At 49.4% G+C, this 131,033-nt stretch overlaps 5 protein-coding genes, 1 non-coding gene and 2 pseudogenes across 24 annotated transcripts; 5 read left to right on the forward strand and 3 right to left on the reverse strand.

The window, feature by feature from the left end:
• Positions 1 to 7,158: 7,158 nt before the first annotated feature.
• Positions 7,159 to 10,214, reverse strand: NDUFB11 (NADH:ubiquinone oxidoreductase subunit B11). The gene is made up of 3 exons (XM_032258520.1): positions 9,466 to 10,214; positions 7,615 to 7,745; positions 7,159 to 7,441 (listed from the first exon to the last, which is right to left on the reverse strand). Exons 1-3 carry the CDS (start codon positions 9,670 to 9,672, stop codon positions 7,318 to 7,320), a joined length of 462 nt encoding a protein of 153 aa, XP_032114411.1. The 5' UTR covers positions 9,673 to 10,214; the 3' UTR covers positions 7,159 to 7,317.
• A 142-nt stretch (positions 10,215 to 10,356) lies between these two features.
• Positions 10,357 to 48,080, forward strand: RBM10 (RNA binding motif protein 10). Of its 10 annotated transcripts, none has more exons than XM_032258458.1 (25): positions 10,357 to 10,489; positions 12,355 to 12,496; positions 14,318 to 14,359; positions 30,233 to 30,413; positions 31,914 to 32,144; positions 34,050 to 34,119; positions 35,903 to 35,976; positions 37,374 to 37,460; positions 40,355 to 40,415; positions 40,569 to 40,745; positions 41,110 to 41,270; positions 41,442 to 41,539; positions 41,647 to 41,734; positions 42,431 to 42,617; positions 42,723 to 42,862; positions 42,965 to 43,082; positions 43,166 to 43,257; positions 43,377 to 43,541; positions 46,360 to 46,509; positions 46,607 to 46,672; positions 46,745 to 46,933; positions 47,019 to 47,093; positions 47,365 to 47,471; positions 47,552 to 47,681; positions 47,768 to 48,080. In XM_032258458.1, the coding sequence occupies exons 2-25, from the start codon at positions 12,480 to 12,482 to the stop codon at positions 47,891 to 47,893; spliced, it is 2,832 nt and encodes a 943-aa protein (XP_032114349.1). In that variant the 5' UTR covers positions 10,357 to 10,489; positions 12,355 to 12,479; the 3' UTR covers positions 47,894 to 48,080. The 10 variants fall into 10 exon arrangements, with proteins under 10 accessions (XP_032114349.1, XP_032114352.1, XP_032114356.1 ...); XM_032258455.1 differs by having other exon boundaries at positions 10,382 to 10,520; XM_032258456.1 differs by having other exon boundaries at positions 10,382 to 10,520; positions 41,110 to 41,267.
• LOC116536679 lies at positions 19,661 to 20,918 on the reverse strand (annotated as a pseudogene).
• Positions 48,081 to 50,808: 2,728 nt separating the features above from the next.
• On the forward strand, positions 50,809 to 50,949 carry LOC116536829. The gene has a single exon (XR_004262815.1). It is a non-coding gene; the product is annotated as a U4 spliceosomal RNA (small nuclear RNA).
• Positions 50,950 to 52,830: 1,881 nt separating this feature from the next.
• On the forward strand, positions 52,831 to 77,605 carry UBA1 (ubiquitin like modifier activating enzyme 1). Of its 4 annotated transcripts, none has more exons than XM_032258453.1 (26): positions 52,831 to 53,079; positions 60,959 to 61,075; positions 61,199 to 61,257; positions 61,358 to 61,526; positions 61,620 to 61,754; positions 62,715 to 62,821; positions 63,098 to 63,188; positions 63,300 to 63,432; positions 63,980 to 64,077; positions 64,187 to 64,333; positions 64,469 to 64,645; positions 64,774 to 64,878; positions 64,967 to 65,047; positions 65,366 to 65,521; positions 68,004 to 68,169; positions 68,304 to 68,500; positions 72,016 to 72,080; positions 72,319 to 72,514; positions 73,231 to 73,305; positions 73,423 to 73,612; positions 74,786 to 74,874; positions 75,137 to 75,229; positions 75,356 to 75,547; positions 76,809 to 76,910; positions 77,017 to 77,117; positions 77,272 to 77,600. In XM_032258453.1, exons 2-26 carry the CDS (start codon positions 60,959 to 60,961, stop codon positions 77,405 to 77,407), a joined length of 3,177 nt encoding a protein of 1,058 aa, XP_032114344.1. In that variant the 5' UTR covers positions 52,831 to 53,079; the 3' UTR covers positions 77,408 to 77,600. The 4 variants fall into 4 exon arrangements, with proteins under 4 accessions (XP_032114344.1, XP_032114343.1, XP_032114342.1 ...); XM_032258452.1 differs by lacking the exon at positions 52,831 to 53,079 and adding an exon at positions 55,664 to 56,188; XM_032258451.1 differs by lacking the exon at positions 52,831 to 53,079 and adding an exon at positions 55,985 to 56,076 and having other exon boundaries at positions 60,958 to 61,075.
• A 2,644-nt stretch (positions 77,606 to 80,249) lies between these two features.
• Positions 80,250 to 92,327, forward strand: CDK16 (cyclin dependent kinase 16). Of its 6 annotated transcripts, none has more exons than XM_032258499.1 (17): positions 80,250 to 81,024; positions 84,646 to 84,727; positions 85,916 to 86,126; positions 86,749 to 86,882; positions 86,984 to 87,109; positions 87,203 to 87,259; positions 87,357 to 87,471; positions 88,126 to 88,220; positions 88,319 to 88,381; positions 88,633 to 88,756; positions 88,941 to 89,061; positions 89,170 to 89,267; positions 89,352 to 89,457; positions 89,539 to 89,581; positions 89,733 to 89,823; positions 90,899 to 90,976; positions 91,063 to 92,327. In XM_032258499.1, the coding sequence occupies exons 1-17, from the start codon at positions 80,972 to 80,974 to the stop codon at positions 91,098 to 91,100; spliced, it is 1,635 nt and encodes a 544-aa protein (XP_032114390.1). In that variant the 5' UTR covers positions 80,250 to 80,971; the 3' UTR covers positions 91,101 to 92,327. The 6 variants fall into 6 exon arrangements, with proteins under 6 accessions (XP_032114390.1, XP_032114393.1, XP_032114391.1 ...); XM_032258500.1 differs by lacking the exon at positions 80,250 to 81,024 and adding an exon at positions 81,040 to 81,465; XM_032258502.1 differs by lacking the exon at positions 84,646 to 84,727.
• Positions 92,328 to 94,832: 2,505 nt separating this feature from the next.
• On the forward strand, positions 94,833 to 109,982 carry USP11 (ubiquitin specific peptidase 11). 2 transcript variants are annotated; one of them, XM_032258466.1, is made up of 21 exons: positions 94,833 to 95,468; positions 101,234 to 101,343; positions 101,515 to 101,645; positions 101,956 to 102,073; positions 102,468 to 102,613; positions 102,755 to 102,816; positions 102,937 to 103,039; positions 103,444 to 103,617; positions 103,708 to 103,866; positions 104,570 to 104,794; positions 104,931 to 105,014; positions 105,119 to 105,213; positions 105,850 to 106,056; positions 106,946 to 106,998; positions 107,200 to 107,442; positions 107,536 to 107,606; positions 107,886 to 107,998; positions 108,728 to 108,877; positions 108,959 to 109,074; positions 109,264 to 109,352; positions 109,446 to 109,982. In XM_032258466.1, the coding sequence occupies exons 1-21, from the start codon at positions 95,293 to 95,295 to the stop codon at positions 109,581 to 109,583; spliced, it is 2,763 nt and encodes a 920-aa protein (XP_032114357.1). In that variant the 5' UTR covers positions 94,833 to 95,292; the 3' UTR covers positions 109,584 to 109,982. The 2 variants fall into 2 exon arrangements, with proteins under 2 accessions (XP_032114357.1, XP_032114358.1); XM_032258467.1 differs by lacking the exon at positions 94,833 to 95,468 and adding an exon at positions 95,899 to 95,922.
• Positions 109,983 to 119,874: 9,892 nt separating this feature from the next.
• Positions 119,875 to 119,995, reverse strand: LOC116536810 (annotated as a pseudogene).
• Between the last annotated feature and the right edge of the window lie 11,038 nt (positions 119,996 to 131,033).

Genomic DNA, 131,033 nt, shown 5'->3' on the forward strand with positions numbered 1-131,033 from the left:
TTTTGAGATAGAATCTCATTCTGTTGCTCAGGCTGGAGTACAGTGGCATAATCTCAGCTCACTGAAGCCTTGAACTTCCGGGCCCAAGCAATCCTTCCACCTCAGCGTTTCCAAGTAGCTGGAACCACAGGTGCATGCTACCACCTGGCTAATTTTTACTTTTCAGAGATGAAGTTTTGCCATGTTGCCCAGGCTGGTCTCGAACTCCAGAGCTCAATCAATCTACCCGCCTTGGCCTACCAAAGTGCTAGGATTATAACCATGAGCCACCACATCCCGCCCCACCACTTTCAATAACAGAGCCAAAACCTCGAAGCAGTGACTGCCGGGGTTCCAAAACCACCTTCCATCTTGGGGTCCACAAGCTGAACATTCCCAAAACCATGGTCCCACAATCTCATTTTTAAAAAAGTTTTTTTTTTATTTAAAAACTTCCATGATTATTAATATGAAGATTAAGGACGGGTGTGGTGGCTCACGCCTGTAGTCCTAGCACTTTGGGAGGCTAAGGCAGGCAGATCACGAGGCCAGGAGATTGAGACCATCCTGGCCAACATGGTGAAACCCCGTCTCTAAAAAAAAAAAGAAGTTAAAAAAATAAATTAAATAAATCAATAAATAAAAAAGAGAAGATTAATTCCATCAGCCAATATTTACAAACAGCTAATCTGTGTCAAACAACGTTGTAAGCACTCAGATTAATCTTCTCGATATCCTTATGAGATAGTTAACATCATTAACCCCAGTTTACAGAAAAGGAAGATAGGAGTATGAGGTCACACATTTAGTATGGAAGAAGCTGGGATTTGAACCAAGGCAGTATGGCTCCAGGGGATGTTCCCCTAATCCCTGTGTTAGACTGTCTTGAGAGTTTTATTCTTTCAAAGCTCTCTCTTCAATTAGACACTTTCCTCAGGTCTTTCTCAAATGTCATTTTGTAATTTTAATTTTTTTTTTTTAGAGATGGGGTCTTGCTCTGTTGCCCAGGGTGCAATACAGTGGCAGGGATCATAGCTGACTGCAGCCTTGACATCCTGGGCTCAAGGGATTCTCCTGCCTCAGTAGCTAGGACTACAGGTGTGCTTGCACAAACAAATACATATACATATACACAAATACTACATTCTTCCCTGCTTCATTTTTCTCCTCAACACATATCACTATCATATATTTTACTTTTTTTTTTTTTTTTGAGGCAGGGTCTCATTCTGCCACCCAGGCTGGAGTGCAGTGGTGTAATCTTGGCCCATTGCAGCCTAGACTTCCGTGATCTTCCCACCTCAGCCTCCCGAGTAGCTGGGACCACAGGCACATACCACGCTTGGCTAAATTTTGTATTTTTAGCAGAAATGGGGGTCTCACTGGGTGCAGTGGCTCACGCCTGTAATCCCAGCACTTTGGGAGGCCGAGGCAGGCAGATAACGAGGTCAGGAGATCAAGACCATCCTGGTTAACATGGTGAAACACCGTCTCTACTAAAAATACAAAAAATTAACCAGGCGTGGTGGCACATGCCTGTAGTCCCAGCTACTTGGGAGCCTGAGGCAGGAGAATCGCTTGAATCCGGGAGGTGTAGGTTGCAGTGAGCCAAGATCGCGCCTCTGCACTCCAGCCTGGGTGACAGAGTGGGACTCTGTCTCAAAACAAACAAACAAAACAAATGGGGGTCTCGCCATATTGCCCAGGCTGGTCTCAAACTCCTGAGCTCAAGGGATCTGCACCTCTCAGCCTCCCAAACTTCTGGGATTATAGGCGTGAGCCACGGCACCTGGCCTATATTTTACTTATTTATCTAGCTATTATCATTACTCCAAATTGTTTATTTATTTATTTTTGAGACGGAGTTTTGCTCTTGTTACCCAGGCTGGAGTGCAATGGCGCGATCTTGGCTCACCGCAACCTCCGCCTCCTGGGTTCAGGCAATTCTCCTGCCTCAGCCTCCTGAGTAGCTGGGATTACAGGCACGAGCCACCATGCCCAGCTAATTTTTTGTATTTTTAGTAGAGACGGGGTTTCACCATGTTGACCAGGATGGTCTCGATCTCTTGACCTCGTGATCCACCCGCCTCGGCCTCCCAAAGTGCTGGGATTACAGGCTTGAGCCACCGCGCCCGGCCCCAAATTGTTAATGGTTCTTTAAATTTATTATCTGTCCCCTACACTGGAAGAAATCTCCAACAGGGCAGGAACTTTTGCCTGTTTTATTCACTACTGTAACCCTGTCACATACTAGGCACTTGATCAATATTTGTGAGATGAATGAATAAATGATTGAATGAGCAAATGAATCCTTCTTCACACTTATATATAGGTAATGGTTGTTGATTCCCAGCTGCTTTGCCTGGACCCTGTACCTTCAACTGGCCCTGGATTCACCCCTCTGATCCACATGAAATCAACCTCTAAAGTGTTGGCTCTGCTTACAAATATTAACATTTAAAATTGAAATCAGGCCGGGCACGGTGGCTCTTGCTTGTAATACCAGCTTTTTGGGAGGGCAAGGCGGGTGGATCACTTGAAGTCAGGCGTTCGAGACCAGCCTGGCCAACATAGTGAAACGCCGTCTCTACTAAAGATACAAAAAATTGGCTGGGCGTGGTGATGCGTGCCTATAATCTCAGCTACTGGGGAGGCTGAGGAAGGAGAATCACTTGAACCCAGGAGGCGGAGGTTGCAGTGAGTGAAGATCGCAACATTGCACTCCAGCCTGGGTGACAGGGCGAGACTCCATCTCAGAAATAAATAAGTAAATAAATAAATACAAAAAATTAGCCGGGCATGGTGGTGCATAACTGTAGTCCCAGCTACTCTGGCATCTGAGGCACAAGAATCGCTTGAAGCTGGAAGGTGAAGGTTGCAGTAAGCCAAGATCACGCTACTGTACTCCAACCTGGGCAACAGCGAGACTCCAACTCAAAAAATAATAATAATAATAATCGTATTAGATCAACTCAGGTGAATTTTTATTGAGCAACTTTGCCCTGCAGTGAATTCTCCTGAGCCAATTTAATTATTTGATAAATGTCATATAGTGGTGCAGTTAACCCAAAACAATTTTGGCCATTTTCATTTCTCTGAAGTTATTGCCACTGTGATCATTTTCTGGTTAATTTTTACAATGATGATTCAATCCATACATTGGTTCTCTCATCTGTGTCAGCTTCAAGCAGTAACAGCTTCCCTCAGATAGCTCCTTGGCCTCAGGCTGCTCCTTGACCATTTCGGGCACATTCTTGCTCCGGCGACTTGGTATCAATTGTTCATTCTGCCAGAAATGCTCTTGCATCTGTGTAGCTCATCTCAGGCTTCCTTCATATTTTTTTCCTCAAGTAATCACTTTTGCTGACTACCCTATTTAAATTCAGGTTCTACCCTCCCCCAACTCCCTGACACCCCCTTACCTTATTTATTTATTTATATTTTTGAGACAGGGTCTTGCTCAGTCACCCAGGCTGGGGTGCAGTGTCGCGATCTCAGCTCACTGCAACCGTCGCCTCCCAGCCTCCAGCAATCCTCCACCTCAGCTTTCTGAGTAGTTGGGATTACAGGTGTGCACAACCACACCCAGCCAATTTTTGTATTTTTTTGTAGAGATAACGTTTTGCCATGTTGCCCAGTTGCCCAGGCTGGCCTCAGACTCTTGGCCTCAAGTGATCTGCCCACCTCAGCCTCCCAAAATGTTGGGATTACAGGCATTACCCACTGAACCCAGCTCCTGTATTTAAAGTTAATGCATACTTATCACTTCCCTACATACATATAATATACAAATTAATTGTGCTGTTTATTTTCTGCCTCTCCCAGCTGGAATATAGGCTCCATGAGGGCAGGAATTTTTAAATCTTTTATTCCCTGCTGTATCCCCATTGCCTATAACAGTGCCTGGGAAGGAGGATCGCTTGGGTCCACGAGGTCCAGGCTGCAGACAGCCATGGTCACTCCACTGTACTCCAGCCTGAGCAACAGAGCAAGACCCTATCTCAAAACAAAAATAAAAACAAAACAACAAAAACAGTGCCTGGGGCCCCGTAGGCACTTCAATAAATATTTGTTGAATGAATACCTCCTGTCATTCTGAGTTTTATTTGTGGACAGTTTCCATTGAGTCTAATATTTCAGGATCAAAATTTGCAGCTCCACATTTTGTTAACATTGAATCCTTCCTTCCGTCCATTTTCCCTTGATATATTTTCAACTTCACAGTTTGGCTGCTGTGAGTTTATTCTGTGGTGCTTATGTTTATTGGTAATAGTTACTGTGAATCTGGTAAGATGTTCTGTTTTTATTTTCTGGGTAATCCTTGAGAAAAACTGTAAGCAATCCCCCGTAGACACTCCAAAATTGTCTGGCATGGGCTTTGCTAATCTGGGTTTTCTTTTTTTTTTTTCTTTTTTTTTCTTTTGAGACTAAGTCTCACTCTGTTGCCCAAGCTGGAGTACAGTGATGCAATCTTGGTTCACTGCAACCTCTGCCTCCCAGGTTCAAACAATTCTCCTGCCTCAGCCTCCCAAGTACCTGAGATTACAGGTGCACGCCACCATGCCCAGCTAATTTTTGCATTTTTGGAGACGGGGTTTCACTATTTTGGCCAGGCTGGTCTTGAACTTCTGACCTCATGATCCACCCGCCTCGGCCTCCCAAAGTATGTTTCTTGACCTGAGTGCTGATTACATAGGTGTGCCTAATTTATAAAAAGTAAATGAGCTTTATGGGCTTTTCTGCATGTATATATTAATTCAATGATTTATAAAGAGTCAGCCAGTGGCTGGGCCACGATGAGGGAGGGGAAATGTAGTATTGTAGTCAGAATGGGGCCAGGGCTTGGATTTTAAGATTAAGTCTAAGTGCAGCCCTTTGACCAGAATGGAGGCTTCTAGAGAGCCCTGGAGCTTGATGAGGCAGAGCAGAGGGGAAGGAGAAGTGTTCATCCTCAGGGACTGTCAGCCAGAAGGCAAGGATGGGTATGGGATGTCACCTACACAGGAGGTATCAATACCAAACGTTTATCAAGCACATACTATGCCAGTCACTGCTCTAAGTGAACAGAAGAGCTGGGTGCGGTGGCTCACACCTACAATCCTAGCACTTTGGGAGGCCGAGGTGGGCAGATCACGAGCTCAGGAGTTTGAGACCAGCCTGGCCAGCATGGTCTCTACTAAAAATACAAAAAATTAGCCAGGCATGGTGGCATACACGTATAATCCCAGCTACTTGGGAGGCTGAGGCAGAAGAATTGCTTGAATCCGGGAGGTGGAGGTTGCAGTGAGCCGAGATCTCGCAACTGTACTTAAGCCTGGGTGACAGAGCGAGACTCCATCTCACACACACAAAAAAAGTGAGCAGAACATACCTGAATACCTGCCCTTCTGGAATTTACATCCTGGTGGGGGATGAGTGGAGAGAATATGCTCTCTGGGTGCCAGGCTGAGGTTAATATACAGGGGTTATTGCTCCAGTATACCCAGGTACTTGGTTGCTAGGGTACCATGCCCCTTTCACTTCCATAGTTCCACTAACTGCAGCGAGGAGGGGAGAGAGTGCTCCCTTTTACACATTAGTACTCTCTGCTTTGGGGTGTATACACTTGAGTTGGGAGACTGGTCCCACAAAGCAGTGCTGGGGCAAGGGAAGCACTCAGGGTCCTCCTTACTTGTAGGAAGGCTCATGCAGATATGGCTCCCACCTCAGCCACATATAAGTGGATGTGGGCTCTCCTGAGACTCAGTAGCTAGAAGTAGGGCATCGCCTCTGGTGGTGAATATGGCAAGCCAGATTTTCTTCCTGCAGCCAGTAGCTGGAAGCTCCTACACCCTCCGAAGCCCCAGGTAGGGACAAGCACCGAGATGGTAGCAATGAATCCATGAGGTAGGGATTTGAATGTGGGAGCTGTGGAAGAAGGGCCACGAGGGGGAAGGCAGAAATGCCAGGAGAGTGAAGGGAAGCTCACACTTAACAGAGATGCCTTTGAAAGAAACAAACTCAGCCAAGGCCAGAACAAGTCCCCTACTCCATCTGCCAGACTGACAGAGAGCAACCCTGGTGCAAGGAGACAGCCTATTCCCACAGAGGAAGAAAATAAAGGAGAAAAGACCTCTTGATTTCGAGACACGGAAAGACAAAGTGAGGAAAGGTGGGTGAGGGGAGAAACAGACACACGTGCACACACAAACACAGATGCGTATTTTGAGTTAGAGATCATCCAGATTTGGGGCAGAAGGGAATACAGGCATCCAGACTCATCAACACACAGGACAGGGGCAAACCCCAAAGCCCAGAGAGAAGCAGAGGGGACAGGGAGGGGAGACAAAACACCCACCCTTAGCAACAGAAAGCCCTGCACTCACCCTCCACCTTAATCCCTGGTGGCCCTGGCCTCTCTTCAAACATAGTAGGTCCCAGTGAGGTGGTCTGGCTTTAAAGATAGCTGCCAACAATTTCTTCCCATGTGCCACACTCCCATCCAGAGGAGCCCCGAGCCATCATGTAAGAGGCTGAGGTTAGGCCGGGCATGGTGGCTCATGCCTATAATCCCAGCACTTTGGGAGTCTGAGGCAGGTGGATCACCTAAGGTCAGGAGTTCGAGACTAGCCTGGCCAACATGGTAAAACCTTGTCTCTACAAAAAATACAAAAATTAGCTGGGCATGGTGGCAGGCGTCTGTAATCCTAGCTACTCAGGAGTTGAGGCAGGAGAACTGCTTCAACCTGGGAGGCGAAGGTTGCAGTGAGCCGATTGCACCACTGCACTCCAGCCTGGGTGACAAGAACGAAACTCCATTTCAAAACAAAAAAAACAAAGAAAACAAAAACTAGGCTATTCTGCTGGAGAGAGGCCACATGGAAGAGGACTGAAGTGCCAGACATGTGAGTGAAGAAGCCATCTTAGACACCCAGCCCAGTTGAGCCTTTAGATGACTCCAGCCCAGCCACCAGCTAGCTGCAACTACCTGAGACCACAAGAAGGGCCACCTTACTGAGCCCAGCCAACCCACAGGGCCATGAGAGAAGACTGAATTGTGGTTTTAAGCCACTACATTTTAAGGTGTTTGCTACACAGCAATACATAACCAGAACACCCAGGAAAGGCTGCAGCAGCCCTTTTAAAGCTTCCAACACCACCACCCCATGTCCCCTTCACAATACAATCAACACCAGCAAGTCAGACTTTCAGCCTCTTTATTTGTTTCCTTTTTTTTTTTTTTTCAGGTTCAAGGTCTTTGAATCAGCCCCTTTAATGAGGTACTCTGAGAAGAGGTCAGGGCAGAGGCAGGCAGGGGTTGGGGAAGACGGTGCCTCTTGAGCCCCACTCAGCAACTGGTTAGTCATCCTCTGGCAGCTGGATCTTGCTAGGGTCGAAGCAATTGGATTCCAAGATGGGAAGGCCATTGGCCTCTCGGTATTTCACAAGCTTCTCAGCTTCGCGGCGGGACCACTCTTCCATCCTGGTGGTGGTGATAGCAGGGGCAGACTTGAGGGAGCCTCACTGGACACCAATCCCTCATCCCAGCTCCCCATTCCCAATGGTACAGGAAGAAGACTCCTGGCAGAGTCCCCTTCAACCTCCACCCCTGCCTCTGCCCTCTACCCATCCCACACTCTTGGACACCCCATGCACCTCTTGTCAGGCAGATAGGCAACAAAGGTGCTGCCAAGGACCAGGGTAATGGAGACACCAAAGAAGAAGACAACTCGCATGTTCCAGAGGTCTATAACGGGGTCCTTGTCATAACCATGGGAGTCTGGGTTCTGTGGAAAAAGAGAGGTTAATAAGGGCTCCCTGCTGCCCCACAAAGCCTTATTCTGGCCCTGTATAACTTGGGTCTCCATGCGCCCCTCTTTCACTAAAGTCCTCTGTTTCCATTCTTAGGACATGTCAAACTCTTTCCCACCGCAAGACCGCTACACTTGCTGCTCTCTGCCTGGAAAGCCTTTCTTCCAGCTCTAGTCATGGCTCGATCTGTCTCCTCATTCAAAGTTTTAGATTCATCACCACTTCCTTCAGGAGGCACTCCCTAGTTACCTTGTCTGTCAAAGTTGAAGCATAGGAAACTGCTATTTTTATAGGTCACGAAAGGTTGAATATGGGCAATTTCTTATGACTCAACCTAATGAAACAGTCCACTACACCCAGGTCACTCTCTATCCACTTATCCTGCTTAACTTTGTCTTCACATCCTCTCTTCCTTCTGTGTCTCTTTTTAGCCTGTGTTTACCAAAGTAGCACACCACACCTTCTCCATTCTCTGTATCACATTATATTATCTATTATACTATTCTGTATTGTTTTCTAATATTTTATGTGTTTATTTTCTGTCTTCCCCACTATCATGTAAGCTCTATGAAAGCATGTGCTTTGTCTGATTTCCATGCTGCTGTATCCCCAGTGCCCTGAACTGAGTCTGGCATACAGCAGGCCCTCAATACATATTTGCAGAATGAACACGCATCCCATATATCCAAGCCCCTTAACCAGAGGTTAGTATTAATGAAGTACTTATTATGTGCCAGTCTTTTCACATAGACAAACCTCACAGTATCGCAGTGACGTGAAACATGGTAATAACAAACACGTTCTAGTGCTGAGTACATACTTAAGAAGTGCCAACTGCTGTTCTGACCGTTTTTACTCATTTAATTACATGAGGCAGGTGGGGTGTCTTATTTTTTCGAAGGTGTCTTATTACTGTTCCCATCTTACAGACAAAGAAACTGAGGCACCAACGGGTTATGCTACTTTCCCAAGATCACATGGGTGGATAACCGTCAGTGCTGCCTGATTTCACAGCATCTGCTATTAATACAGCACAGCAGATCTGGTAGTCCTAAATTCAAATAACAGTTCCACTTCCACCATGTATTCAGTTATGTGAGCTTGGGCAATCCACTTAACATCGCTGTGTTTCAGTTTCCTCGTCTGTAGGATGAGTATAATAATAGTGCCTACCTCAAAACGGGGTTATTTTGAGGATAAGATGAGTTAATCCCCGTAGAGTGTTTAGAACACAGACAGGGGCCGGAGCGGTGGCTCACACCTGAAACCTCAGCACCTTGGGAGGCCAAGGCGGGACGATCGCTTGAGCCCAGGAGTTCGAGACAAGCCTGGGCAACATAGCGAGATCTCATCTCTATTTAAGGAAAAAAAAAAAAAAAAAAAAAAAAAGGAACGCAGACGGCAACGAGCAACTGCCATATCAGTGTTTAGTATAATCGTTGTTGTACTATATTTCTTCTAATGTGTTTTGACTGCTGTCCACATGAGGTGTGGTTTGTCTGCAAAATAAAACCAACCCTGTCTCTGGCCCTGGAATGAAGATACCGAGAGACAAAGGAGGAACACAAAGTAGGCAAAATTCCCAAGTCTTCTTTCGCCGGCCACGCAGTCCTCTACCAAGAACGTCCTGTACAGCACCCCAACGGTCGCTCCCGGATTGACCCCTTCGGCGTTCCGTTTTCCCCTCCCTCTTACCGTCGCATAAAAGTTATCGTCCTCGGGTTCTGGGTCCTCTTGCCATTCCACGGTCGGTTCCGGGGGCCGCTTACCCGCCGCAGCGGGTGGGGCGGCCACAGTCCTGGAGAAGGTGGATTCCCAGCGGACGCGGGCGGCCGGGAGCCCTCGCGTCGCCGCTGCCGCCCAAAGACGGCGAGCGGTCAAACCTAACAGCCCAACCGCCATGACAGTTGGTGCTGCAGGGGCTCAGGGGCGGAGACGGAAATGCGACTGTGCGCAGCTGCAGTGGGTGCGAGCGGGACAATTATCGCTCCGCCCCCGCCCGCTTAATAGGTCCCAGATCTGATTTTGTTTTCCAATGAGACGGAGCGTAGAGCAACCCTCTTTGCCTCCAGTTGTCATGGCTTTGTAGGGCCAACCGTTCTCTCACTCTTTTGGCCAGGCTGAGAAATTTCTTATTGATGGGTCTGCTAATTTCCTGGATAGGAAGAAATCGGTGACATTTGGGTTGATACATTTCTCAGCCAATCGCCCAGAGAGTTCTCTCGCCCTTTGGGGAAAGAGGTGGAGCTTCCGCTAGTCTTTCATCTTCAAAGGAAGTCAGGCTTCTAAAAAGCGGGCCCTGCCAGATTGGCCAATAGCTACTCCTTTTCTCGACTAGGGGAGCGTTCGCACGGGGTGTGAGGAGGTGGCAAGCGCTTGCCAATCAGAGGAGGCCAGGGCTGGACCCTGGCGGGCAGCGACCAATCACCGGGGCTGGCCAGAGCGCGCTTCCTTAGTAGGTGGATGGTGGTCGGAGCGCCGACTCCCTTCTCGTCGTCGCCATTTTGAGCTGATGACTGTGGCCGGCTGGCAGTAGGCGGCAGTGAGTTTCCCTGGGAGGGCAGCGCGCTTGGCGCTTCTCCCCTCCCCGCGATCTGCCTGCAGCCTCGGACTTGGTTGTTGAGCGCTCCGGCTCCGGCTGAGCTGGGAGAGTTGGAGGAGGTGGCGGCGGGCCGAGGTGATGTCTGGGAGCCCTCCCTTGACAGCCCGGGCCGAGAAGGTGAGCGTCGACGCTGGTCGTGGGGGCGGAGGTAAGGGGCCCGGGGCGGGGGGAGGCGGGGACGTAGAGGAGGCGCGAAGGCGGACTTCGGGCCGGGGGGATGCGTGGAACAGACGGGTGCGTGCAATGTCTTAACCCGGGAGGGGGTGGGTTTTTTTTTTTTTTTTTTTTTGGTGTGAGCAAAGGCGCGTGCGCGACTGGGACACTGGCTGGGTGCACGCGGGTTGGGGGAAGGGAGGGACGGATGGGAGTGGGCTGCTGTGTATCACTGTGTCGGCTACACCGAAGTTTCTTCGTGGGGAAGCGGTTGTCTGCGACTTTGAGTTTGTGCATGGGAGAGGGATGCTGCTCTGTGTTAACTCTGGTGTGTATTGGTCCACTGGGAAATGTTCTGTGATTCTGGTCTCTTTTCCTGGAGGATTGGAGGTAGGATGTGACTCTGGTCTTTACCCTTGGTGGGGGGTGTGTGTCTGTGACTCTGGTCCTTATCCATGGGGCGGGGCTGGGGGGACGACTGTCTTGTGACTGGCCCAAACCCTCTTATTGGGTGGAGAGGGGGATTCAGGGAATGTGTGTGTGACTCATTGCCGCTTCTTTTGGGGAGTTCGGGGAGTTCATATCTGTGACACTGATGCTCATCCATGGAAAGGGGACCCAGTGTGTGTAATTGTGGCCCTTACTGTGGGTTCCTTCTGTGATGTGGGCCCGTAGTTATTTGAGACTCGTGTCTGTGACTGGCCCGTGGCTGTGGTAGATGTTACTGTGTGACTCTGGCCCCTTTGCCAGAGTCTCTTGAGGGTTTTTGTATCTGGCTCTCAGCCGCCAGTGCCTCTGGTGTGATTCTAACTCTTGCCCACCTGGGAGCAGGTAACTCGGGTTCCCTGTGGCTTGAGGAGGAAGAGAAAATTGGAGTGTGTGTGTGCGCGCATAGAGCAAAGGTGTGGCAGCAACCTAGAATTGGGCAGGTGCTATTATTGCCTAGCTTTACCTGATTCCTATTCATAGGGTGGGGCCCGAAGATCTGGGATTCATCCTGACCTCTGGCTGGGTCACACGGTTCTCAGGACTCCCTAAGTTCTCACCATAGCCCTGAGGGTTGGATGAAGTGGCTGTTGCTCCATCCCAGTAGAGCACAGTGGTTCAGAACAGCCTCCAAAAGGGCCCCTTTTGCCTGTGGAAAATAGGCTTGAGCCCTGGGGAGAGAATCACCTTGGGACCTTGCTGCACATAAGAGACAGGGCTCAGGGCTGAGCCATTTGCTGTGTGAGGGCCAAAGCTGTGTTGGCCAGGAGCCCAGGGAGGTGGCAGCTGTCTCGTTGCCAAGTTACCCCCTTCACACACACCCCCAAGAGCCTTTCATGGTCTTTTGCTTCCTTAAAGGGGGCAGCCAGCAGCTTCTTGGGAGGATGAGATGGTACCTTGGGGCCCATGGAAGGAGCCTGGTGCGTGCGTGGGGTCCCCGTTGTTGTCAGATCTTGCCTGATGTGCTGAATGTCAGCAAGACTTTCAGCACTGAGAGTCCCCTACCCCCACCCTGGATGCATCCCCACGCTTGAATTTCTCTACCTGTCTCAGGTGGCAAAGCCCTGATCACACCGTGTGTGGCCTTGCCAGGTCTTTCTCCAAGATGCCCTCTGTCTGCCGAAGGCCTTGCTGTTTTCTAGGGCAGTGGGCTCTAGCCTCGTGTTTGTGAGGAAAGGAAGGAGCAGGCCAAGTATGCGGTACCTTCACATTATGATGCACATTATCCCTGCACAGTGCTGGGATCTGGAAGACAAGGCGGAGAGCCTTGACAACAATGTTTCTCAAGGAGGCCCTCTCTGTCCCAACTGCTTTGACCCCTTTCTTCCCTTCACTTTCCCCAGAGTCCCTGCAGGAAGAATCACCCAGGCTGGCAGATCATGGTAGCAGCAGCGGGGGTGGCTGGGAAGTGAAACGGAGCCAGCGGCTGAGGAGGGGCCCCAGCAGCCCCCGAAGGTCCTATCAGGACATGGAGTATGAAAGACGGTGAGTTATCTGTTCCAGCCTTCCAAACAGCCTAGGCTTGCCTCTATGTGAGAATCGATCCAAGAAGGTGCTAGGATGGGACTTCTGGGTAGAGGAAACAGCACAGCAGATGGGTTTCTTTTCAGCAGACAGGTATTTGGCACCTGTTGTGAGCCAGGACTTGTGCTAGGCTCTGAGAATGCAGTGATGAATGAGACATGAGATGCATCCTTCTCAGTACTCAGGGTGTCACAGGGAGGCCATGCAGTTTACAGGTGGTTAAGAACAGCTTGGTGGGTACCATGGTTGGATGGGAGGGTAGGAAAGGATCAGGAGAAAGGGAGGAATCAAAACTGACACCCAGATTTCCAGCTTGGGCGACCTTGATATGTTTGTGTGGTACCATTTAGCAAGGTGATGCCAGCCACTGGAGGAGGAGGAGGAGGAGGAGGAGGAGGAGCAGCAGCAGCAGAGGTTGAGGTTGGGGCTGTAGCTTGGGGTATGAGGGATGGGTGGGAATGATGCCATCAGAGTCAGAATTTGCCCAGGACCACTAGGGAACAAGCCAGGTCAGATAGTGGGAGACTCCAGGGACTGTGTGGGCTACAGTTGGCATGATACTTACTTGGAATGGAAACTCTCAGTTATTTCTTCAACTCTGCTATGAACAAGGAATAGCTGGAACACTGGGTAAAATTCAGAAATCCTGAGTAAAATTCAGTGATCCCACGCCAACCAGGTGATTCCGAGGCAGGTGACCCAGCCATGACACTTGAAGATTGCCTAGAAAAGCAGACCTAACTCTCATAGAAAGCCTCTATTAAGAGTCAAGAGTTAATAGCTTTATAAAAAGAGAGAAAATAATTTTTGAAATGTCTTACAAAGAGTTTCTTCTACCACCACCCCTTTTAAAAACGTAGAATTGTAATATTTTGTTTTCTGAAAAGTCAGCCCAAATTTGAGATAAGGTCATCACCTAGTGTTATTCAGTCTTGACTTTCACTGGAAATGTTTTTTGAATATGCCCTAAGTGCATGTAGAAAAAAAAAAAAAGAAATGTTTTTTGAAGGACATTTGCTTTTGGATGGTATTCACTAGAAGTGCCCTGTGGCCATTTCTGAGTTTGATTAGCTGACATACATACTTTGTTCAAACTTTATTACCAAGTAAAACCATCGACTTCTAAAAGCCCTCAAGTGCAGAGATTTGAGTTCATCATACTGTCCAGTTTAAGGTAGGTTTCTGTCATAGGTCAGCACAAGGCTTCTCCTTACCATGTTTATTTTTTCACTTTTATTCCCAATTCCCACCCCTGTGGGTAGCTGCTCTGTCGTGTTTGATATGTATCCTTCTATGATACATGCCATAGAAAATATATCATATGGATACATTTTCATAGAAAATGAAAATATGAAGTATTGTTTTGAGTGTGTTTTCAGTTGGCACACATGGCATAGTGCCACAGTCTTCTTTCTGTTTCCTGAACTTTGTATTTTACTCTGTGGAAATTTTTTTGTTTTTGAGACAGGGTCTCTCTGAGTTGCCCAGGCTGGTCTCAAACTCCTGGGCTCAGTCAGTCCTCCTGCCTTGGCCTCCCAAAATGCTGGGATTACAGGCGTGAGCCACCGCAACTGGCCAGTAGTGCTGTATTTTTAACATCTGTCTGTATTGCCATGTGAATGTTACTGCTTTATTTCTAATTGGTGGCAAGAGCATCATGGTGCATGTCCACTGCATTTTACTTAATTCCCTTAAGAGTAGATGTCTGTTACTAATTTTTATGTGCTAACATTACCTTTTTTGCCTTATCTTTTAATCTATAGTTCTACCTTTTGCATTTAGATTTTTAATCCGTCTAGACTCCACTTTTGAATATGGCATAAGGTAGGCTCTGGTTTTATTTTCTTCCATATAGTAGGCAGTTTTTCCAGTACCACCTTTTAAATGGTCCATTCTTTATTGATCTGTGGTACCTTATCTGATTTCAGGTTCCCTCAGGTACATGGATCTGTCTTGAGTAATGTAATTTGTTGCATTGGTCTGTTTGCACATTCTTGTGGAAGCACCTTACTGTTTTTATTATTATGGCTTTATATAATGTCTTAATAGCTTCTTTGCACTGATTTTTCAAAGTTGATTTAATCCTTTGTGGGGCTTTATTCTATATAAAAAGTTTTATCAAAGTCCCTCAAAAACAAGAAGAATTTTGATTGATATTGCACTGAACTTCTCTGTGAATTTGGGGAAAATTGTCTTTGTAAGTAGTCATCTCATCCAAGACCTGTGTAGAGAATATTTTGAAATTCATGTAAAGAGCATAAAAATCTTTCATTTTCATAAATGGAAATACAGGTCTTATGTATTCTTTGTTCAAGTAATCCCTAGGTACTTCAGTCATTTTCATTATCTTTTTTTTTTTCCTCTCTCAAGACGGGATCTTGCTGTCACCCAGGCTTGAGTGCAGTGGCGACCTCCCCAGGCTTAGGTGATCTTCCTACCTCAGCCTCCCAAGTAGCTGGGACTATAGGCACACACCACCATGCCCAGCTAATTTTTTGTAGAGATGGGGGTCTCGCCATGTTCCCCAAACTGATCTTGAACTCCTGGGCTCCAGTGATCCACCTGCCTTGGCTTCCCAAAGTTCTGGGATTACAGGCCATTATCTTATTTTTAAAAAAATACTTTTCATGCTGGTATTTGCTGGGGTAGAGGAAAGCTGATGATTTCTGTAAGTTGCCCTTGTTATTTCTAATACTTCATTGTTGATTCTGATGTTCTTTCGAAGTAGTTAGTCATATTGTATGCAAATCTTTCCTGTCACTTTTTATTTCTTTTTCTTCAGTTGTAGCATTGTCTAGGACTTTTAGTACCATATTAAATAGTGTAAGAGATATTGGGTGCACAAATTAAGATTCACTTTGGCTGGTTGTGGCAGAAAATCCAAAGAATAATGGCTTAGACAAGATAGTTTACTTTTCTTTACCATAAAGGCAATCTGCAGATGAGCAATTAATCTAGGGCTGATAGACAGCCCCTTCTTTGTAGCCATTCTCAGCATATGGTAGTTGAGATAATAGGAAGAAGGGAGAGGAATAAAAGGGAATGTGTCTAAAGTTTCTCCATTAAGTATGATGCATCCAGTAAGTTTTTAGAATGTATCCTTCAATAAATCAAGAAAAATCTCTCATCTCTGTTTGCTAAGGTTGACCATAAGTTAAGTATTGAATGTCAAAATCATGTGCTTTTTTTCTCTTTGTCCATTAATTTCATAAGTTGTGGCCTGGCATGGTGGATTGCAGCACTTTGGGAGGTGAAGGTGGGTGGATCGCTTGAGGCCAGGAGTTGAAAGCCATCTTGGCCAAAGTGGCGAAACCCCATCTCTACTAAAAATACAAAAATCAGCCAGGTGTGGAGGTGCATGCCTGTAATCCCAGCTACTGGGGAGGCTGAGGCATGAGAATTGCTTGAACCTGGGAAGTGGAGGTTGCAGTATGCCAAGATCGTGTCACTGCACTCCAGCCTGGGCAACAGAGTGAGACTTTGTCTCAAAAAAATAAGTAAATAAAAATTTCATGAATTGCCTTAAATTATATCCTCAGTATTCTTGAGCTGTACCCCACTTGATCATGATATGTATATGTTTATGACTTCTTACTTTGAAAATATCTCAAATTGCCGCCTCTCGGTCACAGGCATAATAAAGGACTCATAATTCAAAAAAAAAAAAAAAAGAAAGAAAGAAAAGAAAAGAAAATATCTCAAATTTACAGAAAGGTTGCAAGAAAAAGTATGATGAATTCACATATATCCTCTACTCAGAATTACTAATTGTAAATATTTTGCCACATTTGCTCTATCACTATACCTTTACATATATACATACATGCGCACGCGTGCGCACACACATATTGTTTTTTCTCAATCATTTGAGTTGGTGGCAGACATGACCTTTTAAGTCTGGCAGCATGTACGTCCTAAGAACAAAGGCATTCTCATCCATAAACACAATATACTTACCAATATCAGGAAATTTAACAATTACATAGTACTTTTATCATATATAAAGCCCATATTCAGATGTTATCACTCTTCTTAATATCTTTTATAGCTGATTTTCCCCAATCCAGGATCCAGTCCAAGATCACGTATTGCACTGAGCTCCTTTATAGTCTCCTTTAATCCAAAACAGTTATTCTTTGTCTTTCGTGACCTTGTCTTTTTTGTTTTTCCTGAACCTATGGATTATATTGAAAGCATATTTTAAGGTTAGTTGTTTTGTAGAATGTTTCTTAGTTTGGATTTTTTTAATGCTTACTCATGAGTTTTTGGCAGAAATGTTATTTAAGTGATTTATGTATATTTTTAAAACCTTGTTAGATATTATTAGCTATTGTATCATGTAGGATATCTACACCTGTATTTATCAGTGAAGTAATCCAATCTTTTTTTTTTTTTTTTTTTTTTTTTTTTTGAGATGGAGTTTCACTCTTGTTGCTCCAGGCTGAAGTGTAGTGGTGCAATCTCAGCTCACTGCAACCTCTATCTCCCAGGTTCAAGTGATACTCCTGCCTCAGTCTCCCGAGTAGCTGGGATTACAGGCACCTGCCACAATGCCCAGCTAATTTTTTGTGTGTATTTTTAGTAGAGACGGCGTTTCACCATGTTGGCCAGGCTGGTCTCGAACTCCTGACCCTGGGCGATCCACCCACCTTGGCCTCCCAAAGTGCTGGGATTACAGGCACAAGCCACCGCACCAATAATTTTATTTTCAGTATTTATCTGGCATTGTAATCAAGGTAGCCTCATGACATGAAGTGGGCAGCCTTTGCGATTTCTCTCTTTGTTGGAGAAATTTGTATAAGAATTATCTGTACCTTGAAAAACTTGGTAGGACTCGCCTTTAAAAGCATCTGGAGGCTGGGCGCAGTGGGCCGAGGCAGGTGAATCGCTTGAACCCAGGAGCTCAAGACCATCCTGGGCAACATGGCAAAACTCTGTGTTTCTACTAAAAATACACAAATTAGCTGGGCATGGTAGCAGGTGCCTATAGTTCTAGCTACTCAGGAAGCTGAGGCAGGAGAATCACCTGAGCCTGGGGGATTGAGGCTGTGGTGATTATGGCACTGCACTCCAGCCTCAGTGACAGAGACCCTGTCTGAAAAAATAAAATAATGTTTTAAAAAGCATCTGGAGCTGGTTTTTGATTACCGTTTCATCTCTTCTGCCAATTTTAGCATTTTATATTTTCTAGAAATATACTCATTTTGTGAAGATCCTTATATATGGGGATTCAGTCCAGCATCCTAGAAATGCTTTATAAAAGGGGTATGTATGCCTTTGGAAGGTGTTTGTACAAAGTGCTCCGGTGGCCAGTTAAAGGTATTCCTCTCTATCCAAATATGTTCCCTTCCTGAGTTCAATACCTGAATTTATTTGGTCTGGATCTTGGATGTTAAGCGAGTTTAGGATAATTTCATCTGAAAATTTATAAATTTATTCATATCTGTAAAGTTCTTTTTTTTCATTCTTGTTGCCCAGGCTGGAGTGCAATGGCACATTCTCGGCTCACCACAACCTCTGCCTCCTGGGTTCAAGCGATTCTCCTGCCTCAGCCTCCCAAGTAGCTGGGATTACAGGCATGTGCCACCACACCGGGCTAATTTTTTGTATTTTTAGTAGAGACAGGGTTTCACCATGTTGGCCAGGATGGTCTCGATCTCTTGATCTCGTGATCCACCCGCCTCGGCCTCCCAAAGTGCTGGGATTACAGGCGTGAGCTACCACGCCCGGCCTATCTATACAGTTCTTGAAATTTTTTCTTTCTTTTTTTGGAGACAGCCTCACTCTGTCACTCAGGCTGGAGTGTAGTGGCAAGATCTTGGGTTACCGCAACCTCTGTCTCCCAGGCTCAAACGATTCTCGTGCCTCAGCTTCCTGGGTAGCTGGGATTATAGGCGCATGCCACCATGCCCGACTCATTTTTGTATTTTTAGTAGAGATGGGGTTTCTCCATGTTGGTCAGGCTGGTCTCAAACTCCCGACCTCAGGTGATCCACCCACCTTGGCTTCCCAAAGTGCTGGGATTACAGGCATGAGCCATATGCCCAGCCCACTAGATTTTACTATTGACGGGAGTCCCTGTCCCTTTGTACCATACTTGCTTTATTACATGTTGATTTCTAAGTTTCTCAAATTTTTTACACTCTATAGAGATTTATAATTTTTACAAAGCTAGATTTATTTATTTATTTTTTTATGACTGCTGGGATTTGTCTTGCTGAGGAAGACTTTCCTCACTCTAAAGGTGATAAATTTTTTTCTTATGTTTTCTTTTTTTTTTTTTTTTTTGAGACTTAAGTCTCGCTCTTGTCCCCCCAGGTTGGAGCGCAGTGGCACGATCTCAGCTCACTGCAACCTTCACCTCCCAAGTTCAGGTGATTCTGCCTCAGCTTCCCGAGCAGCTGGGATTACAGGCACCTGCCACGCTCGGCTAATTTTTGTATTTTTAGTAGAGACAGGGTTTTACCATGTTGGCCAGGCTGGTCTTGAACTCCTGACCTCAGGTGATCCGCCCACCTTTAGTTCAACCATTATTATAGATTAAAGGATACACATACAGGTATTTCTTTTTTTCTTTTGAGGCAGTTTCACTCTTGTCCACCCCAGACTGGAGTGCAGTGGCACAATCTCAGCTCACTGCAACCTCTGCCTCCTGGGTTCAAACAATTCTACCTCAGCCTCCTGAGTAGCTGGGATTACAGGTGCATGCCACCACGCTTGGCTAGTTTTTATATTATTCGTAGAAATGGGGTTTCACCATGCTGCCCAGGCTAGTCTTGAACTCCTGACCTCAGGTGATTTGCCTGCCTTGGCCTCCCGGCGTGCTGGGATTATAGGCATGAACCACCCCGCCCGGCAGTTTTTTGTTTTGTTTTGTTTTTTTAAACTCAATGAAGAGGTCTACACAGCAGGAATCACGTGGGATAGCCGTTTTCCCCAAGGCTGGACCACTTGGTATTCTCTTCCATCTTCCCCCACCGCTCATTCAGATCATGACATCAGAAAAGCAGGTGAAAATTAAAAAAAAAAAAATCAGATCATTGGGGATTCTTAGCAGTAGCATCGCCATTGGGAGCTGTTGGCCTAGTGGGTATGCTGTGTGCCCAGCACTGCCCCTCTGGATCCTGGCTCCGTGGCTACTGGGAAGAGGCCTTAGTGGCCAGGGAGGCCACACAGTGCTGCTGGAAGCTGGGCAACACATGGGTGGTGCAGCTGAGTCTCTGGTGTGGCATTTTGACAGTACCACCTGCGTCAGCCTCGGTCTTCCAGGGTGCATCCTGGCCTATCATGCTGCTGCAGCAGCCGGGGCTGGTGCTGCATGTCCGCTCATCTGCCAGGCTGCCCGCTGGCTTGGCCAGGAGCTTGCTTTGCCTCAGTGAGACCACATACCCCGTGGCTGCCATGGCTGTGCTCTGGACTTGCAAGACTTCGGCGATGTGGTTCTGGAAGTCTGTGAAATACTCGCTCATGTCCTCGTATCCTGGGAAGGTATTCATGTCGATGATGGCATGCTGCCCCATCTGGTTGTTGGTGACTATGTCAATGCTGAACAGCCATACACCCAGCGCTTGCTGCAGGGCCTGGGAGAGCTCCCAGATGACTTCATTGCTTGGCTTCACTTGAACAGACCAGACCTCTTGATCTTGTCCAGCTCCGTCAGGACCAATGATGACTCTGGCTTTGACACATTGTGGCTATTGAAGAAGATGGACTTGTGGTTACATTGTCCCCGTGGAGAAGTTTTTGAGCAAGGGCCTCTGGACCATGGTGTAGGACTCACCAACCACGAACACCTTGTACAGAACAGTGTTGTGGTTGGTGAAATTCTGGACCACACAGGGTGGCTGGATGCCGTTCAGGCACTCCTGGTTGAACACAGTAGCCATCTCGTGAGAGTTGGTGCCGTTGCCACTCTGGTTTTGCAAATGAACGGGAAAGCCAGGCCGTTCTCCAGTAGCCACATGGTGTCATCCCCGCACAGGCTCGTGACCCCCATGAAGGGCAGTGAGCAGATCCTGTCATCTTCCATGTAGACCTCAATCTTCCAGATGAGCTTGCAAGATTTGGAGTTGTTGAGCAGGGTTATGATGTCAGGGAAGGGGTCCAGGATGATGGTCTCAGGGTGGGCATCGATGTTCTCCTGAAACCTTTGCACGAGCTCCAGGTACTGGCTGTCATTCTGGTCGGCTTCAAGGATGACGTTCAACTTGTGAATTATGACATCCAGGGGTCCCTGCTCCACCACTGGCTGGCTAAGGTTTAGCTGTACGACTTCTATTCCTCACTTCCTGCACTGCTCCGCTAAGGCCTGGAAATTGAGCTTCTTGATTTTCTTCTCACTGAGCCAGTAGCCAACTCTTTTCCCTTTCTGAAAAGTCTGCATCTTCCTCCTCGGGCACAGACCCTATGTCTGGAGGAAATTGCCCACAGGCTGAGCCCATTCGCCAGCATGTGCTGTGAGTATGTGGGCACTTCCTGGCAGCAGGGACGTGGAACAGGCTTGAGGTGTGGGGCTAAGTTGTTTAGTTCCGCTGCCACAACCACCACTTCCTCTTCGGCCTGGTATCCTGGCCACCCAGCTGGAGCCCGTGGCCCATGTACAGGTGGTGGTTGTTGTTGTTGTTGTTGTTTCAGACACAGTTTTACTCTGTCGCCCAGGTTGAAATGCAGTGGCATGATCGGCTCACTATAACCTCCACCTCCCAAGGTTCAAGCAATTCTCATGCTTCACCCTCCCCAGTAGCTGGGACTACAAAGGCACGCCACCATGCCCAGCTAATTTTTGTATTTTTTAGTAGAGATGAGGTTTCACCATGTTGCTCAGGCTGGTCTCAAGCTCCTGACCTCAGTGATCTGCCCCCTCAGCCTCCCAAAGTGCTGGGATTACAGGAGTAAGCCACCGCACCCAGCCCATACAGGTTTTTTACATGGGTAAATTGCATGACACTGAGGCTTGGGGCTTCATTAATCCCATCACCCAAGCAGTAAGCTTAGATCTCAACAGATGGTTCTTTAGCCCACGCCCCCCTTCCTGCCTCCCTGGTCTAGTGATCCCCAATGTGTGACATTCCAATATTTACATTCATGTGCATTCAACATTTAACTCCCATTCAACATTTATATACATACAGTATTTAGTTTTCTGTTTGTGCAGTAGGTGGCTTAGAATAACAGCCTCCAGCTCCATCGATATGGCCGTGAAGGACATGATTTTGTCTTTTTTATGGCTACATAGTATTCCATGGTATATATGTACCACATTTTTCTTTATTCAATCGACTGTTGATGGGCATTCAGGCTGATTCCATGTCCTTGCTATTGTGAATGGTGCTGCAGTGGCCGGGTGCGGTGGCTCATGCCTGTAATCCCAACACTTTGGGAGGTCAAGACCGGTGGATCACCTGAGGTCAGGAGTTCAAGACCAGCCTGACCAACATAGAGAAACCCTGTCTCTACAAAAAATACAAAATTAGCTGGGCATGGTGGTGAATGTCTGTAATCCCAGCTACTCAGGAGGCTGAGGCAGGAGAATCGTTTGAACCTGGGAGGCAGAGGTTGTGGTAAGTCAAGATCGCACCATTGCACTCCAGCCTGGGCAACAAGAGTGAAACCCCGTCTCAAAAACAAAAAATAGTGCTGCAGTGAACATATGGGTGCATGTGATAGAATGAATTATTTTCCTTTGGGTGTATACCCAGTAGCAGGATTGCTGGGTCGAATAGCCGAAGCAATCCTAAGCAAAAAGAACTAAGCCAGAGGCATCACATTGCCCAACTTCAAACAATACTATAAGACTACGATAATCAAAATAGCATGGTCCTGGTGCAAAAACCAGTAGAACAGAGTAGAGAACACAGAAATCCGCACACATAGAACCATCTGATCTTTGACAAAATCGACAAAAGTAAGCAAAGGGGAAAGGACTTCCTGTTCAATAAGTGGTGCTGGGATAGGTGGCCAGCCATATGCAGAAGAATGAAATCGGACCCTTATCTCTCACCATATACAAAAATTAAGATGGATTAAAGATTTAAATGTAAGACTTCAGACTATAAAAATCCTAGAAGAAGGCTGGGCACAGTGGCTCACGCCTGTAATCCCAGCACTTTGGGAGAGGCCAAGGCAGGCGGATCACCTGAGGTCGAGAGTTTGAGACCATCCTCACCAACATGGAGAAACCCCATCTCTACTAAAAATACAAAATTAGCTGGGTGTGGTGGTACATGCCTGTAATCCCAGCTACTTGGGAGGCTGAGGCAGGAGAATTGCCTGAACACAGCAGGCGGAGGTTGCTGTGAGCCGAGATTGTGCCATGGCACTCCAACCTGGGCAACAAGAGCAAAACTCTGTCTTAAAAAAAAAAAAAAATCCTAGAAGAAATGCCCTTCTTGATGCAGGGTTCGTCAAAGAATTTATGGCTAAGTCCCACAGGCAATTGCAACAAAATCAAAAATTGATAAGTTGGACCTAATTAAAGAGCTGCTGCACAGCAAAAGAAACTACCACAGAGTGAACGGACAGCCTACAAAATGGGAGAGAAAATGTTCACAAACTACACATCTGACAAACGTCTAATATCCAGAATTTACAAGGAAGTTAAATCAACAATCAAAAGGTTAAAAACCCAATTAAAAAATGGGCAAAGGACATGAACAGATACTTCTCAAAAGATAACATACAAGTGGCCAACAAACAGGAAAAAATGCTCAACATCACTAATCATCAGAGAAATGCAAATCAAAACCACAATGAGACATCATCTCATGCCAGTCAGATGGCAGTTATTAAAAAGTTAAAAAATAAGAACAGATGTTGGCAAGGCTGCAAAGAACAATGCTTATATGCATTCAGAATGCAAAGTAGTTCAGCCACACGAGAAAGCAGTTTCAAGATTTTTTTTTTTTTTTTTGAGAGAGAGAGATTGCTTTAATATTTTTATGGTTTCTATTTGGGGATTTAAGTTTTCACCCATCCAGAATTTATTTGACATAAGAAGTGAGGTAGCTGAACAACTTTGTTTTCTTAGGGGGCAACACACTTTTTTCTGTAAAGGGTCAGATAGTAAATAAATACTTTTGGCATTCCAAGACTGCCTCTGTTGCAACTAAACTGAAAACAGTCACTGATAACTTATAAAGGAATGAGTATAGCTCTGTTCCAGTAAAACTTTATTTTATTTATTTAACTTATTTTTTGAAACAGGGTCTCGTTGTGTTGCCCTGGCTGGCTGGAATGCAGTGGCATGATCAGAGCTCACTGCAGCCTCTATCTCTCTGGCTCAGGGGATCCTCCCACCTCAGCCTCACACACAGCTAATTTCTTTTCTTTTGGGGGAGACAGAGTCTCGATCTGTAACCCAGACTGGAGTGCAGTGGCAGGATCTTGGCTCACTGCAACCTCCACCTCCCAGGTCCAGGCGATTCTTGTGCCTCAGCCTCCTAGGCATGCGCCACCATGCCCTGTTAATTTTTTGTATTTTTAGTGGAGATGGGGTTTCACCATGTTAGCCAGGCTGGTCTCGAACTCCTGACCTCAAGTGATTCACCTGCCTCGGCCTCCCAAAGTGTTGGGATTACAGGCATGAGCCACTGTGCCAAGCATTTTTTTTTTTTTTTTTTTTTTTAAAGTAGAGATGAGGTCTGACTGCTGTTACCCAGGCTGGGTCTGGAGCTCAAGGGTTACTTACTCCTGCCATGGCCTTCCAAAGTGCTAGGATTACAGATGTGAGCCACTACACTTGGCCTCTACTAAAACTTTATTTAAGGAGACTGGATTTGGTCCACTGGCTAGAGTTTGCTGATTCCTGGACCAGATAGTTATTATAACTATTACTGATTGACTAATTCATTTTCCCATTGTTAGTTTGAAATATAACTTTTGGTTTATTCTGAATTTTCATGTGTGTTTTTGTATGCTGTAGATTGTATTCTGTTTCACTGATCCATCCATTCATGTTTTAATTCATTTACCTTTATAACGTTTTAATATTTGCTACAGCTCCTCTTCCCTTGTTAGTTTTTTTTTTTTTTAACAGAATCTTCCTGACTCTGGTAAACTGTTTCTTTTTTTTTTTCTTTTTTTGAGAGAGAGGGTCTTGCTTTGTCCTCCAGGCTGGAGTGCAGTGGTGCAATCACGGCTCACTTCATCCTTGACCTCCTGGCCTTAAGTGATTCTTCTGCCTCAGTCTCCCAAGTAGCTGGGTCTGTAAGCATGCACCACTGCGCCTGACTGATTTTTGTTTTTTCTTGGTAGAGATAGGGTTTTGCCATGTTGCCCAGGCAGGTCTTGAATTCCCAGGCTTAAGCGAGCCACCCACCTCAGCCTCCTAAAGCGCTGGGCTGGGATTATGGGCATGAGCCACTGCACCTGGCTTATCCTTTGTTTTTTTAAAGCAGTGCTACAATGAGTAACTTTTTTGTACATGTTCAAGTATATGTATATTTTAAATTCCCAGAAGTAGAACGGTGGGTTAAAGGGTATGTAGATTTTTAGTTTTATCAGCTATTGCCAAATTCTCCTCCATAAGGATTATTCCATTTTTAATTCCTACCAGCAATATGAAAGTGCCTGTTTTCCATACAGCCTTGCTGTTTGTTTTCAAACATTGGACTGTTGTAAATCTGTCAGGTTAAAAATGTTCTATCACAAATCTTCCTTACAGAATAATTCTAAATAATAGTGATTATTGTATAGTATATTGTTTTAGTTATTATAAGTAATTTTTATATAATTCCAAATAATGTAGATATTCCCTCTTCCAGGAGGTAGAGCTTAATTACCCTCCTTTTGAGTGTGGGTTGGTCTCAGAGACTCACCTCTGAAAAATAGAGTATGGAGGCCCAGCAGGGTGGCTCACACCTGTAATACCAGTACTTTGGGAGGCCAAGGCAGGCAGATCATGAGGTCAGGAGATCAAGACCATCCTGGCCAACATGGTGAAACCCTGTCTCTACTAAAAATACAAAAAGTAGCTGTGCATGGTGGCACGTGCCTATAATCCCAGCTACTCAGGAGCCTGAGGCAGGAGAATCGCTTGAACCCGGGAGTTGGAGGTTGCAGTTAGCTGAGATCATGCCACTGCACTCCTGCCTGGCGACAGAGTAAGACTCCGTCTCAATAGAGTATGGAAAGAGAAACAGAGAAATTTTACAGGGGAGAAACCTGGCAGATACCACTTTAACCAGGTGATCATGGTTAACATCACCAGAGAAAAGTCGGGTTGTTATCGTGTACTCTCTTCTGTGATATGATCAGAAGGGCATCTCACTAATTCACTTCTGTTGTATGCTTTGCCAAAAAATTTTAAAAATAAAAAACATAATCTCAAGTCTAACCATGAGAACATATCAAACAAAACCAGTTAAAGGGCATTCTACAAAATACCTGATCAGTGCTCTTCAAAACTGTTCAGGTCATTGAAAACAAACAAGGACAGATTGATAAACCTTCACAGACCAGAAGAGACTGAAGGAACAGGATACTTAAATGTAATGTGATATTTAGGATTACATCTTGGATCAGAAAAAGAATATTAGCGAGAAAATTGATGGAATCCTAATACAGTTTGTAGTTTATTTAATTCTTTAGTTTTGACAAACGTGCCCTAGTTTCGTTAATATTAGGGGAAGCTGGGTGAAGGGTATACAGGGACTCTATTGTCTTTGAACTTTTCTGTAAATCTAAAATTGTTTCAAAATAAGAAGTTTGACTTCATCAAAATTAGAAACTTTATTTTTATTTGTTTGAAAGAGATGAGGTTCATACATATTCAGAATGTATGAACTCTTAGAACAACAAAATTACCCAATTTGAAAATGGGCAAAGTGTTCATGACCAGCCTGACCAACGTGGCGAAACCCCTGTCTCTACTAAAAATACAAAACATCAGCCTGGCATGGTGCCAGGAGCCTGTAATCCCAGCTACTTGGGAGGCCAAACCTGGGAGGCAGAGGTTGCAGTGAGCCGAGATCATGCCACTGCACTCCAGCCTGGGCGACAGTGTCAGGCTCCATCCACACACAAAAAATGGGCAAAGGACTTGAATAGACATTTCTCCAATAAAGATATGCAAGTAGACAGTAAGCATGTGAAAAGATGCAAAATAACAAGTGTTGATGAGGATGGGGGAAATTGGAACCCTTGTGCAACAATGGGAACGTAAAATGGTGCAGCTGCTGTGGAAAACAGTTTGGCAGTTCCAGAAAAGTTAAACATAGGATTACATTGTAATCCAGCAATTCCACTGCTAGGTATATACCCAAAAGAATTGAAAGTAAGAATTCGAACAGTTACTTATATACCAATATTTGTAGCAGCAGCATTCACAATATCCAAAATAACCAAGAAGTGGAAACAACCCAAGTGTGCATGAACAGATGAATGGATGAACAAAATGTGTATGCCTACTACCATAGAGGAGTATTATTCCACTATTAAAAGGAAGGAAATTCTAACAAACTACATCATGGATGAAACCTTTAAAACATGCCAGGTGAAATAAGCTAGATACACAGGGATTAATATATGATTCCACTTAATATGAAGTACCTAGAATAGAAAATTTCACTGAGACAGAAGAAAGTAGAATAGAGGTTGTAGGGTGGGGTGGGGTGAGAAGTTAATTGTTTAATGGGTACAAAGGTTTTATTTGGGATGGTGAAAAATTCCTGGGAAAGGAGATGGTTGTGTAATGTTGTTAGTGTACCTAATGCCACTGAATTAGATAATTAAGAATAGTTAAATGGGCCAGGCACGGTGCCTCACGCCTGTAATGCCAGCACTTTGGGAGGCTGAGGCAGGCAGACTACCTGAAGTCAGGAGTTTGAGACCAGCCTGGCCAACATGGTGAAACCCCGTCTCTACTAAAAATGCAAAGATTAGCCAGGCATGGTGGTGCACACCTGTAATCCCAGCTACTCAGGAAGCTGAGGCACAAGAATTGCTTGAACCTGGAAGGGAGAGGTTGCAGTGAGTGGAGATTGCGCCACCTCACACTCCAGCCCGGGTGATAGAGCAAGACTTTGTCTCAAAAGAAAGGATGGTTAAATGGTAAATGTATATTTACCACAATAAAAAAATGATCTAGAAGAAAATATACAAAACTTAAAATTTTTAAGTGTTTTTTAGGCCAACTACAGTGGCTCACATCTGTAATCTCAGCACTTTGGGAGGCTGAGGTGAGAGGATCACTTTAGTCCAAGAGTTCAAGATCAGGCTGGGCAACATAGTGAGATCCTGTATCTGCCAAAAAATTAAAAATTAGCTGGTTGTGGTGGTGCATTCCTGTAGTCTCAGCTGGTTGGAGCTGAGGTGGGAGGATTGCTTGAGCCTATGAGGTGGAGGCTACAGTGAGCTCTGATTGCACCACTGCACTCAGCCTGGGCAACAGACCGAGACATTGTCTTAAAGTTTATTTTAAAACACTCTATCCACTGTTGTTTTAATTCTCATCTTTCTCTTTTTTTTCCCCTTGAGATGGAGTCTCACTTTGTCACCCAGGCAGTGGTACCCTCATAGCTCACCGTAACCTAGAACTCCTAGGCTCAAGCAGTCCTCTCACCTCAGACTCCTGAGTAGCTGGGACTATAGATGTGCACCACCATGCCCAACTAATATATTGTTGGGGTGGTGATGGTGGTTTTGTAAAGATGGGATCTTGTCCAGGCTGGTCTTGAACTCTTGGCCTCAAGTGATCCTCCCACTTTGGCCCCCCAAAGTGCTGGGATTACAGGATGAGCCATCTCGCCTAGCAATTTTCATCTTTCATTATGAGTGAGAGAGCATCTTTTCAGATACACATAGTTTATATTTTTATCTGTGAATTCGTTTCACTTCTTTTTCCCATATTTTTTCCTAATTTATTGTTTGTCTTTTGACTTGGTTAGTGATGTTTTTTGTTTTTCTGTTTTTTTTCTCCAAGCAAAAGTGTTTTGTTTTTATGTGGTTGAATTTAGTAATCTTTTCTTCTGTGGCTTCTGGATTTGGATTATAGTTTCTGCATTTCAAGATTATAAAGAAATAATTCAATCATTCTATATTTTCTTCTTTTATTTTTGTCATTTTATTTCTCTTTTTTTTTTTTTTAAGACAGAGTCTTACTCTGTCACCCAGACTGGAGTGCAGCGGCCTGATCTCGGCTCACTGCAGCCTCTGCCTTCCAGGTTCAAGTGATTCTCCTGCTTCAGCCTCCCAAGTAGCTGGGATTATAGGCGCCTGCCACCACACCGGCTAATTTTTATATTTTTAGTAGAGATGGGTTTCACCATGTTGGCCAAGCTAGTCTCAAACTCCGGACCCTGTGATCCACCTCCCAAAGTGCTGAGATCACAGGGGTGAGCCACTGCACCCAGCCTTGGACCTTCCTATTTTCTAAACAGTGGTTATATTAATTTGTACTCAACATCCTTACTGATTTATTATGTATAAAAGTTTTCAGTTGATGATCTTAGGCTTTGTAGGTATACTCTCATATCATTTACAAATAATGGTAATTTTACCTTCTCCTTTCCAGCTTTTAACCTCTTCTCTTCCTTCCCTGTTTAATTGTTTTAGCTAGTGTGTTTAGAATAATGTTAAGAATGCCGTTAATAATGGACATTCTAGTGTTGTTCCCGACCAGAATTGGAATCCTGTTAGTATAATAGCATTCTTCTATGGCATCTAGTTTTTGTGTTTTGTTTTGTTTTGTTTTTGGCTTGCTCATGCTTTGTATTTTAAATAAACATACTGGTTGCTCTTAAAATGCTTTTGTAGTCACTATTTTGTTCAAAATAACTGTTGAGCACCTACTGAGTGCTAGGAAATATGGCAGTGAGCCAAGCAAGTAGGGTCCCCTCATTTCCTGGAGCCCACAGTCTAGTTTTTTTTTAACTCATCAAACACAGGTTAGGCCTTGTGCATTGGTGCATGCCTATAATCCCAGCACTTTGGGAGAATGAGGTGGGTGGATCACTTAAGCCCAGGAATTTGAGACCGGCTTGGTAATGTGGTGAAACTCTGTTTCTACCAAAAATACAAAGTGTCAGCAAGGTGACAGTGAAGCAGGGACGGGGGCGTGGTGTAAGACGGGGAGGAGGGACCTCACCCCGGGGAACCCTGCAAGCTGCATGGGACCTTGGTGAGTATTTTAGTGTCTGATCCTGAGACTGAGACTGTCACTGAAGAGAGTGAGATGGTTGGGTTTGAGTGGCTTTGCCTTAGTTAGCACTCACACTTGGGATTTGGGATATAGAGAGTGAACTGGGGAGGTCCAGGTAGAGGTGAAGAGACTAGCCAGGCCACAACCGAGGTGCCCATGAGGGAAGCCAGTGGCGTGGACCAGAGAGTGGCGAAGGGATGGAGAGAGGCGGATGGTACTTGAGAAATAAGGAGTAGGGGTTTAGGAATCCCTGTCTGGGGGCGGGCCTGAGGGCTTCCAAAGAATAGAGTAGGGGGAGGGAAAAACAGAAAGTTTACAGGGGAGAAACCTGGCAGACACTGCCTTAAGCAGATGACCGAGGTTAATATCACCAAAGCTAAGTCATGGTGGTATGATGTACTTCCTTCCATGATGAGATCAGAAGGGCATCTCACTTCTGTTGTATCCTCCTCCAAAAAAAACAAAACCCTATAACCTCATGAGAACACATCACCTGTGCCTCTTTAACCTTTTAGAAAGGACAACCTTCTGATCCTTCCCCATCCTCCTTCCTCCTCTAGAGGTGGTCGTGGTGACAGAACTGGCCGCTATGGAGCCACTGACCGCTCACAGGATGACGGGGAGAATCGCAGCCGAGACCACGACTACCGGGACATGGACTACCGTTCATATCCCCGCGAGTACGGCAGCCAGGAGGGCAAGCATGACTATGACGACTCATCCGAGGAGCAGAGTGCGGAGGTGAGTGCGAGCTGCACCAGGCCTGGTTGGGATGGGCTCCTGAGGGCCCTCTGTGTCTGGCTGCAGCACTGTGTGCAGGCGGCTCTCCACTCCCATGCCTTCAGACTGTGCTCCGTGGCTTTGCCTCACCTGGAGGGCCTGTCCCCACTCCCCTCTCTGAGGGCTCCTCTCCCAACCTGGGTCTCCCTGGCTTCCACATGCTTGGCTCTATACTTCTGAGGGCCCCTGGCCACCGCCTCTTTCCCTTTCTCCCTATTGTTCAGTTCGGGCCCATGGTTCACTATGAACCCTGTACTGCCCGCTCCCAGCCAACTTGGGCACTTGAAGAGCCTCTTCCATGGGACCCGGCGTCTGGGATTGGGAGGACAACCAAGGCATTGCAGATCACCAAGCTGAGGAGTTCTGGGAGACCAGCCATGGGCATTCCCAGTGGTGCCAAAGCCCCTAGTCAGAAGGGAAGGACCTCTCTAGAGGAGCCAGGGCCATGTTGGGTAGTTCCCCCTAGCCTGAGGGATGAGGTGTGATGCTCACCATCAGGGAGCCCCCACCAAGGGGAAGCAACAGGCTTGAATTAGGGGAATCCCAGTTGGAGGGACAGTCAGGGCCCTGGTCCATGTGAGCAGGCAGCTCTCCTGTCTAGCAGGCTGGGAAGGGTGTTCTTGGAAGCCCAGCCCTGTGGGGCTGGCTGTGAGTGGCCCACAGCTCTCTGGAGGGTCCAGGGCAAAGACCCCTTTGGTGGACTGTCAGGCTTCCCCAGTGGCAGCTGTCAAGCTGTGCCCAGATGTCTCCAGGAGTGGAGTACCAGGTTAGCTGGCTCCTCCCTGCTGTGGGCAGGAGGGCTTTGGCCCCAGTCCTGGCCTGCTTAGTCCTAGAATGGATGGATTGGGCAACAACCCAGAGCCTAGCAGCTATACCGTTTGGAGCGTGGTATGTGGTGGAGGACTGGCCAAGGCTGAGGATCAGGGACTGAGAGGGGAGTGTCTGCAGCCCTCACACACCTCCACCAGCTCCTGCTGGCTGGCTCTGGCCGAGATCTGAAGCTATTCCTGTGCCCCCAGCTTGGTCGCAGGGTGGAACCATAGGAGACATGCAGCCTTCAGTGGTACTGGGAGCAATTGAGCACATACCCGCTGAGCTGGCCAGAGAGGAGGGGGAAATCGAGGGTGGAGTCTGGTGTGCCGACCCCAGGCCGTTTTGTCCCAAGGAGGTTTAAGCTGTGTCTTATCAGCTACCTTTTAGGAGTTTCCCGCCCATACCAATACTGCCACCTGCCTCTCCCCAACCCCTGAAGGCAGCCCCCAAAAGGATCCCATGGAGAATTTCCAGCCCCAGAGGGATTGCAGGCCAGGACCTGCCCACCCTGCCTGCCTGAGCCTTTAGCCGGAGCCCGCACACCCCTGGCTTTCAGAGCCTGCCTGCCTCACAGAGCCAGCGGCCAGCTCCTAGGCCTGCCCAGACTGACTGCCTGTCTGGTGTCACTCATCTCATTCTGTCGGCCAGGATTCCTACGAGGCCTCCCCGGGCTCCGAGACGCAGCGTAGGCGGCGGCGGCGGCACAGGCACAGCCCCACTGGCCCGCCAGGCTTTCCCCGAGACGGCGACTATCGGGACCAGGACTATCGGACCGAGCAAGGGGAGGAGGATGAGGAGGAGGAGGATGAGGAGGAGGAGGAGAAGGCCAGTAACATCGTCATGCTGAGGATGCTGCCACAGGCAGCCACTGAGGATGACGTACGTGCCCCCCATGGCCCCGGGCAGGAGGCCGGGCTGGGTCTCCTCCAGGGCCCTCAACTTCTCCCCACCCCTCCCTCACCCCCAACCTCAGCGCCTTTCATCCCTTCTTCCCCTCCAGCTCCTGTCCCCCAGCACTGATCCCTCCTCTGTGGGCAGGTCCCTTCAGCCCCTGGTCTGGAGGGAGGAGTGTCAGAGAGGCTGGCTTGGCCAAGGGGCAGCAGCCGTGGCTGTCTGGCAGTGGTGGGTATGGGCGGGAGGAGAGCAGTCCTGCACATTCCACTGGTCGTCCAGCCATTCTGCATGTGTGCATAAAGGGCCAGACGATTGCTGGGCCAGTGCTGACTACTGCTGGTAGCAGAGATGATGCTGGGGCCCTGTAACCATTAGGGGAGGTATGGGATTTTCTGAAATTTCCGTCTTCTTTTCCCCCATCCTCTTTTGTCTGCAGCCTGGCCTGGACTCAGAGCCTTGGGTGGCTGCTAACAGCCTCCCTCCCCACCTGCCTCCCTTTTCTCTTGTTTCCTTTTCATACATATTTCTCATGGCGGCCACACTGAAACCCCATGAGGCCTACCAGAATAGCCTCCAAGAATAGCCTCCCTGATCCTGGTCCTTCTTAGTCCACTTCGCCACCTCCCACCCCCCAGCCCCGTGAATTCTCTGATCAGCCACCCTCTGAAATCTGCTGGCTGCTCATTTTGTAGCAGAGAAAATCCCACTTGTGTATATGAGGGTTTGTAAGGTATGGCCCACCTTCCCTGTTCAAGGTCAGACAGTAGCTGGTTGCTGACATTTGTTGAGAATGTATCTCAGGGTGGGCCATGTGTTAGGTCTGATTTAATCCCCACGGCAGCCCAACAGGGAAAATACTCTGTATTCCATCCTTTGGATGAGGAAACGAAGCCCTGAGTGAGAATGTGACTTGCCCCAGGTCCCACAGCCAGTGAGTGGCAGAGCAGAGCTGGAGTCTGAACTTGAGCAACTGGACCCCAGAGCCCACTGTTTGGAGTCCTGATAAGCTCTTCTGTGTGTTTTCCCTTTTCATCGTGTGTGTGTGTGTGTGTGTGTGTGTGTGTGTGTGTGTGTGTGTGTGTGTGTGTAAGGCTAATTTCTTGTATGTTGTTTAACCTGGTGGGGAAACTGAGGCCCAGAGACATGAAGACTCCTTCCCAAGAATGGTTGGCATAGGCTCCCGGTCCTCTGTGAGAGGCCGCACTGGTCTAGAGACCCTGCCTCTCCTGGTTCGAATCCTGAATTGCCTCTGCAGTCTCCCTGTGGTCTACTCAATCCAGGAAGCTTTCCAATCCCCACGACTACATCTTTTTGCTTTTTGTCTCCACCGTAAGTTACCGCTGCAGTCATGGTCTAGGGCACATGGCTGGGATTTGCTCAGACTTCTGTCCTCCCCAGTTTAGTATTTATGTCATGGATCTCTTTTAACGCAAGCTGCAGGTCAGGGGGGCAGGGGCAGGGGCAGGGACATGGGTTATCCCCTTGAAAAGGGCAAGAATTGCATCCCAGGTTTCCTTACATCATGGCTGCCACCGAGCCCTTTGTCAGATCACCCTGCCCACCATTCTTGAGTGGCTGGCTCACTTGCTCTCTTGTTCTCTGTGCCCCTGAGAGTCGTCCTGCTGCCATGCTTTACCTTGCTCTGTGCCCATTTCTTCATTTGATTCACTTTCTGCAAGTCTTTCTGCAAGTCGGGGCTGAAAGTCAAGACCGTGTACTGGCGTGGGCCTGGGGCTGTTGTCATTCAGAGAAAAGCTTCCAAAGAGGCAGAGGAGACAGTGTGTGTACATCACCAATGACCCCTTGGGATCTGGAGGCCTCCAAGCCAGCCTCAGGTACCCAGCGGCCCCATTGTGCTGAGCCTACCCCACTCTGTATCTCCCCGTACAGATCCGCGGCCAGCTGCAGTCCCATGGCGTGCAAGCACGGGAGGTTCGGCTGATGCGGAACAAATCCTCAGGTGAGCTTTTGTTCCCAGTGCCCTACCCTTACAGTGGCCAGCCTCAGCCTCCGAATCTCCCTCTTGCCTCTGCCTTCTCCCCCTCCCTCCACCACCTTCCTGCCACAGCTGGGAACGGGCAGCATGGGGGGTACCCTTTCTTCTCTCCCCCTCCCCACACTCTCCTTACAGCGCCAGCCAAAAGCCTCTTCAGTGGGGCTGTCGGGGCGGGGATGCAGCTCTGAGCTGAGCTGAGCTGAGCTGAGCTGAGCTGAGCTGTGCACTCCCCAGGGTCAGGGCCAGGGCCAGGGCCAGGCTCCCGGCCCCTCCTCTCTGGGACTCTGAGTATCTGAGATGGTAACCCCTTCCCATACACTCCCTTCCCTCTCCTTTCTTCTCCTTCCTCTGCCCCTCACTCTCCCTCACATTTTTTGGTAACAGCCTCTGACCAGAAAGTAGGTCTGATGTGGTCCCACCTTTGTCCCAAGGGGGGAAGCAGGGGATGGCTCTTATCCAAGGGCACATCCCAAGGAACAGCCAGGACTTCCTGGCCTCGCCTGTTCCCTCCCTCCCTCTTGCAGGCTGCTCGGAGCTGGCCTGAGGTTAGCAGGGTGGTGGTGGGGGGAGTTGTCTCTGCAGGACCTCTGCCCAGGCTCCCCAAGGCAGGCACAGTGGGGCCTCACTCTGCCTGGGCCTCTCTCTCCATCTCTCAGTCTCTCTCCTCCCCATACCTCCATTTCTCTCTCTGTCTCTCTGCCCCCTAATTATATTATTCATTCCATCCTCCTATGCATCCTAACGGTTATTCTTTTGAACATTAAGCATGCCCCCCAAGCCCTCCTCGTGTATCTACCTCTAAGGACATGCTCTCCTGAGGCCTCAACCCTGAATCCCTTTCCCAAGCCTGGAGTCTCTCTTGGTTGCATGTAGGTCTTGCTCTGCATCACTCCATCTATACCACACACGGACAGCTTCTGGGTCTCTCTCTCCCCAAGGAGGTGTTCCAGGTGCGGCCCTCTCCGTGGCCCTGGGCACTTCTCCCAGGCACCCACTGAGTCTTACCTCTAAGGTCCTCCTGGCCAATCCTGGCCTCCATTCTCCTTTTGTCCAGGGGAACCTGGACTTTTTGTGGCTATAGTCTCCACACTGTGGCCCTGAAGTGGCTCCCTCGCAAGGCCTGCCTCCCCTGCACTGCAGTGAGGCTGAGATGAGGTCGTGTCCCTAAACCACCCCTGGTTCCCGATGGTATGAGAGCCTTCCTAGCCTCGCAGAGCAGCCTGGTCCGGCTTCTCTTTGTTCCTGCGATTCAACACCTGTTACAGGACCTCTCCTGGGCACCCCTGGCCTCGTGCCGGGCCCGTCCTGGAGTTATGTACTGTGGCTCATGTGGAGCCAGCAGCTTGCCCACTGCCCCCTCCCTCCTTCTCTGGAGGCAGATCTCTCCTTGTATTCTTTCCCTTCCAGCTGCTTCTCTCCGTCTCTGTCACCCCCGGCTGGCCGGGCAGGTCTATCTGAGGCCCATCTCTCTCTCTTCCCAGTTGGTGTGTGTGTCTCTCCCCCTACCGACCTCTGGCCTCTGTTTTTTCCCTTCCCCTTCCCTGCCCCACCTGGCCATCTACCTTGCCTTCCCTCCCACACCCCCTAGTCTTTCTCTCTCTGATTGCCTCTTTTTCTTTCTTCCTTTCTCCTCTTCCCCTTTCCCTCTCTGCCCCCATCCTCTCCCCTCGGGTCCCGCCCCCGGGAACGCCGTGTGTCCAAAGCTGTTGACTAACCCACTGCGTCTGTATCTGAATGCTGTCTCCAGGTCAGAGCCGGGGCTTCGCCTTCGTCGAGTTTAGTCACTTGCAGGACGCTACACGATGGATGGAAGCCAATCAGGTTGCTTTGCCGCACTTGAACCCCCTCCCAAACAAATACTACTTTGTAATCGAGCGCTCCCCATCGCCTGATTCTTACGGACACAGTTCCCTGCCCTGTGGCCCTGTGTCCCGTCCCCCCTGCCCCCTCTCTCCCCTTCCTGACCCTCACTATCTCCTCTTCCCATCTCTCGCTACCCCACTGGGCTTCCCATCCAGAGCCCACACTCGCCACTGGCCCCTTCCTATGGCCAGGCACTAGCGCTGCCCCTTCACCTCTCCCAGCTGAGCATTCAGAGAAAGAGCTGCCAGGGTGGGTTCTTTCACCTACCTTCCCACTCCCCCGGGGGGGGCCACCCTACTCTGGGGTTAGCTAGAGCCAGGACTTCATTCCACCCTCAGGACCACTGGAAGTCCTGCCAGTGAGGAGCTTAGCTATTGGCACAGTCACTGGCAAGACTGATTTTATCAGCCCTCTCCCTGCATGTGAATTTGGCCCTTTGATTTTCATGCAAGGGGACAGCACTGCTTGTTGATCTCAAGTTCCTGTTGTGGATGATAGTTTTATCGACACCCTGGCCTCACTTCGCCGCCCTACCCTTCCCATCACATCTCCACACCCACAAGAGGTACCACCTCAGGCAGCTCCATCGTCTCGGCAAGGACCCGTGCACAGTCAGCCCCAGGGGGAGCCTCTCCCCTAGCCTGGCACGGGATCCCAACCCAGCAGCTTTGGGACCTCCGAGACCCAAAGATCTGCCTGGTCACCCACCCCTGCCCAGATCCCTGGTGTAGGGAACTGGAGAGAAATTTCAGGGGAGGAAGGGGCAGAGGTGGTGGAATGGGGAATCCCGGCAGAGGCAGCCCTGGGGCCGTCTCCGCGGGATTGGTAGGCTAGTGCCATGGGCCCAGGACCCACTATCTATGGGAAGACAGCCTCACGGCAAGAACTTCCATCTGTTCGATATGGCTCTTTCTTTTTCCCCTTCTCCAGCACTAGCGCACCTGCGCTCTCTTTCTCTTTCTCTGCCCTTTCCCTTCCCCTCCCAGTCTCCCCTCACTCCCCAAGTGTAGCCTGTGTAGTCCTGGCCCTGGGTGTGGCCTGGCAGAGTCAGGGCCAAGTGGGGGGGTTCTCCCCACTGTCCGGCAAGCATCGGTCAGCCGAACACTGTGCGCCTGGTGGTGTGTGTTCACATGTGTGCGTGCGTGTGCCTGGCAGAGCAGCAAACAGCTGCGCCCAAGAGCTGTGGCGCTTTCCCTCCCTACCTCCCTTCTTCCCTCCATCCGCTCTCCGACCTCCCTCCATTCCCTGTCCCTCATCCATCCAGCTGAAGGGCTCGCTCACTCTCTTCTCCTGTGCTGAAACGGTGCGTGGGGCACTGCTGCCTGCGCCTCACTGTGCTCTGCTTTTTCCCACAGCACTCCCTCAGCATCCTGGGCCAGAAGGTGTCCATGCACTACAGCGACCCCAAACCCAAGATCAATGAGGACTGGCTGTGCAATAAGGTACAGGGGCGGTGGGCAGTAGTGGTCATGGACAGAGACAGCAACAGCAGTGGCGGCGATCCCTCCCTTCCTCTTCCCCTCTTTCTCTCTCCCTTTATCTCTCTCCCCTTCCCTCCTTCCCTCCCTCCTTCCCTCCATGTCTCCCTCCCTCCATTTCTCTCTCTCTCTCTCTCTCTCTCTCTCATTATCTTTCCCTTGCTCGCTCAGCTTGAGTCGTCACCACTCCTAGCCAGCCATACATGAATGTGTAGTGAGTGTTCAGTTGGTGCAGGCTCTGTCCTCCTAAAATGCAGTCTTGCCTGGAGTTCCAGTAGACTTTAAGGAAATATATTCGTGGATGATGAATTAGTGACAGCATAGGCTTGAAATGGTGGTGTGGAGAACATGGGCTTCAGAGCCAGAATGGTTGAGTCCATCCCAGATCGGTCTTGATTTTGGCCAAGGTGCTTAGCCTCTCTTTGCCTCACTTTCCCCATCTCTAAAATGTGAATACTAATGACACCTCTCCCAAAAGGTGGTTGGGTAGGCCAGCGTGGTGGCTCATGCCTGTAATTCCAGCACTTTGGGAGGCTAACGCGGGCAGATCACAAGGTCAGGAGTTCGAGACCAGCCTGGCCAATATGGTGAAACCCTATCTCTACTAAAAAAAAAATACAAAAATCAGCCGGGTGTGGTGGCAGGTGCTTGTAGTCCCAGCTACTGAGGAGGCTTGAGGCAGGAGAATCCCTTGAACCCAGGAGGCAGAGATTGCAGTGAGCTGAGATCACACCACTACACTCCAGTATGGGTGACAGAGTGAGACTCCAACACACACACACACACACACACACACACACACACACACACACACACACACACACACACACGGTGGTTGGGTGGGATTCAGCTGTGTTAATGAGAGGGTAACACTCAGAACAGCACCTGGCCTGCAGTTAACATAGCCTAAGTGTTAATTGTAATCATGAAAGAAAAGCACAGAGCGTTCTGAGAGCCTTTATCAGGTAGCTCAAGCCTGAAGGCCACTCTGACCAGGCCACGTCAAACCTGAAACTGGGGGCTACGGTTTTGTAGTCACCTCTACCTTCCCTGAGGGGAAGCTGAGGCTCAGAGAGGTGGAACCGTGGGTGAGCCTTTAGCTGTGCCCTGTGCCTTACTCCTGATCACAGGGACTTAGGTGCCGCAGTGGCTTCAGGTCTGCCCTGGGGTCAGTTTTATGATTCCACAGTTCGTAGGGCCCCAACCCTCTCCCCAAGAAGTACTCTGCCTAGTCAGGGAGAGTGGCATCTGTTTAAAAAAAAAAGAAAGCCCTATCAGAGTATTGGTGCTCAACATTTCTGAAGAGAGAAAGACAAAGTGACAGTGGAACTCCTTCCTATATTTCCAGATATCCTTGAAACCAGGGAATTATTTTTTTGTTTGTTTGTTTTTGTTTTTGTTTTTGAGACAAGATCTCTGTTGCCCAGGCTGGAGTGCAGCGATCTGGGCTCACTGCAACCTCCGTCTCCAGGGCTCAAGCCATTAGCCTCCTAAGTAGCTGGGACCACAGGTGCATGCCACCATGCCCAGTAATTTTTTTTTTTTTTTTTTTTTAGTAGAGACGGGGTTTCTCCATGTTTCCCAGGCTGGTCTTGAAGTCCTGAGCTCAAGCGATCCTCCCGCCTTGGCCTCCCAAAGCACTGAGATTACAGACATGAACCACCACACCCAGCCCAAAACCAGGGAATTCTCTTGAACTCCTTCCCCTCCCCTGCATCCTGTTGGCCACCAGGTCCTGTCAGTTCCATCACAGAAACGCCATCTTCCCTCCCTCAATATTTCCGCTGTTCATGCCAGTTGTCACACTCTCACCCACTTGCTGTGGAGCCCATTCTGGTATGCCAGCCTCTTGTCCTCTTTCTCCCACTCGCTCACCTGGAACATTCCTCAGAACCACCTCTGACCCCTCACTGCCCTCCTCCTCTGCTTAACCACCCCCAGCTCAGCTTAAGCATAAGATCCTCCATTGCCTAACTGGCTTCCTTCCCCGGTCTCAGCTTTTGCTTCTCCCCTTACTCTCCCACACCAGTTTTGGAAAGTCCATTGTTCCGTCCGATAACAATCCCTCCCCAGCAAGGCTAAACAAAATGAAACTTCAGGGCATCCCAGGTCAAACCTCCGTGCTTCTGTGCAGGGTCCGTCCCTGCTGAGTAAACGGCACCCCACCCCCAGCCCATTTACCTCCCCTGGCTCCTGCTGGGTGGTCTGCACAGACCAACCTGCCCCTCTTCATGCTGCATCTGCCCTCCTGCTGTTAGGCCATGAGGGCAGAGACCATGTTCTGGCCATGAGCAGCAGGGTCTGGCCCAGGAGTAGTGCTAAGTACCTGAGTCTGGAACAGAGGTGCAGTGTGGTAGAATCAGGATCTTCGGATGCTGGAACATTCAAGGAAAATTTCTCAAGTGCAGCAGGATCCAACCTAGTCCTAGAGTTAAGAGGAGGGGTGCTGGTCTGGCCAGAGGCTACTGACTTCTAGGGCTGAAACACTGAAGGTTTCTGATTAGAGCAGCAGGTTTCAGGAAGAGGAACCTACTAAAGGGATTGGATAAGGGGGCAGGGAACAATCCTGGGAGTTGGTGACCTTAAGAAGGCAAAGGAAGGAGAGGAGGCAGTCATTGTAACAAGTAGGGGAGTTATTCATTCCTGAGCTGAGCGAGTTGGCATGGAGGACAAATAGAGAGTCTGGAAAGGGGAGATGCACAGTACTGAGAACCACATCAGAAGGTTCAGAAGGCACCTGCCACCCCTTGCCTGGGGACCTTTCTTCTTGGGGCACTGTGGGGTCCCTGGGAAATCTCTGTTTGGAGGGTGCAACAGAAATCCCTGCTGCCTCTTACGGCCTGGCCTGTGCCTCACAGTGTGGCGTCCAGAACTTCAAACGCCGAGAGAAGTGCTTCAAATGTGGCGTGCCTAAGTCAGGTGAGGGTCACCTACCTCCCCCACCCCCCAGGACGGGGCCGTTGTGGGGAAGGGAAGGGTGAGGGGCCTGGCTCAGGGCTTGGTATGGGGAGGAGGGTGACCAGTCGTGGAGCCTCCCCACTATTGCAAGCCTGTCTCCCACTGCCCCAACAGAAGCAGAGCAGAAACTACCCCTCGGCACGAGGTTGGATCAGCAGACACTGCCGCTGGGTGGCCGGGAGCTGAGCCAGGGCCTGCTTCCCCTGCCGCAGCCCTACCAGGCCCAGGGAGTCCTGGCCTCCCAATCCCTGTCACAGGGCTCAGAGCCAAGCTCAGAGAACGCCAACGACAGTGAGTCAGTTGTTCCCTCCTTCTTCCTCGGTGCCCAAGGGTGTCTGGGCTGGGCTCACCAAGACCAGAGGAATGGCAGTGAGCAGGACCTCGTCCTCATGGAGTCTCCACCTGGTGGGGGGATAAACGTGCCATAGGGAGAGCGGGGGAGTGGCAACACCCCATCTGATTTTGGGGGTGTGTCAGGAAGGTTCTCAGCAGACGCATGGCCAGGCTGGCACCTGGGTCACCAAGCAGAGAAGAAGCAGTGAGGGAGTGGCAGGTGCAGAGGCACAGGGGCAGAGGAGAGGTTGCAGTGGGACATTGAAGGGTGGGGCTGGTGAGAGTGCTGGGGCGGCCTCTAACACTGGGCCACTTCCCACAGCCATCATTTTGCGCAACCTGAACCCACACAGCACCATGGATTCCATCCTCGGGGCCCTGGCACCCTATGCGGTGCTGTCCTCCTCCAATGTGCGCGTCATCAAGGACAAGCAGACCCAACTGAACCGCGGCTTCGCCTTCATCCAGCTCTCCACCATCGTGGTGAGGGCGGCACAGTTGGGGGCCGGGCAGCCAGGGTCCCGGCCCCCAGGGTGGGGAGGAGGGTCCCTTCCCCCAGCCTCCCACCGCGGCCCCCAGCCTGGAAACTGGGCAATGGAGCCGGGGGCCTCCCCGGGCCTGACCCTTAGGTCCCTGCCTCCCCTCCTCCCACAGGAGGCAGCCCAGCTGCTGCAGATCCTGCAGGCCCTGCACCCACCACTCACCATCGACGGCAAGACCATCAATGTTGAGTTTGCCAAGGGTTCTAAGAGGTTAGGGCCCCACCGTGTCCCTTCCCACCCTTCTCCTCCCCACCCCCCACCTCCCCCCACTGCCTGGGGCCTCCCATCTCACTCCCAGTCTCTAACATCCTCCTCAGGGACATGGCCTCCAATGAAGGCAGTCGCATCAGTGCTGCCTCTGTGGCCAGCACTGCCATTGCTGCGGCCCAGTGGGCCATCTCACAGGTACTCAGACCCCTTGTGCCTCCCAGCATCCTGAGACCTGGGCTTTCTCAACCCTCCTGCACCCTCTCTGAAGCAGAAAGGCTGGCTTGCTATCTGTGGATGCAAAACCCTCTCCAGTAGCCGGCATGGCCATTCTACCTTGCTCCTGGCTCTCTAGACTCCCTGGGACATTCCCCTTCATCAGCACTGCAGCTTTCTTCCCAGTTGCCTCCCACGCCCTCATGTACGACACCGTTGTGCCTGGCATTCTGTTCTGTTTGGTGGGGTTTTTATTGTCCTGAATTGATACAATATATTATACATATCCTTATATGTAATGTGTGTATACACATATCTGATATACATATATGTTCCTGAATTAAAATGATATATAAGTGGTTGAGAGAAAATTGGGAGAAGAGAATTAAAAAGTGAGAAGATGGTGTCTTCCTTGGCCTGACACCCAACACACACACACCACACACAGCAGAATCAGCCCTGGAACATTTTGGCATTCGTCTGTTTTTCCGTTTTGTGTTTGCCCCTGGCCTATTTGTTCTCTTGTGGCCACACAATCCTCGCTTTTCGCTTGTTTTAAGGCTGCATGCTTTTCTGTCAGGTAGAAAGACTAGCCCCACGTGTGGGACACATGCAGGCTCCTCACCCTCCATACCCATACCCCCCTGTTCTAATGAACCTGTACCACCTGCCCTTCAGGCCTCCCAAGGTGGGGAGGGTGCCTGGGCCACCTCTGAGGAGCCGCCGGTCGACTACAGCTACTACCAACAGGACGAGGGTTATGGCAACAGCCAGGGCACAGAGTCTTCCCTCTATGCCCATGGCTACCTTAAGGGCACCAAGGGCCCTGGCATCACTGGAACCAAAGGGGACCCCACTGGAGCAGGTGAGCCCCAGCGTCTCTCTCTGCAGCTCTGGTGGGGGCCAGGAGGCATAGAGTCCCAGGCCCCGCCATTCACAGGCATTCTCCCTGTCCTGTCCCTCCTTACAGGTCCCGAGGCCTCCCTAGAGCCTGGGGCTGACTCCCTGTCGCTGCAAGCTTTCTCTCGAGCCCAGCCTGGTGCTGCCCCTGGCATCTACCAACAATCAGCCGAGGCAAGCAGCAGCCAGGGCACTGCTGCCAACAGCCAGGTGAGTGAGCCCTGTGGGTATGTATCCTGGGGAGGCAGGCAGGCGGCAGGAGTGGCATGGGCAGACACTGAGCCCCGTTCTCGTGTCTGGCCCCATGACCAGTCGTATACCATCATGTCACCCGCCGTGCTCAAATCTGAGCTCCAGAGCCCCACCCATCCCAGCTCTGCTCTCCCACCGGCCACCAGCCCCACTGCCCAGGAATCCTACAGCCAGTACCGTGAGTAGCCACAGCCTGTGGGTAGGGGTGGGAGTTCTTAATAAAGCAGGGAAGAGTGTGACCACGCTCCCCTCATCCCCTAGCTGTTCCCGATGTCTCCACCTACCAGTACGATGAGACCTCTGGCTACTACTATGACCCCCAGACCGGCCTCTACTATGACCCCAACTCCCAGGTAATAGGGCAGCCCAGGGAGGGATGGGGTCGGGTCAGGTCACATTGGGGGCAGCTGGCCCTGCAGGTCCCCTTCACAAGGTCTTCCCTCACGTCCCCTCTTCCTTCCTCCTCCCTCAGTATTACTATAATGCTCAGAGCCAGCAGTACCTGTACTGGGATGGGGAGAGGCGGACCTATGTTCCCGCCCTGGAGCAGTCGGCCGATGGGCATAAGGAGACAGGGGCACCCTCGAAGGAGGGCAAAGAGAAGAAGGAGAAGCACAAGACCAAGACAGCCCAACAGGTGAACACCAAGGTCCAGCAGTCGCAGGCTGGCTGTGTGGTGTCTTCAGCGACGGCAATCTGTCAGCTCTGGGCCTCTTTTGCCAAGGGAGATGGTGGGTGGGTGTGGACGTGGGCAGTGACTGCTTAGCATACCATGCTCCTGTTCCAGCTCTGCTCTTTGCTGAATGGCCTTGAGCCAGAGCAGTCTCCTCAGTGCGTGGCAGGGTTGCCCAACTCCAGGAGGTGGCTTGTGCCATCCAAGCGAGCCCTGTCATGTTTCTTTCCCATGATGAGGACCCTCACATGCTGCTGGTGGATGTATACATGCGCCAGAGAAATTCTCACAGGCCCATAATGGGGTGGGCAGGAGAAAAGCCCTGCAGTGTTTTGGGGGAGTGGGCAGATGAGGACACCTCAGTGTCTCTCTGTGGAGAAAGGTATGACACTCTGAACGTAGCATTTACAAGCAAGCCCTAAGTGTTCCCTCAGCAACCTAGTGAATTCTAAAAATGGTGCTGTGCTGAGGGGAACATGGAAATATAGAATGTGGCACTGTCATGCATATAAATTAAAATTATAGACACATAAACATTCCTATGCATTTTTAAATGATAAAATGGAAATGCACAACAAATGTGACTGTGGGGGTATGTGTCAGGGGAAGGGGAATGTCTTCATTTGCTGCTCTATAACAATACCACAGACTGTGGGTAATTTATAAGGAAAAGAGATTGATTTGGCTCACAGTTCTGTAGGCAAGGTGAGGGCCTCTTGCTGCATCACATCATGGCAAAGAGCAAGACAGCGTGCATGAGACCAAGAGAAAATTGGGCCAGACTCCCCCTTTTTATCAGGAACCCACTCTCAGTGATGGCATTAAATGGAGACTCAAAAGGTGGAGGAGGGCCGGGCGCGGTGGCTCAAGCCTGTAATCCCAGCACTTTGGGAGGCCGAGGCGGGTGGATCACAGGGTCAGGAGATCGAGACCATCCTGGTCAACACGGTGAAACCCCGTCTCTACTAAAAATGCAAAAAGTTAGCTGGGCATGGTGGCGCGTGCCTGTAATCCCAGCTACTCAGGAGGCTGAGGCAGGAGAATTGCCTGAACCCAGGAGGCGGAGGTTGCGGTGAGCCGAGATCGCGCCATTGCACTCCAGCCTGGGTAACAAGAGCGAAACTCCGTCTCAAAAAAAAAAAAAAAAAAAAGGTGGAGGAGGTGGGAGGGGGTGAAAGATGAGAAATTACTTAATGGTTACAATGTACATTATTCAGCTGATGGATGCTCTGAAAGCCCTGACTGCAACAGTATGCAAGCTGTGCATGTAACAAAAGCACTTGTTACCTCATATCCATACAATTAAAAACAAAACGAAACAGCTGGAATTTCTTCAGGAGGGCAGAGCCTTCATCTCTTTTATTTATTTATTTATTTTTTTGAGATGGAATCTCACTCTGTTGCCAGGCTGGAGTGCAGTGGCGTGACCCTCCTGGGTTCAAGCGATCCTCTTGCCTCAACTTCCCAAGTAGCTGGGGCTACAGGTGTACACCACTACGCCCAGCTATTTTTTGTATTTTTAGTAGAGACGGGGTTTCATCATGTTGGCCAGGATGGTCTCAATCTTTTGACGTTGTGAGCCACCTGCCTCAGCTCCCAAAGTGCTGGGATTACAGGTGTGAGCTACTGCACCCGGCCAAGCTAATCACCTCTTAAAGGCCTCACCTGTCAACACTGTTGCATTAGGGATTAAATTTCTTTTTTGACATGGAGTTTTGCTGTTGTTGCCCAGGCTGGAGTGCAATGGTGCAATCTCGGTTTACTGTAACCTCCGCCTCCTGGGTTCAAGCGATTCTCCTGCCTCAGCCTCCTGAGTAGCTGGGATTACAGGCATGTGCCACTATGCCCAGCTGATTATGTTTTTTTTTTAATTTTATTTTATTTATTTATTTATTTATTTAAAAGATGGGGTTTCACCATGATGGCCAGGCTGGTCTTGAACTCCTGACCTCAGGCGATCCACCCACCTCGGCCTCCCAAAGTGCTAGGATTACAGGCATGAGCCACCGCGCCCGGCTTTTTTTTTTTTTTTTTTTTTTTTTTTTTACCAGAAATGGTGCTTCCCTATGTTAGCCAGGCTGGTCTCGAACTCCTGACCTCCGGTGATCCACCCGCCTCGGCCTCCCAAAGTGTTGGGATTACAGGCATGAGCCACTGTGTCCCGCTAGGATAAAGGCTCCACCTGTCAACACTGTTGTATTATGGATTAAATTTCTGACGCATGAACTTTGAGGGACAAAACTGTAGCAGAGAACATAGCCAGAGAGGGGCTTGACAAGAGGTACTGGTGACAGAAAATAGGAACTTGCACTACCGTGTTCCTCACCTTCTGCTTGTTCTGCCTCAGCTTCCCCTTATCTCCCTTCTAGATGGGCTCACCACTCTGCCCACACTGCTTCTGCTGCCTCACCATTGCAGACCAGTGAGGGTGGGGGTATGGGGTGTGTTCAATGATGAGGTCAGGAGTAGCCAGGTGCTGAATGCCTTGCAGGCTGTGGTTGCGAGTTTGGGTTTATTCTTGGTGTGATGGGAGGCCAAGGAAGGGTTTTAAGGACATTGTATTTGGGGGTAGGAGTGGCTTATACTTTGTAAAAGAATGCTCTGCTGGGAGAGGTGGCTAGGAGCCATGGCCCGGAGGCCAGATGAAGCCTTCTGCAGTGGTTCAGACTAGCTATGGTAACCGGCCCAGGTTTGAGGCTACAGGGCAGTGGGTCAGCAGAAGAAGTTAGTAGCCCCAGGGGCATGAGGGTTCTGGGAACCTCACCTCCACCCTCACCCACAGATTGCCAAGGACATGGAACGGTGGGCACGCAGTCTCAACAAACAAAAAGAAAACTTCAAAAATAGCTTCCAGCCTATCAGCTCCCTGCGAGATGACGAGAGGCGGGAGTCAGCCACTGCAGATGCCGGCTATGCCATCCTTGAGAAGAAGGTGTGTTGGAGCCACCCCCCTGTACCCTGCCCCACAATCTCGTCCTTCCTTTGGGCCCTCTGTGGAGTCCCTGAATTTCTATGTCCCTCCACCCCAGGGAGCACTAGCCGAGAGACAGCACACCAGCATGGATCTCCCGAAATTGGCCAGTGACGACCGCCCAGTGAGTGCCCAGGGCAGAGGGGTGGGGGCTCTGATCTGGCCAGGCCTGACAGCCTATTCTCACCCTCTACAGAGCCCTCCGAGGGGGCTGGTGGCAGCCTACAGCGGGGAGAGTGACAGCGAGGAAGAGCAGGAGCGTGGGGGCCCTGAGCGGGAAGAGAAGCTCACCGACTGGCAGAAGCTGGCCTGTCTGCTTTGCCGACGCCAGTTTCCCAGCAAAGAGGCACTCATCCGGCACCAGCAGCTCTCAGGGCTCCACAAGGTAACTGAATGGAGGGTTGGCAGGGCACACTGGGGCATGGCCCACTGAGGCTCAGCCTCTTCACTTCTCACTGTCCCTCTTGCAGCAAAACCTTGAGATTCACCGGCGAGCCCACCTGTCAGAAAATGAGCTAGAAGCACTAGAGAAGAACGACATGGAGGTGAGGTGTGGCCTGCCCCTGGGCCCCCTCCCCTCTGTCCCTTCCAAGTCCCCATCACCTCAGGCAGCTGGAGTTCAAGTTCTCACGTGCTAACCCCATGAGCCTTCCCCATTCTCCTACCCTGGCTGCTTGTGCCCATGATGTCCTGACCCTTGGGACCTGAGCCTTGTTAGCCAGATGGTGTGCCCTGTGGGACCCCACCCCCCATGCCTGTGTTGCCTGAGAAAAGCAGCCAGCTCCCCAGCATTCACATACACGTACAAACTTTCAGCAAATGAAGTACCGGGACCGTGCAGCTGAACGCAGAGAGAAGTATGGCATCCCTGAGCCTCCAGAGCCCAAGAGGAGAAAGTACGGTGGCATATCCACAGCTTCTGTGTGAGTGGCTGGGCCAGGTGAGGGGATCTGGGGTCTGGGGCCAGCATGCTGACCACTCACGCTGTGCACTGCCCCTGCAGAGACTTCGAGCAGCCTACTCGGGACGGGCTGGGCAGTGACAACATTGGCAGTCGTATGCTCCAGGCCATGGGCTGGAAAGAGGGCAGTGGCCTGGGCCGCAAGAAGCAAGGCATCGTAACGCCCATCGAGGTGAGTCTCAGGCAGTCCCATCCCACCCCCCAGCATCCCTCACAGCATCCCCCACCAGCCTGACAGAGCCTGCCTCTCTCACACAGGCCCAAACACGGGTGCGGGGCTCTGGCCTGGGTGCCCGGGGCAGCTCCTACGGGGTCACCTCAACCGAGTCCTACAAGGAGACACTGCACAAGACAATGGTGACCCGCTTCAACGAGGCCCAGTGAGCATCTTCAAGAGCAACTTCTCCACATGTTGGTGTCCATCCTGGGGCAGGGGAGGACCTTGCTCCTGTCTGCCAGCCCGCTCCTCAGCCAGAGAGGGCTTGACCAAATCAAACTGAGGTGGTGACTTTTATTGAAAAATTGGGCTGGAATCATGTCCTTTTTTGTAATAAAAGCTGAAAAGTCTGCACGTTGGCCTCTCCTCTCTCGTGCTCTAGCACGGTTTTATAGCCTACACAGACGTGGGAATCCAAGCATGTGGACAAAGGGCCTCAATCAGGCCAAGGTGGATGGCAATGGTGGCATTCACGGTGTCTGGAACATAGTGGCTGCTAGAACATGGGGTTCTGACCTGTACCTCAACTCATAAGATCCTGGTTATGGCCCCCATCCCTTGTCAGGGTCCAGCAGGTCATGCTGTACCAGGAAATCCAGCACTACCAGGCATGAAATGCCCTTGATCAGAGCTAGGACTAGGAACCCCCATCCCCTGTCCTTGCTGCTCCCCAAGTGTACTTAGCCTGTAGTCCCAAGGCTAAACTGATTTTGCCATCCCTAGATCTGGGGACAATGCCCTTAGGCATCTCCAAGTAGAAGACAACAAGTTCTTAGGCACCCGTTGGCCCAGAGCCCTCAACATGCTGATGACCTCAGAGGGGTGGAGATAGAGACAGCTTGGCCTGCAAATACAAGGTCAGGTCTCAGGGATGCCCTGTGAGAACCATTCAGGCCTACCCTCTCCATTGTTACTACAGCACCCCACCCCTCTAGTCACTGTAACCCGTGACTCCCAAGTATGTGCGTGTGCTCTCAGCAGAGGTTCTGGGTACAGTGGACCATGAAGCTGGGGCTGCCCTTTTCCAGGCCTCAGAGGGCCACAGCGTGAAAGGGGATGGTACTAGAAGAGCAGTTGGTACAAAGCCCCTCCCCCATTTATTAATGTACGTTGTGACATCATCCTGTACCAGTCATGGGAGGTGGGATGGTGCTGATCTGGGGTGGCAGGTATCGCCCAATGAGGGAAGGGGATGGGAGAAAAAAGTGGTGAAGGAACAGGAATAAAAGCCCTCCTGGGCCTGAGCACAGTGAGTCACACCTGTAATCCCAGCACTTTGGGAGGCTGAGGCAGGTGGATATGAGCTCAAGAGTTCAAGACCAGCCTGGGCAACATAGCCAGACCCTGTCTCTACAAAGTAAAAAAAATTAGGCCAGGCACAATGATTCACACCTGTAATCCAGCACTCTGGGAGGCCAAGGCAGATGGATCACTTAAGTTCAGGAGTTTGGGACCAGCCTGGGCAGCAAGGTGAAACTCCACCTCTACAAAAAAATAACAAAAAGAAGCTGGTGTAGTGGCGCACACCTGTAATCCCAGCTACTCAGGAAGCTGAAGTGGGAGGATTGCTTGAGCCCAGGAGGTGAATGTTGAAGCAAGCTGAGATCACACCATTGCACCCCAGCCTGTGTGATAAGAATGAAACCCTGTCTTGAAAAAAAGAGGTGCCCTAGTCTCAGGATGGATGTGTCTTTTAGCAGAGACGCCTCCACATTCCCTTCCCTCTTCCTGCCCCAGAGCACTGCTCAGAAAATCCCACAACAAGGAACCCTCATACCTCAACGGGCAGGAGTGCAAAATGCCACAGCCACTTTGGAAAACTGGCTGCTTCCTATAAAGTTAAAATATGCTTATCCTATGGCTCAGCAATTCTTCTCTTATGTAGCCCCAAATACATGAAAACACATCAACAAAAGACTTGCATATGTATATTTGTAGCAGCTATATTCCAAATAGACAAAAACTGGGAAGAACCCAAATGTCAAACTAGAGGAGAACATGGTGAAAACCCGTCTCTACTAAAAATACAAAAAATTAGCTGGGTGTGGTGGTGGGCGCCTGTAATCCCAGATAATCGGGAGGCTGAGGCAGAATTCTTTGAACCTGGGAGGCAGAGGTTGGAGTGAGCTGAGATGGCACCATTGCACTCCAGCCTGAGCAACAAGAGTGAAACGCTGTCTCAAAAAAAAAAAAAAAAAGGCTAATGTTACCTTGATCCCTGAAACAGATGAGATAAAACCAGAAGAGAAAAAATTTCAAGCCCATTTCACTTATATCTGTAGATGTAAAAATCCTTAATGAAATGTTAGCTAATGATGAAGTTAGAAAATCTGTGGATGATAAAACTAATGGATTAAACTTTGATGAGGGACAAGATATTTACATAGAACCAAAGTACTTCCCCATTAAATACTTATTAATTCCAAAAGGAAAAACAGTAACTTGACAGGAGAGAAAGCTGGCAGACACCATCTTAATGAAGGGATCAAAGTGAAAATTCATGTGCCACCTGGTAGGATGAAATAAGGCAAGACCACCACCACCTGGTCTCTACAAAAAAAATCGAAGAATTAGCTGGGCATGGTGGGGTGCATCTGTGGTCCCAGCTACTCAGGAGGCTGAGGCAGGAGGATTGCTTGATCCCAGGAGGTCAAGGCTATAGTGATCTGTGTTTGTGCCACTACACTCCAGCCTGGGAGACAGAGCGAGACCCCGATCTCAAAAATCAAACAAAAAAGTAAAGTTCCTAAAATTCCATAAAGGCCAGGCCCGGTGGCTCTCGCCTGTAATCCCAGCACTTTGGAAGGCCAAGTCGGGAGGACAGCTTGAGCCCAGGAGTTTGAGACCAGCCTGGACAACATGGCAAGACCCCATCTGTACAAAAATAAAAATAAAAAATTAGCTGGGTGTGGAGGCACACGCCTGTGGTCCCAGCTATTCAGGAGGCTGAGGTGGGAGGCTCACCTGAGCCTAGGAGGTTGAGGCTGCAGTGAGGCATGTTCACAACATTGCACACCAGGCTGGGCATCAGAGTAAGACCCTGTATCAAAATAAAATAAAACTCCATTAAAAAGCTGGCCGGAGCTTTGCGCAGTGGCAGTATCGTAGCCAATGAGGTTTATCCAAGGCACAATTATTGCTAATTGAAAACTTTTCCCAATACCCCGCCATGACCACTTGAAATATAGTCGGCGTTGGCAATTTTTGGCAGTCTCTACGGAGACTGAATTAAAAAAAAAAAAAAAAAAAAAAGCCGGGCGCGGTGGCTCACGCCTGTAATCCCAGCACTTTGAGAGGCCAAGACGGGGGAACTGCCTGAGGTCATGAGTTCGAGACCAGTCCGGCCAACATGGTGAAGCCCCATCTCTACTAAAAATATAAAAACAACAAAAATTATCTAGGCGTGGTGGTGTGCACCCTTAATCCCAGCTACTCAGGAGGCTGAGACAGGGGAATTGCTTGAACCTGGGAGGTGGAGGTTGCAGTGAGCCGAGATTGTAACATTGCACTCCAGCCTCGGCGACAGAGCAAGACTCCGTCTCAAAAAATAAATAAATAAATAAAAGTCATATCCTGCCGGGCACAGTGGCTCACACCTGTAATCCCAACACTTTGGGAGGCTGAGGCAGGTGGATCACTTGAGGTCAGGAGTTCAAGACCAACCTGGCCAACATGAAACCCTGTCTTTACTAAAATTATAAAAATTAGCTGCGCATGGTGCCTGTAATCCTAGCTACTCGGGAGGGTGAGGCAGGAGAATCGCTTGAACCTGGGAGGCAGAGGTCGCAGTAAGCTGAGATCGTGCCACTGTAGTCCAGCCTGGCTGACAGAGCGAGACTCCGTCTCAAAGAAAACAAAACAAAACAAAAAAAACCCCATACCCTCGATGAAGCCTAGAAGGAAGGGCCACTCTCATACATCGCTGGAGGCAATGCAAAATAGTATAACCCTCTCTCTCCCTCTCCCTCTCCTTTGTCTATTTTTCTGCCTCCACAGGGCTCACTGTGGAAACACAAATGCACCCCAATACGCCCAGCTAATTCTTTGATTTCTTGTAGAGACCAGGTGGTGGGGGGAGGGGTGTCTCACTCTGTTGCCCAGGCTGGTCTTGAACTCCTGTGCTCTAGCAATCATCCCACCTCGGCCTGCCAAAGTGATGGGATTATAGGTGTGAGCCACCGCACCCAGCCAAGACTCCATTTATAAAAAGGCCAAAGAATTTTGCTGGGCGAGGTGGCTCATGCCTGTAATCCCAGCACTTTGGGAGGCCAAGTGGGCGGTATCGTCTGTGTTCAGGAGTTCGTGGCAAAAACCCGTCTCTACTATGATGACATTTGTAAACATAGAAAAGATAACAGTAAAAATTTGTCTGTTACAGGACCATTGACCGAAACGTTATCCAGCACATAATTTATATTACTGTGTATAGTCACAGATATCTATTCTAATACGGATTTGTATGTGAAACTATAATCTTTTTTTTTTTTTTTTTTGAGACGGAGTTTCGCTCTTGTTACCCAGGCTGGAGTGCAATGGCGCGATCTCAGCTCACCGCAACCTCCGCCTCCTGGGTTCAGGCAATTCTCCTGCCTCAGCCTCCTGAGTAGCTGGGATTACAGGCACGCGCCACCATGCCCAGCTGATTTTTTGTATTTTTAGTAGAGACGGGGTTTCACCATGTTGACCAGGATGGTCTCGATCTCTTGACCTCGTGATCCACCCGCCTCGGCCTCCCAAAGTGCTGGGATTACAGGTTTGAGCCACCACGCCCGGCGAAACTATAATCTTACTTATTGTTATGTTTATGGTCTGTGTCTCTTGCTGGAATGTCAGCTCGATGAAGTCAAGGAAGAATTTCCAGCACCTGGCCCATGTCAAATGAATATTTTTGGCCACCTGAGTCTCAGTCTTCCCATCTGTAGGATGGGTGTGCCATGTGGAGGCACCCACACGTTCCGCTTTCTTTTCCCACCCCACACAGCACGGCTCCCGGAATTCCACAGCCCAGGCTTACAGTTTCCCATATTCTGGGCGCTGGTGCCCACCACGTGCACCCGGCACTGGCCAGACAGAACTACCACCCCCAGCATGCCGCGCGCATTTGGGCCGTACTACAATCTGTAGGGGCATCTGGGTCTGAAACGGGCACCAGCAACGCGGGAGCAGGGACTGACGCCCCTTTAGCAAAGCATCTGTGGTACATCCCAGACCTGGGGCTCTCCGAGGCCCCGCGCTTCCGAGCTCCGCGCAAACTCTGGCTTCTCTTGTACCACCGGGGTGGTTTGCTCTTCCGTTGCCCCGTGGCTTCAGCTCATCTTCGGCAGGAAGGCGAGGCTTCCGCCCGGCGCAGGGGGTAAGCTGGAGCACTGTGCCCCCAAGTGTCTGGACAGCATTTGGAGGAGGGTGCTTCCCTAATTGCAACTTCGGGGATCCCCTAATGGGTGTATTTGGAGCCTCTGGGCCTGGAGTGATATTTAGGGGGCGTCTGCTTTTGAGGAGACCCTTAGGGGGTGCCGTTTGGGGACTCCGGGGTGGTATTTGGGAGTCTGGGAGAGCACCCCTCGGAGGCAGGGTTTGCAGGGCTTTGGGGAGATTCTCAGGGTCCGTGTATGGGCACCCTTGTCTGTGGAGCAGGATGTGGGTTATTCTTCAAGGGGAGAAGCAAAGTTTGAGGTTACTAAAGTCAAGGCGGGACCGGAGGAGGGCTTATTTTAGGACGGGGTCCTGGTGACAGTGCTAACAATTGGGACCGACGTGGCATTGTGGAGGTGTCAGGCCTTTGTGACCTCTGGTTCTGTGATGAGGTCCTCCCGGCGCCTGGAGACTCAGGACTGCCAGGCTGGACACGTCGGGGGCCCACAAGTTTGTAAGGGAGAGGAGCCTCCCAGCTCAGGCTGGGGAAGGGACGCCGAAGCCCCGCTCTTCCTGAGCGGACGCGGCGCCACCCGGCCCATGTTGCTCGCGGCTTTATTCATTATTCATAAGGAGGTGGGGCTGTGGTGGGAGGCAGGTTTTTGCCTCTTTCACACCTGGTCCGCTAAAGGTAACGGCTTGTGAATTATTCACGAGGGGCGGATCAGCGTGCTGAAGGGGCGTTCTGAAGTCTGCCGCGCAAACTAGAGTTCATTGATCATTCGCAAAAGTAAGTAGCGCCTTGAATTTTTGTGACTTTTCTAGGGGCTCCGTGCTTAATTCACGCGGAGCGTGGCTTTTGCAGCTTCATCTGCATGATCTGCGGTTAGCTTTCCCTTATAGGTACCAGGGTTAAAACCTGGCGTCTATCGAAGGGATGAGGCCTCCTACATTGTTCGTTTCTTATAGCCCGGTAGTCCCAGATAACCAGCCGAGGCTCTGGATTCAAATCCCATCGGTCCTTTCCAGTTGTGTGATCTTTGGCAAATAGTTCTGTGAGCCTGAATAATGGGTATGAAGATAATGATAAGATAGCTTACACTCATTTAGCCACTTAGCGCATTTCATCTTCATGACAATCCTAGGAGGTAGGTTATTACTACCCCACTTTATAGATAGGGAAACTGGGACACAGAAAGGCTAATTTGCCTAAGATCACACAATTAGTGAATGGATGGGCCTGGATTCAAACTAGGGTGTAGTTCCACAGTCTGTAGTTTTAACCAGATGCCATCATGTCTCCCCACCCCACCCCCTGCCATTTAATAGTACTATTACTAATATAACATTTAGTATGTGCCAGGCACTGGTCTAAACCCTTTGTACATATTTATTCATTTAAACTCCATCACAAGGTAAGTTGCTGTTGTTATTTCTATTTTATGGATGGGGAAACAGTGGCCCAAGTTAGGAGTTTCTCTAGTGGCTGGGTATGCCCTCACTCATAACTAATTTTATATTAATGTAAATATATATTTACATATGTTAACATTTTATCTTTATATTAATATATAATATTTTAAAAATTTAACAGTGCCTTGTGCCAGCACTGTTCTGAGGCTCATCCCATAATTCATATTCTCTGATTTTCTTTTTTTTTTTTTTGAGACGGAGTTTCACTCTTGTTGCCCAGGCTGGAGTGCAATGGCATGATCTTGGCTCACTGCAACCTCTGCCTCCTGGGTTCAAACGATTCTACTGTCTCAGCCTCCGTAGTAGCTGAGATTACAGGTGCCCGCCACCAAGCCCAGCTAATTTTTGTATTTTTAGTAGAGACGGGCTTTCACCATGTTGAAAGGCTGGTCTCGAACTTTTGACCTCAGGTGATCCACCTGCCCCAGCCTCCCAAAGTGCTGGGATTACAGGCGCAATCTGATTTTCATAATAACACATGGCTGGGAGGTGGATGGGCTCTATTACTATCCTCATTTTACAGTTGTGGAAACTGTAAGTTTCCACATGCCAAAGACATGTAAGTGAGTTAGGGTTTGATTGGACCAAGACAGCCGTGGTTCCCAAGGGGGAAAATGGGGGGAGGCATGTGGAGGGGAGGCAGGGGCAGGGAGTACACTCCCACTGGGTTTCTTGGTGGCACTGCAGCATCGTCTTTCATTATTCATGAAGAGGAAGGCGTGGTCACTTTGCATTGGCTACATCATCATAATCCCTATTTGCTGGGCAGGGCAGTCTTGAGTGTTTCTTTGACTTATGCATAATTCATAATTGGGTGGGACCTTTCTTGACCTCTCTGAGTTTCCAGGTTGAGCTACTGCAGCAGCATAATTCATTATTCAGGACCTGGAAGAGTGTGTTTTCCCTGCAGTAGCCCCATTTCCGTGCTTACAGTGTATTAGATGCAGCAATAGGCGGGCATGCCCCTTTTATTCCAACCCACTGGGCCTCATGCATTATTCATTAATAAGTTGTGGCCTTGGTCTCCTTGGCTTCCGGGCCGCTGAAAGAGCATCATTATTCATGAATGGGGGTGTGTGGCTTCCATGTTTTAACATCTGCTTTCTGGTTGCTGGTTGATAGTCTACCAAGCATCCAACTTCATGCATAACTTATAATCGGGAAGCGAGGTCTTAATGGTTTTTCTTCGCTTCCATGACAGCCTGGCTGCAACAATTCATTCATTATTCACATACCGTAAGGCTTGGCCTCTGTTTTACCTGTTTTCTTTGTTACTGCCACAATGGCCACCAGGTGGTGCTGTTCCACTTCTAACCGAAGGAATCGCAACCTGGCTGGGAACTTTATGCATGATTCATGAGTAGGCGAGGCCCGCTTGCATCCGGGTTTCTGGGGGTGGGGCCCAAGGTTTTGTTCCGGCCCCAGGCTCAGCGGCAGCCATCTTGTGTCGGCGGCTCTGCTGGAGGAGGTGGCAGAGACAACCACAACCACAACGGCCGGGGGAGGAGAAGGCGGCAGCGGCGATTCTAGGCGGCCCAGGCGGCGGGGAGGAGGAGGAGAAGGAGGAGGGTGGCGGCCGGGCTTGGCTTCGGCTCCTTGAGGAGTTGGCGGCGGCGCGACCCGGGGAACCGGCATTGGTAAAAATTCGGTCTTTCACTGCGCCTCGCCCGGGGCAGGGGTTTTGGGGAGGCCCTGAAGGGGCCTGAGCCAGCACTGAGCCAAACTGCTGTCGGGGCGGGCCGCGGTGACTCCGGCGCCAGGAATCAGCGGAGTAGGGAGGGGGAGCTAATCCTGGGGCGGGGCCGATTTTCCCCGGCCGGCACTACCCCGGCTCCCTCTGGTTCCAAAATCTGACCTTGGGTTCGGACCCCCAGGATGTGCTTTTAGAGACTCAGGCCCAACATCACTAGTCTGGGACCCGATCCCGTCCCGAACCTTACGTGTCAGATCAGAACTCTGCCTAGTCTCCAATAGAGATTTACGGGGATCAGCATTGCTGACCAAAGCTTCTCACCATTGAATGCCATTAAAGACCTGCCCCAGAATCTCCTTTGAGACACCTCCTAGCTTCTCAGTATTTGTCCTCAAGGCTTTCAAGATGGGCTAGACCTCGAAGGGGTCCATAGGCCCTTTATCTCTGTAAGAGAGCCCTCTTTAGCATTTTCCTTCAGACCCCCCGTCCCACACACATGCTAGCTGCGCTCAGAGCTTTCAGGGGGACTAGACCCTGTGAAAGGCCATTTGGGCCTGGCGTTTGTGTCGGGGTTCTTCACCACACCTCAGGTCTCCTAACCCCTTCCTGGTCCTAGTGTCTTCCATCAGAGACTCCTCTGCCCCCTATTTCTACTCAGAGACCCCTCTTAGCATCTGCCTTGAGAGACTCCTTCAATTCCTAGACTTTATTCTTAGGCATTTTATCTACTTTTACGGAATTTCTCCTTTTTCATACTCCGAGTATTCAGAGACTACTCCTGAGAGGCCTCAGCATCTTCCCATCAGACACTTTTAACCCCCAGAGCCTTCCAGGGCACCAGATACCAGGGAGGAACTGTTCGGATGCATAATCCTCCATCAAAGAGCCCTTGCGAGCATCTGCTCTTGCAGACCCGGTTGGCTTCTAGCCCCTTCCATCAGAGACTCGCCTCCCCAACCCCACCCTAGACCCAGTCTCTGCCTTCAAAAGTCAACCCGGGTTCTAGCTGCTTTTTTCACAGCTCCCTTATCCTCACATCAGGCCTAAGAATATGCCCTCAGATCCTTTCAGGCTTCCTAACATCTGCAGTCAGGGGCTTTCAGCTTCTGCTTTCAGCCTTCTTGGACCCCAGGATCGTCAGATGTCCCTTCCCCCAACAGGCCTTCTTTTTTTCTTTTTTTTTTTTTTAAGATGGAGTTGTTCACTGTGTCACCCAGGCTGGAGTGCAGTGGTGCCATCTCGGTTTACTGCAACCTCCACCTCCTGGGTTCAAGCGATTCTCCTGTCTCAGCCTCCCAAGTAGCTGGAATTACAGGCACGTGCCACCATACCCGGCTAATTTTTTGTATTTTTAGTAAAGATGGGGTTTCACCATGTTGCCCAGGCTGGTCTCGAACTACTGTCCTCAGGTGATCCACTCGCCCTTGGCCTTCCAAAGTGCTGGGATTACAGGCATGAGCCACGGCGCCCAGCTATGGCCCTCTTGTTTTCTACCGCAGTAGAAAACCCCCTTCTCAGCATCTACCTTCAGCCCCTCCATGGGGTCCTACATAATTGGTCAGAGAAACCCAACCCTATTTGGGGACCTAGCCAGTGTTTGCTTACTAATCTTTTTAAGGCCTGAGCTGTCTGGGCTCAGCTTCCCTTTTCCACCGCCTCCGAGCAGCTGTGATACCTATCATGTCCAGTCAGAGATTGACACAGGGCCCTTGTGTTCCATTAGAAACCTGTCTCAGCCCCTCACCATCCACCCTCACAGCCTCCTGGGACTCTGTAGTAGGAATGTCAGATACACCTCTCCTCTTGCATGTCCCTATTATTTTTGGTTAAAGATGTCTCTCTGCTACCAGCATCTGTCTCTAGAGACCTCCAGAGCCTCAACATCCTCCTGATGCAGACTACCCCTCCCCCTAGACCCCAGCATCTCCTGCTGCCTCCTCAGACTCTAGAATCCCCCAGCCATTTCCTTTGCAGCTTCCATGGGGCCCAGCAACTGTCCTCCTACCTCCTTGCAGCCTCTGGGGGCCTCCATTGCAATTTTTCAGCCCTTCAAAAGATCCTTTTCGAGAGATCTGGATTTGAGTCTTTTTCCTAACACCCTGACCCAGTCCTTTCCCTCCCAGGACTTCTGACATCTCCTTTGCCATTTGTCTCAGAGCCTCCTTGCGCTTAGACAGCCACTTCCTGATTCTCCTCTCACATTCCCAAGGACTTCTCAGTTAACCCCTCCCGGAAAGCTTGACATGCCCCAGCCCCCCTTCTCTATGCCCTGGCTTCTCCATCCTGCTAACCTGCCTCCCCTCACACCTCCAAGACTCCTCCCTCAAACTCTCTGGTTTAGGAATAGAAGCTTGAAAATCTTCAGTTTGGAGACTCAAGTGTGTTTAGAAACGAAGCCACAGAGCTTTGTCAAACAGTTCACAGTACATATGTTATAATGGAGGCCTCAGCAAATGTTGAGGGAGGAAGGGTGTAGATTATTTTTCTGTTGGGGGTGGGGGGTCTTTAGCTCCTCTCCAGAGTTTCTGTCCCAGACTTCTGCTTGCCTTGAGACAGGGCTTTTCCAAACCTTTGCAGTCGAAGTCCACTTGAACAGTCATCTGAAACGTCTTAGCCCCTTGCTGCCTGAACTAGGGGTCCAGAGGTGAAATGTCCAGATATTAAAGTGTTCTGTAGCCCTGGTTCATCTCCGATTTATGGAGTGAGGAGATGGTGTGTCCCAAGCAAACTGACCAATGACAAGGCAAGGAGATAACTAAGCAATGGAGGCCACTACAGGTGCCCAGGGAGGAACTCACATCCTCAGGTCAGTGAGTTCTGACCACAGACTTTGACTTCTTTAACCCTGCCAGCAGCCCCTTAAAGACAGTTTCGTTTGCCCCAGCTTTTTGGAGAAAATGAGGCTCAGAGGAAATGAGATCCCTACCCCAGGTCAGAGAGTCAGTAAATGGAAAATACGATTTACCTTTGTCTCTACTAACTAACTTGCCAAGCTTCTTGCTGCTCAGGTTGGCTCTGAGCATTCCCAGCAATTCAGCTGGCTATTTCAGGGGCTCCAGCCAGCCTCCTGCCTCCCCTCATCTCCAATTCCTTAGCCCTCTGGACTAGGCCCTGAGCCCAGGGGCGATCAGCATACAGTCCCCCACCAGCTGCACGCCTGTGGACGAGTCAGTTGGGTTCTCTGAGTCTTTGTTTTCTCATTTGTGATTTGGGCATAGGGTTTTCTGGGTCATGGGGATTGTTAAGATTAGACAAAGCCCTTTCCTCTTTGATTGACATGCAGTATGCTCTTGGTAGATAGTAGGGAGCTCTTGTCATTGTGGTTGGTGCTAGTGACAGGTGCCAAGATGGAATTTCAGATACATTGGGGTACTTAGTATCATAAAAGTCCTCTGTGAACAGAGGACTCAGTGGCTAGAGGAGCACTGGGGGTGAGGGGAAGTGACTCTGGGTCCTGCCATCTCTAGCATCTGGATGCAGTCACCCCCACCACTAGATTTCACTTCCACTGTATTGTTCTGTCTCTGGGACCTAGCAGGTGACCCTGGGCAAGTTACTTGACCTCGTGAGCTCACGTTTTCTCATTTGTTTGGCAAGGATGCCAAACTCTGCCATGCTGGGTCAGGGTCATGGAGGGGATGAAACGTGATAACACAAGGAAGCAGCTTGGGCTTCAGAGTCAGCAGATCCTGGTCTGGTCCCAGCTTAGCTACGATGTAGGAACTTTGGTCACTGGATGTCCCTGAGTGAATTTTTTCCCTTCACTGTAAGTTGTGGGGGATATTATTAATAGCAGTCCAAACCCCACAGGAGTACCCTGAGGACAGAGTGACACAAGGCTTAGAGAAGTGCTTACTATGGCATCTGACACCGGGAGGACTCCTAATAAATCTAATACTCATTGATCATTGTAGTTAACCTGTTTAAGGGACTCCGCGTGCAGATGAGGCTTGGGACGTGTTTGTATTCTCTTTCTGCAACCTCTTGTATTGGTCTGTGTCGGTTTTCCCCTCCGAAAGCTGGGGCAGGGTTGGGCTCTATAAAACTTTTTTCCCTGAGCCCGTCTGGGGACTGGGTTCTCAGCAAGTTACTGCTCCTGCCATCGTGCCACCCTGATGGATGTCCAAGCCTCGCGCTTCCCTCCTGCACTCTCCCTTCCCCCGCCATCCCTGGGATTAAGGGAGAGGAGAATGGCTGCTTATTACTGCCTACCTACTCTGTGCCAGGCTCTATGCTCTGTGTTATTTATCATCTCGACAACCCCATGGGGAAGGTAAGTGGTATTATCACCCCTGTTTTATAGGTGAGAAAACTGAGGCCCATGGGGTTTAATTATTACTGTTAATGAATGGCAGGCAAGATTTGAAGCCAGGTCTGTCCTGAATCCACTTCCTCTGACCTCTGTACAAGTGCATTCTTGTCAATTCCTTTCACTCCAGGATTGGAGTCCCTCCCTCATTATCCTTGGCTGGGAAGAAGCAAATGGCTTAGTGGTCAGCAGTGTGGATTTGCAAATCAGACCACCTGGGTTCAGATCTTAGCTCTGACAGCTGTGTTACCCTGGGCAAGTCCTCACCTTTCTGTGCCTGTTCCCTCTTTTGTGTAAGATGGGGGTAATAATACTTAAGTCTTTCTTTTCCCTACAGTTGCTACTAACAGAAAAACGGTACCCGTGTGTCCCAGGCTCACCTCTGACCTTCCTTTTCCCTTCCAGATGTCCAGCTCGCCGCTGTCCAAGAAACGTCGCGTGTCTGGGCCTGATCCAAAGCCGGGTTCTAACTGCTCCCCTGCCCAGTCCGTGTTGTCCATAGTGCCCTCGGTGCCAACCAACGTGAGTGTCCTCTCCCTGGAGACTGGCAGGCAAGGTGGTGGGTTGGAAAGTCTTTTGTATCACTGTCTATCCGTGCTCCACTCCTGTGTGTCTCCCTGAACTTGTTCTTCCCTCTGTCCCTAGGGAATGGCCAAGAACGGCAGCGAAGCAGACATAGATGAGGGCCTTTACTCCCGGCAGCTGTAAGTAGGGCCATGCCTGGGCTGAGGGGTGGAATGGGACATTGAGAGGATAGGTTTGGGTGGGGCAGGCCCTGACCTGGAGTACCCCCTAACCTGGCAGGTATGTGTTGGGCCATGAGGCAATGAAGCGGCTCCAGACATCCAGTGTCCTGGTATCAGGCCTTCGAGGCCTGGGCGTGGAGATCGCTAAGAACATCATCCTTGGTGGGGTCAAGGCTGTCACCCTACATGACCAGGGCACTGCCCAGTGGGCTGATCTTTCCTCCCAGGTACCTCTTCCCCACCTCTTTCTCCTCCCCGAGGCAGCACCCTTCCCGGCGACACAGCCATTTCACCTTTTCCCCTACTGCACCCCCTTACAGTTCTACCTGCGAGAGGAGGACATCGGTAAAAACCGGGCTGAGGTATCACAGCCCCGCCTCGCTGAGCTCAACAGCTACGTGCCTGTCACTGCCTACACTGGACCCCTCGTTGAGGACTTCCTTAGTGGCTTCCAGGTATTTTGGGGTACCACCCAGCCTTCTGCCCATTTCTCTTAGAGCCCATTTCTCGTTTATTCAGTAGTGTTCAATATTGATTTAATGGGTCAGCCTGAATGCCAGGTTTTGTGCTGGGGAACTAGAGGATGCAGGCAGCAGCATTTAGCTCCCGGCCCCCCCTGCCTTTTCAAATGGTACAACATAGTGGTTGTGGGCACAGACTCTGGAGCTAGACTGCCTTACGGCGGGTCTCCAGCTCTGCTAGTGTGACTTCAAGCACGTTGCTTCATCTCCTGTACCTTAGTTTTCCTGTTTGTGGTCCGTGTGTGGTAGCAGCACTGGCCTCATGGACTTTTTATAAGGGTTAAGCACGTGGAATTGTAGCTGGCCTGTGATAAGGACTGGATGGGTGTTTGTTAATTAAAAAGTTCTGGCCAGAAAGAGGTACTCTGAGAGCTTAGAGTCAGCCCTGAGGGATCCCAGGTTTCCAGGGCACTACAGCTAAATCTTGATGGAGGAGTAGGAGCTCACCCGGATGAGGAAGGATGGACATTCAGGCAGAGAGCAAAATCCCAAAGATCATGGCAGAGCAGGCGTTGTCTTGAGAATTGGAAGCAGGTGGGTGTGGTAGGAGTGAGCTCAGACTTTGGCTGGAGACAGAGTTTTACTCCGGTGTCTCACAGGGCATGGCAGGCTCCTGTAGGCAGACAGCAGTGGGTGTTTGTCAGATAATGAGTCAGCTCTTCCATACTCCATCCTCCCAGCTACCTCTTCACCTTTTCTGGTATAGTCCAGAGATTCATTTTTGACCCCCATAGAGTCTGATGCACAGTAGGTGCTATGTGTTTGTGAAAAAAAATTAACTCAGCAAAGCCTGGATATGTCTGCCTGGAAGACTGCCTGAGTCCTCCACACCAGCCCTCCACCATTTTCTCCCCTTCACCCCAGTGCGGGGCCTGAACCTCCATCTCTCCACAGGTGGTGGTCCTCACCAACACCCCCCTGGAGGACCAGCTGCGAGTGGGTGAGTTTTGTCACAGCCGTGGCATCAAGCTGGTGGTGGCAGACACGCGAGGCCTATTTGGGTGAGTGCCGGCCTGCACCCCTTCCTGTTGCCTTTTCCCCTAACTCCTGCCAGGTTCAGGCCAAGACCCCCAGGTTCTCCCTGCCTTCATCCCTCCACAGCTACCCAGGTTTTGGGTTCTATGTGTTCATCTCTACCCATGTGGCACAAGTACCGTCTTACGTCCCAGCGGTGGTAGGCTGAGTTTGCTCAGCAAGTTTTCACTACTATCTTGAGGGACCTGTGGGGCCTGTATGTGTGTGGGAGTTGGTCACCAGCCTATTGCCTCCCTCTACAGGCAGCTCTTCTGTGACTTTGGAGAGGAAATGATCCTCACAGATTCCAATGGGGAGCAGCCGCTCAGTGCTATGGTTTCTATGGTTACCAAGGTAAGGAGACCAGCCCTACGGTCCCTGTCAGACAGGTGGGCTGTGGTAGTCCTTCCTGTGTGCTCTTGGTACCCTGGGCCTGTTTCTGAGACTCACTTTTCCTTTAACCAGGACAACCCCGGTGTGGTTACCTGCCTGGATGAGGCCCGACACGGGTTTGAGAGTGGGGACTTTGTCTCCTTTTCAGAAGTACAGGGCATGGTTGAACTCAACGGAAATCAGCCCATGGAGATCAAAGTCCTGGGTGAGCTGGGACCATGAGGGAAGCAGAGGGGAGGTAGGAGATATGTTCCTGGGTTCTGGCCAGGGAGTTGAAGGGAGAAAACATGGCCCTGGGTTCGGAGTGAGGGAGACACATCCTGGTGTTTGAGATGAACTACAGACAGAATCCCGTGGGGTTCAACAAGAGCTGGTGGGCATGGGGGAGAGGCACTGTGTTTGAACTATTCCTGGGAGTAATGCATACCTGGTATCTGAGCTGAGGGGGGAAAGGTCTCTGGTGTTTGAACAGGGCAGATCAGAGGATCTACTTGTGTGTGAGCTGATTTGGATGAGGAGCAGAGAAGGCCTTCCCGTGTAGACTTAGGGCCAGGGTCACAGGGTCTCACGGAGTCTGAGCTGGGTCTGGGGCACAGGAGAGATGGTTTCTGAAGTCCAAGTGGAGCCTGGGGCGGGGGGTGATGGCTCCTGATGTCTGAGCTGAGTTGGGGGGGGGGGGTTCCTTATCTTGCAGGGGTTGTGGATTTTAGGGAGAATGGGTAGACTGACAGCTCTCTTCCTGCCCTCTGTAGGTCCTTACACCTTTAGCATCTGTGACACCTCCAACTTCTCCGATTATATCCGTGGAGGCATCGTCAGTCAGGTCAAAGTACCTAAGAAGATTAGCTTTGTGAGTGTGTTGATGGGAGCATTGGGCTGTGGTGGGTGGTTCTAGGCATTCCTGAGTTCTCCATTCCTGTCTTCTGGTTCTGATGGACCTCCCCTTTCCCCCGCTACAGAAATCCTTGGTGGCCTCACTGGCAGAACCCGACTTTGTGATGACGGATTTCGGCAAGTTTTCTCGCCCTGCCCAGCTGCACATTGGCTTCCAGGCCCTGCACCAGTTCTGTGCTCAGCATGGCCGGCCACCTCGGCCACGCAATGAGGTGGGTGGGTGGGCGGGCAAGCCAGCCAGTGCGGACATACCTGGTACTGAAGGCCCACCATGCCTCTCTGCCTGTCCACACTCCCTCCCCTCACTGGCCTGACAGGTCCTCTTTTGGTTCTTTCTGGCTCACCAGGAGGATGCAACAGAACTGGTGGCCCTAGCACAGGCTGTGAATGCTCGAGCCCTGCCAGCAGTGCAGCAAGGGAACCTGGACGAAGACCTTATCCGGAAGCTGGCATATGTGGCTGCTGGGGATCTGGCACCCATAAATGCCTTCATTGGGGGCTTGGCTGCCCAGGAAGTCATGAAGGTCAGCATGGATGGGGAGAGACAGAGTTGGGGTGGGCCAGGTGCCTCCCTGACTCTGTCAGTTGCTCTCTGTCTGTGTCAGGGCCCTGTTAACCACTGACCACCCCTTCTCTCCTTTCCTGTCTCCAGGCCTGCTCTGGGAAGTTTATGCCTATCATGCAGTGGCTGTACTTTGATGCCCTTGAGTGTCTCCCTGAGGACAAAGAGGCCCTCACGGAGGACAAGTGCCTTCCGGTATGTGGGTGGGACTTGTGTGGAAGACATCATTGGGGGCATTTCTGGGGAGGCCTCTCTCTGACTCTCCTCCCTTTGCATTCCTTAGCACCAGAACCGTTATGACGGGCAGGTGGCTGTGTTTGGCTCAGACCTGCAAGAGAAGCTGGGCAAACAGAAGTACTTCCTGGTGAGTGGTCCCCTTAGATGCCTGCTCCCTTCACCTCAGCCTCTGGCCATATCCCCTCAGGCTTCCTTCAGCATGCCACCCATGGTGCACTGCCTTTGCCATTCTCCTTATCTTGAAGGAAAGCCCAGTGCATCCCTCTGTTTCCTCCTCTGGTGCCTCCTTCCTCACATGACTGTGTGTCATTTCTTAGAGTCCTGGGCCCTGAAGATGTGGTATTAGTCCCTCTCCTCATCTCGGGGAGTAAGAGGTGATGGGCAGCTTCGCACTAACCTGCATCATGCTGACCAGCCTCTGTCTGTCTTTTTGGTCGCCTCTTAGGTGGGTGCAGGGGCCATTGGCTGTGAGCTGCTCAAGAACTTTGCCATGATTGGGCTGGGCTGTGGGGAGGGTGGAGAAATCGTCATTACAGACATGGACACCATTGAGAAGTCAAATCTGAACCGACAGTTTCTTTTCCGGCCCTGGGATGTCACGGTGAGTAGTAGGGTAGGAGTGGGGGCTTTGTCATCTCACTTTCCTCCTTTTTTTTTTTTTCCTTTTGAGACGGAATTTCGCTCTTGTTGCCCAGGCTAGAGTGCAATGGCATGATCTCCGCTCACCGCAACCTCCATCTCCTGGGTTCAAGCGATTCTCCTGCCACCCTTCCTAGTAGCTGGGATTACAGGCATGCACCACCAAACCTGGCTAATGTTTGTATTTTTAGTAGAGATGGGGTTTTTCCATGTTGGGCAAGCTGGTCTCAAACTCCTCACCTTGTGATCCACCCGCCTTGGCCTCCTGAAGTGCTGGGATTATAGGCGTGAGCCACCGCGCACATCTCCCTCCTTTTTCTTGTTCCCTTTTTGTTTTTGCCTTCACCTTTTCTTCATACTGGTTGAGATGGTATGCCTGGGGTCCTCAGAACCACTCTCAAGCTCAGTTCACCAAGAGAATTCAACAGGATTCAGTATATAGTCGTGCTCGTGGCTATGATTTATTACAGCAAAAGGATACAGATCAAAATCAGCAAAGGGGAAAAGCTGGTGGGGTGAAGTCTGGGGGAGGTAGGAGCAGGTCTCTAGGAGTCTCCTCCCAGTGGAAGTTATACAAGGTGGCCTTTATTTCCCCAGTAGCAACAGTAACTACAGTAATAGCAACAAAGTACAACAAGACATGAAATGTTGCCAAACAGGAAAGCTCGTTACACTTAGCACCAGTGCTTTTACTTGAGGCTGGTTATGTAGGTGCCCCCTGCCTGGTACATACCAAAATTTCCAGACTCCTAAAAGGAAAAGTGTTCAGCATAAACTGTATTGTTTGCATGAACAGTTTAGGCACAGTGAACCAATGATAGCAGTTAGGGAGTGGTGGGAACCTTCCTGAATTCCAAGTTCCCAGACTCCAGCCAAGGGCCGACCTTGGAAGCAGCATTTTCAAGAGTTGCAGTTTCAGTCTCCTAGGCTTATACTTTTTTTTTTTTTTTGGAGAGAGAGAGTCTCGCTGTGTCACCAGGTGCCAGGCTGTAGTGCAATGATGTGATCTTGGCTCACTGCAACCTCCGCCTCCGAGGTTCAAGCAATTCTCCTGCCTCAGCCTCCTGAGCAGCTGGGACTACAGGCGTGTGCCACCACGCCCAGCTAATTTTTGTATTTTTTAGTAGAGACGGGGTTTCACCATGTTGACCAGGATGGTCTCGATCTCTTGACCTTGTGATCCGCCCGCCTCTGCCTCCCAAAGTGCTGGGATTACAGGCGTGAGCCACCGCGCCCGGCCTTACACCTCTTTGCATATACGGAAACTGGGTTGGTTATACGGGGATCTCTGAGAAGCCTTCTGAAGGGAACAGTGTCACTTTTGCTTACCCAGGATTTAGTCTCCCTTTAATTTATTCACCAAATAGTTATTGAGGTGCTGTTTTAGGTATTGGATATACCAAGGAATAAAACAAGATTCTGGGAGGGGAGGGGAATGGACAGCAAACAATAGATACAATACGATCGTGAGGTATATAGTTAATGTTGGTGATGAGTGCTCCTCAGAGGAAACAACAAAAACCAGGTAAGGAAAGTCAGGGAGTCAGGGAGGATGGTTTGTAGTATTGATGATGACAGTGGTTAAGGAAGGTCTGAGTTCTGCAAAGACCTCGAGGATATGAGGGACTAGAGCGCCCTCTGCTGTGGAAGAGCCCACACGAAGATTCTGAGGTGGGAGAGATCAGGGAACCAACTCATTTTACCCTAAGTGGAGGTGAGATCCAGGGGAGGATTCTGAGCAGAGGAGGGACAAGCCCAACTTGGGCTTTGAAAGGATCCTGCTTGTCTGTGTGCCAGCATGCTGGTGGTGGTTGGGGGAATCTACATCAATCCTGGGTGCTATTACCTGAAAAAATAGTAAATGTTAGACAAAAGAACAGGTGTCTGGCCCATTGTCTCCAGTCTGTTCCTGTCCACAGCTTCCCTTTCCACTGAGCCCCTCCATATGCAACATAATCCTGGCCATGTGGCATTGTCACAGACCATCTCTCCTGCTAAACCAGGGAACCTCCTAACTCAAGGCCTGGGTCTTTCCCAGCATTAAGTAAATCAGTCTTAGGTGGACAGCTGTTTATAGATGTTTTGGCCAGGCACAGTGACTCGTGCCTGTAATCCCAACTCTTTGTGGGGCTGAGGTCATTGAGTTCAAGACTGCCCTGGGCAAGATGACAAAACCCTGTCTCTACCAAAAATTAAAATATTAGCCAGGCATGGTGGCGTGCACCTGTGGGCCCAGCTACTCGGGAGGCCGAGGTGGGAGGATCACTGGAGCCTGGGAAGTCGAGGCTGCAGTGAGCCATCATCACGCCACTGCACTCCAGCCCGTGTAGTGGAGAGAGACCCTGTCTCAAAAAAATATAAAGATGTTTGTTGGGTGAATGCACAAATAAGTGAGCTCTGTTCCTCTATCCCCACTCTGGAACTGTACTTTCTTACCCCTTTAGAAGTTAAAGTCTGACACGGCCGCCGCAGCTGTGCGCCAGATGAATCCACATATCCGGGTGACAAGCCACCAGAACCGTGTGGGTCCTGACACGGAGCGCATCTATGATGACGATTTTTTCCAGAACCTAGATGGTGTGGCTAATGCCCTGGACAACGTGGATGCCCGTGAGTTTGGAGGCGGGTGAGGAGGTCAGGGGCAAAGTTGTGTGTGTTTGGGTGTGTATGTACCGAGAGGGATGTCTCTCTTCCTGTCCTCTCCTGACGTTCCTTTCCTAGCTCTTCCTGTGTCCTCCCCACAGGCATGTACATGGACCGCCGCTGTGTCTACTACCGGAAGCCACTGCTAGAGTCAGGTACACTGGGCACCAAGGGCAACGTGCAGGTGGTGATCCCCTTCCTGACAGAGTCGTACAGCTCCAGCCAGGACCCACCTGAGAAGTCCATCCCCATCTGTACCCTGAAGAACTTCCCTAATGCCATCGAGCACACCCTGCAGGTGATCAGCTGTGGGGGAAGGAAAAGAAGCCAGGCATCTGGCCGAGCCGCTGCCTCTTTGCCTCCAGGCCCTTGCCTTGCCTTCAGATGTTGCATGCCTAAGTGTAAAATGTGCCTTTTCTCCAAGCCTCCCTCCTTTACTTCCTACAAGGCAGCCTAGGTTTCTAGAATGACTCATTCCTTTTTCACTTTTATTTTGAAATTTTTTTTAACACGTAGACAAATATTAAGAATATTATGATGAATACTCAGATACCATTCCTCACCTACATTTAACAATGCTTAATGTTTTGCCACATTTTCTTAGATTTATATAGATTTTTCTTCGTGTTTAAATGTGTCACAGACATCACAATCCTTTACTCCCTACTATTTCAGTGCCTCTGCCAAGTGAGGATATGTTCCTATAGAACAGGGTTGGAGCTTCAGCACTACTGACATTTGGGGCTGGATATTTCTTTGTCATGGGGGGGTGCCGTGTGCACTATAGGATGTTTCTTAGCATTCCTGACTTCTGTCCACTAGATGCCAATAGCACTCCCCCTCCATCATGACATCTGAAAATGTCTCCAGATATTGCCAGATGTCCCCAGAGGTGCCACATCACTCCCAGTTGGGAACTACTGTCTAATCAAAACATCATCTTCATGCTGAACAAAATTAGCAATAATTTCTTACTATCTCTTCCAGTTATCTATTTGTCTCTACTATTCAGTCCATATTCAGGTTTTCCCCAGCTGTTGCTCAAAATGAGTTTAATAGCTGGTTTGTCAGGATGATTCTGTGTGTATGGTATATGTACCTGCAGAACAGTGCACGTAACTAACATCTAGCTCGGGGGTATCCAATCATTTGGCTTCCCTGGGCCACACATAAAATGTACTGACACTAATGATAGCTGATGAGCTGAAAAAAAAAAAAAAAAAACAAAAGAAAAAAAGGTCCGTGCATAAATCTCATAATGTTTTAAGAAAGTTTACAGATTTGTGCTGGGCACCATTCAAAGCCATCTTGGGCCACATATGGGCCACAGGTGAGACAAGTTTGATCTAGCTGAAGTTTTACAAAGTGAATACACAGGTGACTAGCACCTGGGCCAAGAAACAGACCTAGGGATTACTATTGTGCTGTCAGAATAATTCTTAGTACAGTGTTTGAGGCCAAACCATTTAGAATAGTAGGAATGTGAGGGTGGGAACAAAACAGGGAAGAGAAAAAAAAAAAAAACAGCTCCATCTGTCACTTTCCCTTCTGACCCTGTGGTTCCGAGTGGATATGTTTGTATTTGTGCACCCACCACAGTCTTACTAGGTCATGTGTAACCTTGAACTTAACCACTCTGTGCCTCAGATTCCTGCTCTGTAAAATGGAAATGACGGTAGTATCTATCTCACAGGGCTATTGTGAACCACTTGGCATTTACTGTGTACCTGGCACTGTTTTAAACAAGCTTTAAATATATACGTATTTGCTCATTTCTTCCTAGCAACCCCATGAAGTAGGTATTACTGTTGTAACATCTGTTATGGAGATGAGGCACGGAGGTAAAGATGTTACCCTATGTGCCTGAAGTCACAAAACTAGGTAATATGCGCACGGCTGAAATCTGAACATGAATTTCTAACATTTGTACACTCCAAACCACCACGCTAATTACTGCAAACTGTCTTAGGAATTCTCAGAGGCCAGAAGCTCTGTCTTGTTTGCTATTTTATTTTTGGAGACAGGATCTCACTCTGTCACTGAGGTTGGAGTGCATTGGCACAATTCATAGCTCACTGCAACCTTGAACTCCTGGGAAGTATGTGTGTGTGTTCCCGTTATGTTGACCAGACAGGTTGCAAACTCCTGGGCTCAAGGGATCCACCTGCCTCAGCCTCAGAAAGTGCTGGGATTACATGTGTGAGCCGCTGTGTCCAGCCTCTGTCTCATTTTCTGCCAAGTCCTCAGGGCCTGGATAGGGATCACTTGTGGTTTGGTCTGAGTTTTTACTTTTTCTTTTTTAAAAATTATGGTAATATATACTTAACTGAAGTTTTCTTTTTTATGAAGGCATAACATATCTAGAATAAGGTACACAGATCTTAATATATTTTTAGGCTGGGCGTGGTGGCTCACACCTCTTATCTCAGCACTCAGGAGACCAAGATGTGAGGACTGCTTGAGCCCAGGAGTTCAAGACCAGCCTGGGCAATATAGCAAGGCCCTGTCAATACAACAAATTTTTATTTTTATTTTTATTTATTTATTTATTTTTTTTTTTTTGAGACAGAGTTTCGCTCTCGTTACCCAGGCTGGAGTGCAATGGCGCGATCTCGGCTCACCGCAACCTCTGCCTCCTGGGTTCAGGCAATTCTCCTGCCTCAGCCTCCTGAGTAGCTGGGATTACAGGCACGTGCCACCATGCCCAGCTAATTTTTTGTATTTTTAGTAGAGACGGGGTTTCACCATGTTGACCAGGATGGTCTCGATCTCTTGACCTCGTGATCCACCCGCCTCGGCCTCCCAAAGTGCTGGGATTACAGGCTTGAGCCACCACGCCCGGCAACAAATTTTTAAAAATTAGCCAGGTGTGGTGGCATGTGCCTGTGGTCCCAGCTACTCAGGAGGCTGAGGTGGGAGGATTGTTTAAGCCTGGGATGTCAAGGCTACTGTGAGCTATGATTGTGCTGCTGCATTCCAGCTTGGGTGACAGAACGAGACTTTGTCTCAAACAAAACAAAACAGTTTTCCACATGTGCATAGCACTATTGTAACCACTGTGCAGGTAAAGTTCATTGTTTTTTCTTTTTTTTGAGATGGAGTCTCACTTTGTTGCCCAGGGTGGAGTGCAATGGCACAATCTCACTGCAAACTCCACCCCCCGGGTTCAAGCAATTCTCCTGCCTCAGCCTCCCAAGTAGCTGGGATTACAGGCAATGCGCCACCACGGCCAGCTAATTTTTGTATTTTTAGTAGAGACAGGGTTTCACCATGTTGGCCAGGCTGGTCTTGACGTCAGCCTCCCAAAGTGCTGGGATTACAGGCATGAGCCACCGGGCCTGGCCTTTTTTTTTTTTTTTTTTTTTTGAGACAGAGTTTTGCTCTGTTGCCCAGGCTAGAGTGCAGTAGTGTGATTTCAGCTCACTGCAACCTCTGCCTCCCAGGTTCAAGCACTTCTCCTGCCTCAGGCTCTCAAGTAGCTGGGATTACAGGTGTCTGCCATCATGCCCAGCTAATTTTTGTGTTTTTAGTAGAGACAGGGTTTCACCATGTTGGTCAGGCTGGTCTCGAATTCATGACCTCAGATGATCCACCTGCCTCACCTTCCTAAAGTGCTGAGATTGCAGGCATGAGCCACTTCGCCCAGCCTGGTTTTTCAATTAAGGTGGGGGAGTGGGGAAGGCTGGGGAGCTTCCCCACTTCAGATCAGCTGTGTGCCGCCTCCTTGCTTTATTTACTGATGATCTTTCTAATGTCTGCGAAAACCCATTTTGTCCACTGTGGCCACATGTAATCCGTTTGTTGTGTCTGCAGTGGGCTCGGGATGAGTTTGAAGGCCTCTTCAAGCAGCCAGCAGAAAATGTCAACCAGTACCTCACGTGAGTAACTCGAGTGCCCTCTTGCCCTGTTCCTCCACCAGTCAGGGCATCCCGCCTGCGTTCCTCATCACAGTAACACTTGGCACCAGGTACACTTTTCACATGAATGAGTGGCTGCCGGAGCCTCATGCCATTAGGGGTCGGGACTAGTTTTCCATGGACAAAGTAAGATTGCTCTGGAGCCCATTCCTGAGGCTGACATGTAATCCCGCCCCCTGTCCTCTTCAATTCCTGATAGAGACCCCAAGTTTGTGGAGCGAACACTGCGGCTGGCAGGCACCCAGCCCTTGGAGGTGCTGGAGGCTGTGCAGCGCAGCCTGGTGCTGCAGCGACCACAGACCTGGGCTGACTGCGTGACCTGGGCCTGCCACCACTGGCACACCCAGTACTCAAACAACATCCGGCAGCTGCTGCACAACTTCCCTCCTGACCAGGTAATGCCCATTTGTTGGGTCCATTTGGCAGAATGTGTTTCCCTGAAATGGGAGCCTGCTGTGGGCTCTCAGTGTGGGTCCTCAGTCCAGCTGTGGCAGGTGCCCTGAGGCATGGGGATCTGAGAAGAGTGATTGAGCCTGACCTGCTTTTTTCCCACCCTAGTTCCTTTGAGCAAGAGGCTTGGTCGCTGTTTCCCTTGACCGTGGTGTGGACTGAGTCATACCTAATTCCCCGTCAGGGCTGTAGGGAGTGTAGGAGAGAAATTCTGGAGTTGAGAGCATAGGAATCAATGTGGGTTCAAATCTGAACTCGAACTTAGGCAAATCACATAACTTCTCTCTGTACCTCAGTTTCCTTGTCTGTGAAGTAGAAATAATAGTAATCTACCTCATAGGGGGTTTGGGGAGGATTAACTGGTATTTATTATTATGAAGTTAGTATAATGCTCTGTAATCCATGAGAATTTGTTAAATGATGGGCTGTCTAGCAAAAAATGCCTACCCAGGGATTGGTAATCGTTCTCTTAGCCTGATCTCTGGTTCAACCTGTGGGACCCTACAGTTGGGGTCTTTTGTGGTTGACTCCAGCCCCCATCGAGTGCCCAACTCAAGATAATGAGTTAGGGACACCTCTGGGGCCTAGGTGAAGTGTCAAGATTGTCAGAGAGGCCTTCACTCTCAGGTACTGTTCTCAAAAATCTCTTCATCCCTTATAGCTCACCAGCTCCGGAGCCCCGTTCTGGTCTGGGCCCAAACGCTGTCCACACCCGCTCACCTTTGATGTCAACAACGTAAGTCTCCCCTCTGGGGTCTCCTGGGGTCAGGTGGAGGGTGAGTAGGTGGAAGGAGGTGGCGGCTCCCCACTCAAGGACTATGTGCTCACCCTTCCCTGCCCTGCCTTCTCCTAGCCCCTGCATCTGGACTATGTGATGGCTGCTGCCAACCTGTTTGCCCAGACCTATGGGCTGGCAGGCTCTCAGGACCGAGCTGCTGTGGCCACACTCCTGCAGTCTGTGCAGGTCCCCGAATTCACCCCCAAATCTGGCGTCAAGATCCACGTTTCTGACCAGGAGCTGCAGAGCGCCAATGCCTCTGTTGGTGAGGGTGTTTGGCCAGTTGGCCAGGAGTCACTCCCACATGTCCCCGGCCTAGTCCAGTGTCCCCACCAGCCCTGTACCCCTGGCTCTGCTCTGCTCTGCTCTGTGACCCCAGGCCTGAGGTTTACCCATACCTTTGTTTGAGCCTCCTTTGACATGAAGAGAGTCAGTTAGGGCAGATTATTTCCCTCCCTCTCTCTGGCGCTCAGGAGAACTTGCTGTTTTACTCTTGCCCTGTGTATTTCCCTGAGTTTTGTTTTTTCTTCTGTTTCTTCTTGATCTGTTCATCTAGGAGGTATGGTCTCCACCAGCGGTCTCTCCCTTGATACCTTCCTGCCTTGTCTCCTTCCAGATCCGCCTTGATCTGTACATTTACCCCCATGTTTTTCTATATGCATCTTCACCCTCCATAGCTTGGGGCTGCAGTTTACTGACACCCTCCTCCCAACCCCCGTCTACATATTTTTCCATTGCCCTTCCCTTCTGTATATAATGCTTCTGTAGCTCTGTAACGCCCCCTACATTTACTTTCCTTTTATCTCCCCTGTCTTCCTCTCCATAAATCTCCTCCCATTTCCCCTTCCATGGTCCCTATCTTCCTTCTGAAATATTTACTTCATGTTCCTCTATGTATGTCTTTCAATCTTTCCTTCCATATCTCTCACCGCCTTCATATATTTCCTCCATTTTTCTCCTCCCACCTGTCCTGCCCTCTGTATACCCCTACTCTCCCCCTTGTATATCTTCTCCATCTACCCCCATATCTCTCCTCTGTGTCCTTATCTGTACATTTCCCCCAATTTCCCCTCCATATATCTTTTTTACTCCCCTTTTCTTCCCTGTATGTTCCATCTTGCTCTACATCATTCTTCCCAAGATCTTTACGTCTCCCATCTTGACTTCTCCATCTCCACTTTATCCCAACATCTTCATTTCCGTTCCTTAGTGTCTTTAGAGGTTTCTCTTGATAGCCTCAGCTCTTAGTCTCTGTTTTTCAGGTCTGTACTCTGTTCTGCCCTACCTCTCCTCCTTGCCCCTTTTCTCTCCCAGGATGTGTGTCCTTTCCAAATCCTTTTTCTACCTGAATACCTTTTGCCCCACCCTGGGCTCCCATTTCCACCTCAGACCTTAGCCTGGGATCTAAAGGGCTGACAGTGTTCCTCTCTTCATGCAGATGACAGCCGTCTAGAGGAGCTCAAAGCTACTCTGCCCAGCCCAGACAAGCTCCCTGGATTCAAGATGTACCCCATCGACTTTGAGAAGGTACGGGATGGGGGCTCAGGACAGGAAAGGAGGATGAGCAAAGCATAGACAGGCTGGAGAAAACAGGAGGAGTATCTGGTGCCAGCCCCAGGCCTTTGTGGGGTTCAGATCATGGGCCTGCCACGTGGGTCTGAATGAATAGATGTTCCCAGCCATTCCTTTGTGATCTGGGAGAGTCCAGCAGGCAGTTGCAGTAGAGGATACACATCTTCTTTATCAGTTCCTCTCCCCACTGCCTTCACACCCTCCCCACTCATAACAGGATGATGACAGCAATTTTCATATGGATTTCATCGTGGCTGCCTCCAACCTCCGGGCAGAAAATTATGACATTCCTCCTGCAGACCGGCATAAGGTGAGGGGAATCTAGACCTGATGTTCGCCCTTCTCCAGGTTTGAGTTACCCACATGCAGCCCCTCTGTAGACCCTGAGGCTCTTGTACTTAACTACCGCCCTCTTTTTTCCCTTCCTGTCTCTCAGAGCAAGCTGATTGCAGGGAAGATCATCCCAGCCATTGCCACGACCACAGCAGCCGTGGTTGGCCTTGTGTGTCTGGAGTTGTACAAGGTTGTACAGGGGCACAGACAGCTTGACTCCTACAAGAATGGTTTCCTCAACTTGGCCCTGCCTTTCTTTGGTTTCTCTGAACCCCTTGCTGCACCACGTCACCAGGTGGGGGCCTGCATCGGAACGGGGGTTTGGGTGAGGTGTGTCTGTGTAGATATGGTTCTAATTTGCCTCATACCCTGTTACCAGGTGAGGGTTTCTATGTGTACCTACCCTTTTTATGCATCCCTTTTTCATTTATTCATTAATCACATTGTTTGAGTACATGCGAAAAGATGGGATATTTGAATTGTGCCCTGGGTGATTATTAGTAACTACATGATAATGGCAGCCAAAATTTATTGGATACTTCTACATTTAAGTGCTTTTGCTTGCTTCATTCATGAATTCACTCAGATATGTATTGAGCACCTGTTGTGTGCAGGAACTCTTCTAAGTTACATTTCTCCAATAGATTATATAAATAACCTGTTAAATGATTTTGGAATCAAAAAAGGATAAAAAGAGGCCAAGTGCGGTGGCTCACACCTGTAATTCCAGCACTTTGGGAGGCCGAGCTGGGTGGATCACCTGAGGTTCGAGGTTTGAGACCAACCTGACTAACATGGAGAAACCCTATTTCTGCCAAAAATACAAAATTAGCTGGGCGTGGTGGTGCATGCCTGCAATCCCAGCTACTTGGTAGGCTGAGGCAGGAGAATCGCTTGAACTCTAGCCTGGGCAAAAAGAACGAAACTCTGTCTCAAAAAAAAAAAAATTAGCCTGGCGTGGTGGTGGGCGCCTGTAATTCCAGCTTCTCAGGAGGCTGAGACAAGAGAATCACTTCAACCCAGGAGGCGGAGGTTGCAGTGAGCTGAGATCGCGCCATTGCACTCCAGCCTGGGCAACAAGAGTGAAACTCCATCTCAAAAAAAAAAAAGATAAGACTTGAGAATACCAGGGGGCAAGGAGAATACCAGGGGGCAAGGGGATGTGTTTGAGATTTTGTGTGGGATGGTCAGAAAAGGCCTTGCTGAAAAGATGACATTTGAGATCAGACTTGGAGGAGGTGAGGGGACAAACTGTGCAGGCTTGGTGGTGAGTGGGGACACATTCCAGGCAGAGGGACCAGTTCTTGAAAGGGGTATGCCTGGCATGTTGGAGGAATTCAAAGTCTGCAGTGAGTGTGAGATTGAGGAGGGTAGGAGACAAGAAGAAAACAGAATTTCAGTGCCTAGGGCGAGATGGGAGCCACAAGAGGATTTTGAACAAAAGAGGGTTGTGATCTGACTGAACATGTCTGCGTGGGGGTGAGGGGGATGGAGACAGATGGGGGCTGGACCCTCTGGGATGGTCTCCATCTTATTCTCCCCACTTTGTCCTGCAGTACTATAACCAAGAGTGGACACTGTGGGATCGCTTTGAGGTACAAGGGCTGCAGCCTAATGGTGAGGAGATGACCCTCAAACAGTTCCTCGACTACTTTAAGGTAAGGCCCCTCCCTCACTCTCACCCAACCTCAGGGGACAGGGTGTGCAAGGTGACTTGCTGGCCCGTCTACCCCCATGACACTGCTGTTCCCTTTTCCTCTCCAGGCAGAGCACAAATTAGAGATCACCATGCTGTCCCAGGGTGTGTCCATGCTCTATTCCTTCTTCATGCCAGCTGCCAAGCTCAAGGAACGGTTGGATCAGCCGTGAGTTGCCCACTAACCAGGCTGGGGAAGGCCCTGTATGGGTTGGGGAGCCTCAACGTCCAGCTGTCACTGCGGTTCACTTCCCCCACTTACCTACCCGTCCTCTCTTGCTTTCTGCCTTCCTGACCCTATACCTCCAACCCCCTATCCCCAGGATGACAGAGATTGTGAGCCGTGTGTCGAAGCGAAAGCTGGGCCGCCACGTGCGGGCGCTGGTGCTTGAGCTGTGCTGCAACGACGAGAGCGGCGAGGATGTCGAGGTTCCCTATGTCCGATACACTATCCGCTGACCCCCATCTGCTCTTCTAGGCCAGCCCTCGCCCACCCTCTCCACACCCCTTCCAGCCCAGGGTTCTCATTTGGCTTCTGGCAGTGACCCAGCTAGCCAAGCCTGGTATTCCTTCATCATCACCCTACCTGAACCCCTCTTGCCACTGCCTTCTACCTTGTTTGAAACCTGAACCCTAATAAAGAATTAATAACCCTCACGTCGCCTCCCCTGCTGGTTCCAGGGAAGGGAGGGACTTTCTGGAGTTATCTGGTTCAGATGGTATCTCAGAGGGCTCAGCCTCACCACACCTGCCAGTTTTCTGGGCAAAGAAAATGTAATTGCCACCTCTTCCTGCCCTCTCTGCCTAGGAAGAGATGGAGACACCAGTGAGGCCATAGTGAGCAGGTACTTGGGTCCATGTGACTATTAATTTGAGCTGGGTTCAAATCTTGCCTTCTCCATGTCCTAACTCTGCTCTGTGAAGAGGAAAGTTATGGTGACCAGGCTGCTAGGGCATGGGCAGCATGCCTTATGTCCTTATGGCAGATCCCCTATAGGTTATGGTTTCCAGCACCAGGAATGCCTGTGGTGTTCTTAGTTCAACTTCCTTGCTGCAGGGGTGTCTTAAACTGCTCTGCTGGTCTGAGGAATGCCAGTGCCTGCAGACATACTTTGTGATTTTTATGGAAAATTTGGCTAAGAACATCTGTAGAGGAAAAGCCCCTTGCTTGCCTTATACGCTGCCCTCCTCAGCCCCAGGTCTGCCTGTATTCCCCTTGAGGATCTTTGACCTCCTACGTTGGAGAAGACAGCTGACTGTGGGGACTGAGGAGTGTTCTTCGCTTAGAGCAGGTAGCAGGAGGCTTGACACCAGCCCCACCAGGATTGTAGAACTGCCATGCTCTGTCCTTGGTCTTGGCTGAGTGCTCCAGAGAGTTGAAAGCACCAGTCTGACCGGTGCCACATCTAGGCCTTCCTCTATTGTACTGGCTCCTGGTGGCTGAGGAGTCCATTCATACTTCTGTCCCTCAACTAACCAAACATCAGTTTCTCTACCTGACTTCAGAAACAAGATCCCTCACTCTTCTACTCTGTTCCTGAACTGGCTTGATTCCCATCACAGCCTGTGCCCACATCTGCTGCCTCCTGTGCCAGTTCCTGGTCCCAGGCACAGTATATGCCCTTGCCCACCTCCTCCTGACCATTTTATTTTCTTGGCCTTGTCTGCTTGGGTGATCTCATCCTTCCACAGTTTCTTCCCCACTAGGACATTGAGGACAGAGGCACTTTCCCTTTGGTATCTAGTGGTGATGCTGTCAAGTGGAAAGTTTTTCCCACCACAGGCACTTGCCCATTATTGCTCTAGAGTACTCTAGACACTCCACACTGCAGTCCACTGGCCATACCACTATAGCAGTTGAGGCTTGAACACAACTGTTGTCTTTCTCTAGTGTGCCAGCTCCTTTGCAGACACTCCAGACACCTTGTTCACTGCACCTCCCCCATTACAGCTCCATTTCTTCCCCACCACAATTCCTGGATCTCCTTGACACCTTATTCATACCTGACACCCTTCTCCATCAAAACCAGCTTTTGAGTCATGCATGAATCCTGGTTGCATCTTAGTCATTTCCCCTCCACCTGATTCCATTTAATTCTGCGGTTTGTCTACCACTGTAACACCAGCCAGACGGGAGATCAGGGCTCAGCAGGCAGGGGTTGCATAATTGCACCGAGCCCCCTGCACCCAGCGGCCACAAAGGACAAGGTGGGACAACGGTTTCTCTTGTCGCTGCCTGAAACTATTTGCCATTCAGGTGTTCAACAAACATTTGTTGTGTGCTGTGTACCAGTCACTTTCTAGGCACGTGAGACAGCGGTGGATAAAACAAATCCCTGCTCTGGGGTTTATGTTCTGCTAGGTTGAGACCCAGAATACACCATTAACACAGTAAGCAAAATGAACCTTGGAAGTTGATCAGTGCTCTTTAAAAGCTGAGGAATAGAGCCCGATCTGGGGATCTGGAATGATGGCAATGCAGGTAAGAATTTTTAAATAGGAAAGGCTTCAGGGAGATGACTTTGAAGCAAGCACTGGGAAGAAGTGAATGAGGCACGTGGATGTGGGGGAGGAGCATTCCAGGCAAAGGGAACCGCAAATGCAAAGCCCCTGAGGCTGGATTGTGCCTGTTTCTGAGAAACGGCTAGAAAGAGAGCTAGTATGGCGGCAGTGACTCAGGGGAAGAAGAGGAAGAGATGAGGTCAGAGAAGTGATGGACTTGTTCTAGGCCAAGGTGAGGACTTTTGTCTTTCTGCGTTTGTCAAATATTTCCACTCCCATCATGGCCCGGTAAATCTTCACTAATATAAACCTTACTGAAAGTCCTAACTGTTGTGACCAAGGCTGCCATAAAGGGAAGCCCGGAAGAGCCGGGGACGCTGCCTTTGAACAGGGGTGTAGCGTAAGGATGTGCCAGAAGACCTGCTGGAGGTTGCAGCCGTTTGAGCTGAACTTGGGGATAGTGTGGTTTTCCAGGCGTAAGGAAGTGAGGTATTAGGTCGGCCTGGTAGTGCTTGGCACACAACAAGCGCCCAATAAATAAAATGGAAATAAAACCGCGGAGTGTTCTTCTTGTGTTGACCGACATCAAAACAAAACAAAAGAAAAAAACCCGCAGAGTGAGGGGCGGCACGGAGGGCGCTGTAGCGGACAAGAGAAGTGGCAGAAAGATCCAACGCAGGGCGCCTATGCAAATACTAGCGTGAGGCAGAAAAGCAGCTCCGCCTCGCGCGAAGTTCCAAGCATGCGCAGTAGTGGCTCCCGCATCTCTAAGGATCCGCCTCTTTCCTCCCTCCTCAGCCTCGTTTCCACCCCGGGAGGCCCGCTGTAGGAAATGGGAGGCGGGCTAAAGGCGGGACCAGACCCGATTGAGAGCAATTTTGACCAGTCACCTCGCGGAATATTAGGCCTATAGTGAAGGAGAAGCTCAGAACAAAAAGGAGACCCCACCTCCGCCGACGGTGAAAAACCTATGAAACCCGGGCGGAGGCGTGCGGAGTTGGGTAGAGAGCGAAATCACGCCTCTTCAGTCAGCCACGCCCTTTATTCTTGCTCGGCCTCGCCACAGGGAGCAACTCCGATTGGCTGGACGACAACCTCAAAGGGCAGGGCTGCACACGTTCACTGTGGGAATGAGGTAGCGGTGGAGGGGGCAGTTGGGCGGGGATAGGCTGTCCTAGCTAAGGTGGTAAAGGCCAATAACTGCTCAGGCCGCCTCTCCTCGAAAAGTCATCTTCTCGCGAACCTTTAAAATTCCTTCCTCCCCAAGCACCTCAAGGGACTAGAACTGAGCGCTTCATTTGTCTTTTTCCTTTTTGCAAAAGTCCCGTTTGCCACCATGGGGATGTACCAAATGAGACCGAGTAGGGGGAGCGAGTGGTGACTGACGCGCCAGGTTACCGGCCGCTGCTCTCCTTGGCGCTAGCAAACTTCTGCCAAAATTGGAACTGAGTATTAAACAGCCTCCACACTTCTCCCTGGTGCCGTCCCCGGCCCGGCGCCGAATCCCCCTGTGGGTTCGCAATGGCCGCGTCCCCTCCCGCAGCGGACGGGTCCTTTGGTACAGACAGTCCGAGGTGAGTCCCCTCCTCTCCACTTCACCCTTCCCAGCGTTTGCGTGCGCATGCGCGGAGCGCGGCGCGCGCGGCGGTTGGGCCGTTGGCTGTTCGGCCCTGGGATCCGCCGCGACTCCGCGATCACCCGGCTCTGAGCCGCGAGCCGCCGTGAGCACTCGGATTCGAGCCGGCGCCAACGAGCCCGGGGGCATAGCCCGCAGCGGCCAAGCTCATGGCCGGCTGAGCGGGACGCCGCCTCCGCCTCAGCCACCGCCGCCGCCGCCGCCTCCTCCTCCTCAGCCGGCGGCGGCCCGGGCCCAGCAACCATGGCCGAAGACTACTGGGACGGGCGCCTGCGGCGAACAGGAGGAGAAGGAGGTCGCGCGGCCTCATCCCGGGCCGCCGCCCCAGGCGCCGCCGCGCCGGCCCCGCGGCTCTGAGGTTGCTCGCGCGCCCCCGCCGGTGAGCGCGTCCCCGAGGCGTGGGGGCTGCCCCTCCTCCTTCAGAACCCACCTCGGGCGGTGCCCGGGGGTCTGGGCTGGCAGGTGCCCCCACCCCCGGCGAATTTCCCAGAATGCATCGGGGCGGGGGGTCATTTGGGGCCTCCCTGACCTTGGCCCCGCCCTGGGCCCGTCCTGGGAGCTGGGGATGGAAAGTGCTGTGGGTGCTAATGGGGAATAGGGGGAATAAAAGGACCAAAGGGTGTGGAAATGGGTGACAGTGTGGTGAAAGACTGGGAGGCTGCTAACGGGGGTCGGGGCATGTGGCATTAAGCCTCAAGACTGTGTAAGGTTCAAGGCCCAGTGTGTGCTTGTGGAAGGAGGGCGGGGTGCGGAGCGCGGAGCGGGTGAGGGACCCCAGGGTGTATAACGGCGGGTAGGATGTCGAGGAAGTTCCAAGACATGCTCATAGGGGTTATGTCCGCAAAGAGGCCCGGTGTGTGTTTATGGGAGACAGGATGGCACAGGTACCAGAACGTGTGCTGATGAGATCAGGGCTCTGAGGCCTGGCACGTGGCGATGAGGGCCGGGACGGTGTTAATACTGCCTGTCTGTCCGTGGGGCCTGCGGTTTGTGAGAGTGCAGTATGTGTTTGTGGAGGGCAGGTAGTTGAAGGACTTGAGTGTGGCGTGTGCGCCAGTGGGGGTCATGGCTGTAGAGGGGGTCATGGCTGTAGAGTCATGCCTGTGGCCACAAAGGTCTGGGTAGTTTGGGGCCCAGTATATGCTAATGAGGACAGAGTGGAGGAGGGACCTGAGGGTATCTAATGGCGGAAGGACGGTGGAAGACCTGAGCCTGGCCTAAGGGAGATGAGAATTGTGTGTCTGCGGGCCTGGGAAGGGATGGTGGGGAGGGAAGTGTCTTAGCACTGTCAGAGGCTCAGTGCACAAAGGGTCAAGGTGATGTGAGATGTGTGTCCATGAACACAGGGAATGTGAGTCTTGAGGGCACACTAAGAAGGAGCAGGATAATATAAGAAGTTCTGGTGGTTGCTAATGTGGGTTTAGAGCCATAGAGGCACTTCAGTGTGTGCCATTGGGAGAATCAGTGTGAGGTCTGGAATATGCTAATAAGCGTCAGAACCTAGCGAAGATTGTGCCTGTGTGTGTCTGCAGGGGACCTTGTGTCTGCAGGGGACCAGAGTGTTTTGAGGTTTCAGGGAGTGCTACTTGGGGGCATGGCTGTGGAGGGAATCTAGTGTGTAATAAGGAGGATCAGGGCTTTCATGAAGGGATCCAAGTATGGACCAACAGGGATTACATCTGGAGGGGTCGGAGCAGAGAGAAATAGAGGACGGGAATGTGTGATGATCTCGCTGTGCTAAAGTGGATTACAGCTAGGGAGGGCTGAAGTGTGTGCTAATGGGAGTCAGGGCTGAATGGAGATCTATGTGCACTAATGAGGGTCAGGCCATTGTAGAACAGTGTGTTTGTGTGTCCCTGGGGAATAGGGCTGAGTAGGGGTTCAGGGTGCGCTAATGTGGAGGCAGGACTGTGTGAGGCCCGCATGTGCTAATAGGAATCAGGGCTGAGTGAAGGCTCAGTTTGTGCTGACTGAGGGGACAGGACAGTGGAAGGACTGGAATGTGTGTAAGTGATGGTCATAGCTATGAAGGGGCCTGAGTGTGGGTAATACTGGTTAGAGATCTATCTGTAAGGTTTACTTTATGTTAATGGCATTCAGGGCTGCATGAAGAAGGTCCACTGAGTGCTAATGTGGGTCAGCTATAGAGTACCCCAAGTGCATGTTAATAGAGGTCAGAATCAGGTAGGGGGGAACAATATGTTAACGAGGGGGGTCAGTGCTACAGAGAAGCTGGCAAGCAGCTAGGCCAGGGAGGGACCCAAGAATGTGGTAGCAAGTTACTTAGAGGAGGCTGAGTGTGTGCTGGCAGAGTTCAGGGCGATATGTTATGTGTTAGGGCTTTGAATGCTGATGGGTATATGAGATGATAGCAGGTAAGATGTAGTGAGGCCCCCTTGAGAGTCTAGCATGTACCAATGGGGATCGGGACATAGAGTGTGATGATTGAGTCCTTAGTGGTCAGTGTGGTGAGTATCCTTGAGCATGAAAGTAGGCTGAGGATGGGTATATGTTTTCGGGGATCCGAAGGGTCAGGCAGGACATGTGCCCTTTTTGGGGTGAGGTTTTATGTCCAGTTTCTTGCTCCCTCCACTTTTTTGAAATCTAAAAAACTCAGACAACTGAAATGATATTTAAGTTTCCTTGCATATAAACGTTCAAGTATCTTTGTTCACAGGGGCTTGCCTGAGCCCCCCCATCCCCCTTTCTGGGAGTGTTTGTTATGTGAAATACAGATTTTGTACCTCATCTTCCTAAAATTCCAAAAAAACTGAACTCCAGAGCATGTACAGCCCTTGGGGTTTCCAGTTAGAGGTCGTGGTCCCATGGCTCCTGCTGGCTCCCTCCCCATCCTCCTTTCAGCCCTACTTCCTGTCTCCCCCGGCCCCTCCCCTACTCTGTCAAAACATGCAAAGCAATTGGGTATCTGTGCCATATGGGGACACAAGGTTGTCTTTGGGAGTTGGCCATGCTTTACCTTCCTCACCTTAGGTCCAGTATTCAGCATCCCAGGTCAGGATGTTTTGTCGTTATCCTGGGTTCTCCATGGTTGGACCTCATCCTCTATCTGAGGTCTTTCTGCTAGGCTGGCCCCTACCCCTCCTGAGGATAGTGAGTTCAGCCAGAGGGGAGTTGGGGTGGGAACTGCTGGGGGAAGCACCTGATTTCAAGGTAGCAGATGACCCATTTCTCTCCTCAGATCCAGCCCGTCTCATCCTCGACCTCCTATCTAGCTCTACTTCCCTTGGGCCCAGGGCCATCTTAGGCCCTGCTGTGAGTCCAGATGGTTCCTGAACCAGGTCTTTCCCCCTCCTTGCTGGCCCAGAGCCCAGGAGGAAGCAGAAGAAGGCTGGCCTAAGCCTTTTGGTGGCCCCATTCCCTTCAGCAATCCATCTAGGTCATCTTCCTATTGATGCCAGCATCCCTGGGCTACCCTGTTTAGGGTTGTTCAATGAGTAGCAGGGACTCGACACCTCAGCAGAGGTTGGTCCTAGGCCCTCAGCCCTCTGATTCACTTTTTTCTGCCATAAGCACTTTTTGAGCATCTACTCTGTGTCAGTCACTATTCCAGGTCCTCAGGATATAGCCGTGATCTAAACACAGAAACCTACCCTGGCGGAGCTGATCTTCTAGTTGTGGCGGTGAGGAAATAGACAGTAAAGACTAAAGAAACCACCAATAAGTAGGTGGTGTCATTTCTGAGGAGGTAATGAGTGCTGGGGGGATAACTGGCAAGGTGAGGGAGCTCGGGATGGTTGAGATTTTAAATAGGGTTATTCATGGAGGCCTCGTGAAAAAGGTGACTTTTGAGCAATGGCCTGAAGGGAGAGGGGAGTGAGCCATTTCAAAATTTAGGGGAAGGGTGTTCCAGGTACCAAGAACAACCAGTGTAAAGGCCCTGAGGTGGGACTCTGCCGGGTGTGGTTACAGAACAGCAACTAGGAATGTTGGGGGAAGGGGGGGTCAGAAGTAATAGGGGCAAATGAGGTAAAGACCTGCGGGCCACATTGAGGACTGGGGCATGTATTTTGGGTGATGAGAAATGTAGTACATTCTTGAGTAGAGGAGAAATGTGACCTGGCTTGTAAAAGTCTGGATTAGACCCTAGGGATCCTAACCTGATCAAACCTTTCTGGCAGCCCTGAGAACAGCTGGTGTACACTGAGACATCCCATCTTCCCCCCCCCCCGCCCCCAACAATCCCACTCAGTGGTTGGGTCTGGGCAGGACACCCTGACAATCCCCCCCACCTGGGTAGATCAATGGGATGATGCGGTGGTTGTCATGACGATGATTGCTAGAGTCAGGAGGGGAGGGTCCCTGTGGGCACAGGGAATAGTCTGCCTTGGCCTTCAGTGGTGGTGCCAGGGGAACCATGCCACTCTACGGGCGTGCTCGAGGCCATGTCATCCATCCCTCAGTTCTGGGCCAACGCCCTGTTCCACCCATGGCTGGCCCCATCACTGCGTCTGTACCTGAGAAGATCTGCTATGGAGCTTTCTCCTGCAGTGGGGCTATTCCCCTAGAGGCCAACAATCCATCATTTGGGCCCTTGCCCTCAGTCAGCCACCTAAATCCAAGAACTCAGGTGGGCTACTTAGGAGCAGGGACCCTGGGGGCTGGCAGTGTGGGTGGGCAAGTATTGACAAGGATCCCTGACCATGCTGGGTTTCCAGAAATCCTGAGTGGCCCTAGGGGGTCCATAGTGGTTAAGTGAGCACAGACAAGTTCATGTCAGTGCTCCCTGCTAGGTTGTGGGCTTAAGGGGACCCATGGTGATCAAGCAAATGCTAATATGAGACCCATTTCCATCCTTGCCCCTTGCTTAGATCGCCATGGATCGGATGAAGAAGATCAAACGGCAGCTGTCAATGACACTCCGAGGTAGCCGAAGCATAGACAAGACCAATGGTGCCACTGAGCAGATAGGCCTGGATGAGAGTGGTGGTGGTGGTGGTGGCAGTGACCCTGGAGAGGCCCCCACACGTGCTGCTCCTGGGGAACTTCGCTCTGCACGGGGCCCACTCAGCTCTGCACCAGGTGGGTCCACTAGCTACTCCCTCTCCTATATGACCCCAGGTTGCTTCCCAGGTGCTGCCTCTTGACCACATTCCTCATTTTCCTCTCTCTTTTCTGTCCCTTCTCTGCCCCCCATGTGCTCTCTTCTTCCTCTTCCCTCCCATCTTCTCTCAACACCCTCTGTCTATCTGTCCATCTGCACTCCTTTCTTTGCCTTTCTGGCCAGGCCCCGTGGTGGGGGGCAGAGGGTGCCTTGCCTGCCACAGTTGCCCCAAGGCTCCCTCTGCCTTTCTGCCCTCTATGGTGGCCTCCTCAGGCCTCTGGTACCTGCCTGCTCTGGGCCTGCCTTCCCAGGGCCCTTGGCTTACCCCCACCACCACCTAGCTACTGTCTCTGAGCTCAGTTTGCCCTTGGAAGAGAGGTTTCCACTAGGTGACTTTTGCACCGCGCCCCCCCCCCCCCGCCCCAGTTCAACCTGTCCTGGATGTACCTGGGCCCCATCACCTTCTCCATGAGGGACTCCAGGTTTGCTCTGGGGGCCATGTGTACACATGTGTGATGATGGAATATGTTTCATGGGGAAGGGGGTGTCCTGTGGTTCCTGACCCCACCTGGCCTGCCCTACCCCTCTCCCTGCCACCAGAGATTGTGCACGAGGACTTGAAGATGGGGTCTGATGGGGAGAGTGACCAGGCTTCAGCCACATCCTCGGATGAGGTGCAGTCTCCAGTGAGAGTACGCATGCGCAACCATCCCCCACGCAAGATCTCCACTGAGGTGTGTAACACCCTGTCTGGTTGGTGAAGGAGCTGGAAAAGGGGGTTGGACCTGGGGAGGTGGAGCTCATGATCCTGTTTCCCTCTCACCTTACCTGCTAGGACATCAACAAGCGCCTGTCGCTACCAGCTGACATCCGGCTACCTGAGGGCTACCTTGAGAAGCTGACCCTCAATAGCCCCATCTTTGACAAGCCACTCAGCCGCCGCCTCCGTCGTGTCAGCCTGGTAAGTGTCTTCTATTCCTGTCCTCTTCTTTTTCTCCTCCTCTCCCAGACCCTTCTCCTGAGCCTGCTTCAACCTGCTTCCTTTGTCCCACAGTCTGAGATTGGCTTTGGGAAACTGGAGACTTACATTAAGCTGGACAAGCTGGGCGAGGTGAGAGGCAGCCTGGAGGCCCCTGGTGGGGATGGAGGTCAGTGGGAACTCCTAGAATCTCATAGCATCTCTCCTGTCACACTTCCTTATATTCCAGGGTACCTATGCCACCGTCTACAAAGGCAAAAGCAAGCTCACAGACAACCTTGTGGCGCTCAAGGAGATCAGACTGGAACATGAAGAGGGGGCACCGTGCACCGCCATCCGGGAAGGTACACACCCCCATCCCATCTGCCCCAGGCTTCCCTGATCCACCCCATGGTGCACACGCTCCATAATGAGAACAAAGACTGGTTCTAGGACCCCCCCCTCCAAAATACTCTGGCTTTCATGGGAATGCCTGTCATCCGCATATCCAGGTAATAATCAGGATAACCAGGAATCTGTTCCCATTTGGATAAAAGGTGGATGAATTGCAAACCAGGTTGCTAGCTTTGGTTCTGAGAACACTTCTGAAAGTAGTCACTAATTTATTTACAGCAACAATTTCTAGTCAGAATATCACATGGAATGAATTTGAATTCAATTTCACACGATGCCGCAGGCCTATGTACTGAGGGTTGGAGCCAGGCCCCTTCCCACACACCAAAAGCAGGTTGTGAAAATCTAGTGCCAAATGAGCCTGGAGCTGCAATCCCAGGTTCTTGCTCCATACTCTCCTCTGAGTCTTATTTTCTACATCTGGAACATGGAGACACAACTTCTTTCTGGCGTGAGGTGGGTTAGAGCTGGTGGCTCCAAGGCATTACCCTGAACTGTCTGGAAAAAGAAAACCTGGGCTTGTCCCTTTCTAGTCCTTGTCCTCAACTCTGTCCTGAGGGTAGGACCCTGACTCTTCCCCTGTCCCACTCCCATGCTTCCTGCAGTGTCCCTGCTCAAGGACCTCAAACACGCCAACATTGTTACACTACATGACATCATCCACACGGAGAAGTCCCTCACCCTTGTCTTTGAGTACCTGGTAAGGTTGAGTGGCAGTGAGTACCAGGGGGAGGTGGGGAGAAGGCCAGGAGCCATAGGAAATAACCCTCATTTCTGTACCACCTCTTCTTTCCTCAGGACAAGGACCTGAAGCAGTACCTGGATGATTGTGGGAACATCATCAACATGCACAATGTGAAAGTGGGTGTGGGGCAGGAAGCAGGGGCACAAGGGGGCCCCCACTCACCCACTCCAACCCACAAATCTCCCAGAAACGGACTTTTCCCTTTGGCTTTTTTTGCTGGGAGCCCTTGGAGGGCACTGGGACCCTGTCCTCTTTTGTGTGACAAGGCTGTGGGCCCAGTGTCTGTGTTTGGGAGGGGAGCACTGCCTGCTGGGGGTCGGGCTAGTGGATAGTCTTTGACCTCTGCCTGCCATTCCTGGGTCCCCAGCTGTTCCTGTTCCAGCTGCTTCGTGGCCTGGCCTACTGCCACCGGCAGAAGGTGCTACACCGAGACCTCAAGCCCCAGAACCTGCTCATCAACGAGAGAGGAGAGCTCAAGCTGGCTGACTTTGGTACCACTGGCCTCCCCCTTCTTCTCATCGGCCCCCCCAGCCTCCTACTTTCCCATGACCACTTAGTCTCATTTCCCTTCAGCCTCGCCAGATTTTGCCTAGAACACCATCGGTCCCAACTGCACTCTCCCCCAGACTTGGCCCATGACCTTCTCATTCTAGCTGTCCTTTCTGTGCTTCCCAGGTCTGGCCCGGGCCAAGTCAATCCCAACAAAGACGTACTCCAATGAGGTGGTGACACTGTGGTACCGTCCCCCTGACATCCTGCTTGGGTCCACGGACTACTCCACTCAGATTGACATGTGGTAAGGCCTGGTGGAAGTGTGGCGGGGACCATGTGGTAAGGGGGGTGGCTTGGTCACAACAGACACCCAGCAAGCTGTCTCTCTCTTCACTGTGCCCTCCCTGCTTAGGGGTGTGGGCTGCATCTTCTATGAGATGGCCACAGGCCGGCCCCTCTTCCCGGGCTCCACGGTGGAGGAACAACTGCATTTCATCTTCCGCATCTTAGGTGAGGAGGCATGGGCCCAAGGCACTGTGGAGACACACAGGGAAGACCTGTGAGATGTTTGAGGTAACTCCTCTTCCCTACTAGGAACCCCAACTGAGGAGACGTGGCCAGGCATCCTGTCCAATGAGGAGTTCAAGACCTACAACTACCCCAAGTACCGAGCCGAGGCCCTTTTGAGCCACGCACCCCGGTGAGGCTGGTGGGTGGGTGCATGTTAAGGGCCAGGGTGTCCAAACTCATTTTAAAGCAGGTTTCCTTGTCCTTGTGGCAGACTTGATAGTGACGGGGCTGACCTCCTTACCAAGCTGCTGCAGGTGAGACCACCTTGGGCCAGCGTTGGGGGTAGGGGATTCAAGGTATGGGGAAACAAGGACCCCCCCGCAACCAGGGGCGCAGGGTCTGAGGTGGGCAGGAGACCTACTCATTGAAGATATCAATACTATCCCCTACCTCCCCCCAACTCAGTTTGAGGGTCGAAATCGGATCTCCGCAGAGGATGCCATGAAACATCCATTCTTCCTCAGTCTGGGGGAGCGGATCCACAAACTTCCTGACAGTGAGTGGAGCTGGGAAATGGACCGGCCAGTGTGGGGACTGGGAAACAGGACTGCTGGGGCCAGCTGGCGGGTCGCATAGGATCTGGCTGTGCCACCTCTAAGTGGGGGGACATCTTGTTCACGTGTGTGATGGGTTGCGTTTGTCATGAAAACATTTTTAGTTTTCAGTTCCTTTTACCTTTCATGAAAAATTTCAAACATACATAAAAATATATGTAATAGTCCTTTACCTTTTTTAAGTAGACATTTCCTTATATATGCTAAAAAAATGCACAAATCATAAGTATGAATTTTCATAAATGAAACGCATTCTTGTAACCAGCACAAAAGTCAAGAAACAGAATCTTAGATGCTCCTCGCCCCCAGCTCTCTTGCATCTCCTTCAGTTATTCCCAGCCCCCTCCCAAAGGGTGACCACTGTTTTAACCTCTAACAGCAAGGATAAGTTTTTTCTGTCTTTGTACTTTATAGAAATAGAATCATATGTGATGTTCTCTTTTTATATCTGGCTTTTAAGAACTTCTTAATATGGATATTTTCAAATATATGTATTTATATATTAGTCAAAAGAATGTGATGAGTCCCTAAGTACTCCCATGAGTCAATAAGTGGTCAATCTGGTTTTATCTATATTCTCTCTGATTATTTTCAATCACATCTAATCCCAGACATCATAGCATTTATCCCTCATTTCAGCATATACCTATAAAAGATTTTTTTAAAACAGTTATTATCAAACCTACGGAAAAATTTGCCTACTTTCCTTATCTCCTTACTGGATTAATGTATAAAGCAAATCCCAAACACCACCCATCACCTAGACTTTACAGGTGGTAATTGCAATACCATAATCCATTTGACAAAATTAATATTGATTTCTTTGTGTCGTGTAATAGTCCGTATTTCATCGTCCCTAGTTGTAGCTGGTTTGTGTATGGAATTGTTTGACAGATGAAGGTCAATCCTCTCAAAGAAGGGGCAGCTTTTTCTAATTCCTCCAGTGGAGTTATGTGGGGCTGGTCCTAGATGACCTCATGGGTCATCCCCTACTTCGATGTCTTCCCCCATCTGTAGCTACTTCCATATTTGCACTAAAGGAGATTCAGCTACAAAAGGAGGCCAGCCTTCGGTCTTCATCAATGCCTGACTCAGGTGGGTGTAGCCCCTTGTCTTGCTCCCTGCCCCACCCACCTACCTGGTTGCCCACCAACAGCCATGTGCTCTGCTTTCCCCCGCAGGCAGGCCAGCTTTCCGCGTGGTGGACACCGAGTTCTAAGCCACAGACCGAGGCCCCAGCAGGCAGTGGCTGGAGGGATGCCACACCCCTCACAGGGCAGCCCCCAACTACATCTTCCCTGCTTACTCTCTGCCTACCTGCCTGAGCCATGTTCGCCTGCCCACTTGTCCCCTGCTGCCTGCCCAAACACCCGACCATTGGCCTGTCAACCCACCTATTGGCCTGTCTGCTGGGTGCTAACAAAGCTCTCATCACTCCTTCACTTGGTCTGTCTGTCTCTGTCTTGGTAGTTGCCGGCGGACAGCATGGCCGTGCCAGCCTCCCACACTGAGGCCAGGCCTACCCCTCATCATACCATCCCCCAGGACCACTACCCCACGGCCAGCCAGGGGTCGAGAGCTAGTCCAGGCTGGGGATCTCAACTCAGACAAGATGGTGACAATGCCTTGAGTCTGAGGTGTCCCTGCCTGCTTTCCTGCCTGCCCCACCTGCCTCATATTATGTGGGCCTTTTTTTTTTGTTGTTTATTTCATTGTTTTTTTTTTTATTATTTTAAATGAGGTTTTCATTTTTTTAAATGCAATATCTCTATACAGACTGGCTGGGCCCCACCCCCTGCGTGTGGCCCTCCCACAGTATTTTGTGCAATGAAGCCCTGCTCCCAGCCTTTCAGAGACAGGGACACATCCCTATTTGGAACCCTGATCATCACCAGACCCTGGGATCAGCTATGGGAAAGCATGCCACGGCCACTCAGCTTCCTACCCCCGCCTGCCATCCCCAGCTGCAGGGGGATCTAGGGACTACCAGAGACTCTGGGAAATGGACAAGGTGGGGGGACCCCACTCTTTCCCTCCTGCAGTCCCGTAGCTGGGGCCTCCTTCCTTCTCAGGGTCTCCCCAGCCCAGCCCTCCTGCTCCCATCCCACGCGGTGCTGTTGGGTAGGGGCCCTGCCAGGAACTGACCAGCTTGGCAAGGAGCCATAGTGTGCATATGTGTGTGCACAAGGAGGGTTGGTGGGGGTGTGAGGGGTTGTGCCCAAGTGTTGCCCCCTATCCCCTGGGGGGAGGGTGAGGCAGGGTAGGGACAGTCTCCAGGGTCAGTCCCTGGATGGGTGGTTACCTCCCCTTCCTCCACCCTAAGCCCTGGGGCCCTGAAACGGGGTGGGAGGGCAGGGGTGGGAGCCCTCCTAGTGGGGTTTGGGGGGTTGGGTTCCTGAATGCACCATAATCGCTGTATGAAATATTAAAAAGTCTAAAGTGAAAAGCCTGCTTGTAAATCCCTGTAGGGGTGGAGGGTGGTCGAGCTGGGGTGACTACTGGGACCTTGGAGAATTCATGCCTGATCACCTGTCACACTGGGAGTGGGCCAGGGGCACGTCACAACTATGAAAAAGGCATCTAGGGCACTGCACATGTAACAGTGGAACATGGAGTTGAAGCAGGTAGGGCAGGCTGAATGGTGTTGATGGGCTGAAAAGCAGAAAGGGGAGTTAGATTAGATTTGCCTAGGAATATGAGGAAGCTGATAAGAGGGTGGAGGGAGGGGAGTGGAGAGACGATGTTTGAAAGACCTAATAGAACCATGGATGGGAAGACGAGGCAAAGGCCCAGTATGACCACCACAGCATCTGTCTAGGAAACCATGAAGAGGAGGGAATGTAAGAAGACAGTAGAGAGTACATTTTGGATCACTGAGTAGGTAGAGAAATCCTTTAATACATGGATCAAATTAAGCAGTGGGGCCATAGATGGAGCTGGAAATTTCTATTATTAGTGTCCAGGAAGTAATGGAAACCATGGGCATGGGTGAGTTTGCAAGAGGCCAGGGATCAGTGACACAACCTGGAACTTGCCCATAGGTAGGAGAGTTGAGACTTCTATTTCCTTTGTCCTGTGAGTTCAAGCCCCAGTCCCATCATCTTGGGCAAAGCCAAGGATTGTTTTCCAAGCAGAAGTGGTGGGGTGAGCAGGACCAGGGAAATACTGCAAGTAATGGTAAACCTAATTAAGTGGCTGTTTACAAAAGCCCAGTGGTGGGGACTCATGGACCTCTAATCACTGTACTGTGTCTTTTTTTTTGAGATGAGTCTCTGTCACACAGGCTGGCATGCAGTGGCACGATCTCGGCTCACTGCAGCCTCTGCCTCCTTGGTTCAAGTGATTCTCCTGCCTCAGCCTCCTGAGTAGCTGGGATTACAGGTGTGCACCACCACTCCTGGCTAATTTTTGTATTTTAAGTAAAGACAGGGTTTTGCCATATTGACCAGGCTGGTGTTGAACTCCTGACCTCAAGTGATCCACCCACCTCGGCTTCCCAAAGTGATGGTATTACAGGCGTGAGCCACTGCACCTGTCTTTGTAAGCACTTTGGCGATGTTTCAGCTTGCAGCTTTATGGTGCCATGATAACTGCCATGTCCCCAGAGATGGAAAAGCAAGCAGGGAAAAAACACCTTCCCTGTCTTTTAACGGCTGGAACTTTCACATGCTCCTCAGCAGACTTCCCATGCCACTTGGCTAGAATTAGAGGACATGGCCACTTCTCGCAGCAAGGGAGGATGGGAAAATGAGGGCCTTGCAAAGGGGGACAAGATTGTCAGGCTGGATTTAAAAGGACTAGAATTCACCCAACTGTTCTGGCAAGTGGTAGGGTCACTGGTGTGGGTAGAGGTTGGCCTCTGGAAGATGAAAAAAGCAGTCTAGGGCTGGGGAAGGTGGTCTCTTGGATTTCCCTGGCTGCCCAGATAAATGGGGAGGGGGAGTCTGCAGGGGCGCAATGGGGAGAATCAGAGAATCTGACAGGATTCAGCTAGGCTTAAAGAGCAGCTGTCTGCCATGTGTCTGACCCAACTCAAATGCCACTTTCTTTGGGGACCCCTAAGTGAAAGGGCTGCTCCCTTTCCTCACCCAGAGTTTACACAACTGGGTTGTGACCCCTCATCTATCCCAGGTCTAGGCTGGGGACTGGAATCACAGTAATAATGACACATCCCTGCCCCACAGAGGTTAACTGAAAATAGGTAAATTATGAGATTGTAGGTGGGGGGAGGGAGGTTTGAAATTAAAGTCATCACCAACAGGGCTGGCAGCCCTGACAGAGAAGAGGTTAGCATAGCCTAGTGCAGTGGTTCTCAACCAGAGATTTTTTTCCCCCAAGGACATTTGGTAATGTCTGGAGACACTTGATAGTCCTGAGGGGTACTACTTGCTATCTAGTGGGTAGAGGCCAGGGATGCTGCTACACATCTTGCAATGCCCACAACAAAGAAATGACAGTAGTGCTGAGGTTGAGGGAGCCTGGCCTAGTGCAAGGGTTCTCAAACTTTGGGTCTTGGGATTCCTTTATGTTCTTAAAAGTTGAAGAGATTCAAAAGAGTTTTTTTCAGGAAGCCTCCGGATAATTCCACTGTACACCCCTGAGAGAATGAGAGTGAAAAAGTATTGTGAAAATAGTTTTCACTTTGTGAACCCCCAAGAGGATTTTTGGACCGGTAGACAGCCTGGAACCACGCGGTTGGATAATGTGTGTGCTGGCCTGGTGTTTAAGGTCACAGCTCTGGAACCAGATTTCTCAAGTTTGAACTGTTGCTCCACCATTTACTAGCAGAGTCCAGTGCCGTTATTGTCGTCTATGGGTGACGAGGACAGTATCTGCTGCCTGAGGCTACTATTTTAGTCCAATGAAGCACTTAAACTGGGCGGACTGTTAGTTATGATTGCTGTGACTCCAACAAACATACGGCCTGGGGCTGACTTGCCTTTAACACCTTGGCTAGTGAATAAATCTAGTTCCAGAAAAGGGAAACAATGGCCCGCAGGCCTAGGTGGCTCTCTGGAGGTGGAAACCTCTTTTACATTGGGTTTTGATGGTTACGGGTAGTACAATGAAAGGCATTCTCATCAGGCTAACAAAAACGCTCCTCCCAGGGTAAAGGTCCTCGCCCACCTCGGGAACCTCAGCCTTCACTTTTCATGCCACCTGTGCCCTAACTCTACACGGCGTTAGAGCCCCACAAGGCACTTTTGTCTTTCTTGGTTCCCACTGAAGATTTTACCCCACCTAGCCCTTCGATATGTCTGAGCGCGGGGCCATTTCCAATATGGCAGTAGTCCCGCGACTGTTTGGGGGGGCTCTGCTTCCGTTTCCGGGACTAGAATCCGGAAGTGGCTGTTGAGGGGCGTCTTCCAATCTCGCACAGCTGCGTTGGCTGTAGAAGAGAACGAACGGCGATGGCGACGGTCGCAGCGAATCCAGCTGCTGCGGCGGCGGCTGCGGCGGCGGCAGTGGCAGTGGCTGAAGATAGAGAGCCACAGCGTGAGGAACTGCCAGGCCTAGACAACCAGTGGCGCCAGATAGAAAACGGCGAGAGTGGACGAGAACGTCCACTGCGTGCCGGCGAAAGCTGGTGAGGCTGGGCTACGGTGGAGCCTCGGCAGGGGGGACGGTGGGGGCATTGACAACCGCTGGGAACTCGGCGGCCCAGGGCCGTGGGATAGCTGCGGCGGGGTGCGGGGGCGGGGTAGTGGCCGGCGGGACAGCGGGCTAAAGGGGCGGGGAAGTGCCTTTGAATGAATCGCAACGTCTAGAAAAGGGGCGGGGCCTGTGTGGTGCAGTCTGACGCCTGAGAACAAAATGGGGTTTGTTGTGATGAGACCTGTTTAGGCCCTGGAGGGGGCCGGGCCTGCGTAGGGAAACTAGGAATCTGGGAAGAAGGTGGGTTCTGCGCCATAAGGCGGGGGCGCGGCCTGCGCTGCGAAATACAGCTTGTGGGGGCGGGGAGCGGTCTCGGATTGCTCCGGAGCGGCTGGGAACGAGGCGAGCTTTGTGACGTCAGCAGAAGAGCGGCGCAGAGCCCAACGGTCTGAGGGAGGGAGCGGGGACCTGCGTGGGGGAGGAGCCTGGAGCCTGGGAACGAGGTTGCGCTGGTGACGTGAGCCGAGGGGCGTGGTCTGAGGCCCAGGGACGACTGTGGAGGGGAGGTGGTACTTAAGAGGTAGAAAATGGCGCCTGCGAGTAAGCAAAGTTTGTGAGGGGAGAGGTTTTTGATTCTGGCAGAATCCTTCCCGAGTCGAGAGAATGTGCAGGCGATTAGCACGGGAGAGGCCTTCCATTTTTAACTGGTTTTCTGTCTTGGTACTGTTCTGTTTTTAGAATCAGGAAAAAGCTGTTTAAAAAAAAAAAAAAATCAATGAGAATTTTCATAAATCGGCTTGTTTTACTGATTTCTTGCTAAAAGTGCTTCTTGAAATTTTCTGCTTCTGGGTTCATTTTGTTTCTTACCGAGTTGCATCTCGTTTTTTAACTGTGAGATACGTAAGACCTAAAAAGATTATATAAAACGTTTTCTCATCCAAGATTGACGGACACCCTATTAAAATAAACAGCCTATACTCTTCAAAAATGCCAGGGTCGGGAAAGACAAAGGCTGAAGAAATGTTCCAGATTGAAGGAATTAATGCGATTTAACGAGTAATGATAACTAAATGCAACATGTGATCCTGGATTGGATCTTGGAACAGAAAAAAATGAATTATTTCAAAAATCAATTTTTTCTCATAAGATTATTTTAGTCTCTTACTGTAAAAGGCAATGAAAAAATCGGTGACATTTTATTAAAGTGGGTAGATTAAATGTTAGTACTACTAATTTCCTAATCGTGATCATTGTGGTTATGAAAAAGAATATCCTTGTTTATAGGAAATACTGAAAAATTTAAGAGTAAGAATGCATCGTGTAAGCAGTTTATTCTCAAATGCCTGAAAAATTAGCATATGTAAATTTATGTATGGCGAGGGGAAAGGGGAAATTGGGGAGATGTTGGTCAAAGGATACATTTCAGTTAGACAAGAAGAGTAAGTTCAGATCTGTTGTACAACTACAGTTAATAAATGCATTGTATACTTGAAAATTGCTGAGAGAAGATTTTACACATTCTGTCCCCCAAAAAACTGATAAGTATGTGACATAATGGATGTGTTAATTACCTTGACTTAGTCATTCCACAGTGTATACATAAGTCAAAACATCATGCTGTACACCATAAATATATACAATTTTCTGTCCATTTTAAAATAAATAAAAATACCAAAAAAATGCATGTGGTGAAACAACGATTGAGCAAGTGGGTAAGATACTAGATTTGGAGAATCTGGATGAAGGGCATATGGGGATTCTCTGTATTATTTTTGCCATTTTTCTCAGTCTATTTCAAAGTTTAAAAATTAAAGAATAATAAAAACGTGTGAATTCACCATCCAGGTTAAGACTCAGAACACTGTCTTAAGAAATCCTTCTGTGCCCCTCCCAGATGGAAATTCGCCTCCCAGCTCCATGGGAATCTGTTATCCTGAATTTTGAGTTAACAGTGTCTTTCTTTTCTTTAATGTTTTACCACAACTGTATGCATCCCTAAGTAGTATTTATTGTTTAAGCTTTCACTTTATACGTATATGGAATATATATATGAAATCATACTGGATGCATACTGTGAGCCCTTCTCTTCCTATCAGGTGGTACATGGTATCCACTTGACATCATTGGTGATGTTAACCTTGATCACTTGGTTATGGTAGTGTTGGCCAGGTTTCTCAACTATAAAGGTACCATTTTCCTTTTTACATATGCAGTAATTCTCTTTAAAACGTATATCATGTTCAGCCATTCCTCAAAACGTTCTAACACCTTCCCATCTCTTGCAGCGTAGATGCTGAAATCCTTACAATGAATTGCAAGGCTTTTTGAAGCCTGTCCCCTGCTTGCATTCTGATTTCTTCCCACATCTCTCCTCTGATTACGCACTCCCTCCCTGTCTCCATCCAGGGTGGCCATATTGGACTCTTGCAAGCACATCTAACCTTAGGGCTTTTTCGACTGAGGTTTACTTACTACAGAGTTCTTTAATAACCACACCAGTGAAATGTGTATCCCTGTTACTGGGGAGATGAGTTGAGATTTTCCAAATTGGGAATACAAACCCAAGCCATGTTTTTCTGCCATTACTTCATACCTTTCCAGCAAGAAAAAGCCTCATTTCATCTTAAGAATAAACAAAATAACCAGAACATTTTATAACCCATTTGAAGATGTTCAGAAGGGCCTTGAGGCTTTGGTCCTTGCTTCTTCCTACCTTTGTAGCCGTGTGATTATGTCGCTGGTAGATAGAGCATGACATCCTGTCATTCTTGGCAATACTCTTTGAAATTACCCCAGCAGTACTGGGTTTTCTTCTGAGATAATGAAATGTTTTGGAACTAGGGAGAGGTTGTAGTTGTACAACATTGTGAATGTTCTAAATGCCACTGAATTGTTCGCTTTAAGATGGCTAATGTTATGTGAATTTCACCTCATTAAAAAAAATTACCACTCCAGTGTTGGTTCAATATTGAAGCCAGTTTGTCTCTGCTGACATGGGTATTATGAAGCATTTTTCCTAAACTCCACTTTGTTAATGTTTCTCTATTTAGGTAAGAGCAAAGCATCTCAAGGTTCTTTATTGCTGTCCATTTTCCATTTTACAGGGGTTTGCTGAAGTAGTCAGGATATATGTGTTTATAAAGCATTTTGAAATCATGGACTCCAAATCATATGTCTTGTATCAGTATTAATATTTCCACCTTCTGTCTTTTGTTTAGCTGGCAGATCTGGGTGAGGGTAGTTAATTAATTTGGTTATCACCACTGATTTAATTTCTGGGAGAAGCTTATATTGTAAGATAAATTCAAATCTCTGATAATATAGCCTCCTTGGAAATTTCTAGTTTTTCCTTTTGTGGGATGAACCATCTTCAAACACAAATCAGACACAAGAGAAAACTAGAAGACAGAAAAGAAAGAATTGTTTAGTAACTTTCCCATAAGCACATATTTCATATCATTTCAACAAATTTGAGGAAGCACAAATAAACCTAAGTAACTTTAGCAAGATCAATTGTATCTGTATATAGTGACAACAAGAAACTAGAAAATTAAATTTGATGATGCCATTTATGATAGCATCCAAAAAATGGAATACCTAGCTGTAAATATAATAATTTGGGTGTTACTGGTACAGACCATGACACCTTTGTTGTGACTGCCACCTGGCCTGACAGAGATGATGAGACATCTGATTTTAGAGATGTTAAACAATGGTTTTTTTAAAGTGTCTTTGACTTGAAGCGATATGGTAATAATATTCTGTGAAAAATTCTGTAAAACGTCAGTTCTCTATGAAGTCTATAGAAATTCAGCCAGTAGCCAGGTCTGGAACTTTTGCTTACCATTATACAGAGTGATTTTAATGTTAATTTTTGTTCAAAATCTGCTCTTAAAAAGAAGTTGAACAGTGCCTACCTTTGCATTGGAAGGTACCGTTAACTACAGCTTTACTGAACAAATTAACTTTATAGACTGGCTGTGGAGGCAAGTAAAGCCACAAAAGGTGGATGGTGGTGTGTGTGGTGCAGGGTTGGGTCTGTGGCGTGAGCCACCGGGACAGAAGGGTTTGTTTCCCTGGTATGAGTGATACAGCAAGGTTTGTGGGGATCAGTGCAGCAAAAAACAAATCAAACCAACAAAAAACCCATATAAATGTTTGTCTATCCAGGTGACTGGTGACTGTTCCAAGATTTGTCTGTCCCTCCATCCTCCTGCCTCTCTGATCCTTTCATGAACAAGGGAACATTGACATTTTAAGGAATCACATTAATGAGGTTAAATTGAGAGAATCACTTGAACCCGGGAGGCAGAGGTCGCAGTGAGCTGAGATCGCGCCACTGCACTCCAGCCTAGGTGACAAAGTGAGACTCTGCCTCAAAAAATGATATTAATATGTTAAATTGCTGGAAAACCAACTAATATAATGTTATGTGTATTTCATCAAATTTGGTTGTCTTTTAAAAAGCATTTATTTGAGGCTGCTAAATATTTGGGATAGCCTTTTATGTGTCAGAAATGCCATAGCAGAACAGTTATGTGTGTGTGTTTAGGCAGGAGGAGGTTTGTGTCTGTAAGCTTTTATGTCCAAGCCCTGGGATCAGAACAATGACAGCTAAAATTCGTTTAGCACCTAATATGTCAAGTATTTTCCAAACCTCAGGATTTCTCACAAAGGCAGATTTCAATATAGTTCTAAATCGTTATCCTTGTAGTACATACAAGTTTCACCTTTTTTCCCTGAAAAATGGTTGTTGATGGCAAGTTTTATGTTTTGTGTTTTTATCACAATTTTAAGAGAACCATAAGCTCAGAAATTTATTATAAAGCCAAAATAAATTCTAAATTAAAAAATGATGAGCAATAGCAATATGCAATTCTTTTGTTTTTTTTTTTTTTTTTTGAGACAGAGTCTCGCTCTGTCACACAGGCTGAAGCGTAGTGGTGCAATCTTGGCTCACTGCAACCTCTGCCTCCAGGGTTCAAGTGATTCTCATGCCTCAGCCTCCCGAGTAGCTGGGATTACAGGCACGTGCCACCATGCTTGGCCAATTTTTTGTATTTTTAGTAGAGATGATTTCACCATGTCGGCCAGGCTGGTCTTCAACTCCTGACCTCAGGTGATCCACCTGCCTCAGCCTCCCAAAGTGCTGGGATTACAGGTGTGAGCCACTGGGCCCGGCCTTTGTTGTTGTTGTTGTTTTTTCAATATGCAGTTTTTGAAAGAAAACCTTAAAATTCTTTTCAGCATTTTAAATTCTTTCCTGCTTCTAAGCAGATTTTCACAATTTATCAAATCTAGTTCTTAGCTGAAGAATTAGGACTCCATTGATATATACTTCAGAAACAAACACGTAATAAATGGGTAAAGCCTTATAAAGTTAGCTGCAGATGGCAGATATCTTGAGCCTAACTTAACTGTGTTATCCCACAGACTAATTTAAATGAATTATCTTTTATTCTATAATAAACCTCATGTTTCCTAGCACTATTAGTGTGGGTTTTTTGTTGGTTTATTTGCCATTGTTGAGCACATTTTCTGGTTTTAATCAGATTTCTTTTTTAATACTAAGAAGTAATCTAACATACAAATCTGAGTTTTGCTGATTAAATATTGCTTCTAATTTATTTTTATATGATGCTGAAACTTTTCATCTTGATTATAATGTGTTGGTATTTTTAGTCTAATGAGCATGGGAAATTGCATAGCTAACCCTCAGCTATCCATGTAACACCCTTGTTACCTGTCTGGGCCCAGGTTCCTTGTGGAGAAGCACTGGTATAAGCAGTGGGAGGCATACGTGCAGGGAGGGGACCAGGACTCCGGCACCTTCCCTGGCTGCATCAACAATGCCACACTCTTTGAAGGTACCAGGCCTCTGCCTCCCTCTCACCCTAGCCCTGGAGTTCTTGTCCCTTCCGTCCCTGCAGATGATCATAAGCCCATTCTCTGTGCTAGGTCACTGGTGGGTGGGATGGCCAGAGTTATTCGTCAGTTTCCTTTGCTGATTCTTCCTCTGCCACCCCCCCCCCCCACAGATGAGATAAACTGGCGCCTCAAGGAGGGACTGGTGGAAGGTGAGGATTATGTGTTGCTCCCAGCAGCTGCTTGGCATTACCTGGTCAGCTGGTATGGCCTAGAGGATGGCCAACCACCCATTGAACGCAAGGTATAGTGGATGGGGAGGGTGCATGGTGGGAGGTGGATAGTAAGAAAGCCTTGTAGGCCCAGCATGGGTCCAGATCCATGTATGCTGTGTAGGTACACATATGTCTGCCCTCCTCCCCCTCGTAGCTCATCATACAGGTATACCTGTATGTGTCTGCTGTGTGTGTTCCCACGTGGCTCCCTTTACAGACCACTGTATATGTGTGTTTGTATGCTATGTGTGTAAGCCAGTGTATGCTTCTCTCATCTCAGAGGTCATAGCGCCGTGTCTGTGTGGTTACACCTGTGACTCCATCCCTCTACCCTTACAGGTCATAGAGCTGTCCAACATCCGGAAGGTCGAGGTGTACCCAGTAGAACTGCTGCTTGTCCGGCACAATGATTTGCGTACATCTCACGCTGTTCAGTTCAGCAATACCGATTCTGTTGGTGAGTCTGAGGGTCACAGAATGGGTTGGTGTTCCTAGCTACTGGTCCCAACTCAGTGACTTGAGGATGCATACGGTTAGGCTGTAGCTGACTGAGAAGGCGCTGGTCAGACTTTGGAGGACCCAGAAGGCATTGGCTAAGTTGGGTGGAGGCACTGAGGGGGCCTAGTAGAGCCCTGAGTATGTGAGCTACATTCCAGTGGCTTACATGGTGTGGCAGAGGGTATTTGCTGGAGGTCTCAAGTCTGGAGTGTGGGCCAGTCATTTGGAGATTGATCGAAGACACAAGTATTGGCCAAGCATGCGAGGTCCATGGGGATGAGTCAGGTATGCCCAGATGGATCAGTGATTTTGGTCTCATGAAGATCTTGAATGTGCTCCATCACCCTGCACAGGCCTAGTATTGCGCACAGCTCGAGAGCGGTTTCTGGTGGAGCCCCAGGAAGACACTCGGCTTTGGGCCAAGAACTCAGAAGGCTCTTTGGATCGCTTGTATGACACACACCTCACGGTTTTCGATTCAGCCCTTGAGACTGGGCAGGTAAGGGTGGGAAGGGCTTTTCTGTTCAGGTGGACTGGCAGATAGATTCACCTGGCAGTACTCAGGTCGGGGGAAATGAAGACTAGGTACCCATAAGGCCCTGCAGTAATACCTTTGCTGCTTTCTCTTTCTCCAATCCAGTTGATCATCATGGAGACCCGTAAGAAAGATGGCACTTGGCCCAGCGCACAGCTGCATGTCATGTGAGCCCTTGGGGTTTCTGGTCCAGAGCAGGGGGTTCCACAGTAGGCAAAATGAGCCCAAGAGCACATTGCACCCTCAAGCAGCAGGCCCTCAGCTGACAGTTTCTCATCCAACCCCAGGAACAAGAAAATCTCGGAAGAAGACGAGGACTTCAGGGGCCAACCAGGCATCTGTGGCCTCACCAATCTGGGCAACACATGCTTCATGAACTCGGCCCTGCAGGTTGGGCCATTAGAGTTGTGTCTGACACAGCCACGGGGTTGGGCTTCTAGAGCTGAGGACTGGGGACAGAGCTGGGGTCCCCAGGGGATTACAGGGCAAGGGGTCAGGCTGAAGGTTAAGGCCCCACAAGTCAGAGGTGACACGCCCACATTCATTCCTGATCTATCAGCCTCTTCTCCCAACTTGCCCTCGTTTTCCCTCTTCTCTCCCCTGCTCCCACGTTCTTCCTTCTTATGAAATCCTAATGCCTTCTCTCCCCTACTCTCTTGCTCCTATCTCTCCTCCCTTCCCCTTCTCTCCCCCATTTTCCTCTCTCTTCCCTCCTGGCTTCTTTTTCTGTATCGTCACTTTGGCCACCATCTGTCTCCCCTCTGCCTCATTCGCTTGGCCCCTGGCCCCTGCAGTGCCTCAGCAACGTGCCACAGCTCACGGAGTACTTCCTCAACAACTGCTACCTGGAGGAGCTCAACTTCCGCAACCCACTGGGCATGAAGGGTGAGATCGCAGAGGCTTATGCAGACCTGGTGAAGCAGGCATGGTCTGGCCACCACCGCTCCATTGTGCCACATGTGTTCAAGGTGTGACTCAACCCTGGGCACCACCAAACCCCTACTTCTCTTGGTTCTCCTAACTCCGTCTCACTGTGATGACCCTGCCCATCTTTTTAGAACAAGGTTGGCCATTTTGCATCCCAGTTTCTGGGCTACCAGCAGCATGACTCTCAGGAGCTGCTGTCCTTCCTCCTGGACGGGCTGCATGAGGACCTGAATCGGGTGAAAAAGAAGGAGTATGTGGAGCTGTGCGATGCTGCTGGGCGGCCTGATCAGGTAGGCTGCCCCTGGCATTCTCAGTCCCATTAACACCACTAAGACTTCTGCCTCGGGGATTTGCTGGCCTCCCTGGGGTAGCTAACACGCCACCATTTTCTGTTAAGTTTCTCTACCCTGACCTCAACTCTAGCCTCACTCCTAACCTTGGCTCCAATACCATATCAGCCCCCACACTCAACCCAGAGTGAACCCCAGCCCCGTCTCCTGCTCTAAATGACCCACATTTTTTTTTGTTTGTTTTATTTTTTATTTGAGACGGAGTTTTCACTCATGTTACCCAGGCTGGAGTGCAATGGCGCGATCTCGGCTCACCACAACCTCCGCCTCCTGGGTTCAGGCAATTCTCCTGCCTCAGCCTCCTGAGTAGCTGGGATTACAGGCACGCGCCACCATGCCCAGCTAATTTTTTGTATTTTTAGTAGAGATGGGGTTTCACCATGTTGACCAGGATGGTCTCTATCTCTTGACCTCGTGATCCACCCGCCTCGGCCTCCCAAAGTGCTGGGATTACAGGCTTGAGCCACCGTGCCCGGCGACCCACATTCTTGACAGTGAACATAGTCTCCGTATATCCCTAGCTGGAGCTCTGCCTCTGGACTTTAGCAGTGGCCTTCCCCTTAACCCCATTTGAATCCACCCCAAGTCATCGTTTCCTCCTACCCTGGGTAAGCCCCACCATCCACCATGACTCTGTCAACAGGAGGTGGCACAGGAGGCCTGGCAGAACCACAAACGGCGGAATGATTCTGTGATCGTGGACACTTTCCATGGCCTCTTCAAGTCCACGCTGGTGTGCCCTGATTGTGGCAATGTATCTGTGACCTTCGACCCCTTCTGCTACCTCAGTGTTCCACTGCCTATCAGCCACAAGAGGGTCTTGGAGGTCTTCTTTATCCCCATGGATCCTCGCCGCAAGCCTGAGCAGGTATGGGGCAATGGGGGCCTGGGGACATGATGAGGGACACAGAGTCAGAGTTTGATTAGCTGCCATAGCTCAAGGCTTCCTGCATTAACTTACCACAAGCCCTTTTGGTCTTCTGTGGCTACTGTTTCTCTCTCAGCACCGGCTCGTGGTCCCCAAGAAAGGCAAGATCTCGGACCTATGTGTGGCTCTGTCCAAGCACACGGGTATCTCGCCAGAGAGGGTGAGACTGCAGACAGAGGCTGGATGGAATTCTGGGGCAAGGAGGTGGAAGGGCCTGGGGAGACCTTGCCGACTCATGGCCCCCTCTCTGTATCCCATTCCCAGATGATGGTGGCTGATGTCTTCAGTCACCGCTTCTATAAGCTCTACCAGCTGGAGGAGCCTCTGAGCAGCATCTTGGACCGAGATGATATCTTCGTGTGAGTGGGGATGATGGGGAGACGGCGGTTCCTCAGGAATTTGGTCTACTTCCTTTTGTATGGTCCTGCCTTAACCACCTTCCCTCCTCTCTCCTCTGCCTTGTTCACTGGGCACCTGCGCTGTGCAGAGCTTCAGCCACTTGCCTTGGCAGGGGGCTTGAGGTTGCCAGTGGGGTGGAGCAACAGAGCCTTATACAGGGTGTCTTTGGGTATTTTCTTCTTCATTACAGCAGGGAGGCTACTGCTTCTTATTTCTCTCATTCAGCACTTAGGAGGCTGCTCCTTGTACCAGATGCTGAGCTGAGCTCCTTCCTTTAGTGCGGGCCTCACATGGGGAAATCCTGTTTCTGTTAAAAATACAAAAATTAGCCGGGTGTCGTGGCATGCGCCTGTAATCCCAGCTACTTGGGAGGCTGAGATAGGAGAATTCCTTGAACCCGAGAGGCAGGGTTTGCAGTGAGCCGAGGTCACGCCACTGCACTCCAGCCTGGGTGACAGAGCAAAACTCCATCTCAATAAATAAATAAAAATAAAAATGCCTTCAGGCTGTGAGGATGAGTGGGTGGGACAGCCAGAGCAGAGTCAAGGAGTCTCGGGGGGCCCTGATCAGGTATGCCTGCCATCCACCCCCCACAGCTATGAGGTATCAGGTCGGATTGAGGCTATCGAGGGCTCGAGAGAGGACATCGTGGTTCCTGTCTACCTGCGGGAGCGCACCCCTGCCCGTGACTACAACAACTCTTACTATGGCCTGATGCTTTTTGGGCACCCCCTCCTGGTGTCGGTGCCCCGGGACCGGTTTACCTGGGAGGGCCTGTATAACGTCCTGATGTACCGGCTCTCGTAAGTGTCCTCTTCCCAGGGGCGGTAAAGGTGGTGGGGTCTGAACTCCAACTTGGGTGTTTAGCTGCTTATTTGACACCTTCCCTGCAACAAGCAAAAGACAGTCCAAATTTAACATGGCCGTAGAAGAACTTGTAGGGTTTTTCTTTCTCTAGACCTCTGGCCTTCCTACTGTCTCTCTTGGGTGCTGGTGATACAGAGGTGAACAAGATGCACAAAACACAGACAGCTTCATTTTGTCTTCAGTTGTCTCTCCTGGGGGAGTCCCGTTTTTTTGTCTTTTTGCTGACAAATTTTCATTGTGCCTAAAATCCAGAATCTTCACCATGGCACACAAAGCATTGTGTTACCCGGATTCTCCCCCCTCATCTTGCACTCAAAAGTCACTTCTCAGAGCCCTTCCCTGATGGGAAGTTACAGCCAGGCCAGCATGTGTCTGTCTAGCAGCAGCTTATTAGACTAAAAGTCCAAATTCCACACTTTTTTTTTTTTTCTGGAGACAGAGTCTTGATGTGGAATGTGATTAACTTGGGAGATGCAGTGCTGCGATCTTGGCTCACTGCAACCTCCATCTCCCAGGTTCAAGCAATTCTTCAACCTCTGTCTCCCAAATAGCTATGCTTAACAGGCGCCCACCACCACGCCCGGCTAATCACACTCCACACCTCTTGACAGGCACCCAAGTTCCTTCATTCTCAGACCACTGCTGACAGTGTTGGCCTCTTCATACATTAACATGTCACCCCCTCATCACCCTCACACCTCAGATTCAGAACGGTTTATGTTTGGGTCTACTAGTTGCTTCCCATTATCATCTAAGTAAAATCCCAGGCCCTAAACCCACTGTCCTTGTGCCCCTGTCTTGGGAGTCTCCTCTGCTCTCTCGCAGACGCTACGTGACCAAACCCAGCTCAGATGATGAAGACGATGGGGATGAGAAAGGTGAGGGAGAGGTGGGAGAGAGGGTCGACAAGGATGAGGGTCTGTACAAGTCGTGCCATGGCCTGAGTGGGGGTGAGGGGCTGACAGTCAGTGGGTGGGGGGTCTGGGAGAGGTCTGACCCACACAGGATTCGTCTAGGTGTGATTGCAGCTTAGCACTTGAGGCTCACACCTTCCCATCTCTGACATCCTCCTGTCCTAGAAGATGATGAGGAAGATAAAGATGACGTCCCCGGGCCCTCAACTGGGGGCAGCCTCCGAGAGCCTGAGCCAGAGCAGCCTGGGCCCAGCTCTGGAGTCACCAACAGGTGCCCATTCCTTCTGGACAACTGCCTTGGCACATCTCAGTGGCCCCCAAGGCGACGGCGCAAGCAGCTGTTCACCCTGCAGACGGTGAACTCCAATGGGACCAGCGACCGCACAACCTCCCCTGAAGAAGTCCATGGTATCTCCTTTGGCTGTTAGTCAGGGCTGGGGACACCAGAGGGGAGATTTCCTAGCAGCAGCATCCATGACCACCTCTTCCCTCACCCCCCAGCCCAGCCGTATATTGCTATTGACTGGGAGCCGGAGATGAAGAAGCGTTACTATGACGAGGCGGAGGCTGAGGTAAACAAGATCCCAGGGATGGGGGGCACTTTCAGCTCTTGCCCCTCAACAGTTCGTACGTCCTCCCCACAATTGCTCCAGCAAGGAACAGAGCCAAGAGCTCCAGCTCAAGCCTGGCCTTGGGGCCTGAACACCTACTGAGAGCTCCAGGGCCTGAGGTTTCTGGCTTCAAAGTTGGTGCTCTGACCCACTTGGCATGTGTCTCCCACCCCTGGGCCCCCACTCCCCTCTACCCGTCCTCACACCTGGCCACCTGGCCATCTGCTCACCCAACCTTAGGGCTATGTGAAGCATGACTGTGTCGGGTACGTGATGAAGAAGGCTCCTGTGCGGCTGCAGGAGTGTATTGAGCTCTTCACCACTGTGGAGACCCTGGAGAAGGAAAACCCCTGGTGAGGGGCCAGAGCGGGGCCTGTGGGGGTGTCATTGGGTGGCACTACTATATTGGGTGGCAGCATGTCCGAGGAGCAGAAATGGAGCAGAAATATAAAATAGTACCAAAGGGTTAAACAGGCAATCAATAAATACCTGGTGAATGAATGAGTGACTAAAATATGAAGAGAGGAAACTAGAGGGATAGAGGTGGGTTCTGGAATAAGACTGGCATCTCATGGAGCAGAAACCAAACAAAAATAAAAAATAGCATGAATGCATGTACAAAAGATAATCAGTAAGCACTTGACAAGTGAGTGAAAGGATTTTAACAGGAACAGAGCAAAGTAGAATACTAGATGGGCTAATAGTAAGAGCAGTGTCTCTGTGAGTGAGACATGGCACATGAGAGTCAGGTGGTACAAAGGGCATACAGTAGGTGCTCAGAAAAAGTCTGTTTCAGCTGGGTGCAGTGGCCCACACCTGTAATCCCAGCACTTTGGGAGGCCAAGGCGGGTGGATGGCGAAACCCCATCTCTACTAAAAATACAAAAATTAGCCGGGCATGGTGGCGCATGCCTTTAATCCCAGCTCCTCAGGAGGCTGAGGCAGGAGAATCGCTTGAACCCAGAGGCAGAGGCTGCAGTGAGCCGGGATTATGCCACTGCACTCCAGCCTGGGCAACAGAGAGTCTGTGTCTGAAAAAGAAAAAGAAAAAGTTTGTTTACTGATTCAGGCTCTGTCTGTAGGTACTGCCCCTCTTGCAAGCAGCACCAGCTGGCCACCAAGAAGCTGGATCTGTGGATGCTGCCTGAGATCCTCATCATCCACCTGAAACGCTTTTCCTACACCAAGTTCTCCCGAGAGAAGCTGGACACCCTTGTGGAGTTTCCTATCCGGTCAGGGCCAGGGAGAGGATGGCTGGGGGAAGGCAGGGAAAGGAGTGGGTGTGCCAGTATTAACCCTCTCCCCATCCACAGGGACCTGGACTTCTCTGAGTTTGTCATCAAGCCGCAGAATGAGTCGAATCCAGAGTTATACAAATATGACCTCATTGCGGTTTCCAACCATTATGGGGGCATGCGTGATGGACACTGTATGTGCCAGGCTGTGGGCGGGGCCTGTTCTAGGGGTTCTGGGCTGGGGTTGGTCAGGACTTTCCCAGTGGGTGACTAGGGATGTGAGCCAGTGGTGAGGTTATCGTGGTGGGAGGCGTGTCAGAGTGAATCTGGTCACTTCTGAGAGGCAGGAAGGGTGGGTGAGGATAACTGTCCCTCCCTTTCAGACACAACATTTGCCTGCAACAAGGACAGCGGCCAGTGGCACTACTTTGATGACAACAGCGTTTCGCCTGTGAATGAGAATCAGATTGAGGTGTGACTTCCATCCTCTCTCCTCCCCATCTTCCCTTCTGACTCCACCTCCCCACCCCCATAATCCACACTGACTCCTGTCCTCTCCCCGCAGTCCAAGGCAGCCTATGTTCTCTTCTACCAACGCCAGGATGTGGCGCGACGCCTGCTGTCCCCAGACGGCTCATCTGGCGCCCCAGCCTCCCCTGCCTGCAGCTCCCCACCCAGCTCTGAGTTTATGGATGTTAATTGAGAGCCCTGGCTGGGTCCTGCCACAGAAAAGAAAGCCCTTTCTGCAATCTCGCTTCTTGTGTCCGTCCCTCTTCTCTTATTCGTGTTAGGTGTCCCCGCCAGGCATTGCAGGCTTAGTCGTGGCTACTGTTTTCCTGTGCCGCTGCATCGCTCTCTCCCAGGAAAGAACAGGTCCTGTTTCCTCCTGGCAGTGTGCGCCCCGCCTGTGTTTGCCATTCCAGCAGCGACCCTCCCTCCTAGTCTTTATTTATGGTTGTGCCCTTCCTTCTCCTCAGCCCAGAGTGTTCTGCGTGGGTGGTGATGGGGGTTCACCTGAACACAGAGTGTATTTTCTTATTGAGACCCTGTACCTTCTGCCGTGTGTGTGTATATATAAAGTGCCAGTCTGCTCCCCGCTCAACAGTGTGGTTTTTTTTTTCTCCCTGGACCTAACTAAGCACCAGTTTTGTGCCTGTGTCCTGTGCTTATCAAAGGCCAGATGTGTGATGGGTGCAGCTCTGAGTACTTAGTGAGCTCCAGCTGTGGGCCAGGTGCTGCTGTTGTGCTTTGAAAGCACCCTCTGTGTGCCAGGCATGATTCCAAGCATCGATGGCGTGCCCAGTTTTTTCCAAAGCATTTTCCAAATATTGATATGTAATCCTCACAACAGTCTCATACAAGAGTTGTCATAGGTACAGAGGTCACAGAGTTGCTCAGGGCCTGTCAGGAGGTCAGTATCCTCATACGCTACCCTGGAGTCGGTCCCTGGAGGGGGTGTTTGGCTTGTCTGGACCCGGGACTGCTACTTACTCTACAGACACAAGCTGCTCTACAGCTAATGTGGAAGTGGAGCACATGGAATGAATGCATCCCTGTGGGCAAATCTGTGGTTTGGGGACATAAAAATACTCCTCTCAGGCTGGGTACCACCTGTTATGTCAACATTTTGGGAAGCCAAGGCAGGAGAATCACTTGGGCCCTAGACGTTGAGGTTGCAGTGAGCTATGATTGTGCCACTGCACTCCAGTCTGGGCCACAGAGCAAGACCCCATGTCAAAAAAAGGATGCTGTTCTCCAGACCACCTCACAGATCCCCAAAAGTGTATTCTGAGATTTCATCACCCTGAGACCTCCTTTGGAGGTAGTACATGCACTTGGCAGACCGGCCAGCCTACCAGGACAAATGCGTTGTGTGTGTGTGGTCCTTGTAGTCAGCCCCCTCTCCCATCATGACCCTGGCTCCTGCACCAGGCAGGTTCCCTCCGACCTCACCCTAGACGACACTGAACACCTGCCGCAGGAATCTGGACATAAATAAGCCATCCGCTGCGCGTGGTGGCTCACACCTGTAATCCCAGCACTTTGGGAGGCTGAGGCTGGCACATTGCCTGAGGTCAGGGGTTCGAGACCAGCCTGGCCAACATGGTGAAACCCCATCTCTACTAAAAACACATACACAAAATTAGCTGGGTATGGTAGTGGGTGCTTGTAATCTCAGCTACTTGGGAGGCTGAGGCAAAGAGAATCACGAACCTGGGAGGCAGAGATTGCAGTGAGCTGAGATCACACCACGACAGTGCAAGACTGTCTCAAAAAATAACTTAAACAAAGGGGTAGAATAGAATGAAGACTAACAATCCAGAAGACAAGAATAAAGGAATATAGAAGAGGTGGACAACTACAAAGCACATACGCAACAATTTGCAAATAAGATCTCTGCTCCCTCCAGTTCAAGGAAGGGAACTGGGAACAAGGCAGCTGCTTTGAGACTGACCAAGAGTGCCATTGTGCAGGCACACGGGGGAAGGGCAAGTAAAAATGTCTCAGTACTCCCATTTTGAAGATGGCTCTTTTCTTGGTTGGACAGTTGCTGTAAACTTTTGACCATTTTATTAGTCTGTTCTTGCACTGCTATAAAGAAGTACCCAAGACTGGGTCATTTATAAAGAAAAGAGGCTTAATTGGTTCATGGTTCTGCAGGCTGTATAGGAAGTATGGCTGGGAGGCCTCAGGAAACTTAAAATCACGGGTGAAGGGGAAGCAGGCATGTCTTACCTGGCCTGGAGCAGGAGGAAGAGAGTGAAGCGGGGAGGTGGCACACACTTTTATACAACCAGATGTCATCAGAACTCACTATCATGAGAACAGCAAGGGGGAAATCTGCCCCCATGATCCAATCACCTCCTACCAGGCCCCTCCTCCAACACTGGGGATTGCAATTCTACATGAGAGTTGAGCGGGGACACAAGTCTAAACCATATCAACTATTTTCCAGAGCTCTGACAGAGTTAACTCTAACAATTCTGCCTGCTTTTTGATGTTTCTGTTAAGGAACTGGAACCTGGAGCCTACTAGTCTTCCATTTTGCTGACATCACTCCTCTTGTGTGTTATGGGTTTGTTTTTTGTTTTGTTTTTTCACGCACGACATGGATTTTTTCTTTGTTTCTTTGTGTTTGGATATAGGATCTCACTATCTTGCGCAGCCTGATTTCAAACTCCGGGGCTCAAGGAATCTTCCCTGCCTTAGCCTCTTAAGTGGCTGGAATTATAGGCATGAGCCACTCCACTATGCCTAGCCCACTTTATCTTTTCTTGGCTTATCAACTATAACTCTTGGATTTTGGTTTGGGTTTCTTTTTTAATTTTTAGAGACGGGGTTTTGCTCTGTTGCCTAGGCTGGAGTCCAGTGGTGGAATTATGGCTCACTGCAGCCTTGACCTCCTGGGCTCAAGTGATCTTCCCAGTTCAGTCTTCTAAGTAGCTAGGACTACAGGCATGTGCCACCATGCCCAGCTAATGCTTTTTACTTTTTTTGTAGAGACGGGGTCTCGCTATGTTGCCAGGGCTGGTCTCAAACTTCTGGGCTCAAGTGATCCTCCCGCCTGAGCCTCCCAAACTGCTGGGATTACAGGCATGGGCCGCCACACCCAGCCAACTATTGGTTTTATTTTACCGATTGCTTTAGGGTTTATAATATTCACCTTTAACTTACCATAGTCTACCTTCAAGTGATATATACCACTTTGCATATAGTATAAGATGTTTAGTGTACTTCTATTTCTTCTTGCTTAGCCTTTATGCTGTTGCATCATGCATTTTGCTTTTACATATGTTATAAACCCCAAAATACATTGTGATTTTTATTGAAACAGTCAATTATCTTTTTTTTTTTTTTTTTTTTTTAGACAGGGTCTCACTCTGTCACCCAGGCTGGAGTGCAGTGGTGTGATTATGGCTCACTGAGCCTCAATCTCCCTTGGCTCAGGTGATTCCCCTGACCTCAGCCTCCTGACTAGCTGGGACCACAGATGCATGCCACCATGCCTGGCTAATTTTTTTTTTTTTTTTTTGAGACGGAGTCTCGCTCTGTCACCCAGGTTGGAGTGCAGCGGAACGATTTCAGCTCTCTGCAACCTCCACCTCCCAGGTTCATGCAATTCTCCTGCCTCAGCCTCCTGAGAAGCTGGGATTGCAGGCGTGTGCCACCATGCCCGGCTAATTTTTGTATTTCTAGTGGAGACGGGGTTTCACCATGTTGGTCAGGCTGGTCTCGAACTGCTGACCTCAAGTGATCCACCCACCTCAGCCTCCCAAAATGCTGGGATTACAGGCGTGAGCCACCATGCCTGGCCATGCCTGGCTAATTTTTGTATTTTGGGAGGAGATGAGGTTTTGCCATGTTGCCCAGGCTGGTCTCAAACTCCTGGGCTCAAGTGATGTGACTGCCTCAACCTCCCAAAGTGCTGGAATTATAGGCTTGAGCCACAGCTCTCAGCCTAAATAGTCAATTATCTTTTTTTTCTTTTTTTGAGGCAAAATTTTGCTTTTGTTGCCCATGCTGGCATGCAATGGCATGATCTTGGCTCACTGCAGCCTCTGCCTCCCGGGTTCAAGTGATTCTCCTGCCTCTGCCTCCTGAGTAGCTGGGATTACAGCCATGTGCCACCACGCCCAGCTAATTTTTTTTTTTTTTTTGAGATGGAGTCTTGCTCTGTTGCCCAGGCTGGAGTGCCGTGGTGTGATCTCAGCTCACTGCAACCTCCGCCCCCTGGGTTCAACCGATTCTCCTGCCTCAGCCTCCCGAGTAGCTGGGATTACAGGCACCTGCCACATTGCCTGGATAATTTTTGTATTTTTAGTAGAGACAGGGTTTCACCATATTGGCCAGACTGGTCTTGAACTCCTGACCTTGTGATCCACTGCCTTGGCCTCCCAAAGTGCTGAGATTACAGGCATGAGCCACCATGCCCGGCCTGTATTTTTAGTAGAGATGAGGTTTCTCCATGTTGGTCAGGCTGGTCTCGAACTCCCAACCTCAGGTGATCTGCCTGCCACAGCCTCCCAAAGTGCTGGGATTACAGGCGTGAGCCACTGCGTCTGGCCTGTCAATTACCTTTTAAAGAGACTTAAATAATAAGAAAAAGAATCATACGTATTTACCCATGAGTTATCATTTCCAGAGCTCTTCGTTCCTAATTCTATCTGGCATCATTTTCCTTCTGCCTGAAGGATGTCCTTGGAGATGTCTTGTAGTACAGATCTACTGGTGATTAAAACACATTTATGCCTAGTGTTTCATTATTGGAACACTCAACATGTGGGACTTATTTATATCCTCCTGCTCAAGGCCATTGCCAAGGTCTGATTGCAAAAATTCAAGAAATTGCAACCTCAGGCATAAGTGGGTTCATTTTTTCTGTTTTTGCGTGTCTGAAAATGTCTTCACCATTTTTTAAGAGAGAGAGTCTCTGTCGTCCAGACTGGAGTGCAGTGGCAAAATCATAGCTCACTGCAGCCTTGAACTCCTGGGCTTAAGCACTCTTTCCACCTCCGCCTCCCAAAGCACTGGGATTTTATACCCATGAAATACAATTTTTTTTATAGAGACAGGGTCTCTGCAAAAAGCCACGGTGCTGTCTCACCTTATTTTTTGAAAGATATTTTTAGGAGTACAGAATTATAGGTTGCAAGTTGTTAAAAATCTTTTTAGTACTTTGGAGATTTATTTTTTCTGAGATAGAGTTTCGCTCTTGTTGCCCAGGCTGGAGGGAAATGGCGCGATCTTGGCTCACTGCAACCTCTGCTTCCCGGGTTCAAGCGATTCTCCTGCCTCAGCCTCCTGAGTAGCTGGGATTACAGATATGCACCACCACACCAGGATAATTTTGCATTTTTAGTAGAGACGGGGTTTTTCCATGTTGGTCAGGCTGGTCTTGAACTCTCGACCTCAGGTGATCCACCTGCCTCAGCCTCCCAAAGTGCTGGGATTGCAGCTGTGAGCCACTGTGCCTAGCCTTTTTTTTTTTTTTTTTTTTTTTTTTTTGAGGAGTCTTGCTTTGCCTCACCCAGGCTGGAGTGCAGTGGTGCAGTCTCAGCTCACTGTAGCCTCCACCTCCTGGGTTCAAGTGATTCTCCTGTCTCTACCTCCTGAATAGCTGGGACTACAGGTGTGTGCCATCACACCGGGCTAATTTTTGTATTTTTATTAGAGACGGGGTTTCACCATGTTTGCCAGGCTGGTCTCGAACTTCTGACCTCAGGTGATCCACCTGCCTTGGCCTCCCAAAGTGCTGGGATTACAGGCGTGAGCCACCACACCCAGCCGCTTCCCAGTCTTCTTGTTTGCATTGTTTCAAGTGAGAAATCTGATGTCATCCTTCTCTTTGTTCGTATGCATATAACATGTCCCATTTTTCTCACTGGCTGCATTTAAGATTTCTTCTTTAGCACAGGTTTTAAGCAATTTGATGATGGTATGCCTTGGTGTAATTTTCTTCATGTTCTTGGGATCTTTCGAGCCTCCTGGGTCTGTAGTTTCTGGTGTTCATCAAATTTGCAAAAATTCTGGCCTGTATATTTTCAAAAAAATTTTTTTTTGAGACAGAGTCTTGCTCTGTTTCCCAGGCTGGAGTGGAGGGGCGCAATCTCGGCTCACTGCAACCTCCGCCTCCTGGGTTCAAGCAATTTTCTGCCTCAGCCCCCAAGTAGCTGGGATTACAGGTGTGTGCCACCATGCCTGGCTAATTTTGGTCTTTTTAGTAGAGATGGGGTTTCACCACCTTGGTTAGGCTGGTCTTGAACTCCTGACCTAGTGATCTACCTGCTTTGGCCTCCCAAAGTGCTGGGATTACACGCATGAGCCACTGCACCCAACCAATTTTTTTTTTTTTTTCTAAAGTTCTCTATTTTCCTTCATGGATCCAAAGTACTCATAAATTAGGCTGCTTGAAGTCCTATGGCTTGTTGATGCTCTTTTCATTTCTTGAATTTTATTTTCTCTGTGTGTTTTGTTTTCAATTGTTTTTATTGCTATGTCTTCAAGTTAACTAATATTTCCTCTGCAATGTCTAATGTGCTATTAATTCCATTCAATGTATTTTTTATATCCTCAATGTCTCTATTTAACTTTTTTAGCATATGGCATACTCTGAACTGTTTTTCCGCAGAACACTTCTGACACCAAATGTGTGGGTTTTTTCCACACCAACAACCAGTTTGCCAACTCTCCAGATTCCAACTGGGTGTCCAACAATTCAATTCAATTCTAACACTAACTACCTGAAATTGGTGTCAGATCACAAAAATTAAGGGCTTGGTCCCACAAAACTGCCTCCACTTGAGACACCAATTGAAAACTCCAGGCCTCCCATACTTCTGATTGATCGGCTATACATCAGGCGTACCCACAGCCCCTTCCTCGGGTTGGATGATTTGTTAGAATGGCTCACAGAACTCAGGAAGGCACTTCATTTACTATGACTGGTTTACTTATTTATTATTTATTTATTTATTTTATTTTTATTTTTTGAGATGGAGTCTCGCTCTGTCATCCAGGCTGGAGTGCATGGTGCGATCTCAGCTCACTACAACTTCCACCTCCCGGGTTCAAGTGATTACCCTGCCTCAGCCTCCCAAGTAGCTGGGACTACAGGCAAGTGCCACCATGTCCAGCTAATTTTTGTATTTTTAATAGAGACGGGGTTTCACCATGTTGGCCAGGATGGTCTCGATCCCTTGACCTCGTGATCAGCCCGCCTGGGCCTCCCAAAGTGCTAGGATTACAGGTGTGAGCCACCGCGCTAGGCCTATGACTGGTTTATTATAAAGGATACAACTCAGGGACAGCTAAATGGAAGAGATGTATAGGACTAGATATGGAAGGGGCACCCTCCCAGCACACTGATGTGTTTACTAACCCAGAAACCTGCCAAACCATTCAGGGGTTTTTATGGACTTTTCATCATGTAGGCATGATTGATGAAGCCATTGGCTGAAAATGGATGATTACCTCAATCTCCAGACTCTTTCCCCTCTCCAGTGGCCCAGGGTGGGGCTGGCAAACAGCCCTCATCTGAAGCTATCAAGGGGCCCTCCGAGAGTAGCCTCATTAGCATAAACTCAGGGATGATTGAAAGAGGCATGTTATGAATAACAAGATGATCCTCTCACCTCGTCATTCAGGAAATTACAAGAGTTTTAAGAGCTCTGCTAGGAACCAGGAACAAAGACCAAATGTATACTTACTCCGTTTGTTGTTGTTGTTGTGACGGAGTTTTGCTCTTGTCGCCCAGGCTGGAGTGCAATGGCATATCTCGGCTCACTGCAACCTCTGCCTCCCAGGCTCAAGCGATTCTCCTGCCTCAGCCCCCTGAGTAGCTGGGATTACAGGCATGCGCCACCACACTCGGCTAATTTTGTATTTTTAGTACAGATGGGGTTTCTCTGTGTTGGCCCGGCTGGTCTCAAACTCCCGACCTCAGGTGATCCACCCGCCTCGGCCTCCGAAAGTGCTGGGGTTATAGTCGTGAGCCACCGCGCCCAGCCTATTCTTATATCACATATCACACATAAAGTTATAATAATAATGGTGTTAATGTCCTTCACTGCTAATTCTAACATCCTTGTCAATTATGAATCTGTTCTGGTTGATTGATTATTCTCCTCATTATGGGTCCTTTTTCCCTTCAAGGCATTCCTGGTCATCGTTGGTTGGCTCTCAGACATTGTGCATTTTACCTCATTGGTTGCTGGATATTTTTGTATTCCTGTAAGTAACCTGGAGCTTTTGTTCTGGGATGCATTTCATTGTCTCTGTCTTTCTTTCTTGGCTATTGTGAATAGTGCTGCAATAAGCATGAGAGTGCAGATATCTCTTCAACATGATTTCATACCCTTTGGATATACACCCAGTGGTGGGTTTGTTGGATGATATGGTGGTTCTGTTGTTAACTTTTTGAGGAATCTCCATACACTTTTCCATAGTGGCTATACTAACACACATTCCCATCGACAGCCTGCAAGAGTTCCCTTTTTGCCATATCCTCACCAGCACTTGTTATCTTTTGCCTTTCTGGTAATAGCCATTCTACCAGGTGTAAGGTGATATCTCATTGTGGTTTTGATTTGTATTTCACTGATGATTAGTGTTACTGAGCATTTTTCTTATATACCTGTTGGTCATTCATATGTTTTATTTTGAGAAATGTCTATTCAGTTTCTTTGCCCTTCTTTTTTATTTCTTTTTTGAGAGACTCACTCTGTCGCTCAAGCTGGGGTGCAGAGGCACAATCTCGGCTCACTTCAACTTCTGTCTCATGTGTTCAAGTGATCCTCCTGCCTCAGCCTCTCTAGTAGCTGGGACTACAGGGGCGTACCACCATGCATGGCTAATTTTTGTATTTTTAGTAGAGATGGGGTTTCACCACGTTGGCCAGGCTGGACTTGAACTCCTGATCTCAAGTGATCCACCCACTTCGGCCTCCCAGAGTGCTGGGATTATAGGCATGAGCCACTGTGCTCAGCCAACTTTATTCTTTCTGCTCAAGATTTCTTGGCTCTTAGGAGTCTTTCTTTTTTTTCTTTTTCCTTAGATCCAGGGAGAGACTGGATATTATGGGTCTTTTGTGATTCCATATAAATTTTAGGATTGTTTTTTCTATTTCTGTGAAGAATGTCTTTTTTTTTTTTTTTTTTGAGAGAGAGTCTTGCTCTGTCATCCAGGCTGGAGTGCAGTGGCATGATCTTGGCTCATTGCAACCTCTGTCTCCCAGGTTGAAGCAATTGTTGTGCCTCGGCCTCCCGAGTAGCTGGGATTACAGGTGCCTGTCACCACACCCCGATGATTTTTGTATTTTTAGTAAAGACTGGGTTTCGCCATGTTGGCAAAACTGGTTATAAACTCCTGACCTCAGGTGATCCACCCTCTTTGGCCTCCCAAAGTGCTAGAATTACAGGCATGAGCCACCACACCCAGCCAGTATTTTTTGTTTTTTGAGACAGAGTCTCACTCTGTTGCCCAGGCTGGGGTGCAGTGGCATGATCACGGCTCACTGCAGCCTTAATCTTCCCAGGCTCAAGTGATCTTCCTGCCACAGCCTCCCAAGTAGCTGGGATTATAGGAGCACGCTGCCACACCCGGATAATTATTTTGTATTTTAGTAGAGACAGGGTTTCACTGTGTTGCCCAGGCTGGTCTCAAACTCCTGAGCTCAGGCAATCCACCTGCCTCAGCCTCCCAAAGTGCTAGGATTACAGGCGTGAGCTATGGTGCGCAGCCTGGAAACACAATTTTAAAAACCACAGCAGTCACTTAACACTTTCACTGAAAGTATAACTTCAAAAAGTGATATTTGCAGTCTTTTTTTTTTTTTTTTTTTTCGAGACAGAGCCTTGCCCTGTTGCCTAAGCTGGAGTGCGGAGGCTTGATCTCGGCTCACTGCAGCCTCTGCCTCCTGGGTTCAAGCGATTCTCCTGCCTCAGCCTCCCGAGTAGCTGGGATTACAGGCATGCACCACCATGCCCAGCTAATTTTTGTATTTTTAGTAGAGATGGGGTTTCACCGTGTTAGCCAGGATGGTCTCTATCCCTTGACCTTATAATCCACCCACCTCGGTCTTCCAAAGTGCTGGGATTATAGGCGCGAGCCACCGCATCCGTACTGATATTTACACTCTTTTTTTTTTTTTTTTTTAATTCAGTCTCCGTAGAGACTGTCAAAAATTGCCAGTGCCGACTATATTTCAAGTCGTCATGTCGAGGTATTGGGAAAAGTTTTTTTTTTTTTTTTTTTTGAGATGGAGTTTCACTCATGTTACCCAGGCTGGAGTGCAATGGCGCGATCTCGGCTCACCGCAACCTCCGCCTCCTGGGTTCAGGCAATTCTCCTGCCTCAGCCTCCTGAATAGCTGGGATTACAGGCACGCACCACCATGCCCAGCTAATTTTTTTTGTAGTTTTAGTAGAGACGGGGTTTCACCATGTTGACCAGGATGGTCTCGATCTCTTGACCTCGTGATCCACCCGCCTCGGCCTCCCAAAGTGCTGGGATTACAGGCTTGAGCCACCGCGCCCGGCATTGGGAAAAGTTTTCAATTAGCAGTAATCATGCCTTGGATAAACCTCATTGGCTACGATACTGCCATTGCGCAAAGCTGATATTTACACTCTTAAAGCATTTAAATGAGTGAATTAGATAGAGATAAAGGGAAAATTAATATCCCAGAGCTCCATAATGTCCTGAGAAAAGGGCTTTGTGTGTCATAGACATCATTCTCAAGTGTCACTGAGTCCTTCCTTGATCTGAAGGTCGCATTTCCCCGGTGTCTCTTCCATACCATCTTGCTCTCGAAAAAAGGAGCATACTCAGGTTTGGGTCAGATCCCTCCTCCTAACCTCCATTTCTGGCCTTGATCTCATTCTCTACAGCTGTGAAAGTCATATGTTGAATGATCCTCTGAACAGAGAGCTCCTGCTGCTCTGAGTTTTCATGGTTCCAAGAATACAAATGAAATAACAGCGTAATCTAAATTTTATAGGAACGTGCCACTCACTCAACTGTGTCTAGCCTGTGTGTGCACGTGTGGGTTTCAGTATTCTGGGAAGACACGAATTACAGTGAATGCACTTCCAAGCCATGACAAACAATAAAACTGGACACAATATGGCTGACCGTCTCTATGGCAACCTCTGATGACCCTGTGTATGCATGTTTCACTCATTTTGGCGAATCACATTTTAAAATATAAATGATCTTATGTTGATGGTCATGATTTTGTGACTATCGGTTATTTGTGACCATGATAACTCCATTATTATTTCTGCTCCGGAATCTTAGAAGAGCTGTGGAGGAGGTTGGGGGAGGACACACCAGGAGAGAGATGACTCATTTTAACCTTTTCTGGAACAAACAAGTAATTACTTCAGAAAAAGATGACTTCAGTATCTACTTCCTCCCACGAGCTTTCCATGGTGATGCAGAAATGCCTGTCTGCCTTGACCCTGTCCTTTAAGCACTGCCATCAGACTGGGGCTTCTGTTCTTTTGTTTTAGAGATAGGGTCTCACTCTGTCATGCAGGCTGGAGGACAGGGGCACAATCACAGCTCACTGCAGCCTTCATCTCCCAGGCTTAAAGAATCCTCCCACCTCAACCTCTTGAGTAGCTGCGACTATAAGCAAGCACCACCTTGCCTGGCCAATTTTTAAATTTTTTGTAGAGACGTAGTCTCACTACTTTGCCCAGGCTAGTCTTGAACTGCTAGGCTTAAACAATCCTCCACCTCTACCTCCCAAAGTGCTAGAGTTACAGAGGTGAGCCACCGTGCCCGGCCAGCTTCTGTTTTTTTCATGTTTTCTTTCTTTTTCTTTTTTCTTTTTTGAGTCAGAGTATCTCTTTGTTGCCCAGGCTGGAGTGCAGTAGTGCAATCTCGGCTCACTACGACCTCTACCTCCTAGACCTTGAACTCCTAGGTTCAAGCGATTCTCTTGCATCAGCCTCCCGAGTAGCTGGGACTATGGGCACCTTGCCACCACGCCAGGTTAATTTTGTTTTTTGTTTGTTTGGTATTTTTTTTGAGATGGACTCTTGCTCTGTCACCCAGGCTGGAGTGCAGTGGCACAATCTCGGCTCACTGCAACCTCTGCCTCCCAGGTTCAAGAGATTCTCCTGCCTCAGCCTCCCGAGTAGTTGGGACTATAGGAACCTGCCACTATGCCATGCTAATTTTTGTATTTTTAGTAGAGACGGGGTTTTATCATGTTGGCCAGGCTGGTCTTGAACTTCTGACCTTAGGTGATCTGCCCACCTCGACTTCCCAGAGTCCTGGGATTACAGGCATGAGCCACTGTACCTGACCACTTTTTGTATTTTTAATAAAGGCAGGGTTTCACCATGTTGGCCAGGCTGGTCTCATTCCTAACGACAGATGATCCATCTGCCTTGGCCTCCCAAAGTGCTGGGATTATAGGTGTGAGCCACCACGCCTAGCTCAGCTTCTGTATTTAAATGAGTCTGGAGGAAGCTCTTTTTTTTTTTTTTTTTTTTTTTGAGACGGAGTTTCACTCATGTTACCCAGGCTGGAGTGCAATGGCGCGATCTCGGCTCACCGCAACCTCCGCCTCCTGGGTTCAGGCAATTCTCCTGCCTCAGCCTCCTGAGTAGCTGGGATTACAGGCACGCGCCACCATGCCCAGCTAATTTTTTGTATTTTTAGTAGAGACGGGGTTTCACCATGTTGACCAGGATGGTCTCGATCTCTTGACCTCGTGATCCACCCGCCTCGGCCTCCCAAAGTGCTGGGATTACAGGCTTGAGCCACCGCGCCCGGCCTGGAGGAAGCTTTTTTGGTGAGACACTGGTTTGTCTTATCCTTGTTGGGGACAACTCTTTGAGGGCCTCAATTGCCAATGTCTCATCATGGGAATTTAAGAACTTCTGCGAAGCATCTTAATCAGCCCATTAAACCAGATGGCCACGGAAACTCTAACGTGGCAAATCTAAGGCTTCCAGGGGTCACAACTAGGACAGTGAGTTATGGATTCAGAGCATGGCTGGGTGCCATGGCTCACAACTGTAACCCTAATGATTTGGGAGGCCAAGGTGGGAAAATCACTTGAGGCCATGAGTTCAAGACAAGCCTGGGCAACATAGTGAGACCCTGTCTCTACAAAAAATTTAAAAATTACCCAGGCATGGTGGCATGCACCTATAGTCTGAGCTAGTCGGGAGGCTGTGGTGGGAGGATTATTGACTGAGTCCAAGAGGTTGAGGCTGCAGTGAGCCAAGGTCATGCCACTGAGCCCCATCCTGGGTGACAGAGCCAGACCCCATCTCTTAAAAAAAATAGATTCAGGCCACAACATCTGCAAGGCACCAGCATTTGAGAAGTCGCCACTCTCCATGGCCTGGCACTAGTTTTCATCCTGTTATTAGAAATGCATCAATACTCTGTGGTGAAGGAGACAGCTTTACCCGCACCTGCACCGAGAGCTGTGAAAATGCACACTATAAGAAGGAGCCAGACAGGGCCCAAGTCCCTCTGTGACGCATGGGCCGTGACAAAGGTGTCATGTTGGCCACAGAAAGCACGATTGTTTTGTCCTTGTGCGTTGCAGGGGCTGGAGGTTGAATGCATGACCTTCGCTGTTGTCACAGGAGCCGAGGCTTTCTCAGAGGCCCTTTCTTGTGATGCCCGAACAACCTCGCAGAAAATGCTAATTGGTTACTCACCAAAACGATTGTAAAAAAATGATGCTTTGGGCTTCAATGCCCCACCACAGCTTTAATCTCACCAAGAAACCCTAGGCCAAGCTTGTGCAACCCTTGGCCCACAGGGCACATTCGACCCAGGACAGCTTTGAATGCGGCCCAACACAAGTTCCCACGCTTTCTTAAAACCTTATAAATTCTTCTTCAAATCCCTCCCGCGTTTCCCAGAGCAGGCCAGTCCCTCACACCAGCCTCAAAGGCCAGCAGGGCTTTTCCTCACAGACTGAGAGCTATGGTCGCTGACAGGTTCAAAAGCGATGATAACATAGTCAAGACTCTTCCTTAGGGCTTGAGGGTTCCAGCAAACACCTGCCATCTGTCTGCCTGCTTTTTCTGTCACTTCGGAAATTCTGGTATCATGCCCACGGTCAAAGCAACTAACTTCTGCGGCTACTAGAACTTTCTTTCTGCTTTTCTCACTCTGCGTTTGCTGCTGCTGTTGATGAAACTCAGCTTCTTGTTCCTAGGCACACTCAGAGCGAGGATCCGTAGGAGGCTTTGCTTCTCAGGTCACATACCCCCATCTTTCCCCTGCTTCTGACCTATTTTTCTGTGTCCTTGGTACTGTGGTCTTATCCAGAGAAGTAACATTTTGTCTTGCATTTGCAAAAATCTCTACCTTTCCCCACAAGGGGATTTCAGCACAGTTGGCTATTTTAACAGATAACGTCGTGCATGTACCACACGTTCCGTTCCGGAGTCTCTGAAAGTAATTTTCAGCTTTTTATGGGCTATCTTGTTCTTCCCAGCGACATTTTTGGGGAGTCCAGCAGAATAACTTGCTACTTGGGCTGGGCGTGGTGGCTCACGCCTGTAATCCTAGCACTTTGGGAGGCCAAGGTGGGTGGATCACCTGAGGTCAGGAGTTCAAGAATAACTTTCTACTCTTTTAAAGGCCCTAATGATAAAAGAAAACAAAACACCCCCTTTTTATCATCACCCACAAAGCCCTAATCTGTGCAGCAAAGATTGTGACATGTCAGGGAACAGTTTGTGAGACAGAAAGAATGGCTTTGTTGATTAGCAAAAGGTTGCAACGTGGATACGGGCAACACAACAGGATTGGGACTCGCTTTCTTTATGTGAAACAAAGTTGGAATTATTTTCAATTTTAGTGTTAAATGGTTTTTTTTGGTTTTCAAATTATTTGAAAAGTTATTAATCCAAGCGTGGTATGAGTGGTATCATTTTAGTGATGATTAGATTAATGCGCTACCAGATTTTCCCACTTTACCAAATAAAAAAATGTCCTGTGGAATTCTGCTAGACCAAGATAGGCTTTTCCTTTGAGCAATAGTGATAAAGTTGTCTATATAAGTGAATTGGTGGCATTTAAAAAAAAAGTAACAGTGTTAGAATAGAGAGGCATTCTTGCTATGCTGCCCAGGCTGGTCTTGAACTCCTGGCCTCAGGTGATCCACCAGCCTTGGCCTCCCAAAGTGCTGGGGTTACAGGCATGAGTCACTGTGCCTGATGGTGGCATTTTTGTCTTCTTCAAGGAAAAAGTTAAAAGATGAGTTGCATAACATTGTGAACAGCATAGTGAGACTCCGTCTCTACAAAAAAAAACAAAACCAAAAATTAGCCATGCATGGTGGCGAACCCCTGTAGTCCCAGCTACTCAGGAGGCTAAGATGGGAGGATCACCAGAGCCTGGGAGGCCAAGGCTACAGTGAGCTGAGATTCCATTGCTACAGTCTTGGGTGACAGAGTGAGACCCTGTCTCAAAAACAAAACAAAACACTGCTACCACACCTGCCTAATTTTCTTATTTTTTATTTTGATTTGTAGAGACTGGGGGGCGGGTCTCACTATGCTGTCCAGGCTGATCTCAAACTGCTGAACTCAAGTGATTCTTCTGCCTTGGCCTCCCAAAGTGCTGGGTTTACAGGCGCCTTTTTTTTTTTTTTTTTTTTTTGAGACGGAGTCTCATTCTGTCACCTAGGCTGGAGTGCAGTGGTGCAATCTCAGCTCACTGCTACCTCTGCCTCCCGGGTTCAAGTGATTTTCCTGCCTCAGCTTCCCGAGTAGCTGGGATTACAGGTGCCCACCGCTATGCCAGGATAATTATTTGCATTTTTAGTGAAGACAGGGTTTCACCATGTTGGCTAGGCTGGTCTCAAATTCCTGAACTCATGATTCACTCACCTCGGCTTCCCAAAGGGCCGAGATTACAGGCAGGAGCCACCACGCCAGGCCTCAGGCATCTTAAAATGCTGGGGATCAGCATCTTTAAAATGAACACACTGTTTTAGTTTAAGAGACTAAAGAGGTGCACGCGTATGGAATAAATGAGCCTGGGCTGAGTCTTGTGTTTTAATAAAGTTATAAACGATGTATGGGACAGGGCGGGCGTGGTGGCTCACACCTGTAATCTTAGCACTTTGGGAGGCTGAGGTGGGTGGATCACCTAAGGTCAGGAGTTCAAGACCAGCCTGGCCATCATGGTGAAACCCCATCTTAATAATAATAAAAAAAAAAGACGTATGGGACAACTGGGGAAAATTAAATATGGACTGGATATTAAGCAATATTAGGGAATTATTGCTAATTGTCTTAGGTGTATAAAGGTAACATGATAATGTAAGAGAATGTACTTACTTTTAGGAGATGCATGCAGAAGAATTTAGGATTGAAGGGGATTGCTATCTGCAACATAGTTTCAAATAGTTGGGGGCTGGGCATGGTGGCTCATGCCTGTGATCTCAGCACTTTGGGAGGCCCAGGCAACGAATCACCTGAGGTCAGGACTCAGAGACCAACTTGGCCAACATGGTGAAACCCTGTCTCTACTAAAAATACACAAAATTAGCTGGGCATGGTGGTGGGCACCTGTAATCCTAGCTACTCGGGAGGCTAAGGGAGGAGAATTGCTTGAACCAGGGAGGCAGAGGTTGTAGTGAGCTGAGATCACCCATTGCACTCCAGCCTGGGTGACAAGAGCGAAACTCCATCTCAAAAAATACATAAATAAATAAAATATTGCAGGAAAAAGTACAGAAAAGACTGTAACTCATGTATAGACACATGACTGAAATAAAATTAAATCATAGAAACATTTCCTTATATTTGTACAGAGGCAGTTTCATGTAGTAATTAAGATTCTGGAGCCAGACTCCCAGGGTTCAAAGCAAAGCTGTCACACTGGCTGGCTGTATGCCCTTCAGCACATTACTTTTCCTTGCTGGGCCTCACATGACCCCAATGCCCAGTCTGGAAAATTTTCCCTGATGACATTTTAATAATCGTTAAATCTAGATGGTATACATATGAATGTTTATTGTGTTAGTCTCTGTACAAAACCTTAAGTAGGCCAGGCTCTGTGGCTCACACCTGTAATCCCAGCACTTTGGGAAGCCAAGGCATGTGGATCACCTGAGGCCAGGAGATCGAGACCAGCCTGGCCAACATGGTGAAACCCTGTCTCTACTAAAAATACAAAAACTAACCAGGTGTGGTGGTGGGCACCTGTTGACCCAGCTACTCGAGAGGCTGAGGCACAAGAATCGCTTGAACCCAGGAGGTGGAGGTTGCAGTGAGCCGAGATTGCCCCACTGTACTCCAGCCTGGGTGACAGAGCAAGACTCTGTCTCAAAAAAAAAGAAAAAAAGAAAGAAAAACTTAAAATATTGATATCAGAATGCAGCAGTGCATATAAAAAAACACTGCGTGTGTGTATGTACATATACCAAAGTTTCTTATTTATTTTTCTGAGACAGAGTCCTGCTCTGTCGCCCAAGTTGGAATGCAGTAGCATGATCTCAGCTCACTGCAACCTCTGCCTCCTGGGTTCAAGCAATTCTCCTGCCTCAGCCTCCTGAGTAGCTGGGATTACAGGGGCACTCGACCACGCTTGGCTAATTTCAACCTTTCCTTTTTAATTAAAAAAAAAAAAAAACATGCCCGGTGTGGTGGCTTACACCTGTAATTCCAGCACTTTGCGAGGCTGAAGTGGGCAAATCACTTGAGGTCAACAGCTCAAGACCAGCCTGGGCAAAATGGTAAAACCCTGTCTTTACTAAAAATACAAAACTTAGCCTGGTGTGGTGGCCCACGCCTGTAGTCCCAGCTACAGGAAATGATGGAATATGTTGCTACCATCTAATCCTCAAACCCTATTCAAGTTTTACCACTTGCCTCAAAAATGTCCTTTCTAGTCAGGCACAGTGGCTCATACCTGTCATTCTAGCACTTTAGGAGGCTGAGTTGGACAGATTGCTTGAGCCCAGGAGTTCCAGACCAGTTTGGGCAACATAGGGAGACTCTGACTCTGCAAAAAATACAAAAACTAGCTGAGCGTGTTGGTTTGAGCCTGCAGTCACAGCTACTCAGGCAGCTGAGGTGGGAGGATCCAATGAACCCGGGAGGTCAAGGCTGCAGTGAGCTGTGATTGTGCCACTGCACTCCAGCCTGGGCAACGGAGGGAGAACCTCACTCAAAAAAAAAAAAAAAAAAGAAGAAGAAGAAAAAGATGAAGGCCAGGTGCGTTGGCTAATACCTGTAATCCCAGCATTTTGGGAGGCCAAAGCAGGTGGAGCACCTGAGGTCAGGGGTTATAGACCAGCCTGGGAAACATGGTGAAACCTCATCTCTAGTAAAAATACAAAAATCAGCCGGTTGTGGTGGCACATGCCTGTAATCCCAGCTACTCGGGAGATCATTTGATCCCAGGAGGCGGATGCTGCAGTGAGCTGTGAGATTGCACCACTGCACTCCAGCCTGAGCAACAGAGTAAGACTCTGTCTCAAAAAAGAGAAATTCTTGACTTTCGTGACCTTGATACTTGTGAAGATTAGAAGCTGTTATTTTGTAGAACGACCCTCAGTTTGGGCGTGTCTGACGTTTCCTTGTGGTTAGGTTCCGGTTCTGCCTCTTGGATAGGAAGATCACAGAGGCCATGCCGTGTCCTTCTCATTTTAGCCTATGAGGTGGCACATGACTTTCATACTGATGGTATTCACTTTGATTCCTTCATTAAACGGTATCTGCCATGTTTGGCCACTTTAAAGTTATTATTTTCACGGCCAGACATGGTGGCTCACGCTTGTGATCCTAGCACTTTGGGAAGCTGAGGCGGGCGGATCATGAGGTCAGGAGTTCAAGACCAGTCTGGCCAACATAGTGAAACCCCGTCTCTACTAAAAATACAAAAAAAATTAGCCAGGTATGGTGGTGGGTGCCTGTAATCCCAGCTACTCAGGAGGCTGAGGCAGGAGAATCACTTGAACCCAGGAAGCAGAGGTTGCAGTGAGCCAAGATCTCGCCATTGCACTCCAGCACCGGAAACAGTGTGAGAATCGGTCTGAAAAAAAAATTAAAATAAAGTTATTATTTTCCTATTTCAGTACAGAGTGCGGAGGTACTTTTGAGGTTATGTCAATATCCCATTCCTCATCAAACTTTCCCTTTATTCATTAATTTATTTATGGCAGGCCAGGCACAGTGGCTCACGCCTGTAATCCCAGCACTTTGGTAGGCCGAGGCAGACAGATCACGAGGTCAAGAGATGGAGACCAGCCTGACCAACATGGTGAAACCCTGTCTCTATTAAAAATACAAAAATTAGCCGGGCGTGGTGGCACACACCTGTAGTCCCAGCTACTCCGGAGGCTGAGGCAGGAGAATCACTTGAACCCAGGAAGCAGAGGTTGCAGTGAGCAGAGATCAAGCCATTGCACTCCATCCAGGGCAACAGAGCAAGACTCCATCTCAAAAAAAATAAAATTTTATTTATGGAAGTATGGACTCACGGTTTTCCATTTTATTCGACAGGTTATAATTTGTTCCTTTTTTTAAAAATCTTTTTTAATACTTTTTTTCTTTTTTTTCTCTGTTGCACAGGCTGGAGTACACTGGAGCAATCATGTCTCACTGCAGCCTCAACCTCCCAGGCTCAAGCCATCTAGCCGTCTCAGCCCTCAGCCACCTGCCCATCAGTAGCTGGGACTTACAGGCATAATTCATTCCTTTCATTATTTACTTTTATTTTTAACTTTTCATTGTAAAGTAATTATAAGGCCAGGCGTGGTGGCTCATGCCTGTAATCCCAGCACTTTGGGAGACCGAGGTGGGCAGATCACGAGGTCAGGAGTTTGAGACCAGACTGACCAACAAGGTGAAACCCCCGTCTCTACTAAAAATACAAAAATTAGCTGGGCGTGGTGGCGGGCCTGTAATCCCAGCTACTCAGGAGGCTGAGGCAGGAGAATCACTTGAACCTGGGAGGTGGAGGTTGCAGTGAGCTGAGATCGCACCACTGCACTCCAGCCTGGGCAAGAGAGAGAGACTCCATCTCAAAAAAAAAAAAAAAAAGTATAGCTTCACATGCAGTGGTAACAAAAATTATAAGGGAGGACCCATGGACTCTTCACTCGATTTCCCAAACGGTAACATCCGGCATGACTATAGTACCATGTCAAAACCAGGATATTGACCTCGGTGCAATCCAGAGTGTATTCAGATTTCACCAGTTTTACGTGCACTTATTTGTGTGAGTTTAATTCCATTCATTTATTTCACGTGTAACCACCACCACAGTCAAGATAGAGAAGGCTTCCATCCCCACAAAGCTCCCTTTGCTACCCCTTTATAAACAGAACAGACACCTACCTTCCCCACCACCCTAATCCCTCAAAACACCTAATCTCTATTTTCTTATTTCAGGATTATTGTATTTAAAAAAACATACAGGAGCCAACTTTTTCAGATTGGCTTTTTCACTCAGCATAATCCCGTGGAAATCCATCCAAATCGTTGCATGTATCAAGGGCTTCCTGCTTTCTATTGCTGAGCGCTATTCCATAGTGTGGCTATATCACAGAGATAAACATTCATCCCTAACGTTGAAAAGGCATTTGGGCTGTTTCTGTGTGTGGTTATTACAAATAAAGCTGCTCTGAAGGTTCATGTACAGGGTTTTATTTTTTGTGATCCTCTCACCTCAGCCTCTAGTGTAGCTGGGACCACAAACACCGAACACCGTGCCTAGCTAGGTTTCTTTCTTTCTTTCTTTTTCTTCCTTCCTTCCTTCCTTTCTTCTTTCTTTCTTTCTCTCTCTTTCCTTCCTTCCTTCCTTCTTTCTTCCTTCCTTCCTTTCTTTCTCTTTCCTTCCTTCCTTCTTTCTTTCTTTCTTTTTTTTTTTTTTTGAGATGGAGTCTCTCTCTGTCACCCAGGCTGGAGTGCAGTGGTGCAATCTCGGCTCACTGCAATCTTTGCCTCCTGGGTTCAAGCGATTCTCCTGCGTCAGACTTTCGAATAGCTGGGATTACAGGTCCCTGCCACAACGCTTGGCTGATTTTTGTATTTTTAGTAGTGATGGGGTTTCACCATGTTGGCCAGGCTGGTCTCAAACTTCTGACCTCAGGTGATCCACCCACCTTGGCCTCCCAAAGTGCTGAGATTACGGGTATGAGCTACTGCGCCCAGCCCTTTCTTTTTTCTTTTCTTCTTTTTTTTTTTTTTTTTTTTTGAGAGGGAGTCTCCCTCTGTTGCCAGACTAGAGTGCAGTGGTGCAATTTTGGCTCACTGTAACCTCCGCCTCCTGGGTTCAAGCAATTCTCCTGCCTCAGCCTCCCAAGTAGCTGAGATTACAGGCGCCTACCACCACTCCCAGCTAATTTTTGTATTTTTAGTAGAGACGGGGTTTCACCATGTTGGCCAGGATGGTCTCGATCTCCTGACCTTGTGACCCACCAGCCTCGGCTTCCCAAAGTGCTGGGATTACAGGCATGAGCCACCGATCCCAGCCTTTTTTTTTTTTTTTTTTTTTTAAAATAGAGACAGGGTCTTGCCATATTTCCCAGGCTGGTCTTGAATTCCTAGGATCAAGGGATCCTTCTGCCTGGGATTATAAGCGTGAGCCAGCGCACACAGTCCTTAATATATATATATATATATATATATATGTATGTTTTTTTTTTTTTAGA

The sequence above is a fragment of the Sapajus apella genome, unplaced genomic scaffold, assembly GCF_009761245.1.
Source record: "Sapajus apella isolate SASKATOON/1434 unplaced genomic scaffold, GSC_monkey_1.0 scaffold103, whole genome shotgun sequence".
NCBI classification, from domain to species: Eukaryota; Metazoa; Chordata; class Mammalia; order Primates; family Cebidae; genus Sapajus; species Sapajus apella.

Excerpts from the sequence above, each read along its gene's own strand:
- CDK16 (XM_032258498.1), top strand. The coding sequence starts at position 85,462 with ATGCCACTCTACGGGCGTGCTCGAGGCCATGTCATCCATCCCTCAGTT. Across the intron at positions 88,221-88,318 it reads CCCTTGTCTTTGAGTACCTG|GACAAGGACCTGAAGCAGTA; the intron begins GTAAGGTTGAGT and ends TTCTTTCCTCAG. Across the intron at positions 88,382-88,632 it reads TCAACATGCACAATGTGAAA|CTGTTCCTGTTCCAGCTGCT; the intron begins GTGGGTGTGGGG and ends CTGGGTCCCCAG.
- USP11 (XM_032258466.1), top strand. The coding sequence starts at position 95,293 with ATGGCGACGGTCGCAGCGAATCCAGCTGCTGCGGCGGCGGCTGCGGCG. Across the intron at positions 103,867-104,569 it reads CTGCTGGGCGGCCTGATCAG|GAGGTGGCACAGGAGGCCTG; the intron begins GTAGGCTGCCCC and ends CTCTGTCAACAG. Across the intron at positions 109,353-109,445 it reads TGAATGAGAATCAGATTGAG|TCCAAGGCAGCCTATGTTCT; the intron begins GTGTGACTTCCA and ends CTCTCCCCGCAG.
- UBA1 (XM_032258450.1), top strand. The coding sequence starts at position 60,188 with ATGAGGCTTGGGACGTGTTTGTATTCTCTTTCTGCAACCTCTTGTATT. Across the intron at positions 65,048-65,365 it reads GCAAACAGAAGTACTTCCTG|GTGGGTGCAGGGGCCATTGG; the intron begins GTGAGTGGTCCC and ends GTCGCCTCTTAG. Across the intron at positions 65,522-68,003 it reads TCCGGCCCTGGGATGTCACG|AAGTTAAAGTCTGACACGGC; the intron begins GTGAGTAGTAGG and ends TTACCCCTTTAG.
- RBM10 (XM_032258455.1), top strand. The coding sequence starts at position 10,451 with ATGTCTGGGAGCCCTCCCTTGACAGCCCGGGCCGAGAAGGTGAGCGTC. Across the intron at positions 40,416-40,568 it reads ATGTGGCGTGCCTAAGTCAG|AAGCAGAGCAGAAACTACCC; the intron begins GTGAGGGTCACC and ends CTGCCCCAACAG. Across the intron at positions 41,540-41,646 it reads TTTGCCAAGGGTTCTAAGAG|GGACATGGCCTCCAATGAAG; the intron begins GTTAGGGCCCCA and ends CATCCTCCTCAG.
- NDUFB11 (XM_032258520.1), bottom strand. The coding sequence starts at position 9,672 with ATGGCGGTTGGGCTGTTAGGTTTGACCGCTCGCCGTCTTTGGGCGGCA. Across the intron at positions 7,746-9,465 it reads ACGATAACTTTTATGCGACG|AACCCAGACTCCCATGGTTA; the intron begins GTAAGAGGGAGG and ends CTTTTTCCACAG. Across the intron at positions 7,442-7,614 it reads GCCTATCTGCCTGACAAGAG|GATGGAAGAGTGGTCCCGCC; the intron begins GTGCATGGGGTG and ends CACCACCACCAG.